Raw genomic sequence first — 144,179 nt, 5'->3', positions numbered from 1 at the left:
AAAAAGAAACGCCTCGCTTATCGTCGTTATACGAGTAGCAAGCGCGCTCCGCAGTGTTCAGTGTTTGGAGAATGCCCGATTATAATCTTTTGTATTATATTCTCTCTTTTACTCTTTCTTGCTGAAACTTCCTGACTATTTCTCGAGCTCTAATGGTAGCTCTAAGAAAGCGGACCCTTTCAGAACTTCGGATGAAACGAGTACTGGAAAGCTTACGTGCTGGAGCCGAGATATCAAAGCCACGTGCGGCATTTCGCTTATGTCCCAGGGGATCTCCAGGATTTTGGACCGTTCGTAGTTGTATGTTTATTATGCTCAGCCTCGCAAATGCCTTTCCTGCCTATTTTTCTCGATTTTTACGTTACATGAGTATTCGAAGGAAATGGTCATCACCCAAACAATATACGAAAGTGCTCAAAACCTTTGCTTCTATTTCTTTGGGGCCTAACCCTAGTTTTCGCCCCCAAGTTTTACACCAGTCGACCCAGTTGGCGACAGCAGCGCCACCGCATCTTGCTTACGTGAGAAAACGGTGTTCGTCTATAGCCTAAGATTCAGTTGTGTCGATTCTCTTCCTACGTCCTTCATAATTGCTATGGGCAGGTTAAAAACGACCGCGAAAATGATTTGACTATTCCTTGGTTCTCTTTCTTTAGCAGGCCAGATGAAGAGGGAAACCCTATGGAGATGAAATGGGGTGCCGCCGATAGCCTGCCGTTATTAACGTTGGCCATCAAAACACGGTGGTTAAAAGCAAAAATATAAATCCGCGGAATATATTGCTCAAGCATGAGGTATGTAGGTCATGTTGCAGAACCATGCATCATGATCACTGTATCAAAATTGCGCATTACCCTAAGTTCAGAATGAGAGCGGTTGCTGACCTACATTCGTGGTTGCAGACGCGCGAGCTTTGAACTTAGAGGTACAGAAGCGTATGTTTAGTTCAGTTTTGAGCTGAGTTGCTGTCGTGCACATCGTTCAGCACTCTAGTTTACCGCATATTAGAATTTCACGTTTCGCAGGAAAGAAATAATTTTTCTTTGCAAAATACTTCCTCTTGCAAGCTCATTCTTTTAGACCCCAATGTCTAAAACCGTCAAACTTTACTCTTAATCCTATTACTACGCTCCAACACGATTCTTTTAAAAAAATCAGCGAAAACATTTCTTCGCAACACGCGCTGAGTGGTATGTCACCTGAGGTGAAGATAATTTTCTTTTTTATTTTTTTACATTCAGAAGATTACAACAAAACGAGATCCCTGTGAGCCAAGCGGCAGATAAGTCTGAGAGCCTGGGAACTCGTAATCAAGAAGGAGGGCGGAGCCAGACAAGGCCAGGCAGACTAGACCAACAGAAAGAAGACATTTTTCTCGTATCGAATCGACTACGCTGCTACGAAAATGCCAAAACGGCCGACCCCATCTGCCTTTCCGTAGGTGGGCTCCATGGCACAACACTCAGACAAAAAAAAAAAGCACGGACACACGACGTGCGTCTTATCGCGTGGCTAGCACCCATAATTTTGGCTAGCGTACATTTTCTAGCACCGGTCAAACAACGAGGCCTTTTATCCGGAAAACGAGGTTCTGAGTTGACATTATAGTGATGTGCTTAATTTTTTCTTTACCTAGCTTGCTTTACTGAGAAGACGGATGTGGCGGAAATTGTGCGCTGCAAGCGCGTTGGCAGTGAAGGCTTTGCTTTATAGTACCAAGCTACGGCCGGCAACCTTTAGGATTCAGTGCTTTTGTATCCAACATGGTTCGCGAGCTTGTATTCATAGCAGTACATGTTAGTGAGAAATCTGGTGCTTGACGTTTAATCATGAGAACATGGGCGGGCTGTTCTTACAGGAGTTTTGCATTTAAGGCTTCTGTGTTTTTTTTTATTGCAGTTTTTGTTCGACAATGTCTTTAGCGTTGCATCTGTAACGACATAGGTCCAGAGCGAGTTTTGTCAGCTACTCTCTTTTCTAGTAGAGAGTTTGCCAGAGGGCAGCTTACTCCCTTCTCACTTTATGCACATTCGGGTTTATAGTATAGAGGGTGGAAAAACAGATAAAATATACCGGATCATGGAAGAGCCAATATACAGCGGCATAAAAAATTGAAGATTTCGTTTCGTGCTCTGTGCCATTTTAAAGCTTTAGGATACCTAAAATGCTTTCACAACAAAAAAATCTACAAGCCACTAAATCAAAGTATAACCTGTTGGTAACAAAATAGTAGTAAAGTAACAGCACAGCTTCTTTGCAAGTTTTTTTGTAACTTCCCAGTGCAACGCTTTCAGTGAATAAATGCATTCGAAATTTTACAGAAGCTGGAAAGTTCATACATATGACAGGATAGGCGTCTTAGGAAAGAAAACATTTTATTTCTCACGCATACTGAAGTTCCAGCGATGGCCGAGTGGCAGCGCGTCCGGTTTCCAACTGAGAGTTTCTTGTGTGAAACGAGTTTTTCATTGCCAGTCGTGTGCGCAAACGCAAGCCAAAGATCAATATGAAATTTTATTTTGCGCCTCTCCTGCTGAATCGCTAGGAGGTTACTTGTTATAAAATACCAGTGGTTTATTGAGCGAACTTAGCGTTTTTCCGACCTAGAATGTAAATATGTTCGTTTTTCTAGGCTAGGTAAGTTCCTTAACAGTTTTCTTACTTTTGTTAAAATTTCAATTTTGAAGTTTATTCACCATAAAAGATACAACAACTTTGCTTAAACAATACGTATTACACTAGGGGGCCCAAAAATGAAAACTGCCGGGAGGGCCACCTAACAATAATCACATTACAAGGTGATACAAAATGCAGAAAAACAGTGGTAACATCTGTAACCTGATTAAGTTTGTAAAGTTACGACAGCAAGAAAAATAGCCAAATGCAGTGAAAAGAAGCTTATTAATTCATTAGACTTCAGCCAATATTCGACATGCTGTTTAATACGAGTTTGAAATTAATTTAAAGCACATTGTTATTTGATTTAAAATGGCAAAGTGTTCCACGGTGATATGCGAGCAAATTTAATGGTACATCTTCCATAGGCAGTTCTGTCTTTAAAAAGAAAATTATAGCGCTCAGAAGATTATGTGTTCTTTCTATTATGGAGGTCACCAATGGAGTATATTCTTTATGCGTTCAAAGTTTTACAGCCACAGTTCCCTGGATGACTTTTCCGAGCCAAAGCTTTGCTGCCAATGTCTTTGTGTCTCGAACAGAAACCAGGAGTATTCACCTGAGGCTGAAAGATAAGTGATATCGCTGTAAAAAGTGCGAGGGGGCGATGAGAGATATGTGTGCCAGTTATACCGTCTTATCTAGAATGCGCCACCTGTGGCGGTCGTATGGCGCAAGTTGGCCTATGGGTTGGTGTAGCAATGAGTTGCTATATAGGGTGACTCGGCTTTCAAAGTGACTTTTTTTGCCTGAGCGAAGAAACAGGTTTCCGGTCTTTCCTCATCGAATAAAGAAACAGCGCTCCTTGGGTGGTACTAGCACAAAGGTGATAGACACAGCGATGATGCGCAACAGATGATCTTAATTTCAATCACCCAAAGAAGAGACAAGAGGGAAGACCGCTTAATAACGCCTAAGTTTCGAGTTCAGTTGGTTGTGGTTCTATTGCATTTTATTGCTGATCTGAATGCAAACAGTTGGAATGGCATCCTCAGGTTCATGGCCAGGATTCTGGTTCATGCGCCGCTAGTTCACAAAGCCATCACCACACGCCACGTGAAGTTGAGCTCCTCTTCCTTCTCTTACATTCTCCCTCCCTGGTTTGGGAGCGAGACGCCGATAAGCTTCGCGCATTGTCCACTTCGTGCGTCCTCCCCTCACGCCCAGATTTTCGGGGGGCCCCCTGTGCCTTTCTGTTTCTTATCTTTTCTTTCCTCACCCAGTGTGTTCAAGGGGGGCAGACTGTGTTGCTCCCCTACTCACTTCTTTGGCTGGGGTGCAAGAAAAGGGAATAAATCGGGTTGCGGCTAACGCGGAGTACACGCGCCGTCTTCGTCAGACGTTGAGCGGTGGTCTGCCAAAACTACTGCAAGTATGCACACTACACAAGAAATGGTCGGCTTCTCGCCTTTTTCTACGGCTACATAAAAGCTGCTGTGGGTAATAAAGACGAGGCTTACTTTACCATTAATCATCTGTGTGCTTTCACTGCACGACCCCTGCGAACCGGAGAACGAAGCGATAAAAGGTGACGATGACGACGATATAGGTAACTCCTACCAGAAAGCATTTCTCATAGCGCGGTTACAATACTTCTCTGCGCTCTTGGTTGTAAAGTTTATTTTTTTTCTGAGTACCGTCAGACGAATTTCGGAAGGATCGCTTCAGTCTGCTGAATGTGAGAGCTAGAAGAATTTCAGTGCTAAAACTGTATTCGGAAGCTCATTAAGGTTATTGTTTAAAAATTGGCCGCGGTTTAGCTCTGGTTAACCCTAGTTGAATTGCGAAAGCTTTGTTTCCTCGGCACGTCGTCTACGCAGCGTCTCATCCCGACGCTATCGAGAACTCAAACCGGTCTTCCGCAGTTGAAGAGTCACTCCTAGCCGCATCTTCGTTACGACGCTTCTTGAGTCGTGCAGCGCGTTCTTCTGGCGTCTCTTGAGCGCGTTGTTTCTCCCTCGCTTCGTTCTGTCGTTGTTGCGTCTCTTTTGCGCTCTCCATAACGACTACAATACACTGATGCGAAGCGCATATATATACCCCGCGAGGCGACACCTCCTCTCCCTCTACCCCAGCGGAGCACATCTGGTGGAGCCAGCGGCGTCGACGGCGGTGCCATCTGTTGGAGCGCGGCTGCGGTGTTGCTGGGCAACAACGGCTCAAGGTCGTTTGTCGGCCACGGCATACGGTATATATGCAGCTGAAGTGCGACCACGCGACGTGCCGAGCTGGCTGCCTGGATGGCGTAGTGTTGCTTTCGCAACAAAAAGTGTTATCGTAGTGTTAGGAATTCCGGATGTGAACCTAGAAGCGAATCTAGTAGTCTAAGCAGGTCCTGCAATTTCACCTGCGCTACCAAATTAGCTTGCTGTATTTTAAACCTAATTTAATATCACTTTTGTTAAATTACATGAAAGAAAATGGAATAAAATAATCAGTTGTCCGATTTAGTTGCAGCTAAGAATAATTAACGTTATTCAAATTTAACTGAAATTTTAAGTTAACTTATCCCTACCAACTGAAATTATTTTTAATCGGACAGCGTTAGATGGAAATTGGTAATCCTGTCATCTGCTTTCGGAATTTTAGAAAACGTGATTCTCTGGCGCCGCCGATTAGGCCTCCGGGATAATTAAACCAATAGCTTCTTGCCGTAAAGCACATATATAGCCACTCACAAATGCATCCATTCCTGTGTAGTGTCCTCCAGTTTTCTCTGCTCCACCTTGCCTGGAGTAATGTCTTTTTATACTATGAAAATGGTGGCACTCCCCTTAACCCATTGGGTTCACCCTCAGATCTCCGCGCTTATGATTGCATGAGAGCTTTTCAAATTGAAGCCAATACTTGTCGCCGTATCTAAGAAAGTGAAAATAATGGAATCATTGGCACTGTTTTGCAATTTATTACACGAAGAGTTCAGTAAAAAATTTAATTTCGCTCAATGTATCATCATTTCGCTGGCACAGTCCCATGTGTTCGCTGGCCAGACGGAATATAACACAGTGTCCGACGCAGGGTAAACGTTTTTCTTAATAGTAGTTGCGTAAATATCTCCATCCGTTCAGTGTCATATTATAAGTGACCCTGTATAACTGTACAATTTTCCTCCCATGCATGTGGCCGTTAACCCTTTCAGGCGCTATTCTTGATATAGACTGAAAAAATAATTTTCGGCGTAAATAGCACGTTCAAGATTCAGAAAAGTATGTTCATTAGTTTTCGAACAAAAGCGGTAATAAATTATTTTTTACACTCACATAGACACTGAGGAGGAAACTAAGCTAATTTAAATGCGAAATGAGAAGGCAACTGCGATAATAAAACATCAGTATTTTTAAACTCAGCACCTAATAAATCGTTGAAGTGTTTCGTATGCAGAATATGGACATGACGGCAGATATGTAAAAAAATAAATAGTCGAGGTGGCAAAATTTGTTAGCAAGAAATTGGCATAAGCCATTCTACCAAGCTCATTGTTTTTGAAATCTTTCCCTGCGCTCGCTAATTGGAACAAAAAGCGCTATGTGTGTAAGGCAAAAGATACTAAATTTGCCTCAACTAAGAAACTAGTGCTGGTTGTAGAGCACTCAGAAAAAGCCAGGAGTTCGCGATGTACACAATTATGCACAACGTGCACTAAAAGGTTAAGTGAGACAGATTTCGTTTGTTCATCACTAAGAGGTCATTGTGTTCTTTTCTTTCGCATTCACATCGATGAAACAGGACGTCGACCTGTTTTGCCTGCTCGAAGCCAGCTGAGCTCGTCATGTTGTTAGGCGGCTGCCCCACCTTCTCCCAAAGCCAGTTTTCCAATCAAGTGCTCGAATGTGCAATGCCACGACTTGTCTCCTTACTTTCAGGATATACCATGCATAATTTGCATAATGTGCATGCCCCCAATTTATTAAATGGGTTTATAGAACAAGTGCTCTCTCTTACGTGGTCGGGAGTAGACGTAAGCATGGAATGCTTCAGTGCCTGTTCCTCTGTTATCCTCTCTTCCTGTCCCCTCACCTCTTTCATTGCATTTCTCCATTCTCCCTGCTATCCTTTATTTCTGCTGCCCCAGCTCAGGTGCTTCAGTATCGATGGCAGATGCCGGGGCTAGCAAAAATTTTTTCCTTCCTTTTTATTATTATATTTTAATAAAACCACTTACTACTACTACTGTCAATAACACTAAAGTACGTACCTTGTTGTGAGATTTATAGTGCAATGTGTGCTGTCCCATGGTTCTTTATTATGTCAGTTCTTAGGTAATGTTTTTTATCCAAGAAAGGAGCTGCTGGCACACCACCTGTCACAAACCTCTTAAATACTAATATAATTTTTAAAAAATGAATCATTAGCACCCTGCCAGGATTTTCGTGAAATGAAGTTACGTGCTTTCCAGGTAATCAGATTCCGAATGTACAGCTGCGAAAGCTGTGCCGCAACTTCCTTTGTAGTACTCTAGATCCCTCAGGAAATTGTGAAGCTTAGAGGGTAGAGCTCAGCAAGCGTCTTTCCGAGTCCCAGTATCTGAGTCGCCTCTGTTTGATTGCTCTCTATTCGTCCTGCCGACGTCATCGTATTTTTGGCTTATTAGGCTGCACTATGTTTCCCAGTTGTTTTGTTGTCTACGAGTGTTCCTCGTCTCAGCACCAGCCTCGTGTTCCTGATAACAAAAAAAAGTAAAGGCCTTGGCGCTCCCTCTTCAGGCGGTTTTATTGGACACGTCCGGGAAAGAGCTTCGCCATGTGTCATTCCCTGGCGTCTCCTTCCTTGGGTCTTCGCTGTCCGCCAGGTGCTCTTGGCAGGATGTTGACGTCACGACTATGCCCCTTGCAGTGTCGTAAAACCTCAGCAGGTCCCAACTTACTCTGCTAGTTCATCCATTTTTGTGCTTTCTTTTTTGCTTTGCCAAAGTTGCTGCCCCGCCTTTACGATCAGATGATCGAACGACAACTTTCTCGCATTCTATGTCTCTCTGAGCCCTTGTTCGATTTTTTTTTTGCCTTTGAACGCTACAGGCCCGAGCTTCGATGGAAGTTCATCTTGCCAGTATAAAAGTCACGGTTACTTTCCAGCGCTAGTCGATGATTGATTTTCGGTTCCTCACATGTTGCTTTTCTTGGTTTTCGTAACTTTCTGTGTGAGTGGAGTGGTTTGTTGTTTCTTGCTGCTTTTTTGAGAACTATGCAATATAACCTTTATTTTACCACTGCGTAGCAAAATTAGTACTTATATCTGAATGCTAAGAGAAAAATACGATATTTTCTATGTTGTGTAAGCCATTGGATTTCAGTATTCTTTACGTAAGAGAGCATGCTGTGGATAGTTTTAGGACTCTTCTATGTCTAGGAGAATTTGCTGCATTCACACAGACAATTCGTATTCAGGAAAATTACGCGTTTTAGTTCATTCTATTACAGTTTTTTAAGGCGTAAGCTTTACTTTCCTCGTGGATCGATAAACTATCTTTGTCTGTGCTTGAGTGTGTATGTTAACACTCGATAGTACTCATAAATGAAGGCGTTCTCACGCAATCTGGCAGGTGGTGGGTAAATTAATTATTGATCGCGCGAGGTTGCTCGGGAAGAGTAACCGGGATCGCACAAGGTCCACAGGTGGCAGCACCTGCCATCCCAGGACACTGGCGCATCACTTAACCGCCGGGGTGCTATGGGGACTGCCAGGGATGTAGGAATCTTAAGTAGTGGAAGACCAGTTCTGTATATATGGGCATTAATCAATTGGCTATCGCGTAATATCCTTAAGGCGGATCAGAGCGCAGATCAGAAGGCGTGCGGCGGCGGCTATGCAAAGACATGCAGAGGCAGAATGTCCAGTTTTGTGGCATCGGGTTACACCACTCCACGCGGCGACTGCGTTCACAAAGTGAGCGGGTGGGCTTACGTCTTCTCACAGGGAAGCAGTCTGAAGTGTCTTTGCCAATATTTTTTTAGCTACACAATAATAAATAATTTTATTCAGGCGATCGCTTCATTTCGGTTATTAGATGGTTTTCGGCGTTATTGTAGCACCAACAATTGCGATCTAATGGGTTAAGACAAAAATTATGCCACCGGAAATTAAGCTGGAATTTAGCGCTTGCGGATACTCCTCGCGGATAGGATATAAGCCGCCTGACGGGCCATTCTATCAGCGGACAGGGGGGAGAATGAAGGGTATTATGTGCCTCATACTTTCCACACTGATCGAACTTTTGAGTTCGACGCCGCCACCTCTCCAGTAGGTGAGCCTTCAACTCAAGAGTAGAATTAAATGAACAAATGTCTGAGCTGTGCTACTTGGTACCCATACATGTATACATTTTGAGGTTGCTTTTGAGGTGTTATACTTGCCTCGTTCCGTGTCCACGTTTCGGGGAGGGGGTTTCTTCAGGACCACTAACTCAAAAAGATTAAAGTTATTGCCGGACAGCACTGTTATGGTGCCCTCATACACGCAGCGTGTAGAACGTTTGTTTCACGTCTAAGGTACTATTAATTATTTTTCCAAGCCCTGCACTGTGGCTCGTTACACATCGCCATCGTTTCAAATCTCTTGCAGGCAAGAGGGTTTCCCGTTCCCAAGCCTTCAACGGTTAGGACTTCCGCGGATATTTGAAGAGCCCCACCACGCTGATCGTAGGAAATCCCCTTGGGCTACGTACTTCTGGAAGAGGCAGCACATGTCTTTGTACACACTCTCATGTTGCGTAAAACGTAAGTGAAGAGTATTTATGCAGCATGATTTGCACTTGGGACGATTATGTACAGCAGCCCGGTGTGTATAGAGCCACGGAAGCTTGGAAGCTAGTTTGGAGTGGGGACCAGCTTCCTACCCTGTCGAAGATTTATTTCTTCCGCTGTGCAGTAACTGCCGAACTAAACCAATTTCACAAGCAAACCATATGGCGTGATGATTTTTACGAAGTCTGGACATGTCTCCAAAAACTTGCCAGACATTTTGCTTTGTTTTGAATGAAGAACTGGTAGCCATAGTGGTGCGACACACCGACCACAAAAGGACACATCTTTTAAGTTCACAACAATGCCAAGACTAGCCTAGAAAGATCAAGCAACCCGCGCAGGACCCACAATGTTCACGTCCCGGTGTGGAAAGACCAAACAATCTACTGTCAATAGGGCACTGTTGTTCTTGGGACTTTATTTCTGTCGGTCTGTCTGTTGTTGCCAGGAAGAAAGAAAAGGAAAGTGCACAGGCCTGCTCACTGGCTCAAGCCGAGCCACAATCGCTATCACGTGCAGATAGTAGGAGAGTTGAAAGATGGGATAGAAAGACAGGATAGTAAAGACGCGCTAAAGACAAGGCCGATCCCGGAGGCAGTGCAATATCGGGCCAACCGGTGGCGGAAGTGAAGCAACCGGCAGCTGACTCCTTTGGCTTGAAACAGTGCGTCGAATGCCATGAATCACAACTATCTAGTTTGTTTCTTATCGTCTTTTATTCGGCCTCGTGTGTTTGTCTTGCATACACTCTGTGCGAGTGACTCCCGTGTTCATAGCCAGTTTGTTTCCCCTCCCTATCACTGTTATCTAAGCCTTGTACCCCCTCTTATTTTTCGTCACATGTTCACTGAGCCGAGGCAGATGAAACTATATATTTTATACATAACATATTATTATATACACAATTACAGATAAATAAGAATTGGAAGAACTTTATTTTCTAATTCCGATACCTTCGAGGTATTAATGGCGCTGTTTTTTACTGTTTTGCCTATACTCACTGCTCTCTGCATTTCCTGTCTGGCCCTTATGATTATAAATGAATAAAATAAACGAAAATAATTATTCACCCCTCTGCCTCATATCTCCATACCCGTCCCAATTCTCATTATAATAATTACGGTGACAATCAAAACCAAATTATCAAGGACACACCCGCAACAACTGCTCATTTTTAGTGCCGTTCTGCTGTGTACTGTCCTTTTCATAATATTACGGAGCCGAAGAGTGCTCTGCAAAAATTTTGGCGCATCAGTGCGTTCTCATTAACATCAGCCGCATTTATCCTCGCGAACACTAAGCGGATACAGCTGGACGGCAAAAGGGAGTACTTGTATTTTTGGAAAAATCATTCATCTCTGAGTGGAGAGAGGCAGTTTAGTAGTTTAATCTTCGTTAAAATTTCAGAAGATATCTATTAATTGCTATATATTTTATATCCACCTCTCCTTTCATCTTACATGCCAGGTTATCCCTATTCCTCACACCAAGTTTCTCTGGACATCAACTGATAGCGTCATCTTTCTGCTCCTAGTAGCAAACACCGTGTAACTCAACAGGGACGTTTTCACTGCCAGTTATGAGAAACCTTTAGAGTGAGGTGAGGCGCTGCACGAACATGTTTATAGCGATGACCTCGTCTTCCTGCGCGCTGTAAAAATTATCTTGCAAAACGATTGCGACGCTCACGGAGGCTAGTTGTGACCGTTATAGAAAATTAGAGTGTGTACGCGATAATTTTTTACGTTCACTGCAGTGCGAAACGGGGTGGTAGCCGCGTGAAATAGAGTGTTTGCTCAGGTATCAATGCGACAGCATTTTGTTGCCTTCTCATAAAAAAAAATTGTCTTCTCTGTCCGGAAATTTCCTGATTGGTCGAGAAAGGTCACACAGTTTTGTGACGACGTCATAACCCGTCCACCGCATGAGCCTTAAAGGAGCGCAGTAAGAGCAACGTGGGTTTCCAGAGCCCTACCGGTGGCTGTGTTTCTAACTCCCACCTGCCAGGGAAGTGGTGCATCGCTTAACCTCTTCACCATTGTACCAGTAGTTGTATGAGGATTCCCCGTGGCTTATGAATGCGATTCAGAGGCTCGTGATCACATCAACAGCTCGTGAGCACTAGTTCAGCAATCATAGCGCACCGTCCAAATTTGAAACTCTGAGGCGTCCCAATAATTTTTAAGTAGGCTTACCCCAGATAAAGAATTTAATTTGATTACTGTGGATAAATTGGTGGAATAAAATGTATTATTGGGTCGGATTAGTATTTATTTATTTCGTTACTATCAGGGCCGTTGAGGCGTTACAGATAAGAGTGGTAAATGATTAATCAAAATCAAATACAAAAGGAAAGATATTAATATAGATGATGAAGAAGCGCAGATTTGAATGCTTCTGGTTCCGTGATAGAGACGATGCAGGCGGGCAGGTGGTTCCAGTCTTAGCTGGTCTTGGGCAGGAAAGAATGAAAGTACTGGTTACTTCTGCAACTTGGAACACTCACTTTGAATCGTTGACCAGCTCGGGATGATACATAACTTGGAGGAGTGAAAAGACTTTGTTTCAACGATTCTTTTGTGTAATATATTTTGTGGACAGTGGAAAGTCTAGAAAGATGACGCCGCAGTGAAAGATATAGAAGGTGTAGAGTTCGCTTCATGAGTGTGACGCAAGACGAACAAGAGTAGTTAGTCAAGATAAAATGGGCTGAACGATTCTGAACAGATTCTAAAGCATTAATCAGTGACTTGATGTTAAGGTCCCAAACGGAATGCACATATTGTATTTTAGATCGGACGACCGTTTTGTACAGAAGTAGTTTTAAACTAACCGTAGCAAATAAAAAATTACGGCGAAGGAAACCAAGCATGCGATTAGCATTGTTAGATATGTGTTCAATATGCGTTTTTCATGAGAGGTCATTGGTAATGTATACGCCAAGGTACTTAAATGCGTAAACAAAAGCTAAGGGGGGAGCCAATTAGAATATATGAATGCAGGTTATCTTTGTAAGGTAGTCGCGTTAATTTCATTGCTTTACATTTAAATGCAATAAGCTTCATTAGCCAAGTGTCGCACCAAGCAGAAATGTTATTACTATCAAATTGAAGAACTAAGGTATCAGATGGGTTGGAAATTTCTCTGTATATTACACAGTCGTCAGCGAGCAGCATGATAGATGATGTTATGAAATCAGGAAGATCATTAATATAGATTTGGAAAAGGAGAGGCCTTAAACACATCGTTGAGGAACGCCCGATGTTACTGAAGAAAGATCAGAATTATGGCCATTAAGTGTTACATACTGAGCACGACCGGCTAAAAAACACTCAGTTTATTTTAATACATTACTATGTTTAGTTTGCTAAGTTTGAGAAGTAAAAGCGGATGAGAGACGGTATCGAAGAGACTGTATCGAAGTCAATGAATATGCAATCAACAATCGAAGAACGATCCGAAGCTGCAAATAACTGTGTATGCAAATAACTGTGTTTCACATGAATGATTTCTTCGAAACCTATGTTGATCGGCTGTAAAAAAAGAATTGGACTCACGATGACTCATGAGGGCAGAATAGATTACATGTTCAAGTAATTTGCGTGGAATATAAGTTAATGATTTTGGTCTGTAGCTTATAGGGCTGTGAACATCACCAGACTTGTGTACTGGAAACATCTTGCCCACCTTCCAGTCGTCAGGGAGCATTCCGGCCTGCAATGATTAAGTAAAAATTTCGGACAACATAAGTGAAGAATAAGTAATAGTGTTTTTCAACATCTTGTTGCTGATACCATCAGCACGTGCAGAAGAGGACGTTTTAGCATTATCAATAAGTTTGTAAATTTCCTTCCAGTCAATGGTGACGGCATCCATTAATTGGGAGTCAAAAATAGGCATGTCGGGAAGAGTAACTGGTGTAGTTGTTTCGAAACATAGAGAAAATGTACGATTTAATGATGTGCAACATTAGTTGCGTGGGACCAGGGCACCTTGGTTATCTTTCGGTATCATATCTTTTTTTGGTTTCACGTTAAGGATAGTCCAGAACTTGCGTGGGTTAGTAATCAGCATTCTTGGCAAGGCATGTGGAAAGAAGTTGCGTTTCGCGCTGAAAATGGCATTTTTCTATTGCGATGCAGCAGTACAATAAGCATTCCCTCTCTCAGTACAGTTAGATGCGGTGCAGCGACGAAAGATGCGTTTTTTTTTGTTTAGCAGTCGCCTCAAAGAAACACTGAACCACGGTGAACGTTTACTGCACGTTATTCTACGAAGTGGGATGTACTGATCAGTGAGGTCATCCAGTTTGTCTTTGAAAAGAGACCAGTTATCGTGCAGTGAACGTTCCCAAAATCCGGGGAAGAAAATGCCAGCAAATTTTCTAGTTCGGTGTTAATTGCAGAATAATTTCTATTCTTGTTATCCCGAATTACCTTATAATGTTTGACTGGGCGGGGTGTACGCGACGGCAGAGTGAAGCTGATAATTTTATGGTGCTTAGCTCGGGCAGAAGTGTAAGAGACGAAACGGAATCAGTGCAGGTTTATAGAACAAGGTCCAGAATGTTGGCAGTAGATGCTGTAATGCGAGTGGGCTCTTTCACAAGTTGACAGAGGTTAAACATTGAACAATGAACATTGATGAATGAAGGCTAGTGACTCTGAAGAGGAAGAAACAGCAGAGTGGTATTCCATCGATGATATAGCAGGGAAATTAAAATCGCCCAAGAGAAAAGTTGGTGCTTTTGGAAACCTGAGTACAATTTTGTTAAGCCAGTCATGGAGGTTATCACAAAAACTGCTTGCTCGCTGACTGGGGCGGTCGGTAACGGGCACAAAATACGGTTTCCTTATGGTTTATCTTAATACATGCACAAAGGAATTCTAGCTCTCAGGGTATGAGAACGTCATAAGAAAACAAGTCATCCGCAACAGCGATCAAAATCTCGCCACACGAAAGCCCAGAGCGATCTTGTCTATAAACAGTGTAATGTCGTTCAATATCAAACAGATCAGGATTATCAATTTTGCCAGACAACCAAGTACAGTCCAGCAGTACAATTTCATAGGATAATCCAATGGAAGCTACTGGAACGTTATAGAAGGGAACGACTTATGCATATCATGTAATGGTAATGGAACCGGCTTCAACCGGTTCTTCGACGGTACAATTGCAAGAACATTACGCACTCATTATAGACAATATAGCAAGCAACCAAAATGCTGACACATTTTCTTCTTGAAAAACATAGTTAAGAAGCACCCATATTTCTTTGTGTTTACCTTTTGCTCACTGTAGCTTTCGTCGTATTGCGTACTCTCGCATATACGTAATTCTTTTAAGTGTCTACTTTTCAAGGCAGACAAAGCAGTCTAGCCCTAATGCAATTTGTTCCATACGCATTCTGGAAAGTTACCTAACCGATGCACTGGAGCTCCGTGCGAAGTGTGTCCTTTGCTTCGTTTCTAGCTCGCAGTTTTTCTCATAAACAAGATTGCTTCTCGCGAATATTCTTTTTATTTTGTTCAGGGGTTTCTTGGTTTCATACTTTTATACCCCACAATGCACGTCAAAGTGGGCCGCAACGCAGGGCTTTATTGCAAGCTTTTCTCTTATTACCGTCGTTTATGTTACAAGAAAAGCGAAGTGAATTTGCCCGCTTTGTTTTCGCAGAAATGCCATTTCATCACCTTTATATTTTCTGCCTTTTTTCATAAACTGTAGAATCACAAATACAAAAAATTCATGCCCAGAATAATTTATCAATCTACGCAATATATTTCCAGCAGCCCGTCAACTGGAGTTTTACGGTTTGCGAGCATACTGGCGGGTGCGAGGCCTCCAGTTTACTTAATCCAAACTGTACCGGGACTACTGAAAGCGGCGTAGCTGGAAAGCACGGAAGAAAAGCTACATCAAGAATAAAAATAAAAAGAGAGGGACTCCTCAACCGACGCAGTACTAATCTAATAACTCGAGTCCTTTCTTTCGCACATCTGTTTTACGTGTTTAAACCGGAGCTGAACTACACTTTACGGTCCCGCTGTCACAGGACTTTACGGTCCGCGAACTAGGGCATTAAAAAAAAAGGCATAAAAGCATAAAATCTCGCGCAACGTTACTAGACCCAATTCCGCTTGGCTGACCAGGAAACCAGTCAACTCTGCAGCCAGTGTCCGCCCCGATATCTTTGTTCGGCCGGAAATCAATACGAGATGCGGTATTGATCGCAGAGACGTCTGCTACGGTTTCCAGCGTTGCTTCCCAAACGAAAACGTCGGATCGGCAGTGCCGCAACGTTTCGCTTCTTTGAAATCATCTCTAATGCAAAACGACGCTTTTGTTGCGCGTTGTTTTCTTCATTCTCGACACGCCCTTTTCAAAGTGATGCGTCGTCTTTGTCACATCAATATCAAGGGGATGAGGGAATGTGCTACCGCAATCTTCGTACCACTCTTGAGCACTCTTACGAGCTGCTTGATTCCCGGTGAACGACGTTTTATGGCATTTTTTTTTACTACAGTCAGGCAACATTCACCGCTCTGCTGGAGCATTGTGGCTGACAAGGAGCTCGTCTTCACGTGAGGCTCGGAAGGTTCTCTCCCTTTGGACTTCCCTCGAATGTTACCTTTTTTTTTTCCCAAGTCGAAGGTCCGGGCTTACTTGGGTCCACCGCCTTTCGTCGTAAATTGAAAAACTTCTTGCGCAAGGTGGCCGGAGTTGTGAAGGCCACAGAAGCTTTTCAGATTAAAGCAGCGGCAGCGAGCTGTCGCCTATGTTATGGATGATTTGCCCCGGAGCCGCACTTCGATGTCTTGGTACTAGCATTTACAAAATGGGAGTTGGCTGTGACTGTAACACCCAGTACGAATGGCGTAATACTGAGCGAAGACACCGGAATGCGCTTGCGTCAAGTGACATTCGCGCAGGCATCTTTCAGACAGGCGTTGGCAACGCATTTTGTAGTACTTTGGATGTGATCAGAAAGATAGTTATTTTCTCCAAAGAACTTTTTCTGGTGTCTGCTTGAGTCTTGGAGCTTATCGTGAAAGTGCACCATGCCCTTTTTTCTTGGACATCACCAACTTGCGCCATCTGCTGCCAGTATTTCCAAATTTAAGTCAAAGAGCGATGTCAGTTCACGTTAAAGATCCCCAGGTGGTCGAAATTATTCCGGATACCTCCACTACGGCACCTCTTTCTTCCTTTCTTCTTTCGCTCCCTCCTTTATCCCTTCCCTTACCACGCGGCCCGGGTGCCCACCGAGATACGTGTGGCAGTTAGTGCGTCATTTCCTTTCCTGAAAACCAATTTCCATTTTCATGTCAGAGAAACATAAAAATCACTATGCGATTGTGCGTGGAGTTTTGTCAAAGCGCTAGGGCATGCTGATAGTGGTAATTACATGTTTAGTTAATTCGTTTATTTATCGTACTCAACACTGCCGTTCTTTTGGAACGAGAATTCAGATATTTTCTAAGCGTCTTCCCGCCGCAGATGTTGACTACGGCAAAAATTACGGAGATGTTGATACTGATGGCTCATGCCAGATGTTATAAGACAGGCGCTACAAAATCTTTTTTATCAGGCGCTTCCTGCCCTCGAGCCAACTAGAGCTGAGGGCCATAAGAAATCAATGCGGGATATTAAATATTGAAAATTTCCGCAATGATTTATGATGTTCAACGCCAAGGAACGCCTGATGCAGCCTCGCAAAACAAAAACATTTGCCCAGATGTTCAGAATTTGATCGACAATAACAATAACGCTTCGTCATCGCTGCCTTAGTCAGCATCTGCTCCTAGAAGGTCCTTACAAATTGTATGCGGCCTCCGTCCACAAGAACGGCAGTGTTGACACAGTACTCTAGAATACAATGACTGAATTGACTAAAGATGCAGTCGTAACTGTCTGGAGGCGCTAGCACCGGCTAACGCATACAAAAAAGGCCGCCCAAGCATTCCGATCATTCCATTTTCCTCGAATGGGGCTGGCCCATTCAGTAATCTCAAGCCCCTTGAGAGCAGTAACTTTTTTATTCGGATGCGGCAAAAGCAATTTTTAATATGAAGTTTTCGGTGTAGCCTAGATAAGCTTTATTTAGACAACAATGCGCTTTTTTTTTCTAACGCCATCAAGTTAAATGCATAAGCACAGTCAAACAGCGAGAGTGGGAGCGACGGCTACCGCGTTCCGCCGGCAGCTGTACCTCTTTGCTTGTGAAGTCGCGAGTCGGGAACATCCAAGCACGTTTGGGGGATCTGCCACTTCGAGAGAGTGCGTCAGACCGTAAAATGCGGTAGGAGTAGGAATCTGCATGAAAAACGCCCTAAGTCCCGCTTGCCTTGCTAACGAAAATGAATCTGTCAGCCAGCGTATTTTCATGAGTCAGTGAAACACGCGCCCGTTTCGCTTTGTTCATGTTTGCAAGTTCACCAGAATTCTTCACGTCGCAAGAAGGCAGCGTGAATTCTGTAGACAAGGACGTAGAGAAGAAGACGTTCACGTTTTTGCCTTCTGTTTGCGCTGCTGTCCTTACTTGGTGACTAATTCGCGACGCGTCCCGCTACATGTCCGTCATTGCATAATTTTGCATTAATTTCGGCTCTTCAACATCCCACTTGTCTTTGGTTGAGTATTTGGAATGCAACGAGAGCGGTCAACGTCGCAGAAAAACATCTTTGCAGGCTGATCCGTGCTACGCCTGAATTAGCCAACTGCATGAAAAACTACAGAACATTTTTTTTTTGTGCAGCTGATACAAGGTTTGTTCCCAGACTTCAGGGTTTGAGATTAAGAACAGCGCAGTCGCACAGCAACGGCGCTGAAGAAGCCTCAGAGGTTCCCATATGTGAGGCTGAGGCTGCTTGTCTCGGTTTTAGTTTTGGTGGAGCTCAAAATGCCCCACAAGACGTGTGAAAAGGAGATCGTATGGGCTGAGAACTTTTGACCGACCATCTACCTGCTCTTTACGCTTATCTAGCATATTTTGCGAGGTAAGACGGTGAGACGGCCAGTACTGGTATAGTTTTTACTGTAAAATTTTTATTTTTATTACGGAGAAAGCTGGTATAGAGGTCGTTTAGCCATATAGGCGTTCTTTGTACCATTGAATCTACAGCCTCAGGGGTATGACCGTAATTACTTAGTGAATAATTGAATTATAAATAAAAAATTGGAGGGAACACTAGAGCTGCTCCTTAAGGGTATAACCCATTAGCGTTAATCGGCTAATACTTATATATGCGGACTTGGTCATTCTCGACTTTACATTGACAGATCCCTGGAGCAGCGGTTAAGCGATGCGCCACTGCACTGCGATTGCGGGTGCTGCCACCGGTGGGGCTTGTGCGACACAATTTCTTCTTTGGCGAGCAACCACTCGCGACCAATAATTTATTTAACTGCAACCTGCCGGAGTAGTCAACTTGTTGTTCTGAAGATGCCACAAGGTCACGTGTCTTAAGTGGCCCACATAGGTTGCTTCTCCAGGAAGAGGAAGAGGAGAAGGAGGAAGAAGAGGAGGAAAGGCGGGGAGGTTAACCGGTAGATGAAACCAGTTTGCTATCCAACACTGGGGGAAAGCGATGAGGTGATACAAAGGTGAGCAAGAAAAGAGAGTAATACGAAAAAGCAAAGGGCGAAAAGCCTTCGGCAAAGTCACAGCCTGTCGTGCAAGCGAGACACTCTTAAGAACCGCAGGAGGTCCTGGCAGGCCCTCACCGCCGATGGTCGCCGCGGCCACTGCCCAATAATCTTGAAATCCGTTAATGACGCCGGATTTTCTGCAAAACGAGACCATTATCGGTATAGCGCTAAAGGGTTTTGAGGTTGAGCACCGCACTATTGGTCATAATTTTGCTGTACTGCCACTTCACAACACAGCAAAGCCTCGGCACTCCTCAAGCGGCTATCCTTCCGTACACTCAAGCGTTCAGGCGTTGCTCGTACGCTGTGAGCGCAGCCCGCAGCATCGCTCCTGGCGTGTTTTGCTTACAAGAACAGTGTTATGCGAGGATGGAATCCAACGACTCCAGGGGGCATCCGCAGCAGCCAATGTGATCGTCTCAGGAGGCCGGCGTCTCACCACCGGTACCCTCTGCTTTCTCCTGTCGGTTAGCAACGTTTTAAAAAGGCATAAACAGTACTCATCCGAAATACAGAATTAAGCATTTTGCTCAACCACGGGAAATCACAGCGCATTGGGGTGGGTTGTTATAGCGTCCTAGTGAAGTTGGTAACAAATATTTTTCTCTCTTCATCAGCTTCTACCGCAGGTTAAATTCTGAGATGGCCACAGTAAATATGAAGAATATATATATAAAAAAGAATAACATGAATCGATATAACGTCTTCCAGAAACTTTACTGTGAGCGTTTACGTTTTACATGACGCAAGAAAATAGCAATAAGCAGCTGTACGTGCCTTCCCTCGTGATTGCTTCGTACCGCAGTCTCACTGAAAGAGACGCTTTGCCAACTGAAGAATGGGGGCTCTGCTTGGGATTTCGCGTGGCTCAAAGCGGGTGGTGCCAAATTCCTGGCTGATTAAACGAAAGCTGCTATTCGTACACCTTCTTTGATACTGGAAACTCCTCTGTTGCTGAGAAGGATGCGACTCCAGCGGGAACAGTACTGAGGAATGCGGGGATGCTAGTCAGGGCACTGTCGACCGGTAAAGGCTTTCGTCGCAAAATTGGCAGCAGTCTTGGCATCGGCGAGGCAGTCGTGTAAGCAGCCACCAGCAGGCTTCAAAGAGGGAGATCGCGTTATACCTTATCATATGAGACGGGGCGCACAGCACGGAACTATTGTACTCTGCCGAAGCAAACATTAAAGAACTCGGCAGCCCGGTGAAATGCGTTCGCAGCGGCAGAGTAGTTTGAAGTTTGAAATTTATTTACCACAAAGCAAAATGATGCGTGATATGTGGTTGAGAAGGTGGGGAAAAAAGCCACATATAAGTAGCTTGACTAGCCCCACCTCCGCATAACTGACACCGGACGCTTTGACAGGGGTTAGTAGCACTGAGTCACACTACAAATTTCACGATTGCGATGCTCGTTTGTAAACAACAGACATAAAATGCAGAACAACCATGTTACATAGCAGATTGGAATAAACTGCGAAATATTAGCAAGCATTATACAAAAAGCGAATACAAGTCAAGTGTAGCAAGTGCGCGCAGTTTCTCTATTGAGAAGTGGTATTTATTTAAAACCTGTGGATTGCTCCACTGAACCATTTTAAATCCATAATTTGTGCGAGATCTTGGAACATGCCAGATTTTTGGGTGCCTCATTGTGTGTAAAGTACTGGAAACAAGAGAAAGCAGAGAGTACCGGGGGGTGGGGGTGGGGGTGGGGGTTGGAGGGGGGGGGGGAGACGCCGGCCTTTCGAGGCGATCATATTCGCGGTTCTCGATACCCGCTTAAGTGACCTGATTCCATCCTCGCGCAACACTGCTCTTATAGGCAGATCACGCGAGGAGCGATGATGCGGGCTGCGCTCAAAGGGGACGAGCAACGCCTGAACGCGTGAGTGTACGGAAGCATAGCCGTTTAGGGAGCGTCGAGGCTGTGCTGTGCTGTGAAGTGAACGTACAGGACAATCATGACCAGTGGTGCGGAGCTCAACTTCAAAGAAATTTTTTTCTCGAATAACAAAAAAAAAATAATACTGCGATAAAAATTACTGAGCGAAATTTTAATGATGCGGGCTCTTAGTTTTGTTGTATTTTGCGTTTTTACCGGGAGCGCATACGTTTGAAATCTTCAGCCGAATGGGCAGCACAGCGCACTTTCTTGGAACGTTGGCATTTTTTTCTTAACGTTATAAGTTCTTATTTAGTGGAAGCATTTATAATATGCTCTGCATGTAATGGAGAGCCGACTAAAGCTTTTATAGTGCTCATGAATGCCGCGTACAGATAAAAAAAAAGAGAAAAATGGTGCCTCTCGGACTAAAAAATGAACTAAAACACACAAAACTGTACTGGCAATTTCCTGATGCTTGATACAAAAGTGCAAATCATATGCATTGTTTATAAAAAAATTGTGGAGAGCTGAAAGGAAATAAAAAATTTTTCTCAATTTTTTTACAGTGACTATGTTTTGAATCAGTTCTCAAAATTCAAAGGGCTCTCACATGAAGGTAATTTTGTTTTCTCGAAAGATAATAAGAGAAACTTTTTTTTGACAGCTGAATAAAAAGCCGCAAATTTTGTGTAAGAAATCGAAGAGGTTTGAGCTTAACCTCTGGTGCGTTTGCCACGAAATAACATGTTTCGGCTCCATCAAACTGTGGCCGTCCAGGTTGAGATAGAACCCAGACCTTGCGATATTCAGCGAAACGCCAAAGCCATTGAGCCATCGCGGAGAGTGCCTAAAGCACTGAGTTAGTAGCTGTTTCCGAGTCTATAGTACTAATCAATTTCGTCAGCTAGTTTTGACTCGAGAAGGAAGCAAAGTGATTGATGGATATGTGCTTCCGAGTGTACAAAGTCACAATTTCTTCACACAGAAAGTTTCGCCAAAGGGGTATTTGACTGAGGACTCCAACCAGGAACCGATGACGGTTTTTGTTTCTTTGAAAAAAGTTTTTCCTCCTCCTCCTAAGGATGCCATTTTTCTTTTTTTCAACCAGCTAAGGCTATACTAATGGACGTATGAAATGGACCGTTCCACTCCATATCCTCCCGGATTTCCCCTGTGTGTGGAAAATGCATGGGTGCTTCTTCCTTGTTCCAGTTATCTTAAACCTGTACCGGGGAGTTGGGCTCCCGCTAAGGCTTATGTGTATGCGCCATTGGGTCTTTTGATGACGTTCGGTGTCCGTGTAGGTGCGCAGGGCAAGCACAGGTGCATTGCAGGGATACGTTGGTTTCTCTACAGGTGCACCTTTGCACGCATATTCACGGACCGTACGCGGGCAGACGAAACTACCCTGTAATGCATTTGAAGAGTTAATTTGGATACGGCTTTCGTTTACTTCAAGTAATTTTATATAGCTTTCGATATTATTTTTGTCAAAATGCCGGTTGCAGTAGAAGGCAACCGGGCTTGCGGGAAGTATAGTGCAAGGAACAAATACTCCGTTTCGCTTGTCGTTTTACTCACAGAAGAAATTAAGTGTTCGAGGAAAGTTTAAACTGCCCGAAAAGGATAAGGACAAGAGGCAAAGAAACGAATACTACATCACGGGCGCAGAATGCGAACTATGTGTTCAGAGAAAGCGAACGTAATATCAGGCGGTAACTCGAATGCGCAACCACCTTTGTCATTCGCACATTCATAAATATCCACTGACGCACTGTTTCACAAAAAACTGAGAAAAGAAGCATACAAGGGCCGACAACTTTACAATATAACCACCTAACTTGAATCAACCGAAAAAAAAAACAAGATATCACTGTACTAATAATTTCGTGTAGAGAAGAGGAACAAAGGTACAAAGATGGTAAAATGTAAATTAAGAAAAACCTGAGTGAACGCAAAAGTTGATGGAAGAAAACGCATTATCGCAACATAAATGGCAGAATAGAAAACAATAGTCGGCAAGTGTAAAGAAGAACGTGGGGGAATAAAACCTGATGTGACTACGCATATGGCGGAAGCGATAATAGCAATCAACCGGATTAAAAGCGAAGGTGTGGGCGCAAGATGTGATACGACGTGTGGAAATAAAAAAAAAATTGATGGGAGCGTAACAGCAAAGAGCGTGTGTATGGATGAATATGAAAATACGGAAAGAGAGTAACACCACAGCCTAAAACACTTACTGACAAGCATGGCGAAAACAGCGTGCGAAAAAGTAGTGAAAAGTTTACAAGTAGCCTTCTGGAAAACTGATTTCTTCCGCTGAAATTGAAATAGGCGGCGTGTCGGCATACATGTCGCCAGATTTAATATTCAAATGCTTCCACGGCTTGCCATTGGGTCTTTTCTTTCGAAAAAAAAATGGAGGTCGTGGAAGCATCGTGTGTATCGAACGTCGTCTATTTTCTCTTTGCTGAAAGGAATCGCTTCTCTGCAAGGTCACTCGCAAACTTCCCGCCGTTTTCACTATGCATGTCAGCAACCATGTTAGGCCGTGGTTCCAATCTTTTGCCTTCTTTTTTTTTCTCTTATTCTCTCATACATGCGCCCTTTCGTGTTACCGTCACATCACGCGTGTTTCCATTTACACATGTCGTATTGCGTTTTACTTCCTGGCATTCACTACTCCGGTTGATTGCTGTTTTACATTCGCATTCTATGTAGTCCTATCGCATTTTATTCCTTCATCTTAGCCTTTTGTTTTGTTGACTGTGGTTTCCAATTCTGCCATATATGTTGTCATAACGGATTTTATTTCCTCACTTTTCACCTTTACTCGGACTGTTTGTCAATATATGTTTTGCAATATTCGTAGTTTTGTGTCTGTATTTTACATATAGCGCTTAATGATGTGATACCTGGTTTCCGCTTATGAGTGATTTTACCCGCTTCTATTGTACATTCATCATTTTCCTGTAATTTTTACTTGATTTTTTTTAGAGAAAACATGCTGTTAGTGATTATTGGTTCATGTGCATGTGACAGAAGTGGTTGCAAGTTCGGGTTCCCGCCCTATACATAGCTTCTACTTTCGCCACCAAAAATGGCTGCGTGGCAGTCCGCTCCCGCGGGGGTATATTCGCTTATTTGCCTCATCTCCTTTTTTTTTGCGCCTTCTTATCTATCCACGTAATTAGCCTTTACACGTGACATTCGCGATCGTCCAAGACGCGCCACTTGCGCCGTTATGGAGGAGGAGCAGTGCTGGTAGACACTGGCAAGGTTAGGTTATAAGCACAAAAAGCCCTCAAAAGTTGAAGACTGTACAACAGCCGCCATAAGTAATTAGACAGAGCACCGCGCGCGAAATTCAGTGGTCCTGCGTGAGCATTCCACTGCGGCAGGAGGTCACTATTCATTGTTCCACCATAACATAATTACATTCTTATTTCCACATTGATCAACGCCACAAAAAAATTACAGTATTGCACTGGTCTGCTTATGAGCGGAAATTTTTTTCTCTCATTTTCTGCTTCTTTCAGCTATTTGCTGTTTTTACTTTTTCATTTATTTTATTTTTATTTGTATTTTCACATTTACTTTTTTAATTTCGCTTTTTTATTTCATTACGCATATATTGCTTATTAACTGTCGCTTAATAAACTTTGGCATTTTTTGTTTTATTTACCATACGTCTTACGATTGACAGTTCGCGCGGACAACTTCCGTCTGCAACTTCGGTCCACGCCACTCATGAGCCAAGAAAGGCTTACGCCTTAAAAGAGAAAAGGAAAGAAAAAGATAGCAACATTCTCATGTGCTTTCCTTGGATTCGGTGGCTGCCGGATTCCTTCATCTGTACGTCACTCACAACGAGCCCTTCATTTCCGTGCACTTGTGTGCTGAACATCTCAGCGAGGGCTTCGGTTCTGGTAGCATTGAGGCGATAGGTAGCATAAGAGGGTTATCGCACGGCTTCTGCCGTCACCGTTCAATTACGTTCCGCGTCACACTCACGGTCCTACTGGACATACAAGGCGAGTCGCTATGGACGAGGGTGGCGCTAGTGACCACACTCGAGGCTCCTTTACACGGAACATAAATTGCCTCGAAGGTAGAAGACTGAGCAGCCGTCACCGTAGCTCAGTTAGTAGGGCACCGCCTGCAACTTGCCTAGGTCGTGGGTTCGGCTTCCGAAGGCGGCAAGTGGTTGTTTTCCACTTTCTGACCATTGTTCTTTCAGGTAAAAAATTTTTATACCAGAATTTTTTTTTTATCAGCACAACAAAATTAAAGATAAAGAGGATAAGAATTTCGCCCTGTGATGCTTTCCTTCGTTTAGGTGACCATTGGTCACCTTCATTAGCCTGCAAGGACGTTCTGCTGAAGTGTTCGCAGCTGAAATATGGACTGAGAGGACAAACCTGCATATAGAGGGCACCGGGGGTTCAACGGTTGAGTGGATGGCTAAGTGTAATTGTTTTGTTGGAGGGTCCCAGGGACCGTATCTCGATTTTCGTCTTTTGCGAAAACATTTCTTTCGGCGACACCTGATTTTCAGAAACGTCGCAAACGGATGTCAGTTCTATTGCGACTCTAGGGGGCAACTGCATCTAAGGCGTTGAAAGGTCCGGAGGGTACTTGGCGGCTGCACTTAAGCTTTTTGGCGAGAAACGAAACAAGGCCAATGATAACAGCTAAACATTTAGCTGCGTATTGAAATCCCGCAGTATAGAGGCGTTATTGAGCTGCTATATTCACCCTTAAACCTAAACAAATACACGCAGTATTTCACTTATCTTTTTTGGACACATATAGGGCGTCGAAAGGAAAAGTAATACAAGTAACTACGTTGTGTTTACAGTGACTAATAACCGCTGATATGCTCTGCAGTGGCGGTAGGTAAGTGCAGCTATTGTTCTCGCAAAACTCGGTGTCTTAAATTTAGCTCGAAGGGAAAAAAGAAGAGACTGGAAAATTTCTGACTTGAACTCACTCGCTACCGATTTGACAGGCACAAGCTGCCGCACTGCAACTTCGAGACGCAGTGACGACCTCAGTAAAGCAAAGAGCTACCCGTGCCGTCTGCAACATCGCCGAGAGTAAGTTTCTGCTGTTATCGGACCTAAGAAGATGGTAGTCCGGTTGTGGTTGCGTTTTATGCAGGCACTGTAGGGACAGAGAGACATGCTGTGAGAGATTTCTTGTTACAGGAGTAAACAAATAAAAGAGATGCTCACTGAAACTTCTTGCTGTGTTCTTCGCACATGTGTGCGTTGGTGAACTTTGAACACGACGTTTGCAGTGTTTACCGTGGCCCGATCCGCACGCATGCTCCTTCACTCACGCCTGAAAACCAAGTCGCGGGTTAAACCGCGAGCTTAAACCACAACGACCGCTCCACGGCTTTCGATAGTCGTATGTGACGCTGATTACCTCCTGCAGCATGTAATTATTTGACCACCAAAAGGGAGCTGTGTGCGGCAAAACAGGATTCGTTTATAGAAAGCCAGTCTTCCCGCTGACATACTCTTTTACAGTGATTCTTAGTTAGGTTTGAGTAAAGAAAATAGAAATGGTACCGGAGCCGTGCCACTCTTCGTCAGCAATGATACGAATTTTATCATTGGTTGTTATCGCCTGAACGTTGCGCACCAAATACACTCTAATAAATTTCAGTTGTTTTGAAGATGAAATGTAAATTTCCTTTATAAATTTGAAACTTTACGCAGAGCCACATTAATTAAATAATAAAAAAGTGAAGTTTGCGAAAATTTTTATTTCGTTCATACTGCTCCAGGGGTTACTCATGCCTAGACATCACTTCTCCTCGGTTGAAGTTGTGTGTAGAGCCATTACGTGGTAGCCGCCGCGGTGGCTGAGTGGTTATGGCACTCGGCTGCTGGCCCGAAAGACGCGGGTTCGATCCCGGCCGCGGCGGTCGAATTTCGACGGAGGCGAAATTCTAGATGCCCGTGTACAGTGCGATGACAGTGCACGTTAAAGAACCCCAGGTGGTCGAAATTTCAGGAGCCCTTCACTACGGCGTCCCTCATAGCCTGAGTCGCTTTGGGACGTTAAGCCCTATAAACCAAACCAAACCAAACCTATACGCGGTACAGCATGACGGTCTTTGGTGCGTAAAGAATGTTGCTATCGAACGTCGCGCGCAGAATAAGGAAGTGACACGATCGCGGGTCTTTTATTTATACGACGTCTTTCAGGCTGTACTTCTTCTCTTTTGACTTTTCTTCCTTTGCCCATTCCAAACACTTTAGCTTTCCTTTCTCTTTACGGCATCTACGCATTCGTCTAACTGGGCACTTCCATTTTCTCCTCACGGAAACGTTGCTGAATAAACAAAGCGCATTACCCTCACTGCAGCGAGAAACTTTTGTTGCCGAAGCAGAAACATCTCAAGTAGCCTAGAACAAACACCAACTTTTCTCTGCCCGCTTGCTCTTCGCCCCAGCACACACCAGCGCTGAGAGCTTCTACGAAAACGTTAGGGCAAAGCGGTCACGGATTAGTTCAGCTTGAGAGGAAGAAGCTCCTGGGGCCGCCTTACTTTTTGTCGCCCCGACTCTGGAAAGAGCCTTTGCCCTAATTACAGCACCACTCTTGAGCGGTTCCCTGCACTGCCATTCAACGAGTGGCTGCTTTCCGAGGAACAGGAGGCGAAAACTGTTTTAGTGCTCGCTGATCCCCGAAAGAGGGAGCGACACGCAATTGTCTATTAGAGGTGAAAAGGTCAAAGCCTAAAGCAGGAATTCGTTCGCTGCTTCTCTGACTGGGGTTGCTTTGCTGTGCGGGGTTGAGGAGGCTGAGGTGGGTGAGAGAGATGAAGGGTAGGGGAATTTAAAGCGAACGAACGGAGATTTCTGCCATGCAGGAACAATGAAAGGTCACCGAAACGTCTGTCTGTCTCTGCGACATCAACCCCCGAAAAAAATATGTTTGTGCGAAAAACCTTTCCGTTTTACCTGGCTTCTTTCGAGGCTAACATACGCGGTAAAAATTCAAAAAAATGTTCACCTTACGAAACGTCTGAAAGGGATCGACCATCGTCCGAGCTCTAATTAACGACTATTGCCAGAAGTTCCGCAGTAAAACTTTACACATATTAATGGGCTTGATAGTTTCTGCTCGTCGAACAAAGAACTGCACTCTTGTTCACTCGGAACGCCCAGCTTATAATGTAGAGAGAGGATGTTTCGATATTGATGAACTTATTGTACACCACTGACACTTTCAAAGAATTTTGATACCTTATTCCTGCCCTTCCAAGCATCGCTAAGCTTCCAAGTTGTTGATTTTTTATCTCCCGGTACTCACAGTCGCGGAAACCTTGGTCAGAACTTTTCACCAGAATTTCAGTTCGGTTTTTGATAACTACAAAGCGTCTTACCGATTGCCACATTATGTTTACTCTTCACAATATTCTTTCCAAGATATTTCTGATGCAAAATCCTTTCTCGTGAGCCTGTCACCACATCGACAATTAAAATAACTGCTGGATAAAATTTCTGCTCACGCGTGAGACCTTACCTCTCCCCTAAGCACGAATTCATACACATCGGCTATATTATGAATAATATTTTCTCATTAAACTGAGCTTTTCAAAAGCTTACAAAATGATTTAAAAAAATGAGATTTTTGTTTACTTTACGCAGCTGAATCTTAGAAATTCTATTTGCCGCGCAAGGCCAGCTGAGCGAATTGCTTGAAGTGCATTAATCATTGGCTCTACACTAAGTAATTAACAGAAGGTTAGGTTGATTAATTAAATATTTGTAGTATGTTTGGAAAGAGCTGGTAAACAGACTGAGGTAATATGCACTGAGCAGAACCACAAAAGCTGTCCATCGTGACACTGTTCGGAAATTTTATCGCATAAGTTTTACTACAACAGAAACAACAGCAGAATTTGATTACATTATTCCATCATCGAATCATATATCCGTCCGCCTCCTTCTTACCAAAAGCTCTAAAAACATGCGAGTGATTAAAAAAGCCGAAAAAAAGTAATGCGCTTCCCGAGAGAGCACACTTCATTTATTCTTCTTAAAAGAGCTCAAAAGACAAGGACGCAGACAGAAGCGATACACACAGTGCTGTTTTAAGAAGTATGAACCACCAACTAGCTCGCACGTTTACCCTTGTGACCTTCATTTATTCGCTCCCACTCTCATTACATAGTATACCCAAGGCCCTACCGCTTTACATGTATGGAACTTGTGGATGTAAGACTTTCCATGGAAACGGCTGTTCTTGCTTCCAATCAGCGACAAATAGGGCGATTCCAAAGAAGACGTTGTTATCGCGGAAACTGGAGGAAAAGCGCCCGAAATCCTCCGCCTGTTTGCACGATTCGAAAGCCGCTTAGGCTGCAAGCCTGCACGTATGCCTTTCCGATAGCTCAAGTGCGCCCTGAACCGATGCCTGGTCTTCTCCAGAGATGCACAACTTGTCTTGTTGCTGAGCTATAGCGCTCGCGAGAGCAATTCTTTGGTTTCTGCTTCGCCGACATGCGCTTCACCTTTCGTAGCAAGAGTCTTAAAGCAAGTCTCTGGCGTGAAAGAATGAAAGGAATAAAGCCGCTGGAAGGAGAGGACGAAAAACAAAACTGAAGGAAACGAGTTTGAAGGGCTTTTCCAGGCTGCAGCAATTTAAGCAAACGAGGACACCTCTTGTGCAAGGAACGGTGTCACGTAGGCTGAAGTGGACGTCGTTACAGAAGCGCTACCGTTTGTGAATAGGAGTGCGTTTCGGGGCGCAAACACGTCCTCCTCTGTGTGCAGCAGCTACGATGAGTCTAGAAAAAAAATCAAAAATAACGGCGGAAGTATCTAGCTCCGGAAAAAACAGGACAGAATGCGACAGGCGGAGCAGGCGAGTGCACGAACAGAACTGGGTCACTGACAAGCTGTGTTAACAAGAACCTACCGCGTGCCGGCTGTCACAGCGAAAACAGGCGTCACCTGAGCGTCAACACTGCAAGAAAAACGAATAAAACAAACGGCAATCCGTTTATTTTCGAGTCGTCAAAGGGTACTTGCAACTTTCAAGCACTTCAAGAGGAGCAGACGCTTTTGGCACTGGAGCTTCTTGCCTGCCGAGAACTAAGAGAAAATGATGAGCGGCACCTGAGCCGGCTATGCGAGCAAGATTAAAATTCATGGCTTTACTCAGACGGCGCAGGTTGGAGAGGCGCTGTAAAAACGCGCACTCGAATGGGTGAACCGAAAGGTTGAAGTGTGGCAAGCGAAAATTTATTCCGCTGCTTAATTTGCAAAAGAAACACATTTTCATCGGCGCGTGCCATAATAATGGTGTTTTCGAAAGATTGCAAAAACCAAGGCAATCTGTGATGCTTATAATATTGAATTATAGATACAACTGCGCCCGGCGTTTGAAATTTTCGTATGTCGTCATACACAGAAAGATATGAGATTGTTTTGTACAAACGATCTCAGTTATTACTGTAAACTTTCGGCTACTATACTATCTGATTACAATTTCTATCCAATGGTGGTTCTCGGGTTAAGGTATATTTTGTTTCCGTTCTGTCATCGTTTGCTTGCTGGCACTAAGCTGTTCAATGCTAAAGTTCATGCTTAAAGTAAGAGGCTTAATTCTGTGCATTTACTGCCATGGACAAAATTTTATGGGACAGGGTGCGGGGGATAAGATTTATTTCTGCGTGGTCAATCAAACAAATTTACGGCAGAGACCAAAACGAAAGGTAACATGCATGCGATACTAGATGTTTTAGGAAAGATTTGAGGTAGTTGTCAAAGAGGTATTTTGGGACAAAAATATGGCTTTTTCAGCAAAGTATTACCAGTGTTGCCGGACAAGAGAAAACCAGTGAATCATTCTGAGTAGTAGTCTGGCTAACTAATTTTTAAGAGTTGTCTATTTAACTACTAAAATTAGGCACATAGTTGCAATTCGAGATTTGTAGCTGGTCGTTAGCAATAGCCTTACTATTTTTTTTAGAATTTAGAAAACGCTATTACCGTTGTCGTTGTGGCTCGACAAAATCTGGCTATTTTGACTAGTAACGTGCACTGGAAATGTTGCTTTGCCTGTATGCTTTTAGAAAGCTTATGTAGAGTGGAACAATGTAACCAATTTTTCTCGAGCTACAGCGCCGAGGATAATCGCGTTTTCAAAGTTTTAAAAACTGATTGGCTATTAGTAACGACCGGCTACAAATCTCTCATTACGACCAGTTGCCTAACTGTGATCGATAAAAAGTTAATTATCAGAAATTAGTTAACTAGCTTACTGCTTACGACAATTCGCCGGTTTTCCGGTGTCTGCCTAAACTGGTAATACAATGCCACAAAAGCCACATTTTTACCCCAAAAATCCGCTTTTTGAATGTTACTGGAAGGCTTCCCTGAAACGCCTAATATAAGGTTGAACAAGTACCAGCTGACTAGTAAGTGAGGCAGCGCCGTAATTTTTTTTTTCACGCAAACTTATGATGTACAGTTTTATCGCTTACTGTATATATCGTGTTTTACGCTTTATGATGTAGCGTTGTCGATGTCTATAGCTGGTAAGGCATGCATTTAAAGCGTCAAATTAGTGCCTCAGTTGTGCTTTTCGGTTCTTTCCTATCCTTGTTACCAGGAATTGCTGGCGCCGCTGTCACGTATCACGCTGTCCTTCCTAATATGATCACGTCAGCGTAATGAAGCAGAAGCGTTAAAGTAATTAATTTTCTAATGGTATTAGACATGAGAACTATAAATACGATAAGTTTGAAGAAAAATAAAAATACCTTTGTTATTTCAGACCTAAATTTAAATATTTCTCGAGGATATGTTAATCGAGAAGGAAACACCTATGCAGTAATCTGAGAACGAGCACGTATAGAGCACTTATATGAAGAAAGAGAAGGATGTACTGAACGTGTAATCACTAACAATGTGTTCCTTTTTTTTTTGCCACTACTTCTTCATATAAGCACTTCCTCAACGCCAAAATAAAGAAGCTCGTATTCGCTCTTGCTGTATACTAGAAGATTATAATTTCCGGAGCGTTGCACTGGCCATCATTTTTTCCGCATGCTTGTGTGTCTGATTTGCATAATCGCATTGTATTTCCGCCCAGGAAAAAAAGCAGATGTTGTTGATGTCCGGAAAAGTGAAGTGATATATCAGAGAAGAGGTGCCTCTCAATCCACCTCCTCCTTACGATAAGGGAGTAATCCGTCATTGCCATCCACCCAAGCGTAGCCAAACGCCTACAAAGAAAAGCTATATAGCTTTCTCAGAAAACTTCGTTGCTAGGAGAGGACAAGTCTACTCAAACCTGAAGGATTCCCTTAAACATTTGAACAACACTCCTTTCTTTACGAAGTGCGCGCTCCACGCCGGCAAGAGAGATGAGGCGAAAAATGCTCCTCGTGAGACTACTGATTTAGAAAAAAAAACTGTGTTCGTAAATATGGTTGCCTTGTCTAGGTATGGAAAATTGTCCTTTCTTAACTTATGCTAGTTGACAAGAAGAAGAAAGATTACTCACGGCGAAAGCTAGCTCGTGTGTCTGCGCGGTAGAAAGTAATTTGCATTCATGGTCTCAATATTATAGTTGTGCAAAGGATGTTTCTACACCTTCAGTTTTGAGCCGTTGTTAGGGTTGCAGTCTGTATAGTTTGATTGTATATTTGTTGTAGTAGCTGTAAAAAATTAACTGGGTCTCTTTTTTAAGTGCTGACGCTTCCTTCAACCGGTGTTCACTTTTGAAGGACCGCAGAGAGGGCATGTTGTTAGCCCTGTCTTTGCGTACAGGCGGTAAAGAACTCGACCAGGAAAGAATGAAAGTTGCGTCTGGTGTTACGAAAGTACTCACCTTAGCCAAAGATCAGGCCGGCACAGACTGCAGCTGTGGTATGTCTGCGAGCGAAGCACAAGCACACCTCAAAATAAAACCCGATTGATTGGCTCTTGACACACATTTGCGTAAAACGCGTTTTAACGGGGAAAAATAAAAAGGTGGCTTAAATCCTGGTTCTGCATAGACTGTCTTTTTGTAGGAATATTTTAGTGCGGAAGCATTACTTCGCGAGCTGAAACCCAACCAAAAATCTTGTGCTGTTCGAGGTTGCGAACCCGCGGAGGCCCGAAGAGATCAGCTTCGCTGGCCACTGAACGAGAACACTATATTATCACCGCAACCAATCACGCCTCGTGTTAAACTGCAACACACTATCACGCCGTGCATTGCACATCGTCATCTTCATCAACTCCCATCAGCGGCGCGAACAGCTCAGCGTAACGTCGTTCAGAGCTTAACCCGAGTCTAATATCGTCGCCAGACATGCCAACGACCAAGCAAAGGAAACGCATGAGCCAACCAGCCTAAACCCGTGCTTTTGCACATCTGCACCGCTTAATTGCATTAGAAGCCTTCCACTTTTTTGGGTTCTATGCTTTTGCAACAAACGTAATAGTCGCCAGAAAGTAGCGTGCCTTCGCCTAATAAAATTATACGCGTTGTAGCTTAAAGCAGAGCTGCGAAGATATGTAATGAAAAATTGGAGGTTGTGCGTGCTGGTTTCATAAGTGCTGTGTTTGTAGCGGTATATTTCAGATGGCTGGCTAAAAGAGAGTAATACGTACTGGTGATCTACCTTTTCGTATTTTTCTCCGAGTTCTGCTTTCGGCCCTACCGAGATTTGCAAGAGCCATGCAAAAATTTGAAGTAATGTTACTGGGACCTCGGTATAGATAATATTCATGTTTACAGGAAGCGCTTAATAGTACTGATCTTACTAACGACTGCAGCAATAAATTCGGGGTCCTCAACTGCGACTTTTATCATAACGCAAGCGCAGCTTGCAGTCTTGAAACCCCTCCTACTGCATCGCGCCAGTCCTGCCGCTGAAAAGAGATATATTTTCGTAGTTCTCGATATTTATTTTCCAAGGAATAACACACGTCTCCAAGTCACGGCAAGCTATCTCGTTTCCACTTTCGAGAAAGTCTCTGTTTTGAGCCAGTAAACTGGACAAGTTCATTAGACATGCACAAACACTGAAGTAAAGATAGATATACTTTTTTTTTTACAGTGCTGCTTGAGCCTTTTGAATGTTACAACTATTTTGACTTAGCGCATGTGGTCTAAGGTATTTTTCTTATACAGTATATACACAAGCATTTCATTCATTTCTTTTGCATTTGGTCACAATGAACCCCCGCACTTGCCTGTCTCTAGATGTAACCACAGAGCAGGAAAGTGTGCCCCGTGATGTGTTTTTTTTAGGTCTCAGTCTTGTTTTCCAGTAACAAATTTTGCAGTATTGTTGTAAACCTTGTAAATCTAGGACAAAGATCGACACCAGGGCTCCTTTGACGACGTTCGCATCATTTGGGCTTAATGGGGAACAGAAAATATAAGAATATTTCGTTTCTCATAGTTGGCCAGCCCACAGCACATAAAGTAAATACCGGTATGCAACACGTTGTTATCGCACACCATCGCTGTCGTACTCTGTCCAGAAGCCACTTCCTAGAGCTGGAGGGTCAGCAGGAGTGACCGTTGAAAGCGACGACGGGATGTCTGCAACAGTGTTGTTTGCACCGCACGTTTGGAGCTATTTTGAGCTATCCATTAGTTGAATTCACTTCATCGAGCAGTCACAGGATGTCGTTGGAAGCTCTGGGCGCATTTTTCACTCCTGTAGCCGCGTTCTGCCTCTTCGCCTTGTCCACGTCATCGAGGGTGCGCGCTCGGGCAAGCAATGAGCCGCCAGAGTTCTTCCGGCCGCAGAAGATCACCTTTCGGAAGCTCTTGCGGAAGTTGTCCGAGAGGAAAGCGTACAGAAACGGGTTTACGCACGAGTTGGTGTAGGCTAGAATCTGGGACGCTATCTGCACAACGATGCGAGGAGCATTCATCTTCCTGCCGTAGAGGTCGACGCTCTTGAGCACCAGCACGACCTGCACGGGGCACCAGCAGAAGGCGAACACCACCACCACGACCACCACGAGACGGGTGACGCGCTTCTTGGACCTCATGCTCTCGGCGCTGATTCTTCCTCCAGGGGCGGTTCCGAGCCACAGTCTTTTAAGCATCAGGACGTAGAGCACGAATACGATGGACAGCGGGACCACGAACGAAGACATGAAGAAGGATATCTGGAAGGCAGCTACGTTGTAGCCCAAGTCGGTCCTGAAGGTACACGATGAGTAGGCGTCTTCTATGAATATTACTCCGTGGGAGAACAGTGCTGGCACGCATGCTGCCAGGATGATGATCCAGGTCAGGAGTATGGCTATATTGGCATTCCTTTCCGTCCTTATTGACATGGATTTTATAGGATGAACCACGGCCAGGAACCTGTCCAGGGACATCAGGACCAAGGTGTATATGCTTGCGTACGCGCAGACGATAACCAGGTACTGCACGATCCTGCACCAGGCGTCACCAAAGGGCCAATGGTTGAGCGTGTAGTCCCAACCCGTGAACGGAACGCAGAAGACGATGAACAGAAGATCGGCCATGGCGAGGTTGATGATTAGAATGTTCGTGGTCGAACGCATCTGCGGGTCGCAAAGCACGACGATAACAACAAGGGCGTTTCCGAAGAATCCTATCACGGCTATCGCACCGAAGAGGATTGGTACGGCAATAGCCAGCACATCTTCCACGGTTTTTGTCTCACCATAGCTGTCCTCATAGTCGGCCTGTTCCTGGACATTTAAGAAAGGCGGCCCGGAAACATTATTGTTTACTTCTGGTTGACAGACGCTTCCAGAATTGTTGCAAGTGGCCGGAGAAAAAGTTCCCAGCAACGTATTTTGCGCTAGTTGAGTCAACATCGACGTCACGACTGCGAGTGACACCGAGGTAGAAGGTTCTGGCAATAATTCGCTCCTGTTTACTGAGTCTGCGGCTGTCAGCGCCCTTAAAGTGCTGTAACTATTATCCATGCCTGTCAAGCAGCAGCTTCTCTCTTTATTTGCTCCTCAATGACGACCTGGGATTTCTCCGAGAGTCTTTGGGCACAACCTGAAAGAAAAAAAAATCAGCAAGCAAATATTAGAATATTTCTCATTCCTTGTTGACTTGGTGCAAACTATGGCGCCACTTTCATTACGTATCGTGCGGCTTGAAGCAACTTTGCGTTAGTCGGCAAGACCGAGACAAAAAACGAGGAGAAACCATCGCCGTTTGAGAAATATCCACAGCAGATGTACCTCGATCAAATGGGCGGGTATTTGTGCGAAAACAATATTTCCATAGATATACCCTGAGAAAGACCTTGCGGTGTTTGGGCGAAGTGAAATAAATGAAGAACTAAAATAAAATAAATATCCGGGGCTGTGATCCGTACCCGTGGTGGCGGAAACAAATCAACTTCACCGGTCACTGCGCGAGTGCACTAGTCTCTAGCGCAGTAAAAAATCTAGGCTATCACCGCAACCGAACACGCCACGTGTTAAACTATAATGGATTCTCACGCTGCGCATAGCACATAGTCTTCTTCATCAACTAATGCTACTATATATCAAACTAATACTGGCGCTTCGAGCTATGTGACAGAAGCGACAGAGAGATGTGCACTGGATGCCTTGGTGTCGACAGACACACGGCGCTAGAGCATTACGCGCTGGCGTTGTCAGTATTGCTGCTGAAACGCGGCTCTGGAGCATAGGCGGCCGGCATACATTAGCTAAACTGACATTGACGTCGGAAAAGTTGAAGAAGAGCATAACTGGCACCCTGGGTTAGTGGACACCTCAATCGCGCTTTCATGTACGTGGCGGCGGTGTGCACCTGCAAAAAATTGTGTTTTGGCACAATATTCGGTGCTTATCAATGACAACCACCAGTTCTTGTTTTATTAAAATAAGACATAGATTTTACGGTTAAGACAAGAACTTTATATATCGTAGGGCATGTGGTCGCGGGGCCAGACCGACTTTGCACAATCAATACTAGCTTCAAAACTTTGAAGCAATTTTTTATAGAGACTTTGAATGTTAAAATAACGTAATAAACTTTAACTACTTCTTCGTAATGGAATGTCATAAATCTTGGCTTTTTATTTAATTGCGTATGCGTTGCGACCGTTGCTTAAAACAATTATCCTCTTTTTGTTTTGAGCGCCGCGTAAATCGAGCACGCGATAGAAAATTAGAGACTAGGGGGCCGGGTTTCTTTAAGGGCTTATTTGGTTATTTTAAAGTTCTCATTCATTTAGACTTCTGGCATTGGTCACTGCTATTCGGTGACGCAGCTGCGCATTTCGAGCGTCTGTGGGAAGTTGCTGGACCGTTGCCTTATTGGCGACCAGACGTCACCGTTGGATGCGATATAACCGGTGCGTGTGGCAAGTGGCGAAGGCTGTCTTCCACGTCGGGTCCCGCTAACTTGTAATTTGTAGGACTGACCGCCTGCTGATTTTGTCTGATATTTGCGTCAAGTTGATGTCAATCTAACTGAAATATAAAATATGTACCCATTTCAACTGGGTCCTTATAGACTGCGACCAAAGATATATTCGTACATTCTTAGAAATGTAAATGCATTGCATCGCATACTGCACTGAATTGTGCGCAAAAAGCATCACGTACGGATGGCAAAACACACGTCTAGAAGGACCGAACACGCAGCTCGCAAAGCCGCTGCGACCATGAAAGCAAAATATAACGAGGAAATCGCATGCGTTTAGATGCACATGCTTACAGTCATATCGATTTTAACCAAATGTTATCGCCAAATATCATGTGTTTAGCCCGGAACACGCCCAGAACGTGTTCTACGAAGCGTTTTGCCCTCGGTGGCTTACAATTAATATAGATTGAAGCAGTGTTTAAAACGCAGACAGCGCTGTAATCATTGAGCTAGTATTGTTAAACATATTTAAATTGGCTACACGATGTATATTACGTTTATTGAAAGCAGCTTTAGCTGAAAGTTTGAAAACATAAGTTACGCGCAGTATAAAGACGAGAAGAGCAATTTGGCGCGATTCTTCAAATCGCTCAGCGTTGGTCGAGTGCTGCTATCAAAATGAAGACGTCGAAGAACAGAACAGCCCGTCTAGTCACTCAGACGGGTAAATGTGTGGCAACAAGAGCTTCCCTAGCGCACTCCAGCCCGCAGCGCATTGCGCACTCTGTTATTCTTTCTCAAGAAGCCGCGTAGGCTTTCCCTATTATTAGGTCTTGCGCAAACAGGACGTGATAATGCGTCGCACGAGTCAAGGCATCTAAATCCCTAGGCCCCACTCTGCGCTTCTCCAAGTGGCTAGGCTATGCTCCAGGCCAAGTCCCTCCATGGCGGCAGCGACTCGGCCGAATGTCCTCTAGGGAACACTTGAAAGAAAGAGCTGAGCAAACGCTATGAGATGTTCGCAGTAAACAGTGTAGGTGGCATGGGGGATAACAGTCTGGGTCGAATTCTCGTCATCTGAGTCGGTGCGTCCGAGCGAGTTCATTTGTGGAAGTGCCGCTGTGTAGGCTGCAGCCAACTAAAGAAGGTAGCAGCTGAGAATTATTCCCATCGGCATTGGCACGGAAGATTTCCACTTGCCCTTGAAAAGCCCGCGCAGAAAAAAATACCTATGTGAGCTAATGAGCTTTCCGTGGAGCATTGCAGACAGGTGTCTGGAGGGCACTCAGCAATCAGTTTGATGTCTCTGTGTTTCTATGCCTGTACGCAAGTTCCTGTGAACTTCACGTTTTTTGTGAAGCTTGCAGACGGTTGTCTGAAGGATATTCAGGACGCACAACTTATGCCTTTGGCCTTCTATGCCTGTACGCAAGTTCCTGTGAACTTCACGTTTTTTGTGAAGCTTGCAGACAGTTGTCCGAAGAACATTCAGGACGCACAATTTGCGCCTTTGGGCTTCTATGCCTAACCGAAGGTTTCTGCGGACATAACGTGATAGACAACTGCCTACAGGGGCACCAAAGGTAAATCAGACCATGCGAGTTCTGGAAAAGTTGAGCTATTTGACCGGGACTGCTGATAAGAAGAACATGATAAATACTCTACTAGCCAGCGGGATGTACCATGTGCGCCTGCGCATAAACCCCTTGAACGCCCTGTGATGCAATTTCCCCGCATCTCGCTTGCTCAGTTTTTGATAATTCTGGACTTTTATGGCGCAATGGCATCTGTGGCCAAACAGCGCCATGGCACAAGATATTTTTTTCTATTATAACTGGCGTAAAAGACGAATTTCCCAAGTATTTCACCCGGGTCGGCTCCTGGAAGAACAAGTTGTGCGTCCCAAGCCATGCTCGGACTTTTAGATCTATCACCAGAGCAAAGCCGTGGAATATGCCGCATAATCTGCTCCGAGATGTGGCGGCAGGCACACTTCAGCTTAAAAGCAGAACACCGCTTGTCTTGTCGTTTCAGTGTCCGTCTTTAGCGTTGTCTAAATCGCGAACATGGCATCCACCCTTCAAGAAGTTCAATTTTGAAGAAAAATATCGATTTCATGATCTTTGTTAGTGAAAAAAAGCGCAATAAACCGCTTATTTCATTTTCATCGCTTCTAGATTCCATCGCTTTCTTCGGAAGAGCGCGATTTAGTGATTTTTTTTTATTTACCAATCTTCACTGCGCTGGCACACCAGAAAACGTAGAATCTTTTTGTATCAGGAATAAAACAATTTCTACTGAAAGTATGTAGCCAGGTTTCTCTTTTGTTTATTTTTCTTTAATTAGAATTCTGTGTGCAGCCTTCTTTTTCCGTTTTTTGTTTCGATACCCGTCCACAATGCAGGGCACATTGCGGTCGGGTTGACATACTGGATAAAATTTCTGGTTGGTCAATAAAGGCCACTTTTTCTCTCTTTCTCTCGTAGGTTCCTTAATAATAATTGGTTAATAATTGGTTTTTGGGGAAAGGAAATGGCGCAGTATCTGTCTCATATATCGCTGGACACCTGAACCGCGCCGTAAGGAAAGGGATAAGGGAGGGAGTGAAAGACGAAAGGAAGAAAGGGGTGCCGTAGTGGAGGGCTCCGGAATAATTTCGACCATCTAGGAATCTTTAACGTGCACTTACATTGCACAGCAGACGGGCGCCTTAGCGTTTTTCCTCTATAAAAACGCAGCCCCCGCGGCCGGTCGTAGGTTCCTTCAGTATTCTTTGGCACCCTGCGTTACGTAAGGCCAAACGCTTTTCTACGCTGGCCTGACACCGCGAAAGTTCTGAGAAGCTAAATGTCACGCCTCATATTGAAGCCTGTAAGTGAGAACTGAGTATTTAACTTGTGCAACTGCACGAAAAAATCCCCCCCTACCCCCGAAATTCCTTCCTTCCTGCGCTGGAAGCAGAGCGAAACAAATCTAATTCTCAGGTGCCCAGGGCCTGGCCCCGTGAAAGTGTCAGGTTCGCGCAGCTATCGAGGGTACGCAAGAATAAAAAGAAAAGATGCGATGCAAAGCTAAACGGTGAATACAAGAAGCCGGAGTTGCTCGCGTTTCCTTCCGCCCGGGGGGCTCAAGTATTGGCTTACCGTCCGTGCTGCCTTCCTTAATATTTAAAGCGAGAGAGATTTGTTGGAGCGGCGAAATTCGAGTTTTGCATACGGAGCACCGCATCGCTTCCAGCCTCGGCGTTCGGCTTTCCACACGTTACTCGAATTTGCTAATTCACTTTCGGCATTTTTAATGTGTAGCAACTCGACGGAATATATACAATAAAAGAAAGAAAACCAAATGACTAGTGCACTCGCAACGCAACCGAAGAATATTAAAGAAATTTAGGAAGAAAATATTAAAAAATTAAAAACGAAAAGAAAGAAAAGACAGCCGCGCTCATGATTCTTGTCCAGAATGGATCGTCATAAAATGTGTGAGTTTCCAAGGGTGAGTGTATGTCTGGAAGCTGAACCTTAAATTGCGAAATGGGCTGCCGTACCAAAAAATAGAAACCGCCGAATTAAGGCGGCCCATGAAGTTTACGGTTTAATCTTCACCGTTCTGCATCATTAGCGCCAAGCTTTTTTCAGGAGTCTTGAGACAATCAGATTTAGAACGTCTGCTCTAGCTGACCATAGTCAGTACTAGTGCTATACAGCTAAATGCAACTACAGTAGTGAAGATGTCAGAATAACATAACTTGATTCTGCCCGTTTAATCAATCGGCGATACGAGCTCAAAGGGGCAATCAAGAGAAATTGAAGTTCTCCTGACTCGATAACCGCAACGCCCTCTAATCACAAACACACCGCTTTCATGGTAAACGAATTTTTTTCTAAGCTAGAAAAGATAAAAAATGGAAATACGCCTGTCGCCATCACAGGCTAGTCTCGCAAGAAAAATGCGTGCGTCCTTACCGATTATTTCGGCGCGAAACCCTATGATGAACCGCCGATAGCTTCAAAGCTGTGGCAACTCGTTCCCTCCGGTAAGGAGGTCCCCACTTTAATTCGACTGCCGGCTAGATTTTGGCTGATCACTTGTGCTTAGCGTGCCCTCAACTAGACTCCCTAGCGGAGTTATACTGGCATGCCTTACTTCTGCCCAACTACGTCGACAAAAGCCTAACTATTTAGCTAATTCTAAGACGCAGAAAAAAAAGAAAGGGTCTGGTATGTCTACATTCGCCGTGCACAAAGTGGCGAGAGTGCGTGACCATCGGTTTCCTTTTAAGCACGAAAGAAAAAAAGTCACTTTCGGAGAAATTCAGCAATGAATTGCCCAGTGGTTGTAGCGCTCGGCTGCTGATCCGAAGGCGCGGGTTCGATCGCGGCCGCGGCGGTCGAATTTCGATGGAGGCAAAATTCTAGAAACTCGTTTACTGTGCGATATCAGTGCACGTTAAAGAACCCCAGGTGGTCGAAATTTCCGCTGACCTTCACTACGGCGTCCCTCATAGCCTCAGTCACTTTGGGACGTTAAACCCCCATAAACAAAAAAAAACTATTTGTACGGGATTCCGAAAGTATCAAATAGCGTTTGAATTTATAAACGCACTGTGGTAGCCTATAATTATGATTTTTCTGGGCGCTATCAGATTGCGCACAGAAAAAAAAATATTGCAAGCCTCGCAATCCTGACACTAAATCAGCAGTGTAGACAAGTGTGGGGAAATCACTCTGATCTGTCAGTTAAAAGCACAGCTGAAGGCGACGGCAGGCCTCGGCATCTAAGACTGCCGTTGTTTCTCCTTTAATCTTCCATGCTCGTGTGATGCAAAACAATAAAATTCGGCGTTTGCTTGTTTTCTTGAAGTCCAGGTTAGTGATTTACCTATGCTTGACATAACACTCTTGTATTTGAGCACTGTTGGTATAAAGCCCTTATATTTAGAGATAAGTGTATTTTTATGTTATAATTATATGCTTTAGCATCAAGGCAAACAATTTCTTAATTCGTAATTCACCCCTCGTCGCGTACAAGAACCATTGCTTATTTCAAATTAGTGATTTCTAGAAAGATTATAATAATAATAAATGGGTTTTTGGGGAAAGGAAATGGCGCAGTATCTGTCTCATATAACGTTGGACACCTGAACCGCGCCGTAAGGGAAGGGATAAAAGAGGGAGCGAAAGAAGAAAGGAAAAGGTGCCGTAGTGAAGAGCTCCGGAATAATTTCGACCACCTGGTGATGTTTAACGTGCACTGACATCACACAGCACACGGGGGCCTTAGCGTTTTGCCTCCATAAAAACGCAGCCGCCGCGGTTGGGTTCGAACCCGGGTACTCCGGATCAGTAGCCGAGCGCCCTGACCACTGAGCCACCGCGGCGGGTCTAGAGAGATTCCAAGAGCAAAAAAAATTTGGTTAGTATTGATAGCATACCGTATTCTCATCACCAAAAATGGAGCTTTTATAGCACTGAAAAGAGCGAAAAACGAAACACAGGTGTCACCACCACCGACAGCTTTTGGAGGCAAACTGTGTTCGTCGGCACCAATTCTTGAGTGCTGATCCCAGAGGCTGTGCTACACTGTCATTCGCTTCAAAACAGTGTCAGCTCGTCATTTTCGTAAGTACGTTACAATTTTATATCGACCGGCGCGAAAATTTAAATTAATCGTACTAAATCTCGTGATAAATCTCAGTTTTGCGGGCTAACAAACGTAAACATAGCCAGAGAGGGCCAGAGAATCAATATTTTTTGAGAAAAATGATCCAATGGAGTTTTTTTCAGTGTACCTTTAAAGCCACGCCTGTGGCGCTACTGGGAGTGGCAAAATAGTCTCGAGTTTTTAATACGTAATTTTTGTTTTGAAGAACGTTTGTTAAGGAGTAATTGTGGGATATATAATCATGAGCGATCTGCTGTCTACACAACCGCGACAATATTCGACTAGTGCGCGAGAACAAATTGCGCGGGTACAGGCCCCACGGCCCTCAGCTGTAGATGCTCTCCAGGCGCAGCTACATAACAATAATAATAATTGTTTTTTTTGGGGAAAGGAAATGGCGCAGTATCTGTCCCGTATATCGTTGGACACCTGAACCGCGCCGTAAGGGAAGGGATAAAGGAGGGAGTGAAAGAAGAAAGGAATAGAGTGGTGCCGTAGTAGAGGGCTCCGGAATAATTTCGACCACCTGGGGATCTTTAACGTGCACTGACATCACACAGCACACGGGCTCCTTAGCGTTTTTCCTCCATAAAAATGAAGCCGCCGCGGTCGGGTTCGAACCCGGGAACTCCGGATCAGTAGTCGAGCGCCCTAACCACTGAGCCACTGAGCCACCGCGAATGTCCGGACCCCGTAGAGTATCTGTTACGGGTCCAATTGGACTTATTTTTGGAACTGTGGCGGAGAGTTTGAAGGATGCTTCACTCCCGCCACCGGTTGGCCCGGTATTGCACTACCTCCGGGATCGGCCTTGTCTTTAGCGCGTCTTTACTATCCTGTCTTTCTATCCCCTCTTTCAACTCTCCTACTATCTGCACGTCGTAGCGATTGTGGCTCGGCTTGAGCCAGTGAGCAGGCCTGTGCACTTTTCTTTCTTCCTTGCAACAACAGACAGACAGACGGGTTCGAACCCGGGAACTCCGGACCACATTTCCCTGCGGGCGTTGTGTGTACGCGGCAAGTAGAGGTAGTGTCGCAGTCTTGTCGCTTCCGTCTTTGCGTGCCTTTTTTTTTGTTTTGTCCACCTCCGTATTTCCTACTTCCACTTTCCCTGTTCGACCGTAGTGAACAGAACAGGAACTGTCCTCCGGTCAACCTTGCTGCCATTCTTATTTCTCTTTCGCGCTCTGCACACAACAACTAAGAATTATCCACGCCCCTGTGAGCAGGGCACCGGCAACAGACACCTCGTTTCCGTTGCTGTCATGCCTGCTGTTGACGCGCGGTGCTACTTCAGCGTTATTCCAGAACTGAGCCACTGCTTTTTCCTCTCCCTGAAGATATAGGCGTCACGATCTTCAATGGAGTACGCAAAAGAAGACACTGTCGTCGCCTCTTCACGGCGTGTCCTTCGAGTTCCATTGGTTGCTTTTTTTCTTCATCGCGTTGCTTGGACGCGTCTTTCTCTTTGTCGATTGTCCGTGTTCAGGAGACAACTTTCTTCAGCTGCTTCTGCGTGATTCTCGACTGTCGCCTTCAGCTTCGGAGAAACTTGTTTCAGTTTCATCTTTGCATCGATGCTTAGGACTCTTTCCTTTTGACGTGCAGTTATTTCAAAGCATGCCTCATTCCCTGCTTATCGTTCAGCTGTTGACCTAAACAGTCTGCTTCCGGTTACATAACATATTTGTCGCATTGATGCGGTAACCTTAACTATAACCAAGTTTTCTTGCTGTAGGGCGCAACGACCGCAGCTGCTTCCCCGGACACGACGTTTGGTGAGATAAAAGATTAACTACCAGACGCAGCAGTCCTGTGGAAACTTGAAGGGTGTTGAGTTCTCGACTCTAAGCCTTAAGCTTTAAGTGTGCGCCCTCTGCGCCCTTGTCACAGTGGTAGATGAACACGTGGAAAAATCATTTTGTTGCCGCTCTTTCTTCCCCTTTTTCCCGATGTTCCCCTTCTCACGTGTAGGGTAGCCTACTGGGCATCGCCTGGTTAACCTCCCTGCTTTTCCGCTCTTCTGGTACTCTCTCTCTTTAAGAACTATATGAACAAGCACCGACACCCATGATACGAAAGTACAGGCGGAAGACAATACGTTTACACCTTATTGTTGGATTCCTCTGCGCTCTCCGTGATCCGCTGCGAGTTATCAACTTTATGGCGCGTTGTTTGGTTATTAAATTGCTGCGTTTTCTAATAGGCATTCTCGAAGGTATGCAACAATTGAAACAAAAACATAAATGGAATGACAATTTTCATCAAAATAGGACTATCGCTTTACTTGGGGATGCCAAACACCTTTCTTTCCAGAAAAGCTAATTGCCGTCGTAGCGACTGGCACCTTGGGACGGCAATTTTCAAAACGGGTTTAGGGGAGTTACTTGAGTACGCATTAAGGACATGCGCTATTTTTGTTTCGTTGCTGTAAATTTGTGAATTTATACGGTCTTTATACGAAGGGCTCCCAAGCGGGGTATATATCTGCAGCTACCTGACAGCAAAGGAAAAACGCAGGTTTCGTTGGTTGTATTTAAGAAGTAAGTTTGTCGTTTAACTGTCTTTTACTGGAAATAAAATTGCAATTCTTCGTCAAAGCGTGAGTGTGATGAGATTCAAGGGTGAGAAGCGCTTTTCCTCAATACACAGACTGCTCGATCGTGTATTTTTTGAAAGAATCTTGTTAAAGCTGTGAATATATGTAATCAGCTGTATAAAAGCCTTGTGCAGAAGCGTGTTGTACTAAAGCCGCCAAACTTTGCGCGAAAACTGCAAAAAATGTGACAGCACGCGAGCGGTTTACATGTGCATCCTGCATGCCTCACATATCACGTAGTTATTCAACCTTTCTAATGAGTTGTTGCGGTTGCCAAGTGTAAAGCGCGACCAACTACCGAACGAATAATGAAGAATTTGATCAAAACGCCGGGAGCTAGGTTTCCACTTTTTAGCCGTTGCTTGCTTTGGACGAACAGTCGTAGTAATATGTTGCTCTCGTCGGATGAATAGTAGCAGCCTACGGCGTGATTTCCTTAGGCCGTGCTGTTAATTTCTTTGCATTTGTTCTCCAAGACTAGTTAGGGCAAAGGAGTTTCTCCCCTTATTCTCGTCAGTTTCCCCTCGGGGTGTATACAGGATTTTCTCTTAGGTAAATGGCGTTAGTGCTATATTAAGTCCTAAACAAGGCATCAATAGTCTACTGTATTTTCTTTTTTTCTTTTCTTCTTCTTTCACTGATGTTAAGGGCATTATCTCGACTAACCAGTCGTTTAAATACCCATTTTGGGCACCGCGCATATCCTTCAGTTAAAAAACGGTCATGAATACCTGCAGTACTAAAACAGAATTCCGAAAGAGAGCCAGTGTCGGAACACGAGATACTTTGAGTCCTTTTGAAATGGCCTAAATGCATTTATTTCCCAGTCTAGTTTCCAAAGTAACGAATTGATGGCGGTCCATTCTAAAATGACCCAGGTTAATATTCTCCCTTCCGCTTCTTCCACAAACTATTCTATTATTCTCTGTTTTTATTTATCGTATTGATATGCTTTTTTATACCTCCTTTCACAGGTATTACTGCATACGGACTTTTCTGGGGGTTAGCAGTGTTAGAATCGCCATCACGCCATACATCTTCACTTGACAGCGATTCCAAATCTATCACTCCCGCTTCTGAGCTTGGGATGAAAGCTGATGTACTGTAAGACTTTTTGGTGTGTAGTTTCTGACTTTATCATCCTTTCAATTTTTCCTCCTCGTCAGCCAAGTACTTGAAGAAGCTAGAACGCTCTCTTTCAGACGTTCAAATACAGGCAAGAAAAATCTTCCCAGTGTATCGCGCTAGCTGAGATTTTTGGAAAGAGAACCGAATTCTCTAACTAAATTGGCTCCAACATCGCCCTTTTGTTACATCTTTCTGCGATTTTAGCCCATACCTTGGGGGTAGTAAAAAAAAAGCACTTCAAAAGCTTGGCAGTTGTCCGTTTCTTGAGACACCTGAGAACACATGGGTAGGCTCTGTTGAGAACTCGATTTCTTTTTGCTTTTCTGCGTCGCCAGTGGGGCGCTGTGGACGGAATAAAATCTTTTAGGAATTCTCCTCCTGCCACTTGCGCCCCCGTAAGGCAGTGAGAAATTTCACACCTTTCGTCGCCTTAGGCGTTGCAAATCTGGTTCCCGGTGAAGAAGCGGCGAAGCGACAGTGTGATTTTTACTTGCAAAAGTGAGTTGAAGGAACTGTCGGTTCGCGTTACATCTTCCGAAGGTTGCACCAAACTGGCTCTTCGAGAAAAAAAAAAAAAACAAGCATGACAAAAAAAGGACGGCTCACGACTGAAACGTTGTAACACAGAGTCCATGTTTAAACAGGTTTCGGGGGTTACAAAGGAGCAAGCAGGATTTCCCGAAGCAAGATAAAGAGAAGCTAACAAGCAAGTAGGTAGTAGGAAATGAAGCTCTCGCGATGCGCAGGATACCATGAACAAAAAACTGGCACGTTTAATATTCGATAACTGGCAAGGGGTTACTAAATGTCAATTTAACAGGTGATCATGGCAAGCACTTATAGCTTAACAAATAAAGAAAATGCGTCTTAAAGTAAAGTACAAGAAAAAGGCGTCCAGAATGGCGATATCCGGTCCATTCCGTCGACGCATACCTTCGGAAAATTCACTTCTCTGCATAGGCTTCCAGAGCGTAGTGGCAGACAAAAGGCGGCAGACAATGACAGTCCTTTTTGGTGAACTAAGGGTAACCAATGACTGCCCCAAGCCGTAGAGGAGCATAATTGCGACAGTCGCTCTGATTCCGTAGCAAGGAGTCTTCTTGCCACTGTGGAGTGCCGTCGCATCCGAACAGTTTCCTTCATGCACATGGGCGCTGATCCGAATGATTTTCTTGTATCATCATGTCTTTTGATTGGGAAAAGGATTGGTAATTACTTTTTGTGACCTTTCCAACTTCTTTTTCTTCATCTTACTTTTTCTATTTATTTCGTTCTTTCGTGTTCATCTTTCTGCAATCATTTATTAATTCCCGCGTTTCTTTCCTTTCAACACCTTCTTTTGGTTCTTTTGGTTCTTCGTAACTTTGTTCCTTCCTTGCTTCTTTTCTCTTCCTTCCTTCCTTCCTTCCTTCCTTCCTTCCTTCCTTCCTTCCTTCCTTCCTTCCTTCCTTCCTTCCTTCCTTCCTTCCTTCCTTCCTTCCTTCCTTCCTTCCTTCCTTCCTTCCTTCCTTCCTTCCTTCCTTCCTTCCTTCCTTCCTTCCTTCCTTCCTTCCTTCCTTCCTTCCTTCCTTCCTTCCTTCCTTCCTTCCTTCCTTCCCTCCTTCCTTCCTTCCTTCCTTCCTTCCTTCCTTCCTTCCTTCCCCATTTCCCCCTTAATCACCTTCTTTTCATATATTTTAATTTCATTGTGCTCTGGTTTCTGCTTGAAACTAGGACAGAAGGGCTTAAATTCGTTTCATTAGAAATTGACTTGGACTGACCTACAGCATAAGTAACTCTAAGCATAGTAAACAGCGCTTGTGCAACCGCCAATCTCACAGACATCTCACTGTCAAAAAATTAACAGAAAATCAATGCATATCGCTCCTGATTAGCTTACGCAATGCATAAAACTTGCCTAACGCCCCGTACTGTTCAGACTCGGCTGTGGCTAGCCGCAAATATGCTCTCGTTTTGCGAAGATCGCAATGTACGCGAACATTTCCGCTAAACTTTCCGCAAACGAAAGTTGTGCACATCGATTTTGAACTCCTCCGTCGCTTCAATTTGCAGTGCCAGACCACTTCTCCTATGAGTCTTTAATATTTGTATTCCGTGAAGAACTTAATTGTTCAGTCAGTCATACCTTGAATTCTCAGAAGAGCACTTGGATGAAACGCCAGCAACTGTCAGTTCCAGAAGAGTGAACCAGACTCTGTTAAAGCAAACTCACTCAACCAAACTCTCTGCCCAGGAACGCTGAGAGCGTTCCCGAATCGATAGGTGCATCTGCATCGCACTAACAGGGTCGATATGGCGTTCGAGTCGCGAACAGATTGTTCGTGCGAGAAACTCTGTAAGCAGCGGATTGTCTCCAGCAGCTGCGCACCTTTAGGCATAGCCGAGTTTAGTTGTAGCCCATTTGCTCCAGCTATAAGAACGCTAATTCACGGGTGAACGTCACCTCCGCCACTTATTGCAGCGCTTTATGTGGCACTTCGCATTGATTGGAACAGCGTTCTCGCGCACTTTGACAGACTATCAGCGGTTCGCACAGTGTGCACAGTGCGTGAGCAACCCGAACATTGTGTCGACAACCGACGCCGTACAATTATTCTTCTGGAGCGAGAGGTTTATGAAACGCTTTCTCAGGGGTTTTGAAGTATACACTTGTGGGAGTATTAAGCTTTAACGTAGCCCCCCTCCCCCCGCCCCGCGTTTTGCGGGGCTTAAGAGAGAAGAAAAAGAAGGGCAAGGAGGTTAACCGGAAAATAGTTCAAGTTGTTGTTGTTGTTGTTGTTGTTGACCTGAAGTTGGAAATACTGCAGTGGGAAGAGAAAGAGGCCGTGCGAAAGGGAACGGGATGAATGAGATTGATGATAGGTGCCATTTATGTAAGTATGAAAAGAAGAAAATATAAAAAGTAACGAATGGATGAAGCATTTGAGTTGGGAAGTTAAAAAGAGCATGCTGCTGGCATTGTTGGCGTTGCGTGATGAGTAGACATCAGCGTGAAAGCTAGACGAAGGATGTTGTATGTTTCTTCTCTACTGCCCCTCGCCTAGTTTTCGCGCTGTTTTTTTTTTCAAATTAGTCAAGACGTGCGTGCAGAAAAAAGTTTTCTCCTGGCCATAACTATTTAGTTATTCTTGGTGCGAAATTCCCCCTATGGCTAAAATATTGCAATCCTGTGGTCTGACAGGACCAATACTTCGGAGGCCGTTGATTATCAGGATGTCGGTAGGCTGAAAAAATGGTTCTGGTTTAGCTCTGGTTAAACCTGGAGTGACGCGATAGCTACATCTGGCCGAGTGGAACTCGCTCAGTTGAATTGCAAAGTCAGTCTTTCGCCGCTCCGCTGGGCGTTCCTTCTTCATCTTCGTCCCACTCGACACTCGCTGTCGCTGCCGCTCCGCACCACGTGACCAACCCACGTCACCAACGGCCGCACAACGTGATCAACCCACGTGACCAACCACGTGACCAATGGCGCTGCCACGGAGCTCAAGTCGTGCCACGCTGTAGATTCGAAGAGGTGGCGTAGTGTAGCTATCGGTACGAAATTAACTAGGTCAACCTTACAAACTGCCATATGATTGAATAGAGTGGTGGTTTCTATAATAGGATGCAGCTCAAGAACGAATCTGTACGAGCGCTTAATTAAGACCCTCAAATCAATACAGTCGGCTGATCAATATGACGTCGTGTCTCTTTGAACCAGGTATCCTGACAACGCAGAGGCCGGCAGGAGAAAGGGGATTAAACAGATCAAAGATCAATGGCGACGTCATGAAAACGGGCCGATGCCATTGGCTAGACGGCCTTCTTTGATGGGCGTCTGCCACTTCGTTATTGATTTCTATCTGATATAGGAACCAAATTAATGAAGTAGATCCAGTAATAAAAATGCACAAGTGTAGTGGTCTGACAGGCAAATAGAACCTAAGGTAATACAGTTCAGTGTTTCTGAAGCAATGAACACGAGTGGAGGTAAATTTTTATTAGCCGCTATTAGCTGGCGCCAACATTTGTTACACTAATCGACGCCTGTCAGCAGCATAGCTGTAATACGCTGTGTGCAGGTCAGAATCTTTGAGAAGGTTGATGACCGTGGTGGTGGGTAGGAACCAAATCGATGAAACAAAGGCAGTAATTAAATGCACAGATAAAATTTTCTTAGAAGTACATAGAAGCAAAAACACACGATACACTCAGCGTTTCTCAAATCAATAAAAACGACTAGCGACAGCTTCTAGTTGCTGCTGCTAGTTGCCGCCAGCTTCTGTTAACCTCCGCGATGTGGCCACATGAAATAGCCATGTTTTGAAGGTGGCTTTCGCAACTGCTTAATCCTGCTTAATCCCTCAATACACGAAAGAAGCCAACACTAAGTGAAACCAACGAGAGCATAGGGGGATGCTTTTGTTGTTGTTGTTATTATTGGTGTTGTTCACGAAGCTGACAAATTTGCAATGTCATCATTTTTAGATGATATTGCAGAGGATACTTAACAGAATCCCCAAAGGAGGCCTGTTTGCCACTTTTCTGGCTTGCCCACACAGCATACGCACTGAACGTCACTGGCTGAACATATTTTCTAATAACAAATACACTGTACAGATGCATGGCCGGCCTTTGTTATTTTTGTGAATCACAAAGTTTATTATTTGTGTGCGTGTGCGTGGGCGCTTGCGTGCGTGCTCGCTAACACATTTGAAACTGCAATAGTGAACTGAAATTTATGAAGCAGACGTGCAGAAAACGGAATGTTAACAAGGCAAAGAGCGAAATCTCGTTAATGAGGCATACTTCCTTATTTGTTCCGCTTAGCTTTAGCGTCCGGAAGCTCTTAGCAGCACCTGCTACTTTAAGCGCAACGCGCAAGTTCCGCGTGTCAGTTTGATTAAGCAGTGTCATGGCAACAAGGTAAATGTCCACTTTTGGTAACCCCATCTAAAGATGAGAGCACGGATTACGGGCAGCAAAAGAGGTTGATTTATATTTCCTTGAACGAAAATACTATTCGTACTCGACTGCTGACGTTATTCCAAGAAAATGAGCAACCGGATTATGTAAGACAATCCAAAGGCTCAATTTCGAACCTAAGCTCCGGCGCTTATTACGAGCGCACTTAAGCAAAACCAAAGGTAGAAATTGCCTGTGGCGAAATCTAAACTGAAAACGGTAAGCATGGTAGTAAAAGGTTGATCAGCTCGAGGCGTCGTGATTCTTGCGTTATCGTTCACACCGTTCACTCGTAATTATCTATACAGGCTACTTACACAAGAAGAATGACCTGCAAACTCCGCCTTATGACACAAAACCTGCTCATGATATAAGCCGTCATTTTCAGCACTGAGCTCTGCCTTGCGGCTCCGTTTTCTAATGAAAGTCTGTGCGCTTCGATTTTGTCGGGTAATTGCTCTTGTTGGTTCGATGTTCTCAGCTTGCGCTGGGTGTCTTTGAAACATTCACAGCGTAGTATTTCCAGTATTTATCATACATCATGCCCGACCCAGAAAGAAAAACTGATCCGAACAAACAGGGATTTCTAAAAACCTTTCGGCCCAGAAATTTCGCCTCGCGGATCAATCAGCTCGTGCATATTTTCATCGCAGGTTATCCATGAAGTCAACACTACCATTTATTTCCTGAACCAGGAGGAAACAAGCATACTCTAAGAGGTAATCTCGTGTGCAATCCAGATTTCAAGAAAGAAAGAACGCGGCTGCAAATGCAAACAAATTAAGTAGTGCTGCGAAGAATCGATTTGCGATTAATTAGAGGACATCAATCTTTCCACCCTTTCATCTACTCCCCCCCCCCCCCCCGCTACGTTACTAATTCTATGCAGCAGTACATTTTATTTTCCCTTTTATTTCTGTCTTGCTTGAACAGAAGCATTGATTCTGCCAGACCAAAGTGTCGGAACTTTAAAAAAATATTTGTATTAGGATTACTGTTTTTGCGATATTGCCACAGCGCCAAACAAAACGCCAATTTGATGCGGCCTGCGAGGGAGCCTCGGCCAGCCGGTGAGTCAATATATCACTGTGTAATTTGGATCGAAAGCACCGCTTAAGCTGCCTCTGAATAGCGAGCTCATATTTTAGGCGTAAATGTATTCATATTTTTTTTTAAAAACAAAACCCACGAAGAGCGCAGAATAGTGATGAGCAGTCAAACGAGCACCACGTTACTAACAGTTGACTGTTCTTTTACACGTGTTTCAGCCGAAATGCACACCATATTGCAATAAAAAAAGAATAAAAAAGAAGCGTGATGCGAAAAGCAGGAAAGAAAAAGTTATGTAATCAGTCCATGGTCGTTGCCATGGCTCATGCTCGGCTTTGTCTCGGTCTATCCGTCCTGTGCGCCGTTCATGCTCTTTGGTTTAAAAACTTGTGGGCCAATTGCTCCCCCTAACAATCCTTTAGCACCAAATTTGTAGTTATTGGAATTTAAGCTTTCTAAAAGGAAAATAAAAGTACTGCCTCGCCCTCACCGTTGAGGAAAATGTAGCTTACTGTCAAATGTAACAAAAGTAATTCTGTCCGATGTTATCATTTCGCTGAGACGAGTGTCGAAGAGTGAAGAATTAAGGAAAAAAATGGCAAGCAGCACTACAGTGGCCACTGAGACTCCCCTTATCTTACCTGGAAATAGAAGGCTTGGATTTGTTGTAGGAAAAGAAAATTAGGATGTCGAGGACGGGTTATAAGAATGAGATAGAGGGTGGGGACGCCATAAGATTTTCGTAGTCCATCCTAATCCAGTAGAGTTCTCAGGCCTGTTTGCAGGGCGAGTACTTGTTCTGTGCCAAATATGCTGCCCTCAGCCTGTACGCGCACTGCCACGACCACAAAACGTTGGCCGGGATCTCCGACCCATCCAGACAGGGAAGCCTAACAGAGACCATGATCTAGGGCCTCTTCCTTCGAGTCAGGTTTCGCCCACCCTGACCTTTGTGAGCTGTTACAGGGCCGTGCCTTCTAGCATCCCAGACGGTTCTTCGGTACTTACACCAAGGTACTCCCGTGACTTCGGTTTCCCTTTCACGGCAATCACCGTAAAAGGACCGCCACATAGTTTTCCTCCGCGACCAGAAGTCTTTTGTGGAGGTCCTTGTTACCTAAGGAAAAAGCTAACACATAAAGTAATTATATCTGCATGTTTTCTATGCGTCCACGTTAACAGAATGTAAAATGAAAAATTCGTGTAGTTTACTGCTGAGGTTTGTTAGCGAAGCATTGGAGGACTGTGCTGGCCATTTGACTAATAGACCATTCTTTGCTAACTTTTGTTTTCTTAAGTTGTATTGTTTTATACCATCGATAACAACCCATCCTGCTGTGTGTTACGCCGCTGTTGCAAATCCTGTCGCGGTGACTGCCGAATTGTCGCCGACGACGTAGAGGGCAACTTTCTTTGTTTTTGCACCGTTCACTGCTTTTATAAGGCTCGCTCCTGCTTGTATCAAAAATAAAAAGAAAGGTCCAAACTGATGGCAATTATTTAATAATTGGGAGAAAGAGAGTTTGAAAACAATATATATATATATATATATATATATATATATATATATATATATATATATATATATATATATATATATATATATATATATATATATATATATATATATATATATATATATATATATATATATATATATATATACACTTAGAAAGGAAGCCAACAGTCACCGATACCAAGGTGCATAGGGGAATGTTTAATGTTTTTTTAATGTGTACTGCTGATCAGTAGGATAATTATACTTCGCGTAATCTAGCGCTTAAAGGAAATTACTTATAAAGCAGCAGAAAAAACAATCATGCCGCCGGTGGGATCCAAACCCACTACCTCCGAATTAGGGAATGGGTTCGAATCCCACCGGCGGCATGGTTGTTTTTTCTGCTGCTTTATAAGTAATTTTTTTAAGCGCTAGATTACTCGAATTATTATTATCCTACTGATCAGCACTACACATTAAAAAAATTAAACATTCCACTATGCACCTTGGTATCGGTGACTGTCGGCTTCCTTCATAAGTTTATCAAACGAGCCCCTCATTTCCTTAATTTTGTCTGCTAATATATATATATATATATATATATATATATATATATATATATATATCCTCTTCAGACGTCAACAGAAATTCGGTTTGTCATCATTAATCTAAACTTGCTAAGTCCTGGTATTCCTATGGCGTGCATAAAAACTTTTGCAGCCTTAGATTCAAGTGTACTTTCTCTTTGACCTTCCTGTATGTTGTGTGCTAAGAATCAGTGAGCCTTCGCAAACATGCAGCAATGCTTTACGGTGCATATTTAGTTACAGGCAAGCAGGATAGAATGTAACTGTTTTGATCGTAACAAATATTCTTACCCCAAAGCGCAAGAAACTTTGGAGTTACATGACCATTCAGAAAGCAAGCTAATTTCGACAAAGCAGCAAACTTGTAAGGCTGCCCAGAGCGGTCCTCTTAGCCCCGTGTATTCAAGAATCGAAAATTCAAAAACATATTCTGCTGAGGTCCGCTCGAAGATATATAGAGGTATATAAAGAAAGCTAAGCGAGCCACAAGATGCGACTGCCGTTAAGAAGAAAGCATAACCTCTATGTTATAATACCCGGTCCACGTAATAAACACCCATTCCCACACCGCGCTCATAACAGATAAGTAGGAAGAATTTTATATAAGTAGTTCGTATAACGCGTCACTCCACCAACATGCAATCTGAAGAGTGCAGGTACTGAATACAATTGTTATGGCGAACGGTGATAATAACACGCGTAAATCAAGATTGAGGAACATTCATTTCTATTCAAACCAGGCCACTTCCGCCAACGGCTGTGCTTTCGGGCTTTCCTCGAGCCAGAAAGCCACGCTTCCACGCGCGCACGTAGGCGCAGAGCTACCTGTTCATTATTAAACACGCAGTGCATTTAGGCCCGCTGTGTCTTTAAAAATGAACGGCGGCTCGCCAGCTCTCGGGCTTGCTTTCTTATGGATGACGTTCCTTCGTGTCGACCGCCTTGATGGCACTGCTTGTCCCGGCGTTGATGTGAGTGGGATCCTTCCCGCATAATGTCTACACTAGTGGGCAATAGTGGGCCGAATTGTAGCCTTCGTGTTCCTCGTTATCATCTTCGCCTTTTAACCGTCATGTTCCTGCGCAGTCACTGAATTTCATCTCCCTATCCCTTCTTACCCGTATTGTGCTAGGATTTGTTTTTCTACAATATGTCAGGCTGTATTAACGTTTTGTCAGATATTTGTGCCTTCGACATACATTAGTGCTGCGTGTGGAAGCTGTGTCTCGTTTCGCCTATCCGACGTTGTTTACCCGTATTTCTTGGTCGCCCATGCCCAAGGACAAGCTATATTGAACCCAGATACACGCTTTCGAATGGCAGTGGGTTTCCCCGCAGCGATAAACAGTTGAGTATTAATTCTTGCGTTGGGGTGCAACTTGCGTTACTCCGAGGCTGAGTGGGTGTTGCGTGGGTGTTGAGAACGTAATGTCAAGCCTCCAAACAGGAGTTGGAGAACATTGAAAATCAGCGAAACGAATGCCGACCACAATGTCGTGGCCTCGATATTACAGAGCCGAGTTCGGCGGCCAACTCTTACCAAGTTTTAACTGGCAAAATTTAGCAAAACATTATACACATGTTAGCACATTCGGCAGGTGCGCTCCAGCATGAATGCGCAACAAACCATCACATCTTCTCTACGGAACATGTGAAAAATGTTTAAAGATGGAAGCGTGCTGCGTAATACTTTGGCCGCACCTGTACATCCGGTGAAATCTTTGAGTGGCGTGATTTTTGCATCCCTAATTGCATCTTGTAAAAGGCTTTTCTCGGCTAAACCGCTAGCTCTAGTGCTGTAATTTGACGCGTGTGGTGGCATTTAGTGGTACATTTTTTTCATATTATGCTTGAGTGGAGTAATTGCCTGATTTAATCAAAATTATTATAATCCGCCTCGTCTGCAGCTACGAAGAGCTATTAACATTTTTGCGATTGTCTAAAACCTTCCATTTTGGTTTTTGATGACAGTCCTAATTGCTCGATGCGAGCTGTGGACGAACTTGAAAAATAAAATATTACGGCGCTCTTAGGAAGTATCGACCATTACCTTCAATATTTTCATAACAGTATCTTCTTATATTGCGCAGGTGCCTCACAAATAAATTTGTTCTGCAATAATCCTGGACTTGCACATCCGACGAAAGCAAACTAATTCATATCCTTGCAAAAAATCTAAAGCCGTTGCGCGTGCTGAGACTAACATGACAAGTTGGGAAATTTTGCAGGTGTTCATCATGAAGCAGCAAAAACAAAACGACTACAGGCAAAGCAAAACTAGTTGTTGGGCTAGTTGGTAAGCCATGATCTCAAAATCAGCGCTTCTGTCCGTGTCGGCCTCCTTGTTTCTTGTCCATTGTTCTGTTCTGCGCTATTTCTTCTGAGATTACAGACAAAGAAGACATCACAAGCATTCACGTCTGGCCTCTTCGTCTGTCATCGCCTTGTTTGCACCCGCCTCAGTGGTTCAGTGGTTATGGCGCTCGGCTGCTGACCCAAAAGACGCGGGTTCGATCCCGGCCGCGGTGGTCGAATTTCGATGGAGGCTAAGTCCAGAGGCCCGTGTACTGTGCGATGTCAGTGCACGTTAAAGACCACCAGGTGGTCGAAATTTCCGGAACCTTTCACTACGGCGTCCCTCATAGCTTGAGTCGCTTTGGGATGTTATACCCCCATAAACCATAAACCAAAACATTGTTTCCACTGTTTCATAATGATTACTCAAACGACCAAGCCACGCCCCTGCCTAGATATGTTGTGCACGACAGCAGGCACACATGCCTGTTAGGTATTCGTACCACTCTGCACGCCGTGACGTACCCCGCAATTTCCCGCCGGGGTATCTGGGCCGTTCGACCTGCCGCACTGCGCCTAGCGTAACCGCCGCTCTCAAGGGGCCAAATGCCCTATGTTCCGGAAGTCCACTGCACCGGCGCAAACTCCGCCCCCAAGCCGCCTACTCGTTCGAAAGGCCCAAACCTAAAACTTTCTTTCATATAGTTTTCTCCCTCAAGCCACGAATTCAACAAAATAATTTTTCTTATTTTTGAATGCAAGACAAGTTGCGCTTGTCTGTAAAGCCCTTGAAAGCGGCAGGACCGAAACTCTTCCACTTGCTCCTGCGAAGAGCACGTGACTTCCGTAGTGGCAATAATTGCCGTCGGGAAAAGCACCGAAGGCAGCGCGGCGTGTACCGCGAAATGCTTTTGGCTGCACCAACCGCTGACAAGCACCACATCGTAAAACCGCCGCGGGTCACTAAAGTTTCGCTAACTTTTCCTCTGTCCTTTCTCCCCTTTTCCTGCTTGTCAAAGCGGGCTGCTGACCATTAACCGTTGATTATTACCACACGCAAGGTCGACCCTTCCTCAAAAGTTAAGAGAGCTCCCCAGTTAGGCGCGAAAGCGGCCATTAGCGACGCGGTCGAGCTCCTGACGCATATTACGGTCTTTCATCAGGCTCTTGATGGATGCACACCCGCGATCACGGAGCACGTGCTGCAGCGTTATTAGGCGCAGCCGCGCTCCGAGCTCGGAGGCTCATCCCCCATTCGCGGGAGGCGCAGAGTTTGGTCTCCAATTTGTGCCTTCGCACGCAGCAGAAGCCAAGCGTATGCAGGAGGGGAAAATATGGTGAAACAAGCGCAAAAACAACAACAAAAAAGAAGTGTTTATGCTTGCACTTCTAGAATGCATGGTTTTACCATATTCGCCATGCGTGTTCCTCTCTTGTAATAATTACGCGCTGGAGCTGAAGAGCGGCCCCCAGTTCCAGAAGTAGGGACCGGGAACAGTTTATGCTCCGAGGTGGCTGCGTTATTGTTGAGATTAGCACCGAAACTTCCGCAGTTGCTTTTGGTTTGGACATTCGTTAGTTAGCGCATGCATAAACCCTTACAAACTCAGGATTTCGTAAATGCTGGTTCCCATGCTACTCTGGCAGTGTTCACTAACCCCATCCCCATAATATACCCGTCAGAGGAAAAGTCATTATTTGGTAACGTTCATCCTTTTGCCAACGAACGGAATATTTTATTACGTGCAGAGGCAGCCTTAGTATCAGATGACATAGCGCACTCTATATGTTAGTGGTATCTATGCAGAGACTAAAAAAAAGGGACAGAAAATCAATGGGAGAACTAACGATCCTCCAGGACGTCCTCAACGCGTGGCTTACTGCTCACCGACGCTTGGAGTGGACCGAGCGCCTGTATTAAATTCCCTTCGTTTAGTGTGCCTCGGTTAATACAGGTTGCTAATGTCGCTTAATGTGGTGAGTGGTTTTTACGGTGTGACTTGCTGAAAAAATGTAGGGAAACCGGTAAGATAAAGACTCTGGTGACATTACAAGCAACATTGACACGGGGCACTTCTGTTGAGTGTTATATCTGTGCAATGAGCAATAAAACAAAAGAAATAATGTCCCAAAATACTCTTAGTTTTTCCCAAAACCTAAGTAAATCAAAATGAAGATTTGCATAAAGTTTACTTGTTGCAATAGTAACCCTAAATACGAAACAAATTGCTCCTGACATACATTTAGCAGTGAGCATTCTGGTTGGTAAAGAAGTTTTTCCTCCACAAAAAAGTTCACAGGACTCTTAAAGGACAGATCTTTATGCTATCCTGTGAACTTAGAAGCTGGGCAAAAATTTCTTGCCCAACATTATGCTACGTCAGGTATCCCCCAACCCCCTAGACCTTTATTGGTGAGTAATCATTGACTGGGCATTTATTTGTTGTTCCGTGTTACACTTCTCGTGACTGCAACAAAAGGATGAATTCAAACACGAACACCACTTTGCAGCATAGATATAGATGTTTAACAATAGCCTGAATATGTCTTAACAAAACTGTCCTCAAGGAAACAAGAAGTACTGGAATTCTTGCTACTATGGCAGCTGGAAAATATGCAAAATGCATTACGATTGCAAAAAACTTGACAGTGGATGTCGCCTGGACAGTAGGCATAACTCAGAAACCTTTTAAACTCGCGCACTTTGTAGTTTTTCTGAACGGGTTTCACTGTCGTGAGCTGGTTTTCGTTTACTGCGTGCCTTTTTACAAAATGTTTCAGTGGATGATTCGTGGTCATTAGTCGTCTAATTGCCTTTATATCTTGAACGTTCAAAGAGAGAAAGTTCCTTCTTAAAAACCCTAACTGGGGTTTAATTTCTGAAACAGGTGCAGTCTCGCTTTGCACCATAACAGGCCTTTTCTGCAGGTTCTATCTTCCAAATAACCAGCTCGTGCTTCGGTGCTGCTGTCACCCTGGCAGCTGCTGTAAAAAATGGCAGGGCGAGAGACTTTCTGGACCATACGTCATCGTTAAGGAAAGAACGCCCTTTGGCGCGGAGCGAAGCCGCGTTTGCGGCATTGTGCAGTTCAAAAGTGCTCCATAATTTGAAGTTACGTTGGAAGGGAAGAAGCTACTTTAGTTTTCACCGACTGTTAGCGGGTAAGAGAGATATAGAGGAGGCCGGGAAAAAGAGGACCTTAGCTGGTCAAAGTTGCGAAATGCGAACAACGCGCGGGCTGGTGATAAATGTAGCATTCGTTTAGCGCTTTTTCGCAACTTTGATTAATGGCCTCTACGCACGTGCTTCGTGGTCGATGTACAACCTCTGAATAAAGGAAACCATAAAGATTGAAGGAAAAATTTGTTCGCATAGTAGAACTGGGTGAAAACTGCCAGTAGCCGTGTTTTTGTGTTGTAATGAGCGTTTAGTTTGGTTTGTTTTCTGGTACCAAAGCGACTCAAGCTGTTAGGGACGCTACAGTGTAGGGCTCCGGATAATTTCGACCGCCTGGGGTTCTTTAAGTGGACTGACAGCGCACAGTACACGGGCCTCTAGTATTTCGCCTTCATCAAAGCGCGACTACCAGGGCCTGGATCGAACCCGCGTCTTTCGGGTCAGCAGCCGAGCAACGTAACCATTGAGCCAGCGCGGTGGCTCAAGGGAGCGTTAAGATGGGGCTAAACGTGAGCATAAAGCCGCAATACTTTTAAATAAAAGGTCTGCGCGAACCTTGTCTGTTGATCGAACGTGCTTCAAAAAGTGGGCTTTTGTTTCAAAAGTAGTGTCCTAGAGTGTTACAAATTTGAAGGCCGGAAAGCATTCACGACTGCATTTTCTGCTTTCTTGTCCGCAGATTTTTGTCTGCTCGTTCTTCCAAGACAATAAAGAATCCGCTAAAACAAAATGCAACCCGAAAGGCATAACTTTAACTCACGTCACTTAAGTGCCTCTCATCACTAGCCTGTCGCGGTGTTTTACTTTCTACCATGGTATTTAATACACGCGTTTTTGTCAAGGAACGAGCTATATACACAGATATTATTCACCAACTAGCCAGCTAGTGTCTGCGTTGCGTCAATTAAACAGAAAACACAAATAAACACAAACATGCACCTAAGCCAATCAAACTCAGTGCATCTTTTACCTTCATTTGTGTAGATTTCACGTATTTTATTACAATATACGCATTCTGCAATCCATCCTTCAGTGTAAAAATAATACACTAATCGATTGGACAGTTCAAGAGCTTTGCAAAACTAACTTTAGATGACGGTACAGTGTTCTTCTTTTCTAGCTTCGACAGTTACTACCATTCAGGTAATTTATCGGCGGGCCACTTTTGTTTCAAAACTGCTTGTTATACTCTAGAGTAGCTTACGATCTCTCCAATGCTTTTATTCGTGTGCAAAAGTCTGTCAATATCATTGAGTTCTTGTGCTTTGTGTAGTAATATAAGCGATACAGTAAGTGACAGAGCAACAAAAACAAAGCTTTTTTTAAATTGGTTTTTGGGGCAAAGGAAGTGGCGCAGTATCTGTCTCATATATCGTTGGACACATGAACCGCTCCGTAAGGGAAGGAATAAAGGAGGGAGTGAAAGAAGAAAGGAAGAAGAGGTGCCGTAGTGGAGGGCTCCGGAATAATTTCTACCACCTGGGGATCTTTAACGTGCACTGACATCGCACAGCACACAGGCGCCTTAGCGTTTTTCCTCCATAAAAACGCAGCCGCCGCGGTCGGGTTCGACAAAAAAAACTAAAACAAAGCTTGAAATTGCGTATAAGTGAAAGGATAAAGAGGACTGGTGGTTGACGGCTGAAAGTTTTATTCAGAGTTCGTGTTTCTTCTGCAGTGGATGCAGGTCCTCCTGTCGAATCTGCGGCTCCAAAAGTACACTTAAAATGTCGTGTCGACCTTTACCCGAGCAAATGTTTAGCCTATACGGCTTACACCGCCGATTTGTATTCTTCCGACACAAGCCAACGCTCCAATGGTCGATGGCATCACGGGCCGCAAGCAGAGGCACATTCTAAGTTTTTGTTTGCTCGGACTTCATGCTGTAAATATTTAATTCGAACGTAAAGTGGGGAGGGCTAGCGATAAGTTTAATTCAATATTAAACGTCCAGGATGCCCTCGGGCACGGTCATCAAAGTGAACTGGTCCGTCAGCTGGTCCCGCGATTTCGTGGAGAGTATGCTTATTTGTTATGCATTCTCTGTAACAATCGAGCACGCGTTTGTGAGCCTCCTAGCGCGCGCACTTGTCCGCGCTGGCACGTGCTTGTATTGTCCGAGTTTTTGTCTTCGTGTATGATGCTATTGGAGAGTTTTGATGCTTCATCACGCGTACTAAATACCTGTTCAAGAGTGAGTGAAACAATTCTAGAGCACCGCATTCGTTTTCGTCACGCCGCATCGCATAGAAGGAACACGACTGCCGCAGCTCAGTGTTGTCAGAGCAGCGCGAATAAACTTTTGCAGGTAACATCCTGGAAACGGCGTGTTGTTACTGTATGTAGGGTCTCTTATAGGACATGCATAATTGGGCAAGATGTTGCCTATGGAGGTTGTCGTAAGTCATTCGTTATGTTTTTTTAACATTGTTTCACGATATCGGCCGTCGCTGCCGAAGCCCTGCGACTGGTTCCCACATCATCTGGGAATGCCAAAAATATTCGGAGAGATGGAAGACGAAGCTGGCAGGGCATCATATTGCCATCTGCCCGCAAGCAGCGAACACTGTTCTTTCCAGCAACACGAGACAGCAGGGTCATCGATCCACTCTTGAGAGCGTCTTGATTAATCATTTGCTACAAAACTTGAGACAGAAACGATAGAGCAGTGTATGATATTGGTGCCCAGCAGCTTCTCTATCTTCAGCTGCCTAAAAAAGCTGTCTCGCGCAGTAACGACACTCGGCTTGTGTCTTGCCGTAGAGCAGACCGCGCAGCTGACGACTCTGCTAAAGGGACACGGTTTTGAGTGCAAGCTCACGTCCCGTATATGCAGAGCTCCGTCATGTGGCGTTGAACGAGCGCTGGGCCCACCCCTCCGTTGTAATATGAAAAATTTGAGACACTGCACCCACACATGCATATTCTCTCTCACCCGTTCCTCGTAGTGAGGTGGAACTTACGAGTGTGAGGCGAGCGTACAAGCAAGTGTGCTTTTCTCATTGTCAACAAGCTTTGACCCTAAAAGCAAAGAAAAATGCTGTACTCAAGGAGAATTGAGGACCTGTAGCCAAATCATTATACGAATAAGCGCCTGTCCTAATATGTTCGAACGAGACAAAAGACACCGACCCGCCGCGGTGGCTCAGTGGTTAGGGTGCTCGGCTACTGATCCGCAGTTCCCGGGTTCGAATCCGACCGCGTAGGTCACGTTTCGATGGAAGCGAAACGCAAAGGCGCCCATGTGCTGTGCGATTTCAGTGCACGTTAAAGATCCCCAGGTGGTCGAAACTATTTCGGAGCCCTCCACTACGGCACCTTTTTCTTCCTTTTTTCTCTCACTGCCTCTTTTATCCCTTCCCTTACGGCGCGGTTCAGGTGTCCGCCGATATGTGAGACAGATACTGCGCCATTTCCTTTCCCCAAAAACCAATTTTCGTTTTCATTTCTAAAGACACCACGAACAAAAAAAAAACACTAAGACAAGTGAAAGCCATAAACGCTTGGGGTAGAACAAAAAAAGCGCTGAGAACTTTGAAAGCGCAAACTTTTTGAGTGCAAACACACGAAGACAGGGTTACGCATTTATTCTCTACCACTGGCACGCAAGCCGTCAGTGATCGTGTGTCTGCTCTAAGCTCCTAGTTAGAATGTTTGTTCGCTTATCGCAGTCGCACACTCACACTTGCTGCAATGCACTGTAATAAATTTTGCAACGTTCTTTACTGTCACACTGTTCACTATAACCGCTATCTTTTTGATTATTATATGCGGGGTTTGGGCGATGAACACGCTATCCCGTGTTAGCGGTGTGGTAAAATCCCCCCGACACGTGTTCGTTAACTCAGTCTATTGTTTGCGGACACCCGCTTTCCATCTTACACTATTTTTCATCAGAAATACATCGGACAGCTTGCAGCGGATTGGAAAACAGCTTCAATATAAAACAAGCGCTCGTTCCTATTAAAAGGTCCTGAAGATGGGTATTGTTTCTCGGTGTTCAGCGTCATCGCCATAAAAACTGTGCTGACAGGAAATTTCGCGAAATTTTTCCTGCGCTGTTCCTCAAAAAAGATGTGGGTTGGATAAAAACACTGCTTACATTTCTCCCAGGAGTGGTGCCGTATTCTCTTCCTTTTTTCTGGTAATCAACAAAACAACGATCTTTTTAATTGGCACTGAAGACATTTAACTATAATCTTGCTGCCGTTTACCCCTGTTTTGTAGTTAAATGAAGGTCTCGTTGGCGTGGATTCTTGGCTTCACCTTTTCTGAATACGACTTGATCGCCCTGCGATACCGGGTGATTTTTTATATAGTTTACAGATATTTATTTTAAACCTGTGAGAGATACGTCAATGCGGTCTCTGAATGTGGGTTGCAGGGCGAGGTAGACATTTTCTACGTGACTGAGCTCGGTAATTAGAAAATTGGGTAAACTAAATTACTTTAACTTTTTATTTTTATCATATGAGACCAGATTATTTAGTGAAGATGCAGGCCGTCAACGTCGAAGCTGATCCCAAATTTTTAAATTTCCTTTTTATTGGCGACGTCGTTCGAAACATTGAACGTGAAAAATATGCATCTTAAATCTGGTTGAGTTCTCTTTCAAGCAGCGAATGCAGACGCCATTTGTGCATTTGATGATGTATAAACAGATTACACGATTTCGACAAAGACTGTACGCGCAGCAACACCATTTTATAATCATGCAACGCGGCAATGGCAACTCATTAAGCTTTGAAACATGTATATGTGACCACCGTATCTTTAAACACATTGCGGGTAAAAAACAAAACAAAATTAAAGCTGGGCTCACCTGCGATGTTCAAGGCCTGCAGTCGGGCAAAATATTCGTGCCCTCTAGAGTCAGAATCTTCATTAATCAATTTTAGTTAATCAGTCGTTTAATTATTGAGCTCTTTCGCGAAGATATTACCCGCCTTGCTGTACAATCCACCTGCTCAACCTCCCGCAAGGTTATTTTCACAGTTTTTGCGATAAAATTTGTAGACGATAAAAAAATCACCATCTATACTAATCTTGTCGAATTGATCACATCAAGGTTTTTTTTTCTCCTTGTCTCTTTCATATGTGTCTGCAGTTATCCCTTGTCGTTTTCGCGGCGTTTAGAAGGAGCCGCCATGGAGGCGCTGGAAGGTAGATAAGTTTTAATAGTATTAAAAGTTCCAATGTTTTCCTATCATTTCGTTTCCTTCAGGTTTTCTAAACGTTTTTATTTGCGCTAGCCAAAATAAAAAAAATGTTCAGTGCAGTTTTTACAGGAAAGTATAAAAGGGGGCAGCTTAGAACTGACCAATCTTAACTCTAAACCAAACATTCGAAAGTCGGAAGCAAATATTCCTAAATGCATATCCGCAGCGATAGACGAGATTTCAATCAAGCTGATTAATTAATTTGGTGTAAGAAGCAAGAAAACGTTCTAGAAAGGATTGGAAGCTGTCATAACAAACAGGTAAATTCCGGACAGCTAGCGACAGATTAATATGAATTCGATTCATAAAGGGAAAGGATGTAGGATGCACGTAAAATCCCCCAGACGGATTACGACAGCATCTGCTATATACTCGCCGACAATGCAGGCGGTGAAATTAAATGTACACTCAATGGGTAGAAAGTAATCACACTCGGAAAACTTCAGAACGATTTGAGAAGTGGTACGGACTTAGGCAACAGCCTGTTCGTGTTTAATCAATGCATAGAAATAGCTAGGGCGCAGAGAAGACCTCTGTACTCGGCCTTCCCGGATATTAGCGTTGCATACGATGAAGTGAACACGGAACTCCTATGGAACATAATAAAAGACGAAGGCATCGGTCATGAGATAATTATTTTCTAAAGAAACTATACCGAGATAATAAAATTGAAATTACATGGGAAGGGAGAAGTAGAGCGACAACAGTCGAGATACGTAAAAGATTAAGGGCTTCTATAACCGCTGCTGTACATTCTTTCTATGATAATTATGAAAAGAAGGCTACAAATAAAGTAATCTAGGTTATAGTCTGTCGTACAGATTATGCGGAAAGATCGTAAAGCAGCGGCTCTCCGGCTTATTGTATGCGGACAACATTGTATATTTCTACAGTTCTATTTTGTTTAATTGTTTTATATTGTATTACTTTACAATTTTATTTTTGCTTAACGATATTGCATTGAAGATATTCAAACACTGGTTAAGTGTTGTGGAGAGGAAGCAGATACTACAGGCTTCAGTTTTAGCGCAGTTAAGTTAGGTCGGATGAGTTTCAACGACTCAACTAATCAAGTGCTTACAATACAAGGCCATGAAATACCCACAGTGCCAGCAGATTACAAATATCTCAGGGTATAGGGGAACGAAGGACATATGTGCATATAAAACCACGAACAGACTGTTAGGGCGAAATTGCGAAGAGATGCCGCGATAATTAAACATCATAGGGCATTTTGGGGTACAACAAATGTGAACTACTGAGAGATATTCGGAAAGGAATGTGGGATTGCGATTTGGAAATGCGGTTCTGTGGCTAAGGGCAGAAGTTCAACGGAGATTAGAAGTGCATCGCGGAGCTGATGGAAAGTTTGCACTAGGTGCCCACAGCAAAATCACAAACGAGGCAGTAGAATAAGATATGAGCTGTGCATCGTTAAAAATACGCAAAGCTCAGAGTAAATTATGTCTCTCCCATATGCCTCTCCCAATGATCCTCCAGCTGCACTGAATTTACTTTACACCCTACCTACCCGCCATCCCCCTTCCACCAAACGTATGGAGTAGTCATCCAGTACGTCTGCATGTAATATGGCGTACTCAATGCCTCTGATGTTAAACTACTAAATACTCCATATTTCTCCATACTGGCCTTCTACCCACTTCGTGAACATGCCTTCCTATCGACGTAGCAAATCCAATATAGGTATATTAAAGGCTCCTCTCTTATCGGATCATGTGGACCTGATAGGAGAGAAGTGTTAGAAGCGTATAGAGATCGGTGGGCTGGTCTTGGGAAATACAATTTTGTCTCTCTCTGTTCAGTTATTCTTCTCCAGTGGCAGCCAGATCCAGAATGGAACCGGAAATTTCCCAATCTCATCTTCGTACCTGATTCTACGGCGCCGCCTTAGGGCTACTGTCACGCGTCTGCTAAAGTAGTTTTGCTTTCCGCGTGGGTTTTTCACCCTATCACTCTCCTGTTTAGATTTCATTCTTTCAATTTTTTCAGCAATCACAACAGTATTGTGTTCAGAACAGCGCAGCCTGCCGGCGCATACGTTTCGCGCCAAATCTGGGTGACTGCCACAAATGTAAAGTTTGACCGTCTTGCCCCCAACCAGTAGATTTGCTCAGCTCCCACACCACAGCGATGAAAACTCGGCTCGTCGCAGCTTATTTGCTCAGCTGCTCGCAAAACCACGCGCGAACCGCCGCGCACAGAGGAACGTAAACAAACGTCCACACATGCCAGCGCACGAACTTGCACAGACGTGAACCAGGAGCGCAAACTTGTGGGAGGCAGTCGGGCTGTCCTTGAAGACTTTCCGTGCTCTAATCTCATTTCGCCAAGATGAGAGAGCGTCGTTGCGGCGCACATGCCGTGTTCTTTCGTGGCCGCATGTGCTTGGTGTATTTTGATTGGCTGTTTGGGGAGCGCTCTCACCAGACATCTTCCAGCGTGTGCGTTTTGTGCCTCGTAATATTTCCCCAAACCCCTAGCCTGTCCAGTTTTCAGCGGCACAGTCTCGAAGAGCTGCAGATGGCTGGCGCTGCTCTGACGTCTGTGAGAAGAGTCAGCAGTCGTTTTATATTTCATTCTTAAGAATAATGAGGGTGTGTCTGGCGTTTTAAAGCAATCCATCAAGAAAGGTCCCTCAAGATGCTAAGAGGCTTATCAGAGAAACGGTGCTCAGCCATTTCAGTAGCCTGTGGAGTTCACCGAACAAGTCGTGTAATCAAGAGTCTAAAAAGACCCAGAACACTTTGCTCCATCGCATTCGCATGGGCTCTGCTCGTACCCCTGCGTGGATGTATAAGACGGGCCTGGCTTCGTCTCCGCCGTGTTCCACTTGTGGTGTGTGCGGGGATATAGAACATCATCTTATGTGCTGTCCAGTGTAGAACGCGAAGAGGTGTTTGTTGCTCGCTTCCCTCAAGAAGACAGGAACATTTCACAGTTCCCTTCAGGACATTGTCTACCCGCGCTGAAAACAGTCACGTAAAAAAGGAGGCTTCACGCCTTGTTTTAAAGTTCCTCCGTGACTCCGATCTGGACTCCATATGGTGGCAGTAGGAGTTGACTATTGACTATTATGAATGATTGTGTGTGTAGTGATGTAGATTATCCAAGTCTCCGGTATGCGCCTTCTTTGTGGGCCTTATTTAACATTTAAGCGTCACTACGATGGAGCTATTGCCACCAGAATTCGGAAGGCTAATCCTACCTGTAGCTTGCAACAACCTGCACTCAACTCTGGCATGACGCGAAATTAATGATATCACGCGCATACACGTGTTCACATGCTGACCAATAAGAACAGCATGTTAGGCACGTAATAACAGAATGTCCGAGCTCGCATTACAGGTGAGGACATGCATGGTATGAACGCTTCACCTCCTGGAAGCTGTGCGTATTTTAGAGACACTGAAGTTGAGGTCTCTTAATCAGTTCCATCATCTGGTGCTCATCAACATGTACGTTTCGGCGTTTCTGGATTTCGCCTCTATCGAAATGTGACCGCCGTGGCCCTTGGTTTGAATTCCGCGACTTTGGAATCACTTGATGAACTCCAAAGCCAATGAAACATCCTTGCGGATTGTTTAATTTTTGACGAGGGTAGCTTTCATGGCAAGGCAAACCCAGATATTTCGAACCCCAAGGAGGTCCAAAAATAGTTCAATATATCACTATTTTTATATAATAAAAATGGCAATAGAAAACCTTCACTGTAACTTCGAAGCAGAAGTGCGTTGCACCCAGGCTAGTGACGCTATTCTTGATGCACCTGCCACCTGCCGGAGCGCTGAGAGCACATCGCTAGGGAGCCGTGCTAGGCGAAACTTGCTTCGCATTGAAGGTGCAGAGGACGGGGCTTTGAAACTAACACTTGCCCATCATAAAATGTGTAATCCTCTTTACAATTCGCTGTAGAAAGGATATTCGCTCACTAAAACTAAGGTACAGCTGGTTTCCACAACGCCTTCGGCAGGGAAGCGAGCGAAGCATGCCACGCGAGGAACACGGCTAGGCTTAAGTTAATTTGGTTGGCTTCACCGCATGTGGTGTGTGAATTCATTATACGAGACCGAAGGCCACCCACAAACACATCCCTCGCTCACCTGGTCACGCGGTTTCAAAGCGCTAGCACTGCCAAAAGTGTCCAAGGCAGATATCACGTGAAAACAATACGAAGAACGCCATAGAAGAATCTCGAATTAGGGGAACGTGACGCGTTATTCAATGTATCGAACCACCGCCCAAATTGAAGATCGATATGTTGCGCGACTTTCCTATAATATTAGACGTGATACTAAAGCGAAGAGTCTTTATGTTTAATATATTCAGTAATTCGAAACATCCAGATTCGATATATGCAGCCTCGTCTGTAGGCTCCAATGCAATCACAATCCTGGCAGAATCAATAATAAGCCATCGTTTTTAGAGCCACCCATTAAAACGCTCTTCAGGCCGGTCACGGAGACATACTTTTCGGGAGCTCCTTTATTATTTTGCGCTTAAAGAATAAAAGCCTCCGAGTTGTCGCCTCATTTTATGAACACAAATGCGGGTGCCATAAAATTCGTCATACCAGGGATATGATTTCCACGTAAATAAGCTAGGGGCAGTCTTTGTCGAAAGAGTACAGCCCGAGGGGTTTTCGTCTGTGTCGGGTAGCCAGGAACTTGCAATATTCACAGAAGTCATTGATTTTTAGGGCTTAGCAAGAGAGTTTCTCCGAGCATCGGGAACGCTGAAGATGCGTGACATGCCACAATGCATTGCTCAGATAGCCCTTGGCACTTTTGCATATAAAAAGCGTTGTATGTTCCTTAAATTCAGCCGCGCATTTGCCCGCAACATAATGCTTCAACGTGAGACCGTTAATGACAACCAAATGACGCTCTATCCCGGTTGACAACCATTACCTAAACACAACTTTTCGCGAAGCAGTGTACTGTAGCTGTTTCACGACGCTTTTGGAGCGGTCTCCAACTGGCAGTTTTCAGCAAAATCTGTTCAACTGCAGCTTCAACTGTGACAATTAATTCCAAACGAGTGTGGAACTAAGCTGAGGATGTGCGTTACCTTCACACCCTACTCTTACGAGAATTCCTACTCACCAAGCGAGCACCGCTTTTGTTATCCTTAGGGACAACAAAAATGAGACAAAAAGTTTCGGTTCCAAGAGACAACCACTTCCGGCAACATTACCCCTGCCGAAGGCGAAATGTCTTGAAAAAACTGCAAATCAAACCTATCGTATCTATTTCAGTAGAACACGTTCTTGGGCAAGTTGTTCATAGCTTGAGTAGATGAAGCGCACTAAAACCCAGCACACATGAAAGAAAGACACGAGACAGGCGCTCGACGAGACAGGACTCAAGTTATCGTCTCTTTTTTCGGCGTTATCATTTATTCTTAAGACAAGATGTCGTGTGGTTTTGTTGTACAGATGACCATACTGCAATGAATATCTCGCTGTAGTCAAGCCCGGCGTCACTTCTCACCTTTTAGTCCTGTAGGATACAGACAACCGTTATGCTTTAGCTTCCTTTTCTTAATTTCTTTGTGTCATCATCTAGTTCATTACTACGTTCTCAGTCCTAGACGCTGCAGCAATGGTGCAACACCTGCAGTGGCTGTGGTATTGTGAAGGAACCTTTAGAGCATCGCTAAACTCTACAGTCTTCGCGAGTCGCAGCGGAGAGCGTATAATGAAGTTCTGCTTCGTTCATTTCGCCCACCAGCCCAAGCTCTTTTTTTACGTACACGCGACAGCCTGGAGAATATTTCCTTTCTCACACGCACGGATGTGCTGGCGAAAGAACAGCAATAGCGCTTGCACGTCAGCCAGAGTAGGCCTGGTGGGAAGGGAACCCGACTCGATGCGTTAAATTGACTCCACTGAGGCCGCCTTATCACTGCCTATTTTTCCGCATTCTCGAACACGGCCGCCCCCGAGGCCTTCACTTCCACGCTAACCCGAACACATGTAATAAGAACAAAAGCGAACGTAGTTTCGGCTCTCGAGCCACTTGCGCCAGGTCCGTCCCCAGGGCTGTATTGAAAACTCAATTTTAGTTTCCTTGCGTCACTGCCTCGGAAGCCCCGCGAGGAAAGAGAGAGGCCACTTAGAATTCTCCACCCGCCGCCAGCAATCACAAAAGACGACAGGCACACCGGACAAGGCTGTCGGCTTGTGTTAAGAGAGAGATTTATTTTTTCTGCTCCCATACCGGTGAAGTGAAGTGCGAAACTGATCTATAAATTCTTTTTGTTACTTTGAATAGCCTGCAGAGAGGCAGCTCGGAAGTGGCCGTTAAAAGAACTCCTCGAAAAGGCGGAGGAATGGGGCGAGGCGAAAACGAAAAAAAAATAGTCGCTAGAGAAGAGCGAGTGCTGCAGCCTTTAGTTAGCGAATCTTTCACTAGGTGACAACCTGGTTTCTAGCAAGCATGTTGTTATCTTTACGCGCCGAGGCGACAAAGCGCTGCTAACAATTTACGGAAAAGGCTCTCAGCGCCGACAAGAAAGGCGGCCGTTCGTGAATGAGGCGCATGCGCTGATAAGCCGGGCTTTTCCCTTTGCGCTCATCTATATGCAGATTGTACAAGCCTCGCGTTGTAATAAGAAACGAAAAAAAAAGATGAGTTGAAAGCGATGGAAGGATAAAAACATATTAGAACTTCCCGTGAAATTAGATGTCTGTAAAAGGAATACGTAATAAAGACACGCCTTGCCGACCTGAGATCACCGTCATTGCCGAAACAAAAAAAAAGGATTTCGATGTTCACTACCAGATATTCTTATGGTTAAGAGCGTTTGACCCGCGGACATCACATGGCTGTTTGTGCATTATTCTTTTCTTTTCTCGCAACCGAAAATGTCGTGACTCACTGCGCGAAAGTAAATCACATTAAGTGTAGAGATGTTCTTGTAGTAAAAGAGGTCTTTGGCAGCTTCTTCGAGCATTGAGCCACTGCAGGAATAAATTTATTTTTATCACGAGAAAACGAGATGTGAGGAACGCTCTTGCTCTTAAGTTTTTGCTGAATCTACCATTGCCGATTCCTTCTGGCCGCATTGTTTGTAGGATAAGTAAAAAAAAAGTAGTGGAAGCAGCTGCCAGTAGAAGTTAGAGCAGATATGCTGGCGATATTTCAGGGAACGGTTGGTTTCCGCAAGTGCATGCGTCTTAGCCAAACAAAGGTGCCTGCGGAATGCTGAATGCCGCTTCGAATCGATGCCTCTAACTGCGCGCTGTGACGTTCTGGTCAATATTCCGCTCCATTTGCGTACAGATTCGTTAAGACTGATGCTGTGTCCGCTCTGTATGAACCTCATCAGTTGCGATCAGTGAGGCGTCCTAACAGCGAGTTAAACTGATTTCAGAGCTCGACTCTTGCATTATCAGTAGGCCAGTGGAGCACATTAAGCGGCAGCCTGTCAGAGCTTAGACTGCGATCTTAATTTAATAGCAGCTGCCAAACGTTGCAGATAGCGAACTATATGCTAAGAAGCTGCCGCGCTGGCTCTGTTGGTATGGTGCTCGGGTGCTGGCCGAAAAGACGCGGGTTCGATCACTGCCATGGTGGTTACATTTTAATAGAAGTGAAATGCTAGAGGCCACTGTACTGAGCGATATGAGTGCACATTAAAGAACCCCAATATTATCTGGAACCCTCCATTACGACGTCGCGCAAAGCTTGAGTTGCTTTGTGACGTTAAACTCTGAAGTAAACTATTTCCTTAATCTGCTTTCTAAGTTTGCTTTATATGATTGATGTTTTTGTTTACCTTGACAGTTTAGTTTTTTATGCATTTACTATCTTGAGGTTTCATTGCTTAGCTCTTTTTCACATCTTCGTATTCCAGTATTTACTGCAATTGTTTTCGGTTTTATGCACCTGTGTTGCTTCTTCCTTCTTTTAATCAGTTTTTAGGATTCCACCATCTGCATAGCTAGCTTCAACTCTTTAGAATAACTGAAAAAAAAAGGTTTTTTCCTGTTTGCCGAAGGCGAAGATGTTCTGGAACGTAACACTTTTTTTTATTTATATTGCGTTACACTTTACCCCACGATAATTTTTTTTTTTTTTTTGCCAATGCTGTCGAAGATTACAGAGCCGAAACGGGAACTTTTCTTGTTAGCGGTGAAGCACTTGCTCTCGGTTGTAGTTAATATTTTTCTTATTAGACATAAGACACTGGTAAGACTCGTTTTTTTTTTTTTCAAAGTATATTTCTAACATACTGATACACTATTAACGTTGAGCAGTCATGGCAAAAATAATTGTTTTTATTAGAAGAAAGGTTTGGGCTAAGTCCGGTTACAAGAACCTTCCGTAGATGGCGTCGAAACTGTTTAAAAAAATGACAGTGGTTTAGCCCTGTTACACCGAATGATCGAGAGACAGCTATTTTTGCTTCTACTATAATTTTATTGTTTTTTCTCTCTTGGTCGAACTTGTTACTTGCGGCTGCTATGAGTACTCGGAACTGAGTTTGCAAGTTTTAACCGTTTATTAAGTTATGCTTCTTGATTTGCACAGTTTCTGGGAAACCGTCTTGTGGTCCGTGATATAATTGGCTATGGCCTGCGGTTCAACTGCATCGTATTGGCCAAATTCAAAATAGCCTGGATATTGATTTTTGTTCAAATCCAAGAAGGTAAAATTCGGGGGTGGGGTGGGCCAAAACTGGAAATGACCGTGGCTAAATTTTGAGGTGACTATCGTCTTTTTTTCACTAAAAGCAATTCCAACCAATTCCGCCATCGTATTGGCCACATTCAACTTAGGTTGGATATCTATTTTGGTCCAAATCCGAGGTCAAATTTCAGGGGTGGAGGTGGACCAATTTTTAGAGGCTGGGGTTAGCTGATGTTGATAAGGACCAGGGCTACATTTTGTGACACCATCACATTGACCATAGTCAAAGCACTCCTCGGAGTCTGACTGAAGGCTGCTGGTATGAAATCGCTAACTCCGAAGGTCAGTTGAATGTGAAATCTATATACTGACTGAAACTCGAGTTTCTTCACTGAATAGAGCTATCGCTGTGAAAATGTATCTAACGACAGAGCAACCATTCCCTTTAGTCGTCGTCATAGAAGCCGATGTATTTGACTCCTCGTTTTAAGAAGCAGATCTTACCCGCAAAAGGATATATCGAACTTAAAATGATCCCGATTGGCCATTTCGGGCTGTGTCTGTGAATTTGTAAGGTGGTGGCGATGGCGAAAAACATTCATTTTTAGGAATGATGACAGCGGGGGCGGTCCTCGTGGGCGGGGCCCCCAGTCCAGCTAGACTCCAATGGTTTCTTCTATACCGCGGGTCCGAGCGTTTAGCCGCTACTGATTGGTCAGGCTAGAGATGAGCAGAGCAGCTTCGTGTCAGGAGGTAGTTGGGTGGAGTATAAGTGATGGCCGGGGTGGGGGTTTGGGCACTGCCCTGTGGAGTAGTATAGAGTCGATTGGGCGCCGCTGCAACAGCGCACATCACAGCTTTACCAACTCAATGCGACCGGGTGCATAACCGACGAGCACAGCCCAAAACATGGTTAAAAGCTCTTCTCATTTCAAGCAGAGCCTGAATAGAGCATTTTACTGGATGATTTGTCGGCTTCAATGCGTGGTTTGACTATGGCGCCGACGTCATCGCCGAAAACAGCTCTTGCTTGAGCCCGTTCTGCTTCTCAGATGGCGTGTGCAATTGAATATGTTCACTCTCTGCTTGCGACCTGTGCTCGCGTGGCTGCATGGTTAAAACCGCTTGCCAGTTCGTTTCGTGCCCTTCGCGTTGTAGACATTCTGTTCGTTGCACAAGGTCAAGCGGCAGAAAGCGCAAAACAAGCCGCAAAACAATTTTCATCGGCCAGAAGGCGGCCATCATCAAGCTAGTTGCTTCGGGTGCCAAGAACAACGTGGGGTGCGGGGAAGTGCTGCGCCCAGTGTTTCGTATAAAAAAGCCATCAAATCAGGCGTTCGCGACGAAATTGCAAGCGCTCTTTTGTACAGGCACGTATCGGTTTCAGTGCATAGAAAGCTTAGCGAAATATACTACACTATTTCTTTATATAATTGGTTTTTGGGGAAAGGAAATGGCGCAGTATCTGTCTCATATATCGTTGGACACCTGAACCGCGCCGTAAGGGAAGGGATAAGGGAGAGAGTGAAAGAAGAAAGGAAGAAGGAGGTGCCGGAGTGGAGGGCTCCGGAATAATTTCGACCACCTGGGGATCTTTAACGTGCACTGACATCGCACAGCACACGGGCGCCTTAGCGTTTTTCCTCCATAAAAACGCAGCCGCCGCGGTCGGGTTCGAACCCGGGAACTCCGGATCAGTAGTCGAGCGCCCTAACCACTGAACACTATTTCTGCAAGACTCGTTTTGACTGCGCCCAAAGCTGAGCGGGCAGCGGAAAAAAACGGGTGCGAATTGGCGAGGCTGGTATAGGCATACGGTTCGCGCACAATTATAGGCCACGTGGTGGGCATTCAGTGCGCGTGTTGAAGATTCCCTGTAGATCTGCGGGCGGCTCATTTCCAGCTCTTTTCTTCCGGAATTGCGGTAGCAGATAATCGTGGTGGCATCGCGAAAGTTGCGGCCAAGGTCGTCTACGGCGGTAAAAAAGCAAAGGCTCTAGCGAAGAAATTACAGGAACCCTACGGATTGGTTGTAATCGGGATCAACTGCATTCATTAGAATCATATTTAATAACGCGTTTTGGGAACACCAATATTATTTTACTGCGTTTTGCTCTTTACTATAAGCTGCGAAGAAAATTTCGCGCTTTCGTACTCCTCAATAGTAGCTGAGTTTCGGTTGGAGCAAAATACAATAACACTCGTGCACAAAAATTTTCAGTCATAATAAAGACCCCCCGGTGGTCTAATATATTCGGGAGCTCTCAATTCAAGCGTGCCAGGACAGCACACTGTGCCGCTTTGGTATTTAAGTATTGATTATTGAAGAAACTTTCGAAATGTGATGGATATTGTGTGCCGTTTAAAGTATAGCTTCAATGTTTAACTTGGTTCCGCCTAATTTAATTTTACTTAAGACCATGCGGGACATCGTAAAACGTGTGCTTCGGATCAGAGGGTTTTCTTGAGCACAAAATCGCTTTTGCATCTTCAAAGCGCTCGTCTGGGCTAAGCTTGCGCCCTAACTGCAATTTGCATAAAGATAGCTTTTTTTAAATTCAGGCCAGAAGGCGTAAGCTACTACTTCGCAAACTAAGCCATTTTTTTCCATGCATTCATTAAACGGTTGCTGCAGCTTGCGCTTCAGAAGATCGCCGATTTCGATTTCTAGTCTTTCGGTTTACCGCACTAACAAATGTCGCTAAATTTTGAACAAAAATGCGGCATTATCATAAACTATATTCTTTGCTTCGGACTTATTTTCTTGCATCATTCGCAGTATGAGATGTTCTTGTGAACCCAGCGACATATCTATGCGTGGCTGTGTTGAGCAAAGGAAGAATCAGCAAAATCTGCACAAGAGCGTTCTTGCAAAACTGGTGCAGTCCAAGGCTGTTTTACTGCATTAGCTGCGTAACTGATAGCCGCATGCAAGAACGGTTTTTGACTTGCTTAATGCGGAGTACATGGTGAATGGTAGTGCAATCTTTCTCATATAAATTACTTTTTTATTGCCTCAGTGTTATTCGCTTCCTCTTTCTATGAAACCCACCGGAGCCACTGAATTGTAATTTTGTCTAACTAATATATTTCGCACCGAGGAAATAATCTAGCGGGAATAGCGAATAATAAAGTTAAGGTATATGGCGTTTTTGAAGGGAAATGGTTGGTAAAAGAGGTTTTTTTTTTCTTCGAGACCTATAAAATGCCAGGGTACCTGAGAACAATTCTTTCGAACGGCGTGCTGCTATGAGCATTGAAAAATATTTTCAAATGTTACCAGCTACAACGATTCGCTCATTAAATGGGGCATGGCTTAGCGAAGCATGAACACATATAGCTGTTTTTTGGTTTTACAGGAGAGGAATAGCTCAAAAATGTTTTTTTCTTCACTACAGATAAATGGTTTAAAAAGATTCGATTTTTAATCAATTAAGTATTTGTCGTACTGGAGCTCTTTGTTAGTGTTAAACCAACTTCAGTAGTTTTGCTTGCAACGCACTCTACCTTTTACACTTTACAAAACCTGGAAGCTCGTTCGTGCTTTCCCAATGCAATGGGAAGAGAATGATGCCTCGTTTCTCTGCAAAGCCTTAAAAAAAACAGCTCACGTTTTGACTAGACAAGTAAGTCATAAGGCATTTATACAATATGTGACTGACAAGAATTTACGCATCAGTTTGAATTCGAATATTATCGCAGGTAAACTAACAAGCTACAGAGAGTGTGCCTTGTGTACCGCACCTGTTGATCCGTTCTTTGTCAGTGCACTGCTTTTTCAGGACGAAGTTTCCCGAGGGAGGCTGACAAGATGGACTGATCAATGATTCAGTTGCCTGCTTCGCAGCATGGAAAAAGATTAATTAGGAAGGAAGATGGTTGCAACAATTGACGATGGTGGAAAGCAGACATGTTTGAATAGCCGCTGACTCGTGACAAATAGGCCTTGTCCTGAAAGGAACTCGAGTCATGCTGAAGTTAGCTCGAAGGAAGGTCAAACGCCCATGCGATCATTCGAGAACACTGGTCGTGGAATATTGAAGCCTGGGTCAAGTAGATATAGAGAGAGGAGAATAGGTTTCCAGATAGGCTTCCGAATTTCGCCGTCAGACACTGAGAAAGCCGTGAAAAAGCTGTGAAGAAGCCGTGAAAAACAGAGGACGAATGAAGAGGTGCACTACACAAGGCACTCTGTAGCGTGCTTTTTTTACCTGTGATGACATTCGATATCAAACTTTTTTAAATATTTTTAAAACATACTCGAATTCTTGTCAGTCACATACCTTATGACTCAGTTGTTTGCTCATAACACGAGCAGGAAGAGGATGAGTAGGGGGAGGGGGAGGAGGAAATGCAGGGAGTTGAACTTTTCTTTAATGGCTTCACAGCGAAAAACACATAGAGCTGATTGGAAAAAATATTTAACTATGTACACATGCTAATGTTACCGGATACATTGACATTCGCAAGTAGACATGACGCTAAGCATGTAAGGCGAGCCAATTAAAGAGGTACAATAAGCAGCTTTGAGCAACTAATAGGAATTGCTTGTGAGCGATTTAAGACGGGATAGCATACCTATTCACAGAAGAGTGAAACAGAAATAATCTGGCACGGAAAAAAAAGAGACCTTAGCGCCAGTTTGGTCTAAAGTGTATCTTGAGCTACAATAGATCAATATTGCCGTCACAGCTTTTATCGATGCGTCCTCGTCTAGACACCTTCGACGCAACGTTGTGCACCAGTGGTTGCTGCAAACCGCCTATTTGTGTCGTACACGTACGCACGGTTGAGCGCTCAAAGAACAGATTTCGCCGTCAGACAGTGCGAAAGACTTTAAAGCCTTTCTTTCGGTTACACGGGTGAACATGTGCTGAATTTGAAAACAGAATATCGATTGGTGGCGCCTCTATTTTGTTAATGAGATTCCGCAGTCCTATGAGCTGTGTACGGAGCTGCAGGAAATATCTGGTTCGGTCCCGCCTGTTTTTCTTTCCCTTCTATTCACAGCGAAAAACAAATTACGTCCTGGCTTACTGAAAGGAGATCGTCCACATCTCAGTTTTATTCTTACGTCTTGCCCTTTTGTTCAGGGTGTCAAAATTTTTTATCATGGCTTTTTATATCCTTCTCATTTGCTTATTTTGCATTCCTCACATATCCCACATCAATTCTGTTGACTTGTCTCTTTTGATATAAAGGGTTAACCAGATTACTCCCGAGCAAAAAAGCAGGATCAAACTGCTACGCAAAGGAGCACGCACGCTTGCCAGCGACGGCGCCGAAGCCAAATATTCCCCCCTTATTTGTCCCGTGTCTCTACCGAAAGATCTACACAATTATCGATGGCATTTAGGCTGGACTAAGACAAAAAAAAAAGTTTGGCCTTTTCGGAAATGCGAACCTCAAGACGAAGACGCCGAAACGAAAAAAGGATAGAGGCAGTTCTCTCAGAATCTCGTTGCGCCAGTTAATTAGGCGAGATCAATAAGTCAGTCTCGTCGTGCATCGGACTTCCGTTTGAAATACTGCCTAATTAATTTTTAGCGCTGCTGCTTCCATTTGGCTCTTTTGGTCTGCCAGCAGATTGGGAGAATACACGTGCCGACCATGCTATTTGGCAACCCGACTGAATGATCTTTTACACGAACTTTTCAGCTGCTTGTAATCCAAACGGAAACTCTGAAACTTGCAAGCATGATTTTTTTTTTTAGAATGTTTAATCTTGTACGAGTGCTGTAGATGCGATTTTCTATTTGGTGGACGGAAATCGCAAGCCTTCATAAACTTGTCGAAACCTAAGTATAAGACCGGCTGGATCAGTAGTTAGCGCGTTCGTGATTAGCGCTTGGTGTGGTCGAGGTGAGCTCTTACAATCGCTATTGCATTCAAAGGGCAGAGAGCGCGATAGAGGAGGGTAGGAAGAATACCGAAAACCTGGTGGTTTTCAGCGAGGCAGCTTCCGTTCGTGAAAACTTGTGTTGCTCCAATTCACACCATTTGCTTTTAATACTCGCAGAATACTCAGAACCAGCACTAATGATGCCGCGATTTATGCTGCAGTGTCAGCAATCAATCAATCAATCAATCAATCAATCAATCAATCAATCAATCAATCAATCAATCAATCAATCAATAGTTAAATCAATAAATCAATCAGTTTTGTTTCGCAGGAAAAAAGGCCTAGGATTCCGGAAAAAAACAACGCCCTGATGAGGTTGTCTGGATTCTGGGCACTATGTGAAAAGGCACATCACGAGTGGCACAAATATTACTAAGAGCGAAAGCAATGAACTTGCAGGCAGACAAAAAAATGTCGTAGAAAATACAACTCATCAATGACCATAATAATAATAGCAGAGAAACAATTAGTCGCATAAACAAGAAAATACAGCGCAAAGAAAACATGGCAGTGCAGATAATGCAAATACGATCTTGACACCATACCACATAACGGGTGTCGCTAGTTTCAGCAAGACATGCGTTTACCTACGCTGTCACGACACAAGACAGATCACATCGTGCGTGAAAGGAATGAGTACATTTTGTAGCAAATGAACAGAAAATGCTTAAACTTCGAAGGAAATTAGTAAATTTTCTGTAGAACAGGGGCAGTTTGAAGACCGCTATTAGACAGTCTATTGAAAATTTGATGGGAGCAATAATTGGATTTTGGAGTTGGTATAAAAATAGCTGAGTCCGATGCAATGAGTACGTTGATACGAACGATAGCGACTACCGGTACGCTGACTAGCAACAGTGTGATGAATATCAAGATTCGGTATACATACTGGCGGTATAAAGCTCCCTGAAAGAGATTACTGTAATAGCCAACAGTTGTGCGAGGTTTTGTGTAGACAGGTACTATAATAAAATGACTTGAGGATGTCAAAGTTTATAGAATTGCCGCTTTTGCGCCCATGAGGGTTCGGTTTGTGCAATCAAAAAATTGTCGTCAGGGTATCGGTATCGACTGCTACAACTTCCTCTGTTCTTTGACTTTGTAAGTGACTGCCATTCTTCATTTGAAGACTACTTTTTAGCATTTCGCATGTCTTCCAGAACATCTCGCAGTATGAAAAAAATTGTTCATGTCATGATATGTCGTAGTATGGTATGGTATGGCACCGTACGATAAGATGTGGTATTACATGGAGTGGCATGGTATGGAATTACATGACATGGTAGGATATAGTGTTACAGGTATGTTATGGTATGGTATGATATGTATGGCATGGCATGGCATGGTATGGGTGGCATGGGTTTTTATGGTATGGTTTGGTATGGTATGGTGTGGTATTGTATGGTATGACTTGGCATGGCATGGCATGATTTGACATGGAATGAAATAGTATTTTGTTTCGTTTGATTTATAGGGGTTTAACACCCGAAAGTGACTCAGGCTGTGAGGGACACCGTAGTGAAGGGCGCCGGAAATTTGAACCACATGGGGTTCTTAAATGTGCCCTAACCTCACACAGTACACGAACCTCTAGGATTTCGCCTGCATTAAAATGCCCCTGCCGCAACCGGCATCGAAACGGCATCTGTGTGTTCAGCAGCCGAGCAGCATAACCACTGGGTCACTGCGACAGCTGATAAGATATGGTGTGGTTCGGTTTGGTAGGGTAGGGCAGTTATTTGCGGTTTAAGGTCCAAAAGCTCCCCAAGCGTTATGAGAGATGCCATCAGGGAAGTCTCCAATTCATTCGATCGCTTAGAGTTCATGAACGTGAGCTGACTTAGAACAGCACACGGACATTTTCGTGTTTCGTCCTCATCGAAACGCGTCCGATGCGGCAGGTCAGGCGACCTTGTGACCTGCCGTCGAACTCCGTAATCATTAAGCCACCGCAATGGGTCACATGCAATGCGAAAATAATTTTGAAATAGCTGTCATTTGTTCCTGAGGTTATCTGCCTTAAATTATTAATTGCTGAATGGACTTTCTGTCTGCATTTCGAGCTGCACGGAAATGTGCTTTGCAATCGTGCAGGGAATTTAAAAGTTAGCGCTCAGAATTTTGAAAAAGAAATGGCGAGAGTACCTGGAAGCCGTTTGTGCTCTTCGGTCGTGCAGCTGCTTGCACAAAAACGGATAAATGCGGTGTTATTGGCCTGTTGATGAAGGTTATAAAATTAATGATGACCTAGCTCTGTTAGGTCGGGATATACGTAGTGAAAGAACGGAGACTTCTGCATCGGAAGAGTGCTTTTTATGGAGGAAAAACGCCAAGGCGCCCGTGTGCTGTGCGATGTCAGTGCACGTTAAAGATCCCCAGGTGGTCGAAATTATTCCGGAGCCCTCCACTACGGCACCTCTTCCTTCCTTTCTTCTTTCACTCCCTCCTTTATCCCTTCCCTTACGGCGCGGTTCAGGTGTCCAACAATATATGAGACAGATACTGCGCCATTTCCTTCCCCAAAAACAAATTAATAATATTATTATTATTATTATTATTATTATTATTATTATTATTATTATTATTATTATTATTATTATTATTATTATTATTATTATTATTATTATTATTATGCGCCTTTATTCATGATTAAACCTTGAGCCGTCGTGGCGGAGTAGTAGCGTCTCCGCCTCAAACGCCAAGGGTCCTGGTTCGATTCCCAGCCTCGACACAGGGTCTTTCTTTATTCAGTGAGTCTGCGGGGGTTTCAGTGCCTCCCGCCACCGACGACGTGATTGGTCATGGGGTCGGTCACGTGGTGCGTAGCAGCTGCCGGTGGCGCGGCGACGTGGCTGGTCATGTGGTTCGTCACGCGGTTGGTCACGTGACCAGTCACGTGGTTGGCCACGTGGTGCGGTGCGACCATGGCGAAACTGCGAGTTCGTGGCCAATCTAGCTTTCGCTACAAAATGCCACTGCAGTTAGTACGTGTGTTCATAATGGCAACTTCGTCTCGGCTGTGTGCTTACACCAGGCGTTTGAATGAAGTGACAAAGCACGCCCGCATTCCGGGATAGTTGCCTCTACATTTCCAGCCCTATCTGCGTATTAAGGCTTGCAAGGCGGCAATCGGCGCCAAGCTCCTCCCTGTGTCACGCAGCTGTTCTGCCCGGCTTTTCCTCTGCCAAACAATAATGAACAGAATGGAAGAACGGAACAGCTCCCTTCCCCTTCGAGCAGCATAAATTGAACAAGCTGGCTATTCAACCTGTTCTTCCCAGTAGGGAGGAGCTTCGAGCGAAATGTCTTGCATACGTAATTACCAGGAGTGCGATGGAAATGAGGCAGCGAACATCTGGTGCGTGTAAACGCTGATGCCTTCAATACTGCAGAAAGTCGTTGTAAAAAACTCCTCGAAAGAAGCAGCTGGCTTCTATTCAGCCAGATGAAAGAGTGAAAAGGAAATTAAAAAAAATCTAAAACAAGTGAGCCTTTGTTCATGGAACAACTTGACAGCTTCGGGTGATGCCGAACAGATATCGTACATTCCAGCCGTGACCACCTCCTCTTGTAGTTTTTGTTCCCCTTTTGTAAGTTCGCTTTCCTCGCTCAGGCGAACTCCTGGCGAGGGTGGTTGCTGCAGATGATTGACCGCAGCTCTATATTCCCGAGACAGCATGATGGAAGAGAATGCGTACGTTGGACAGGTACAGTTTACGAATTGAGGCCTTTCAGCCAAGGCGCAACGCCGCTGGAAGTATCATCTGGAAATAAGCGGCGTAAACATATGTACACATATCTTGAATATTTATTCTTTTTCCCCTTTTTCTTCCTTTTTTATTTGCTGCACTGGGCTTCAGCAACACATTACACGTAAATGGAGAAGGCTTATGCAGAATGTCAAACAAAAGTGGAAGCATTCCGCAGTTGGTCTGTTTATCGTTATGGTATGCAACATAGTGTTCTAAAAATGAGAAAAAGAAACCAACAAAGCAACCTTGGCCACGCAGCAGCAAAATAAACGCTTCCCAAGACTGAATAATGCTGGCGCACCAAGGAAAAAAATATTGCTCTCAAACTAACGTAGAAAGGAATGTTTAGATCTTTTCAATAAATTAATATTCCTAAACCATAATGAAAAAAGCGTACATATGCACGAGCACAAAAAAAACTGAAAAAACACCTTTTTTTCAATTTTGCATAGCGACATTAAACACAGAATGGCCGCGAAGCGTTTGTATGAGTTCGAACAATAAGCACACTTCTTAATGAATAGAAAAGGCGCGTTTGCTTGCTGAATTTTACTTCGTTATAAAACAACTCAGTTTTCCCCTGGCAACAAAAAAAATACAATGCGAATTGTGCGGAGACGGGTCAGCGCAACGCCATGATTCGAGGAGCCTCTCTGAGAACCGGACTCCTTTCAGCCTGTATACTGATTTCAAGCGAAAGGCATTTCACGAATGCTGAATTATCTAAAATATCTAAAATACAACGAAGCAGTGCACCGTGAATCTGGACATTCAACGGACCGATACCAACTCACTAATTTGAAAAATGGCTTTATGTCTGGTATGAAAGCCGTTTATTGTGTTTTTTTTTTCTTCCAAGTGCTCCGGCAAAGGCTGTCACTTGGCTGTTTGCTGAGAACGGTCGTTATCTCCAAGTTCGTGCGGACCCATGCGAGCCAATTAAGCTTAAAAGAGGACATTAGCGACGGTGTCCGGCGCTGACGTTTATTAGGTGGGCCTTTCGTACAGAACTTGATGAATGCGGCTCGTGCTACGGTGCGCCTTCGCCGGCGTCACTAAGCTCATCACAGCCATCCCTTCCACCTTTCACAAGTGCAAAATTCTTACAGCATTTAACGTCGTGCTGCGGTGGAAACCAAAAATCAGTAAACACGCAAAAAAAAACTCACGAGAAGAGGCTCGCGTTCTCCTGCTGGCTCTGCTTTTTGGGCGAAGATTGGAGTCCTGGACAAGCTGTCGCGAAACCATCAAGCAACGACCAAATACCACTGGTCGCGCCGAGCAACTACGATAACATGAACCGATAACGAGATAAACACTGGCATTAGAGAGCCAACAAGCACGCCTCAGTCAGCCTAATTAGCACTAGGCGAGTCTCGGGCCTGTGTTCGTTGCGCCTCGTTCTATGATTCTTGTGATTTCTAGCTGAGGGCTGTCTGCTATCGGGAATTTTGCGTGTGTGTGTGCTCATCACGTGTTGGGGCCTAGCTTTGCAAATCTGCTTTTACGAGTGTTGCTACCCCGCGGCGAATCCACTCCAACCAGCAGCATTCTCGTGCTGGCATCTATCTCGTTTTTGCTTTCCGTTCTCGTGGCAGCTCTTAGCCGCCGGTAGTATTTGGACTTAGCTCATTTCTTGAATGTTAGCTTGCTTATTAATGTACACATCACATTTCGCAAAGTCGAATGCGGCATGCTCTAGGTGCGCTCCACATATCTGATCGCAAAACAGTGGATGCCCTCAAGTGAGGTGGTTTACATTTGTATTCTTATTTAGGAAACGCTCTTGTAGATGGTACTGGGCTGATACCGTGTTCCGGCTCCAATGCCTCTTGTTGTTGAATACCACCTGGACACACGCCTCTGTAAAGTTCGTAATTCTCGCAAACACAGCGAAAAAAAAAACGTTTCTCGCCGTCAACCAAGAGAACTCGAAGTCTGTAAGTAAAGCACCATTTGTGTAATATGTACCCTGTTTTGGTAAGTCCACGACTGACCGCGACTGACCTCAGCAGGGGCTGTTGTGACTGCTATCTGCCACAAAATAATCAAATAATTCTAGAAATTTCTTAACACATGGTACCAAAACAAGACTATTTTATCACGAGATGAGTTAGAATAGTGAGATAGATTTGGCACCATCTTTACGAGATACTTATAAAAGACTCGGAATCCACTTTTTGTTTACCATGAATATTTAAAGCTAATAAAATTGTTGAAAGCATGCATCTAGCGCCGGGTTGCTTAGTCGAGCTCATATTACCTTTTAGCACTACAGTTTTAGCACCACAGCTTTTGGACACATCAATGGGCATTAGTCTGCGGGGTACAAAACAAACAGTTGCAAAAGCACTCTTAACTAATATAAACAAGGAGATACCCAGCAGCAATTCAGCTACAAACACTTTCATGCACTTCGGAAGGGGCGAACATTGTGTGTGACGTATGAAATTTTGACTGAGCATACAATACTGCAGTAGTGAATGAATTTAAGACAAGCGGTGAAGTAACGACTTAAAAGTATTTCGTTCATTGAAGAATTGCCAGTTGGGTTCAGTGACGGTGGCGCTCACGAGAAATATTGAGAGCAGCAGAAAACCGTGCCTTACACAAACGAGGGCTGGTGCACAAATACTTGGCTTTGAGATTTTCAATTCTGTTTCCACAACTGAACCCTAATTTAAAAAAAAATCGGTATCGAGCCCTCTGTCAAAGCATTCGGCAACTCCGCTTACCTTGGAACTGAGCGCTGCTTGAATAAAATTCGCTACCTACACCATTACTGAAAGTGATAGCATCTTTTGAGTAGCGGGCTTTAAGCATTCAACAAAAAATTGAGCCCCGCCGCGGTGGCTCAGTGGTTAGGGCGCTCGACTACTGATCCGGAGTTCCCGGGTTCGAACCCGACCGCGGCGGCTGCGTTTTTATGGAGGAAAAACGCCAAGGCGCCCGTGTGCTGTGCGATGTCAGTGCACGTTAAAGATCCCCAGGTGGTCGAAATTATTCCGGAGCCCTCCACTACGGCACCTCTCTCTTCCTTTCTTCTTTCACTCCCTCCTTTATTCCTTCCCCTACGGCGCGGTTCAGGTGTCCAACGATATATGAGACAGATACTGCGCCATTTCCTTTCCCCCCAAAACCAATTATTAACAAAAAATTCAAGCCCCGCGGTGTGTTTGAACGTTCTTCGAGATAACCATACAGAAATATGCGTGAGAAAAGATTCCCCTCAGCAACTGAGCGAAAGTTCTTCAACCAGCGGTTTTGACTAATGGCTTCGGAATATCACAAATGGCATCCCTACTTCCCAATACTGAGAAACGCAGTCACTGGAACCGGCCACTTCGTTTCTTTTCGCCAGCCAGGGAATGTGCAGAGCCCGAGCTCCCACTGTTGCCAAGCTCTCTCATAGTTCCGACCGCGGCGCTTCCACCCCAGACTTCTTCTTTCCGTTGTTGTATCAGAGCGAAACCGAAGGGACATTGGAAACAATATATTACGAGAAATGCAAAACGCCACACAGACTAATGAATTCAAACATTTCGAAGGAAAAAATAAGAACACAACTAAATGGCCTCGCGGGAACAGAACCCGCTACATTGCAGCTGTGAATCGCAGCGCGCCGAGTTACGAAAGAGAGCTGAAGTTGGGGCCGCGACAAATGCTCCATTAATTTTCGCCGCGCTGCTACGTTGATTAACGGTCCTGGCATCGCGCGGCCATTTTGCAAGATTTAACGAGGAAGCTTTAACTAGGCGCACATGAAATATAAGGCTGGAAATTAGTTAAATCAAATGACAATATCAAGCAGCTTGTTGAAGAGCGAGGCTCCAGTTTTTACCAATGAAAATAGTGAAAATAATTTTGGTTAGAGTGAGTAATGCTCAACCATCAGGGTTCGGAAAAAATATGCTTAAACAGGAATTTGTACGAGACATTAGTTTGTTTCCTTTATTAGTTGCTGAACTTTGATGCTTTTGCGGGGATCGGATTATCTTCACAATATTGGGGTGAAATCTTCATCCGCTAAAAAATACCCGCACGTGTATATTTAATCAATCAACACCGTGAAATTCGAATCAGTTTTTCGCATGAGAGCTGAAGAATCTCATTATTAATGATCTATTTGTCCTCTAGTGTTTAAAGTCTTTCGTCAACAGTGTTAATTAGTTGCTGCAGGCAGGCGCGTACTATTGGCGAAATAATAACTTAAGCTAAGTAATTAGGAGTGCATGTTGTTGGGCGAGTCGGTCGTACATCGTTGAGTAAAAGTACTGCGCAAAATAATACAAACATGGACGAGAAGGACACAAGGACGGGCGCATCACTCAAGTGGGAACCTCAACTGAGATCAAATAAAATATTGACAGCGTTTGCGCTGGTTGCCGTAGCCCCAATATTTAGCGATATCTAGGCCAAACGTTGACATTGATTTTAAAATTTCCCTCTGCAACAGTGCGATCATGGCTTTGATTTTCATATTACAACTAATGACTGCTACGCAGAGACACCCTCTCTCTCTCTGGCTTCATCACAGCGAAGATGCTATTTGCCTCAAGCTATACTAGCTAAGCCAAATTCTGAGTGTAATACTGGTAGCTATCGGTTTAAAAATTGATTATGACGAGCGCAAATGCGCTGCAACTTTCTCACATTTCGGTGGACACCTGACCTGACGGAAGAGATGAAAAAGGAGTGAGAGAAAGAAGAAAAAAAGAGGAACCTTTGTCGGATGCATCCAGAATAATTTCTACCAAGTAAGGTTGATTAAAAGAAGCCTGAATTGGTATTATTGAGGTTCCTCGACACGTGGATAGATTATCCTTGCTTTTTGATGATGTCAGAACGGCGCATAGCATCAAAAAACTATGCACCAACTAGCCCAAACCAAAGTACTTCTTATCTTTGCTTGCAGTTTATGGTTGGGGTTCATACAGGAGGAACCGTTTTCACTGCAGACAAAAACCATAGATCACTTATTCTTCTGGAACAATCACCAGTGAAGGCCTAATAACAACGCTGGCAGTCCGAAACTCGGACTTGAAGATTTCTCTTCTGATGAGGGTCACTAAAATCGCATCATTTCACCTCGTGTCAGGGCTATTTTTTTTTCGAAGAAAATATCGCTTTCAGCTGACATTTTCTCTCAACATCATTATAACATGTTTGAGGCTGCCGAATAAGCTGGGTTATCACGGGAATTACCAGTGCCACCCACATGACAGAAACACCCTTTCACGGCGTGTCATTGCTTTTTATCGAGAAAAGACAAAGCCTTTAAGCTAACATTTCATCAGAGCATCGTTATCGAGACCTTATACAAATATCTGCAGGGGCAACCTTTTTTCTGCAGCGCATTTGTTGCAGTGAGCTAGCTCTGAAGAAAAAAAGGTCCTCGTCAAAGGCATTTCAGCTGTTCTGACATATAGAGTCGTGGATAACAAAATATCGACGCGGAAAGTAGCCGTCCTCGCTTGGTTTGAAGCGTCAGTATGGTTAGATAAGCAAGAACCTGACGCGGCATTCTTTCAGATCTATGACAGCCAGCTCGATTCGACCCGCTTTCCATCGTCTGAAATCGCATTGTTCTTGCCTCTGTCAGAACTTTTGTCCTAAGCTGCACTTTTTTACTTTTCTAAGACTAACGCGCTGTCATTCGGCCGCTATATGACAGCTCCGCTGCATGCAGCAACGGCAAGCGTACAAGGCGGGGAACGAAAAATGGAAGTACACGGGAGAAGCCCAGACTCTCAGTATAAAATGTAATTACAAGAGCCAGATCCTAGTGCGCAGAACTCAAGCGCACAACATACAAAGCACAGAAAATCACACCAACACCAACCTGATGCACGCGAGAAAGCAAACATTAACGCGTCAGCTCTTCTAAAGAGGAAGGAAGTACACCACACACTTTACCGCGCATCCCACAAAAAATGTTCATCTTACAAAAAAAATTCAGGAACCGCTGGAGTTTTACTCCTGTAATACCATTTGCAGCGTTAAGTACATTAAGGTTTATGGTTTATGGGGTTTAGCGTCCCAACGCGACTCAGGCTATGAAGGATGCCGTAGTGAAGGGCTCCGGAATATTTTTTCATTGTTTTTTTGGGGGGGAAAGGAAATGGCGCAGTATCTGTCCGATATATCGTTGGACACCTGAACCACGCCGTACGGGAAGGGATAAAGGTGGGAGTGAAAGAAGAAAGGATGAAAGAGGTGCCGTAGTGGAGGGCTCCGGAAAAATTTTGACCACCTGGGGATCCTTAACGTGCACTGACATCGCACAGCACACGGGCGCCTTAGCGTTTTGCCTCCATAAAAACGCAGCCGCCGCGGTCGGGTTCGAACCCGGGAACTCCGGATCAGTAGCCGAGCGCTCTAACCACTGAGCCACCGCGGCAGGTCCGGAAATTTCCACCATCGGGGGTTCATTAACGGTGGTGTGGGGTGAGGTGTAATGTAGACGTTTGCTGCTTACGTCACGCACTGCCACGCACGGCCGCTTATCTATCTATATACGGCGGCTGTCGTGTTATGTCAGAACCATAAATGAAAACAGGCTAGGCAAAGAACCGATCAGGGAGACGCAATGCGCCTGATGTCTCTGCCAGTGACGTCATTAGAGGTGAGAGTTGTCCTGTCAGTCAGCTTGGCGTGCCATGTGCTTTCTATGTCTCCTTTTCTCCTTCCCTTCTCGCTCGCACTTTTTCTGCTACTATGCCTGGACTACTGTAACCAGTAATACTGCATTCTGTAAGCACCCCTTTTGCCGCGTGTTTCTCTTTGCTAAGCGTGTTTCTCCTTGCGTGTTTCTCCATGCTGAGCATTGTTTTCATTCTTGCGATTGGGCGGCCGTGCCTTTCATGCTGCAGCTGAGGAATGACTGAATCTTAGCCAAGAGCCGTTACGCCCCAGTTTGTAACTAAAAACGGCAAAGGGGCGAAAAGGTGAACAAAGGAACTTTTTTTTTAGGAATTCGAGGACCATGATATTTCTTTGCGCCCAACAAAGAACACGTGCATATCCACTTCGTACTAATATTTTTATCGAGAATATTATCGACCAACAAGGGCAGCATTGCGGCAGCTAGGCTGTACATAACTAAAAAGAACAGCGCGGACGCAGGATGATGAAGCTGAACGACACAGGCGCTGCACACAGGAGCTGTGTCCAACGCATGTGCCTTTTATTTTCATTGTGCTGTGTCCGCGCTTTGTCATATCGACTCATGTTTGTTCCCCATCGATTAGTGTCTCACATTTAAGAGCACTAATTACGTCTCTTATCTTAATGACTATTGTCTTAAGGTTTTCGAATTTACCAGAACTACTACGCATGCTACTTCCTTTTTTCTTCGCTGCATCAGGTAACGGAATCGCCTTTCTGTTCAGAAAGTGTGCTCCGTCAATGTTTCGGGGTAAACATGGAATCACTTTGTAATGAAAATAAAGAAAAAGCCAGCCATTTGGGTTGCATCCTCAGCCCATCCTTAGGCAGTTGCACCCTTAGGCAGCCGTTGTTCCCATAAGACTACCATCAACGTCAACTGAAACCAGAAGAGCACAGCTGATGTTCAGAGAAAGATTAAAAGATTTTATTGGAGGTAGACAATGCTGGCTTAATTGATTCTGATTCTGGTGCGAAGGAATCAAGGTCCTTAAAAACTGGTAATGAATTGTGCCTGCATTTCCTCTCCATGAGCTAATATTTCTACGTCATCCTGTACGCGTATTGTGCAACGCTGACGATGCATTAATCTTCCCGCCCAATCTTTCATCTCCTTTCTTTTGTTGTCCGCCACTATCGACACCGGAGATGGAGCGAATCAACAGACGTCCGAGGAGAGATGTTTCATGCCTACCTGGATACGACGCTCACGGGCTAATTTCACCATCCTCAACGGCATCTACGCTTACAAACAGAAAACGAGGTTCGGCCTTACAGCTTTTCCTGGAAACTTGGTTCCTACCGGTAGATTGCGAAAGCCTTATCTGCGCTGGAAACTAATACTTACCGGCTCCGCTAGACGCTAACTTCCCGGCAAAATGAGGCCGATTTATTGGTTTAGCCCAGAACATCTGGCACCCCGGCAACTATGAGGCCCCTCGGCTGCCGGAGATCTGTACGCGGGAGAGTGACCGAGGTCTGCTGCAAGCCACCTCAGCCAGCTACTCGACTAACCAGTGGAGTTCCCTGCTTTCGGGATAACTTCGTTACCGTCCGTCGCTGGCCAGAGGTGGCGCGATTGTTGTTTTGTACGCTTGTTCTTGGATACTATCTACTATTTACTGCTCTATTGTGCGTCTTCTTTCACCAAGTCGGAGTCACTTAAAACTTTTCATCAATAAAGCCTCTCATTTTCTCGCAGAAATGTTTGAAAATCCCAAATTTAATCTTTGTGCGGCAATGTTAGTATGCCATGAATGCAAAATAATGTTCCAAGTTTGAAATTCTGCATCGAAGTTTTTTGACGCAATTAAGTTTCGACTGAGGCTTGCCTAAAACTGCGGTTGACTGATCACAGCTTTCGATGTTAATCTACGAACCAACCACAGTTGCAACCAGTCAAATCTGGCAATTATGCCACCGCAAATTTTAGAAGCCGAAAATATCGTCCTATACTATACGTTCTTTATTACTGTAAGAATACTATTAATGAATATTTCTGTTCAGTACGATTGCCTGTTCCCTCCCCATCATACGTTCTAGCGTGCCTAATTTCTGACGAAAAAGATATTTCCAGCTTTCTACCATATTTTATGTATTTTGTTGTTTTAAATACTTGACGGCTTGGCCTACATTTTTCGCGCTGTGATATCACCGAACAATCTGGTTTATATTCAGACATTGGTAATGATCATAACATCCAACGTTTAATTTTTTTTAGTCTGAGTAATCTTTGCTATACGCAATAAGAACTGGAGCGCAAACTTTATTGCTCATGCAACCACGTTTACCCGTGCTTTCTTTTAACCTCGTTTAATAGTGCTAAGAACCATTTCCGCTAGCAGGTTTACTGGAATTCATGGTAACACATGCACGGCGTCGTCACCGGGTAGGTATCTCAAGCATCTTACGCCCAGAGCCCTCTCCAAATGGTACGCGGTAGCAAGCTTAAGAATAACTAACCTATGACAGATGGTAGGGAAAGATTCAATGGCCGACGGGCCGGCCTAGCGCGAGCAGTGCGCTCAACGCCACGGTTCTGGTCATCATCTTCGTTTTCTTGAAACTATGCCACCGTTCTCACTAGAAACACGCCAACCATATTTTTTGTAGCATTCGGTAACCATCGCGAATCAGGTTCTTCTCTAAATCTTATCTGGGGCTATGAAGAAATATATGCATGCTCGTAATTAAGTGTGTAGTTATTTTTATTACTAACATTAAAAAATATGCACGTGAAGAAACAAACACTCGCCAATGTGTAACCAGCAAAAACGTAAAACACTGATGCTTCGGCACCACTGCGGGTTCCTTGTTCAAAGTGAGACAGAAACAGATGACCCGTTGCTTATGAAGGCAAAATGTGGTGAACAGAGCGTATGTACATTTCGGGTAGATTGCCCCGCGTCGTCTTTATGCAAAAACATACGTGAAAAGAGCAGCGGCTATGTCTTCTCCAAAAGCTGCGCTGTACTAGCATGTTGCCAGCACGGCAGCCAGCTGTCGATTCGAGCTCTTTCTGTTGAACATTTATCATCGTACGAAGCCCACCAATACGCCTTCCTCACCAGCACCACTCGCAAAGAGGGCTACACCTCTGACACATTTTGCATCAGTAATGCAGCAAGAGGAAGCGCACAGCAGAACTAAAACAACGCGTTTGCCAAGCCTAATCTATATTCCCTATTTCTATTCCGATTCCCGCAGTTACCATGGCCGTGCCACAGCAATGTGTTCAACGTATTTAGTTTGCCGCCGCCGCACATATTCCGCGCATTTGCGTGACAGTGGCGTCGGCGTGGAGTACAATTCCCTGTCCTCGTGCTTAGCACGCATTTGTACGCTCACCCCTCTTGCACTCTAACACCTTTTCCTTTTACTTTTTATTGCGACGATAAAGCTGGACGTGCTCCGAATTAAATGCAGTTCTATGTTGTCTTTGTTTTCAGCCAGCCAGCCACCGTCTTTGTATTTGCACAGGCGCCCACAAACGAACGGATGCAAAGGGTGAAAATGCAAGAGGCGCACAAGCGCGTTCGCATACGGGAGTCCGCTCAGCCACGCGCGTGAGCATATAACTGGCAAAGTAAATATTTCCGGGCTACGCGCTCCGCCGTCGTCAGACTTGCGCTGCTGTGTAATGTCATTTCGCTGGCAAGTGACGACAGTAACGCACGCCACGTTTCTGGCCGCAACGCTCGACGTCGCTCAATCGGTCGATAAAAGGGGACGCACAGACATTCCGCATTTTCTCAAATACATTTTGCAGAAAAAACATGTTAAAATTTTGCGCTTTGCAGACTGTAAGCATTGGGCTTTCATTTTGATTCAATAAAACTTACTTATTTCTAGCTTCCGGTTTATAGTAACTTAAAAAATTGGTTTTAGAAACACCTGGACATTCAAAAAGCGATTGTTAATTCCAGACCCCCACAACTCGAACAGCTTTTCGGGCTCCCTTTTTATTTACAATTACGGGGTGCGATAATATCTCTATTTGCAAAGGTTCCCAGTTTTAAAATCTCTCGCCCTACATGACTTCCACATAACGATGGTTTTCTACTTTCTTCAAGGTTAAACATTCACTTCTTTTCTTCGACATCGCGAAGTTTACTGGTTTTAACCGGTGCATACTGGCAGATGCTGAAGATCTCGGACGAAAGCATTTTTTCAACTTGTCCCTGACACGAAATTGAATCACATTTGAATACTCATGTAGCGCTGGCTGTTTTTTGCGCCGCCAGAATGAGAACAATAAAGTGTGCCAACGAAAGACGCGTTCCGACTATTTAGAAAAAAATGATCACAAATACTGCGCTGATCTCGTTGTAGTAAAATTTACTTTCCTAAGCAGTGAAAGCCCTGCCAAATATATACAGGTTGCAGACTCTAGCCATAAAATGCGGTATTTCAATCCGCATGCGCTATTCGGTATCTGCAGCGATCGTTACCAGTCACTCACGGCTTCTCCGATTAGGCTATGCTGGATATTGCAATCTCGGGAAAGAGCTTTAATACCAACAGTGGCTCGGCAAGCGCTGTGACAGATGTCGAAAGAGACGCCGACCTCGGCAACCAGTCATTGTTATTCACGAGATGGGCGGATTATACTTTCTGGAGATCTGAAATCAGAGTAGAGGAGGGAATGGGGTTGTAGGAGAGATCTTTTCATGTTCTCAAACTTTCCGACAGATGGTGCCATGAAGGCTGGACACGCGACTGGCTGCCAATTCTTTTGTCGTTTTCAGAAACCGATACGTGGACGCTCCGAGAAAAAAATAGAACAACGACCAGAAATAGAACAGTAGCTAGAAATTCCGATTCAATTCCTGAAGAAAGGGCATTACAACGAAAGCAGACGCAGGCTGCGCTGTATCCCCTCGCCCCGTCCACTGTGATCGACCGTCCATCGGTAAATTAAAAAAAAAAACAGTTTGCCGACCCCCAGTGATTGCGATCACTTCTTTTCATTCTTAAAGTTATGTTCTATTTTTTCGGGGAGCTGGGGGGCGCTGTTTTTGAATATCGCAACCGCAGAGTTGTGCGAGCGCGCTACACCCAGGCTCCTAAATGTGTTTTTCTTTTTAGTTTTTATTTCTCTTGCGTCTTTTTGTTCTCGTGATTTTAGGATTTGTCATACTCTTTTCCCTTCTTATATAACGCCGTGCAAGAACTGCGCACGAAATTCAACCCAGCTGGGTTACTATAACAAAGTAGAAAGCTCATGCGACATTATTAATAGAAATAGATTAAATTGTAATTATTATTATTGACACTACAGAGCTGAATTTTACCCGAGATAATATGCCAGCATGTGGCTGTTAACTTGAATTGCAGCGAAACGCTCGTCTTCCTAAAACGTTCTTAATTTCACCCGGACCCAACTCATCTTCAACCTTGAATCTGAAGTTGGCATTTTCCGTAACGTGGGCAGCGCAGAAAAAGCACTCGTCGCAGTCATGGTGTCGCAGAGTTTTCATATTTGGGGCGTTTAATAACTACTACTTGATGGCATTCTAGAGATGTAAGGGAACTGCAAGACCGTATTTGTTAATGGCGGACCCTGAATGGAAGGTCAGTGGGAAGGACACTACTCTTAACCTTGTAAAGCCCACCACGAGAGAAAAAGTTCTCTCACAGCTTTCCTATTACGCCTTTATTAGAATCACAGGAGGCGAACTCTCCCCACCCCCTGTTTCATTAAATTTTCTAACCTCTCTTCTCTGGATACCACTCCGCCACCCAAGGCATCGCTTGGTGTCTTTTGGAGCCCATTCTCCCATCCTAGAGCATCAGCGGCTATCTGTATCAACCGACCTGTGCGGACCCATTTCTTCGTTCTTGCGATTTCAGAATGAACTCATTCATTGAAGTTTGTTTTCTAATACATGCTATTCTCGTTCGTATGGTAATTCTTTGTTGTATGATCATCTATCACGTTTTTTCATTAGTACCGTTCGGCTCATAAAAAAAGATGCGCACATAAATATGAATAGCTGTTCGAATTCTCATTTTTGTCTACGAGCCGAACCAAATAATTTCACGCCTGAAGAGAGGCATTCTGGGAGTAAGCAATATTAGCTGTCTTTTGCCTCTCCTTCCACTCCTGCTGAGTGCAACCAGCAGCCGAATATTAATCGATAGCTAAATGCCCTCGCTTCTGAAAATACCTTGGTATTTCAGCCCTTTTAACCCTCAATAAATGTTAACCAAAAACTCCTGAGACGCGGGTGACGTTTTGTTTCAACTGATAATTTCTCAGAAACCTCCCTTTCTTTTCTTTAGGTCTCTAGACTGTTTCAATATCCGCCTACGCAGACGATATTTGCATCTGGACATCAAGTGTCACGCGTCCCCAAGTGCAAGCAAGATTGCAGCGTTCGGTGTCCATTACGTCTGCGTACTTGCGCAGTCAGGGGCTTGAACTTTCGCCAACTAAAAGCGTAACATTTGCTTTCACACGCAAGATAATGGCGTGGTATCCGGTCACAATCGACGGGCAAATTGTTCCATACGTAACACATCACAAATTCTTAGGTGTTACGATAGACCGTGACCTGTCCTGGACGAAGCACATTTCTGTGCTCAAGAAAAAGCTCGACAGCTTTGCAAGCATTGTGCGGTGTATGGCAGGAAAATGTTGGGGTCCTTCTGAGCGATCTTTACTACACGTGTACCAGGCGCTGGTAGTCGGCCTTCTCAGATACAGTGCACCCGTTCTCTCGGGGGTCAGACTATCAGGCCTGCGTGTGCTTGAAAGCGCGCAGGCTCGTGCTTTAAGAGTATGCTTGGGTTTGCCATGTAAAACTTCTACATGGGGCACATTTTATGAGGCCCGCGCCTGCCCAGCACGAATTTATTTTCAACAGGAGCCACTTCGTGTGCATTTGCGGCATCTGACCAGGCATCGTCATCACCCCCTGACTAACATTAGTGCGGTGCGTCCAGATGCAGCCTTTTCCAGAGCCCTTTGGATGCAGCGCAATGCGCTGCCTTCGAACTACGCGCCACACCAGATTGCGGAGGTGCCACTTTGGGCAGTACCAAAACCAGCTATACGGACAACAATCCCAGGGATAACAAAGAAAACGCACATTCCAACAGTCGGACTGAAACAGCTGGCGCTGTCATACATTACATCTATGTATACTAACACCCAGCATGTTTCCGTGGACGGATCCGTTACGACCACTTCTTCAGCTGCAGCGGTGATAGTGCCAGGAAATGCCTCATATCACCGTTTCAGGCTCATGCACAAAACGTCCTCTACGGCAACCGAATTGGCAGCCATACGAGAACCCGTCCTTTATATTGGTCACCAGCCAGCGCAGCAATGGACTATATTCTGCGACTCGAGATCGGCATTACAGGTCGTACAAACTTATCTAAAACCAAGAGCATGCGAGCAGCTGGTTCAACAGATTGTGCTTTTGTTAGCCGAGGCTTTCCACCGCGGCCATATCATAAAGTTTCAATGGATACCGAGCCATTGCGGCATAGCGGGAAACGAGCGTGCTGACGCCGAGGCTCGGATGGCCCATAGTGATGGTGCTTTCATTGAGATAGCCTTTTCAAGATCAGACATTGGAGCCTTGTTGGCGCATTTAATGCAGGCGGCAATGCAGTCGCACTGGCATGATCCGAGTCATCAACAGGACCGCGTGTGTAAGCTTGACGCTGGCTCACGATTACATTTCCCATCTGTGGTGGTGCGACGTCATGGGACTTTACTCCACCGGCTACGGCTTGGCGTTGCCTCCACCAACCACTATCTTCACAAGATCGGCATCGAAAGTAACCCAAATTGCGCACAGTGCAACACACCAGAGACTATTGGACACCTTCTTTGCGCGTGCCCGAAGTATACTTCTGAAAGAACAACATTGGAGGCGACCGTGAAAAACCTGGACTCTCGCCCTCTCTCTGAGGAAACTCTTCTGGGCGCAAGGACGAGATGTTCTGATTGGTGGCGTGTGACAAAAGCCCTGCTCAACTTTTTGTGTGAAACAGGCCTGGATACTCGTTTGTGACCGCCTGTGCACAACCTACATGGTTAATGACATGTGTCGGTGTTGTGTTGCAGACACCAGTTTTCGGTTTTATGTCTGTCCAGTAACCGCGATGCGAGCGCCAGCCAGTGTTGTGTGTGTGTGTGTGTGTGTGTGCGTGTGCATAGACATCACCCGTGACACTCATTGTATTATGCCATCATCAGCCTTCATTCACACTTCCCTTTTCCTCCTCTTCCCTTTCCCCAGTGTGGAGTAGAAGGCCAGGGCCCTGTTACCACCGGCCGACCTCTCCGCCTTTCTTTCATTAAAATTCCTTCTTCTCTTCTCTAGCTGCTTTCAGGTTGACCGGTAATCAACCGTTGTTCCCTTCTTTGAACTCCATTCTGCCTAGGCGAATGACCCTAAAACAAGACAGAATTCATCTGTCTGTGCTGTCACCGCAACACTAACAAACTCCTGCCTATGTCCCCACTAATCAGCATTCACTATCACAACACCACGATATGTTACTCTGTTAGCGCGCATGAAGCACGTGGTACGAAATAGTGTTGGTTTACACTAGTGAATAGCTGGTGGATTCCCGGTTTATGTTACTGGACTGTTGCGCCAAAGCAGCAGTGAATGGAACAACGAGAGAGCTATGCTGGGCACGCTACTTTCTTCGAGTAGTCGGGCATAATGCCGCAACATCTCTTGGCCCGGCAACCACGCCGGAAATTTGGAGGTCACTCACGCGCGTGTTCACTTTGAATACATAGCAGTTAACACACTTCGTGCGTAAAGTGGCAGAAATAAGTGCACGCGTTAATCGTGCCAGTTGCTATGAGCGTAAGTTTTTTAGTAAACCAATGGGTATAGTGTAGTGATAGGACATATATGCGAGTGGTTCACATTTTACTTGAGCGTGTTTTCCTGTATATATTATGTGAATAGTCTTGAATTGTCTGCTCTTACTTGTTCGTAGATTTTTCTCCCTTTTGAAACTACATTTATATTTCTGCGCCTGCCATTTTTAATAATATACCTAATTTGCGTGTGTCGCATCTTCTTCGCCAAGTAACCCCCCCCCCCCGCCCATCGTTTTACATCATTAGCCAATATAGTCAGAGCTCCTTTCATGATGAGGACGTTGTCCATATAAAATGATGTGTAGTTAAATGACAATATCATATGGACTTTCACCCGTCACATGCATTTGATACGAGACTGTCCAACCGTCACTAGGATCGCCAGCATCCACTTACCGCCGTGACTATCGCACCCTTCTTCAAATTTCGAGCCATGAACACCTTATCATGTCACTGCCTTTCATCTCTACCCACCTGCAGATACAGCTGACGCTGAAAATAAATGACATATTAGACGAACGCCCATTCAACTCTTTCTTCTTTTTCAAATAAACCGCTACCAATACCATGACCACCTCCGGCATAATGTGAACGGAATTCCGAAGACAAAAGGACCGAGAACAAACCGCATATCACCAGAAGAAGATGACATCGCCATTTGATCTTCGCCCAAAGCATATTCCGTCCTGTTTCCCGGCTAGACTGGGAGCAGAATTCTGTGAAAGAAAACAGAAGAAACAAACATGCCACGAAACTTCTCGCGGAAGACATTCACGTGGTGCTTTTGGCACCGAGCTCGACTACAAAAGGTGGATGCTTCTACCACTTTCGCCTTCGCCGCCTCCATAAATCAGGGGTTCCCGAGCGCCTGCCTGGCTGCTCAGAGACGTCTGAAGAACGATTGCGTCAAGAGACAGGGCCGAATTGGCCAGCAGAGAAGGTCTCGGGGTCATTTGTTCCGGCAAACCTGGCGCGCCGGGCAACAAAGGGCCCTCCCTGGTTTTCAAGGCCTGAGGTCGGCCGGGACTTCGGGCATTGTCTGAGTTCCTGAGTTCTTCATCCAGACTAATTTACTACCGCACAATATGGCGCATTCTTGGCGTGGAATGCCCTAAGGCACTTTTCGTGTAGCCTTCTGCTTCTCAGAACAGGAGAGGAAGTTGCGTTATTCAACACGCCATGTTCCGCGTTCCATGTACAAGGTGATTCTAGCAGTCCTCGAAAGGTGAGTTCTTGACGTGATAATTGTGGCTCGACAGAAGTACGTGAGTGAAGTTCAGTCAGTCTGACAATGAACACGGAATAATGGCTGGGAGAGGTGATTACATTGAGGTAGTGATGGAAGGTTGCGCTTAATGATAGTTCCAGAGGCAGTGCTCGAAGAATAGACTTTCATTGCTGCTAGGTTATTCTGTTGGACATACAGACCCTGAGAGCATGGCTGTAGGGGGTGGACGGGATGGCAACCGACTGAGATTACACCGGACAGAAGGCAAGGTCCTCTCGTATCATGTGTCTTCTCGTCTATCTGAAAGCAGTGATATGGTATACCAGAGCCTTTGGTTTTTCTGAAAGCCTCAGAGATCCCACGTGGCTACGATTAAGCATATCATTCCTCTGAATGCATTTGATGGGTAAGCTTGTCGTGATAGGGAATCTAGAAGGGTTTGGTTGGTTTGGTTTGGTTTATAGGGGTTTGTAAACCCAAAACGACTCAGGCTATGAGGGACGCCTTTGTGAAGAAAAATTTCAAGCACCTGGGGTTCTTTAACGTGCATTGTAGTTAGGGGTCAGCCTGTCAGCTCATCTAATGTCGGCTACCTTATCTGCTTAAGAATCCGAGGAATTGTTATCTTATCCGGGCGGCTATGTACAGTTTTGGCTAAAGCATATTATAAATCCACAAAGAGGGAGGCGTACAAGTCGAAATGCCTGTTAGATGAGAAAATCTTCATTTCTATTCATTGGCAAAAAACCCACAACACTATAAACAGAGCAAATATTTTCTATACCTGACATACAATTCTTCCTGATTTCAGTCGCTTCTCGGCCAAATACTTCGCGTACTGTAGCAATTATCCGCCAAAATTTCAAACGTAACTTTTAAAATATAATTTAGCCCTACTCACCTTCAGTCATATGGGAGCGATATGCCATATGTTTAACGCCCTCTGCAGGTGGCAGATAGATGGCGTCGAGAGAACTTTTTTCTTTGCTTCCAATTAAATTGAGTCGCTTATTTTGTAGGAGAATATTCAAACATGCCACCTTAATCTTATTCAGTTTTCAGACCAAACATTTACCCTTTATCGAAAAGCGTAAGAACAATTTTAGTTTATTTCTAATTGTTACATGCCAATATTTTTGTTGATATTGCACGAAAAAGAAAAGTCAGTATCTTGGAGTCCCTCTTATTTTTTCATAAAAAGTTTGGGAGGCTCTAGTAAAACATCGAATATTTTGTTCTTCGCTATTTGTCTACAAAATCCCCGTATGGCGCACCGGTATTTTGACACAAAATTGATTGAATTTATGCTCTCTTAATACGTACATTGAGGTTTGTATTTGCTCCACTAATACGTATCGGCAAGCACAGGGCAACAACACACTGCCTGTATAAAAAAACGCTCCCTTTAGATGTTTATTTCAATGGCGACGTTAATGTTCTATCGATCGCGCCGCTCTTACAGCGACAAAGGATTGACGATAATGTCCAGTTTGCGATTTAACGAAATTCTTTTTTGACAACCCGTGTTCAGAGCGGGTCTCGCAGTAGCTCTCAACGCAGCAGTCTTTGGGAAAAAATTAACGGCTTCCTGCGGGAAACGAGGCGCACGCTGACATTCGAGTAACCGCCGCTATTGCTTTTCGGCCTGAGAACCGGGTACTGCTGAAATCGACGAAAACTTTTAATTACTGGGAACGCGCATGGACATCGGCGTTTAAAGACCGGGGCTTTTTGAATCTGCGCAGGCAGACAATATTACGAGAGCGACAGCACGCACAGACTCTCTGCACGCACACACTGACACACACAGACAAAAGGTGCTCGTGGGACGTTGGAAAATTCAATTGTTCTCGCTTGTTGAGGACAAAGTGCTTCCCGCTCCGCTTTAGCGGACAAGCTGTTAATTACCGTTCAAATTGCGCAAGGCACTAGCGCGGCTCTAACATCCCGTTCGAATGAAGCGCTTTTATTATTTTTGGAATTCCTGATCGTTGATTACGCGCACAGTTTTAGTAGCGGTGTGGCACGCCACTGAGCTTGCTGGTGCGCACGTGTGACTGGCTATGCAGCAATGCACTAGTGAGACTGCAAGGCTCTAACTACGGAAGTGAAGTGCGGCGTTTTGCGTGTTTTTCTCAGTGCTATTCATCCGTCCGTCCGTCCGTCCGTCCGTCCGTCCGTCCGTCCGTCCGTCTGTCTGTCTGTCTGTCTGTCTGTCTGTCTGTCTGTCTGTCTGTCCGTCCGTCCGTCCGTCCGTCCGTCCGTCCGTCCGTCCGTCCGTCTGTCTGTCTGTCTGTCTGTCTGTCTGTCTGTCTGTCTGTCTGTCTGTCTGTCTGTCTGTCTGTCTGTCTGTCTGTCTGTCTGTCTGTCTGTCTGTCTGTCTGTCTGTCTGTCTGTCTGTCTGTCTGTCTGTCTGTCTGTCTGTCTGTCTGTCTGTCTGTCTGTCTGTCTGTCTGTCTGTCTGTCTGTCTGTCTGTCTGTCTGTCTGTCTGTCTGTCTGTCTGTCTGTCTGTCTGTCTGTCTGTCTGTCTGTCTGTCTGTCTGTCTGTCTGTCTGTCTGTCTGTCTGTCTGTCTGTCTGTCTGTCTGTCTGTCTGTCTGTCTGTCTGTCTGTCTGTCTGTCTGTCTGTCTGTCTGTCTGTCTGTCTGTCTGTCTGTCTGTCTGTCTGTCTGTCTGTCTGTCTGTCTGTCTGTCTGTCTGTCTGTCTGTCTGTCTGTCTGTCTGTCTGTCTGTCTGTCTGTCTGTCTGTCTGTCTGTCTGTCTGTCTGTCTGTCTGTCTGTCTGTCTGTCTGTCTGTCTGTCTGTCTGTCTGTCTGTCTGTCTGTCTGTCTGTCTGTCTGTCTGTCTGTCTGTCTGTCTGTCTGTCTGTCTGTCTGTCTGTCTGTCTGTCTGTCTGTCTGTCTGTCTGTCTGTCTGTCTGTCTGTCTGTCTGTCTGTCTGTCTGTCTGTCTGTCTGTCTGTCTGTCTGTCTGTCTGTCTGTCTGTCTGTCTGTCTGTCTGTCTGTCTGTCTGTCTGTCTGTCTGTCTGTCTGTCTGTCTGTCTGTCTGTCTGTCTGTCTGTCTGTCTGTCTGTCTGTCTGTCTGTCTGTCTGTCTGTCTGTCTGTCTGTCTGTCTGTCTGTCTGTCTGTCTGTCTGTCTGTCTGTCTGTCTGTCTGTCTGTCTGTCTGTCTGTCTGTCTGTCTGTCTGTCTGTCTGTCTGTCTGTCTGTCTGTCTGTCTGTCTGTCTGTCTGTCTGTCTGTCTGTCTGTCTGTCTGTCTGTCTGTCTGTCTGTCTGTCTGTCTGTCTGTCGGTCCGTCCGTCCGTCCGTCCGTCCGTCCGTCCGTCCGTCTTTCTGTCTTTATTGTATTTCCGTCAATTTGCTTATCTATGTATTTACCATCGCTTCAGCAGGTGGGGAGTGGCATAGTGAGGAGTGGCATAATATTACATAATCGCGGCGAACAAAAGCGACACCACTCAGGATCGCCATATAATATCTGGCGTCCGTGTCCGAATAGAGGTGCAAAAAGCTACGGAGGCTAATGATGGTATGGTTTACGCAAAAAACGTACAGGCGCTAAAAGACGAAGACAAGCACACTGAAGAAAGGTCTTTTAGCACCTGTGCGTTTTTTTGCGTAAATCATGTCAAGCTACAACCAACTAGCTTAAATGAAAGTCTTACTAAGGATGGCCGGCGGTGCCGTTAAAGTAATGGAAGTCTTCGAACTTGGGAGGAAAACTACTGGGATGTTACTTAATATACGACAGCAAGGGCATCACCAACACACAAAACATGCTAACGAAACCACTGCGGCTTTTCTTTGAGTTGTTTTGTGAAGTGCTAAACACCAACTAAGCTTTTGGAGCTCACTCATTCGCTTATACTTTATGGAAATGTGTTTTTTGTTTTGTACAGGACGCAAGATTTTCTTGGTGCCTGAGTAAAGATATCCTTTTTAGTTATTAATAATTCGGTCTCGCTGTATTTATTCCTTGCAATCGAGGTGAATTGAAATCAAAAGAACGGCAAGAGTGGAACGTGAACCATGGGTGCGATTAAGAAACGAACCGATGCGCAATACGGCGCTGTTTTTTCAAGCACCTATGATGTTCGGAAGCTTGTGTTCAAGGTTTGGGGGGGGGGGGGGGGGGCATATTGGGTGCTTCATAACACTGGATGGGAATCTTAAGAGCGTGAGCTCTTACTCATTATGTTTCTGTATGCTACCACCTCCCTTCGGCGTGAAATTTTCTAAGTGCGAGGAATTCGAGAGGGCGGCCCCCATAGTAAATCGATATAGCAACCCAATTGGTCATTGATTGGTGACATCAGTAGTATATGGAATTGTTGATTGACTGGTGACATCATTGATATATCCAGTTGGTGATTGATTGGAGAAGTAACTTGTAAATTCAAGATGTAGGCCAATGATGGTACTGAATTGATGACGTCATTAATTATTACAAGATGGCGGCCGACTTAGGCCACCGCGTGACTATGACATCATAATTGTAAAAATTCGTATTTCTATTGGCGTACCTCACTTCAATCTCATTCATATCAATTCTAGTAAACCAAACAGGTAACGCTCGTTAGTTCGTCTTCCAGACGGTGGCGCGGCGCCATTTTTTTCGTTTAAATGGCGTGAAAGTTACGTCGCATGTAGATTATACACCAATGCGGACATATCTGAGTGATATAGATGCATAAATTAAAAAATAACAAACTAAAATAGCGCACCTAACATTTTACAGGTATTTTATGTCTTTTGGGCAAAATAATCTATTATGTGAGGTTGAAAGCCATCGACATCGAAACTGCGTCCTTTTTTGACAATGTCCGAGTCGGAAACGTGGTTGGAGATATCGAGTGTGAAATAGGCGTCTTAGAGCGAACTTTTAATTAACTTTCTCATCTGCACATTCATCAAATGGAATCGCGGCACGCACCGTTGTAACAGGAGCAACGTGAATGTTCTCTGCGCTATAGAATACATCAACTGAATACGCATTTCCTGCGTTAAAAATTCAGCGGCCGCCTATTGATCAATCTGCAGCGTGGAAAATCCAAGCTAATGAGTTTTTAAAGACAGCTTTTTACGTGTTCGATATCTTGAATCACAGTACCGATTCCGAAACTTTAAGAATGAGATCGGCCTCGATGTTGACGGCCTTCTATTTCGCAAAATAATTCTTGTAGGCTGAAACCACAAGTGGAAAAAGTGTATCTGTTATCGTCGTCAATTAACTGTCTTCTAATTTTACATATAACACCAATAATCTCCAAGTCGTTGTACAATCTTTCTGCACAGACAGCAGCAGAGTACCTTTCCCAGCTTTTAAAAGAAAAAAGTATATTCCAAAAAACTTGAAACGCCCGGAGAATGGTATGTCTATTCAGTTGCTCCAGCTTGCACGCAAATCGACAGATAGGGTTTACTGTCACCGCATCTGTGTTTTTAATGGCCTTTAGCAAGGTGGTCCTAACGTTTGTCGGAACATGCGTATTATATTAGAAGAGGGGTCATCTCTACAACCATTATTCTGAGAACGCTGAGCCATCTGTTAAGCAGGCGAGATGCTTATGTGACGGTCTTAAAATCATGGCTGAGCTTTGTATACGATCTAGAGGCGAAGACACAGGAGAATTTAATCCGAGCCGCGTTATTGAGAAAGATTTTCCGTTCACAAATCCCGGTTGAGCATTACATGCTAGTTGCAACAGCACGCTCATTTGAGGTTAACTCCGAGTACAGCTTTAAGAAAGCCCACGTGCGGTAATATATGGGCCGGTGGTCACTGCCCACACGTAATGGTGGGTTGGCAGTCTCAAGAAGAGAGGAAATGTGTGGGAGTTGTAGATGGCAGCTCTCGCTGTGTCTTATGTACCTCGTAGAATGGGGAGAACACTTGTAACTTTCATTCCAGGACAGACTTGGTAAAAGTGATGTCGATTGTCGCTGGCTGACTGCCGCCATTGAAACAAAAGGAATAAATGGAAGTCAAGTGAAACACAAGGAATATTTCGGTTTATCGTAAAGGGCTACGCTTCCTTACCTGTTAACTGCGCTTTTCGTGAGTGATGAGAATGTGAAGCATGCCACTGTTGTAACAATAAAAGCTATACATTTAACTTTTGTTCTTGATAGCTATTCATTAAGCTCAGTTTTAATTTTAATAACAATGCGATGTAGTGTTCACACGGTCCTATTCAAATGCAATCGTGGTCACAGCAAGAGAACGGTTGCGATTGCATTGGTGTGCAGAACCTACTACTTTTAAATGGAACGAACTTGTAAAGGAGGCTCCTTATGAGGGTCAAGAATTGTGTGCAATAAGATGAGCGCATGCTGATCTTAATCATGACTAAGCACCAGAGGCGAGTGCCTCATTATTGCTCAACAAGCTCTGGTGGTAGTGCTCCACCGCTTTGAATTGGCAAAATGATCATCCTCCCGCAATTGGCTGCCTCACTCTACACCTACATGCGCCTCAGTCTCAAGTGGCATGAACGCATGCCAATCAACTGGGCGAAATGCTTCTGCCTTCCTAGATATTTAGTTGCTAAATGAATTTTCATCAAAACACGGAACGCTTTTCACAGCATCGACCATTGCTGATAAATGTGGTCATTTATGGGTTATTTATAAATAACTCATTGAGCTACGGGCAACCGCTGGGGTATTATCTGGACGATAAATGTTGTTGGGTATACAAATTTGGAGGCATTCATATTAATGCCGACCGGTGTTCTTTTTGAGTAGGCAGTGAACTCATTGACATCAAGGCCCCGAATGTGCTGAAGAAAACCACAACGTTTTGTGTCATATTCATGGCACAAAAAGTGAAAATGATCAGTAAACTCAAACTGACCAATGTAGTTGTACGTTAAGTAGATAACATTGTATGTACCAGACACAATGCTAGTATATGATACAGATGGTAGCAACAACTAAGAAAAGAGCGCTAATTAACAAATCGCTTTTCTCACATGCTACGCACTAAAGTAGGGGTCTCGCGTTAGTGCTAAACAAGAAGTCGCAGAGTTAGAGTGGCATCGCGAAGCTGTCAGATTCCTTTCAAAAGTCTTGCTAAACGAATCAGGCGTCCATACTCGAGCAAAAGCGTGTTCTCACAACCCTAATTTTCGTGATCGCCATCCCCTTGACCTTCGCCTCGATCCTAACATCCAAGTGGATCTTTTTTGATACCACTTTTGTGATACCAGAAAGTGCCGCCTTTCAATCCGAGACGGGAACTGCAGCTAGTGGAAAATAAAAAAGACAGCAGAAAGCGACAGACAGAGGATAAGCAGAAAAGCAGTACAAGAAAAAAGGTACAATGCAGAATTAAGAGCATTTTACAAAGAGCTCTTTCAGAGATAACACCATTTTTTTTTATTTGAAAGAGGTGCGAGATTTTAGCGATTACGTGAATGACTGCCACCGCACTGCAGCTGCGCATAGATAAAAAAGAGCGCAAATATATGTAAAAAAAAACACCTACTTACCCGCAGATACAGCGTAAGTTAAGCTACAAAATGTCATCATGGTTAAAACGCTTTCATAATTAGTGACAGAAAGCACAGCACAAAAAGAGTGAAAAGAGGTCTCTAATACCTTTTTTCCTGTCACCGCATAATCTTTGCTCACATAAATTCTGCAATAATAACTGCGTTTTTTCTCACGGAGTTTAAGCCATGCCGAAAAAAACGACCGCAAAATAAACTCACCTCTCCGCCGCAGATGACAACACTGTTCGGGCACCGGCCTCAGTCCTCACCTTCAGCTTCGAAGTCCCCTCACCACGCGTTCTTGAAAAAACGCGAAAAGCCGATAAGACCAATCTTGAGCGCTCGTCCTACGTTTCACGGGGAAAGCTGTCAGAGAGCTTAACTGGCGGAGATTTCCTCTCCAATCGATTTGATTTATTCTTATTTATTCCTACCGCAGACCCAAGAATGTCCGCACACTGATCATAAAGGGGTGCCTACATACAGCGTCCTACTGCACATCCACCGTGGACAAGCGCTCAGCTTCAGACGGTGACGCGTGGTATTTGCGGCGATAATTCTGGAAAGGATTGAGCAGACGATGGAGCAGCCGAACGATAACGCGAACGAGACGACTTGAAAAACTACAGATATTGAGCGTCGTTGGCGGCGGGATTCACTTCGACGTTTGCGGAAGCGTGTGTTTAGAGGCGCTAGATCGGTAGCGTATAAAAAGTACGAGAGACGGAGGGCGGGAAGAGAGGGCCCGCGGGAGGATGGACCAATGAGATCTCCGGGAAGCACCTCTAACGGCGCCATCTCGTGACGTTGGTCACAACTGTTCGCGTGGCTCGGCTTTGCGGGAGCGTTCAAACTCGAAGCACGTTTGAGAGGGGGAATAGTGTGTCGCATGCTTTCGGACACTACCGAAAGCTGTTAAAAATTCAGTGGTGCTCATTAAGTGGGCCTCAGCGACGGCACTGCGTTGCTTTAGGCATGTCTAATTTATAAGAGAAATTTTTCTTGTGCCCGTAATGCGTAGCACTGCATTTCTAGTTTCGTTCCATTACCAGGGTAGAAACTTGGGCGAGTCGGTAACGGTGATCCCTGGTATAAGAGTGTAGCGCAAAATGGGACAAAGGACAAAGAAAAATGCACACATCACAGGAGTTAACTTCCGACTTACAGAAACATAGTCGACCAAGCCGAACGTGATCCGTGAGGGAAAGCAGGCGCATGCGCCCGGAAAAGATAATGAAAGTCAGGTGAACGAGGAACTACGGACATGCACTACTCAGCGATTCTTTAAGAAGGCCCGCTCTCTTTTGAACAGAGAGATAGACGACTTGCTTGTACATTTATCTTCCAACGCAGCGATACGAGGTGCTTCAATAATCTCAACGTGTTAAGCGATCGCGGTGTCGGTGCCATTAGCCATGCACAGTGAACTTGTTAAATATTTCCAGAGTATACTTTCTTCCAAAGTAGCTGCAACCTCAGATTCTTGAAATTTTAACGTTTGAAGACTACTATGGGTCTTTCGCTTCGCATGTAGTTTTGTGGAGAGATGGATGCATTAACTCACTGTTCATTTTGGTAAGCTGTTTAACGACCAAAAGCGACTCAGGCTATGGAGATGTGTATAGCGCATTATACGTCACCGTAGGCAAAGTTTGATCTTCGTTGTGGAGTGAAATGTACGGGCCTTGGTATATTGTTGTATATTATGCCATGTGCAATCTAAGAGAATATATTGTAATCTATGAAACGAAAATTCCACTACTACAAATTGTACGGAAATACTGAACGCATTCTAGGTTCACCCATCGCGAAAAACGTGTAGGTGTCAGCGAGAGCCATCGCTCACGGCAATTTCGGACTCTGGCTAGTACGTAATGGGTCATAAACGAAGTGACATGAAATGTGCTCGCTAAAATTTTAAGAACCGAATTAGTTGTTTCTGTTAATTTAAGAGGCGCTAACTGATTACAAAGTGTGTTAGAGGGCAATTAGCGAGTGACATTGAAGTTGTCGCGCGGATTACAGAGTTGGCCGTCTAAAGCAGAGAGCATCTGATAAAAATACGGCGAATGCTCAACCACGATCTCTTACCGATGCCCGAGAGATTGTGTTCGATCGCATGAATTTCTAAAAAAAAAAAAGGGCTGTCGATGCTTCATGCATTTCTTTCTTACTTCCTCGGTAAAACTTTCGGTGATAGTCCATAACTGCTGAAGCAGGTGAGTAATGATGGCTGCCCACAAAAGTTGGCCCTGGTCTTAAGGTGAAGTGTTTTTGAACGCTATTAGGACACTGATACCAGCAAGCAATCTGAACAATCTGAAAAAGTATGGAAAAGCAGGGGAAGTGTTATCACCGTGACGTCTTTTTTCTAATATTCGAGCGTCCGTATTATTGTATAAATTTGTGAGAAAAATGTTGTTACTGTGGATTGGTGATGAGGGTAGCACTTAAATCACAACTTAGGCATCTGTTCTGTTTTTTACCAGAAATTTGACCCAAGCTCTTCAAGGTGCACAATGTGTTTTTTGTTTACTCTGAACCATAAAGTCACGCTAAAAACCATTCTGTGCCTGCCGTTTTCACAAAGATTTTCAGTATTGCAACAGCTTCGGAATTTTCAGGCTGGCACTAGGCGACAAGGAAATGTTCGAATTATTGTAATGACAGGGTGCGTATGGGAACTAAGAACTTACCTCGTGCTACCTGCCTGCACGTAAGGACGAAAAGCTAAAACTAGGCCGCCAACGTATAGTAAGCTCATAGTAAGTTCATCCCATTACCGACCAGACGAAATGATTGCTTTAAGTTTGGCTACTAACCGCGAATCTGCAACGATTGGAGCTCTCTTGCAGACTTCGACGTTTTGTCTGAATCATTAACTGAATACCTGCAGCATTTAGATAAGTTTGTGTGTGGCACTAACCCAGAGTGGTAGGGCTATTTTTTAAGCTGGCTGTTGTCCTGGATTTTGAAGCGGTGCACTTTGTTCCATGTTTGTGCTGAGAGGCGGCGATTTTCTATTACCTGTTGCAGAACTGGGTTTCTGAACCGGTGTCTGTTTTTGCACTACCAATTTTCCTCTTGATCTTTGACGGTTTTCTTTCCCACTCCTGTTGAAACCCCTTTTCGGGCTGACAGTGTAAATAAATCAAATGCGAAAATCAGTGTCTGCAGTCACAATGCCGGGTCGAAAGTGAACTTTCAAAATAAGCAGTGTCTTTTAATCACGTGACGTAGCGTGAGATGGTTAATAATGAATGCCCTTGGTTATCTTGGCCACAAATTGTTTACCATTCACGTATAAAGACGGGTGTATGTAAATTATTTTTCCCTCCATTGAAAAAAAAATGCAAACGACAACCACTTCACAAGCCGCAGAAATGTCTTGCATGTATATAGGAAATGTGCGCTCACTGTTTGGTCTGTTGTCACACAGCTTTGTTCTCAGTCGAAACCGCGGTGTGGACAACGCCGCCTCTACTCATCTCTCGTAACTGAAGGAAGGTAAGCTGCCTGATTTCCGACACAGACAAGTTTAGGTCGTCGTCTCGTTCCAACGCCCGCATCACCCCGAGACCCATAAGAGAGTCCATGGCCAGGTTGCCGAGGGTCATGCTTGTGTTTAGGCTCGACGGCCCATTCACGCCTGCAGGATATCATATGGTTGCAAAGATCCAATTTTCCACGCCCCTTTTGAGCAGAGAACAATGTTAGGCTCTGCTTTGGTTTGGTTTTTGAGGATTTAACGTCCCATGGTGACTCAAGTTTATGAGGGACGCCGTAGTGAAGGGCTCCGGAAATTTCGACCACCTGGGGTTCTTTAACGCGCACTGACATCGCACAGTACTCGGGCCTTTCGCCTCCATCGAAATTTAACCTCCGCGGCCGGAATCGAACTCACGTCTTTCGGTTCAGCAGCCGAGCGCAAGAGCTACCGAGCTACCGCGGTGGCTCGGCTCTACGTTAGCTCGATTTATAAAGGGCCAGTCACGGTGAAATGTTTGGAAAGATAAAACAGACATACCCGAAAGGTTACGATGCTTCTGATATGAAATATGCGCTGGTTCTAAATGTATAATATTAAGATAATCCAACTACGCAGCCCATCAATATTAATAATGGCGCAATAGTTATTTACTGCTCCAGATGCAACAGATTTCAGGAGTGACCACTTTCTCTGCTAAAAGCAGTTCCGATTTCTCGGTTGCATGTGCTTTCTTACTTCGTGCCCTAAGGATGAATTCACACGATGTATCATTCGACCGCTTGCTATCTGTCATGTCCGCTCTGTGAGCTCCCCGCATGGTCCACGTACGGAGAAAAACCGTGCACATGTCTAATCTGATTTTTACCGCCTCCTCCATCTTTCGCCTTTGCAGGTGACGGTAATCTAATTATACATATTCACCGTATTTCGCCATGCTACGTTCACCAACACCGTGGACCAAACGCGGAACTCACGGAGCGGAAGTGGACCGTCATGTGACGCTTCCTCCGTGGTGGTTAGCGGGTCAATGGTCCGCCGTGCGGATCCACTTTAACAGACGCCCGGAACGTAAAACGAAACATTGCAGGTAGAAATAGTGTTCGAAAAAATTTACGGTCACAAAATTAAAAGAGTGCATTCGGTGGGATCCAGTATTGCCACCAAATTGACTCTGCCCGCCTGACCGATATCCGGTTATGGGTGCTTACTGAAGATGCCTGCGGCGGAATCGAAAATTTCGCTTGTCCCGGTCTTCTCCTCTTCACTCGTGGTGGACTGGTCCGCCTTCAGTAAGCTTGACACGACTGGCTGCTTCTGCTGCAGGAACCAGTCCAGCACATTCATGCAGGCGCAGATCTCCTGCGGCGAGTACCCTGCTACATCCGCGTCTACACCCATCGTTCGACGCAGCACGCCCACATCAGCTTAGGGCCCCACTGGATGGCCAGTCCTTGAGAAGAAAAGCAATTGGAAGCTTGGTTATAATGGTGGCGTTGTTACACGAGTGCCGAGATTCACCAGGAAGGCTGCGAAGCATGCCTTGTCTATGTTTCCGTTTCGTTGACTAGCTAGTACTTCGTCGATTAATCAATGCATGGCTAAGGGCGCGTTGTTTCACACCTTGCTATACACTAATACAGCATTGAAAGCAAAAAACTGCAGAGAATGTGTACTACATTCGAATCGGAGCGAAAGCACGGATTTGTGCCGCGTAGAAGACGACGGTGCGCAGGCAGTGCCGCGGGACGGAGCAGATGGAAGTTGAGGAAGACGACGCTCTCCAATGCACAGCGCGAGTGTAGGGTGCAGTTTAACACGAGGGTTGTTGGTTGCGGTAATAGCTTAGTGGTCTCGCTGAGCGGTCCTTAAAGGAGATATGTTCGCGCAGCCCAGGGTTCCATCCCCGGTAATGATTATTGATTCAATTTCAGTTCCATGGTTCGACCTCTAACTCAGCTAAAGGTGAAAACTAGGTGCACGATGATCGAAGCACGAGGTCCCGTAGTGAAGCTTTTGCTTCAAAAATAGGATGGGGCGGACAATATCTTGAGACTCTTCGTTGGATGTTATCATATCACCGTCATAACTTACCTCCAAAAACATGGGTTCGCATCCCGCCAGTTATCGTGTAATTAACGTTATCTATGAAATCGAGGCTGGGAAAAACGCTCGCCATGTAGTGTAGTAATGTGATCCTTATGGGTGGTCAGAATTGAGTGTGGACCGAATCGCACTGAAACAACCTTCTGGACTAGGACGCAGACATGGTCCGATACATTCGCGTCGACCTCTTTGTATGCAAACTTCTTTACTTCTGAATGTAACCAACTTGCCGTTAGTTTCAGACCTGAGTAGCTTCAGTCTCCTTTCTGCCCAGCGGAGTAGACACCTTTAAAGAACACTTCGAGACCTCCGCGAAAAAACGAACCCGGGTTAAACTGCAGGGACTCGCAATTAAGCTTTCTAAATGAGAAAATAGTGCAAGGAACGTTTAAGTAGCAGCAATGAACATCAGTTGTTAAGAGTCCTACGGGGAGAGGCTCCAATATAGACAAATTGCTATGGATATGTATTAACACTCCTTTCTGCCCTTGCCGTACGGATCGCTGTCTACGGCAAACGACTGTTATCAAGAAGGGACTCTCATTTACAGACTAGCTCTAAATAAATTCGCCTACCGTGCTCGAAACACCGGGATTCAAATCTGCTACACTCTGGAGTGAAATCTCATCGGGTAATCTATCGGTTACTCGTCGCTCGCAGATGCGCTCCATGACTGAGTTGGCGTAGCCGTAGTTGATCTGTCCGGCGTTTCTCCGACCGCTTGACACAGGCGAGCAGATGGCGAAGTGGTCGTGCTCAGGACAGAGCTTACGAGACAGTTGGTTCAGCCAATTGGTACCGTCTACTTTGGCCTTGCACACAGTCTCAAAGGACGCGGCCGTCTGGTTTTCAAGAAGGGCGTCGCAAAGAACCCGTTTGGAAAGCTCGTTAGTTATTAAGATTACTTTTATTTACTCGCGGAGCATTCCCAGAGGTTACTTATTTAAATAACAGGAACACGGCGCAGGACACAAGAGCGTAGAAAAAAAAATAAAAACAGCGTTCTTTTCTAACTATTCTCTAATAGGTTCGTGTGGTTTGCGCTGCAAGGCTGTACAAGCTGTACATGGACCCTATCACCTTCGTGTTGTTAATTTGGCTCATGTTGGCTGGTATGCATAGAACAGCCACAGTTTTTATCTTTCCACTCTTTGCGGCATAAAACATTAAGGGTCGAAAGGTTTCTTCAAAATAGTGCTCAGCGGACAATCTCGACGTGTTATAATGTTGAGAGTCTAATGAACGCTGCTACAAGAATTCAAAACCAAGTACCACAATTGTGCGGTACTTGCACCACCGCGTCACAGAGCAGTTGTGTTTTTCGCCGCCACATCACACTTGGCATTCCCAATAACAATTTTGTGCCCTCAAGACCTATATTTCCAAGATGTAGATCAAGATGTAGATGAATATAATGGTTTCATGAAGACAACGCTGCATATCAAAGCTACACAAAAAAGCTGCTGAGCTGGCAGTACCGGAATGTTAGATGTAAACAAAGTTAATAAAAGGCGAACCGGCAGAGTGAACAATCGGTATATTAAACAGTGAGCTTTATTTCCAGAGATTCGGGTGCAAAAGGGCACTTGAGGAAGACAAGCATACACATAAGAAAAGTCAGAATGTCTACATATTTGGACCACTGTAAACGCGGGCTGGGACATCTCCACTCTCCCTAAGGAAAGGATGAAAATCTGCATTGCATTCGGCTACAATGGCAATTCGTGCTGTAATTTTTAATCTTCAAGTGTTTTTTTTCGGAAAGTGATGAAAGTAACGTAAAAGTTCTGCCAAAGGTTTTCGCACGCAGTATTTGCTACAAAATTTAATTTCATCGCCTCATTTGTGGCAACATGGGTTGACATACGTCGTCTTATTCTGGTTCTGAGATAGAAAAAGTGAGTCCTTAATTTTCGAACAATGCATCCTAACTGCAAATGAATTCTACATCATCGATAATTGTGCGTTCCATAAATTTCGAAAGCGACTATAAAAATAGGCTTGCAAACTAATCCCACCATGTGTCCGAAACTTTGGGTAAAGTACCGTTTATCTGGGCCTAACAAAGCGCCACCGCTATCTTATATTCCCGGGAAGCATTGCGTTCCTGATAGCATGAGTGAACACGCCCAGCCGGCACCGCAGATAATTCGAAAGCGCGCGTTGCGGAACGTTCGTCTGAAATTAGGCAATCGCCTGGATCCAGTGAACCATTCCTGCAACGAGTGAGCTCATGCAGTTCGCCTATCATTCGCTGCCCTTCCTAGCTCCGTGCAGCTCAAGCCAGATCTTAAGTTGATTTTCCAGAGCATAATTCAATCGTTCCAACTTTATCACTGTACTTATATTCGCTCAAAGTACATTTTATTTTCCTTGTATTATTTTACTGGATTAATTTCATGTAGATTTCTTGCTTAGAGAAACTTAATATTCCACTCCTCGCTAATGTGGTAGCCTGCTTGCGAGGCCCTTGAAGTGTTCTTACAATTAAGCACAGCCCCGGACACACAGTAGGAAGGGCTTGCATTGTAGGAAACGGATTAAACAAGAAGCACTCTTCCTTACCCTGTGCCATGTTATTCAAATGTGCAAAACTGACTATCTCTGCATGTCACTTGAGTCCATCCACATGTGCATTGTAAAGGACGTATACAGGTTGTTAACACCTATAGTTTACATCACACACTTTAATCTGACAAAGAGTCATCACCATGAGTTCAGCGATTCCGTCCTGGAACAGCCATCCTGCTACCAGCATAACGAAGACATAGATTTCAAAATAAAAGATAGCAATTTAGGACCTAAAATGGGGCACTGAGAGCGAACTAAGTGGACGACTTTACAGTTCTTGTGCTGCAGCTTAGTTCATAGTCTTCTTTTGGACAAAGCTTGGTGCTTTTCGGGTGGAATAGTTATGAATAAGGCCACTTTGCTGGAGATGGAACATCGTCCTTTTATTTTATCGAAGCTATGCCAATTTTACCTTTTCAAATATTTGTTTTAGACCATGTGCATTTTTACTGAACACTTCTGTTCAAATTCTCAACAAATCCTTCTCCCCGACATGCATGCTCAGTAGCAGCCAATTGATGAATAAACATTCTAACTTGCCACGGCGAGGATGAAGATTCCGCCTACGGGTCTCATGGCTAATGCTTCTTCCATGATTTGATGCGCGCTTTCCTCCGCCGAGACGTCCGCTTTGGTCACCAGCACTTCGACCCCAGCATGCTGCCACCGCCGGAGGCAGAGCTTCTGGTATCCGCTACGCACTCCTGTACAGGAGCTGAGCAGCAACTTGCGACAGTCGCCGTCCACCCTCCAGTCGGCGTGCTCTAGCCCCATGCCACCGACCCCTCTAACGATGACGTATGACTTTTGCTCGTAGAATTAGGTGCGTGCAACGGCTTCGAATGCAATTGGAGATGCGGGGCACCACTTGTATGGCCTCTCTTCGGCTCGGACCTACGCCGTACGAACGTAATATATGTGGCAATTTTTTAGTCTAGTAAAATTTCTCGCGCTGCTTTGTCGGCACGAAACACGACGAAAACAACAGGTTTAGTGTTGAATGGGGAAACACCTGTGTTCATTCATCTGTGCCTCAAGTAAGAGATTAAGAGTCGTTGCTCTCTCTCGGTCCTTTGATGAGCGCTTTTGTTCAAAGCAAAAGCTACGGCGGACGCAAGGATCAATAAAAAGAGCCATGGCAAAAGAAAAGACCTCTCATGGTCCGCAAGAAAAATTTTAAAATATTTGATTGAAAACTGAAGCTATTTCTGAACTTTACAAAAATTCAGAATATCTCTCTGCAGCTACCATTAGTACCAAGTTCTAATGACACACGGCATGTAACTGCATGCACCGACTAAAACACGGTGCATGTACTTATTGCTCTTCACAACTTCTTAGAACTACAAAATGCAACGGACATCTGAAGTCAGCCAGCGAAAAAAAAAAAAGTGATATTGTCACGAACTGGTGACTGTAGTCCGGAGAGCAGAAATGCTGCGAAAATGGTGTCTAAACAAAACTCTTTATTTGGGTTGACTTGTGCCGACGATGGACTGAATCCCTCAGCGGCGGCGTAGCAATAAGCCTGCTCGGCGGTCGTCGAACAGAATGCCCGCTGACGTGCTCAGTGTTGACGTCTCAGTGCTGACGTGCGCTGTCCGTTAACCGCAGCTGTCCTGAATGCCGAACTGGATAACAAGAGTTATTCCACATCCGTCAAGAGCTTCTAGCGTCCCATAAGGTCAAGGCGCTTTGTGGAGATCACCTTAACCATGTGTTTCTATTGTGGCACTCGTTTCACTGCTGCCTTATCGAAATCTCTTCGAGAAGCGGCATACTCAAAATAACTTTATTCATACGGTTATCTGCTTTTTGCCTTTCGCCTTATTAGGGGGGAAAACTCGACACGTGCTTTATTGTCTTTAATGTCGCGAGGCTATACATGCATTTTGAGAGACGCCGCACGGATCGGCTCCAGTTTAATTTCGACCACTTGAGACTATCTTTGACCATCGCAGAATACGCAGCCCTTTTTTCACTTTGCTTCCATGTAAATGCGGTAGCGGCGGCAGAATTTCATCTTGGGACGAAGGGCAGAGCAGCCGAACAGCACTGTCAACGAACCCCCACAGCGGGTCGGTCATCGATAGAAACTGCGGTGGTGCTAGCACGTCCCTCATAAAGTACTGAAAGAGAAACAAGACGTTGCATATCCAAGCGCTGTGACTATAAATTAAAATTGTTTTCTCTGAGTAGATAAGTCACACCGTGGGTGAAAGGTCTTTTCATCTCGCAAAAATGCAAGGTACCTAATTTTGCTCCTCTACTAAAGGACTGCAAAGCTCAAAATCAAGACTTCTATTCGTGCTATCATCCCTCTTTTTTCTCTATTCCCCTTATTGCTAAGTTTGAATTTCCTAGGGCATCGAGCACGGGCAACGTGTCATACAGGCTGGTACAAAATCGAGGCAAATAAAAACAAGCGTAATGCGTGAGTGTTTGACTCAAGCACCTATGGTCGTGGTTGGTACCTTCCATGAAATTAAATAGCGTGACCAAAAACTGGAAAAACGCTTCGGCTCTCACAGAGGTACGTGGCTCACTACGAAATCTTCACAGATGTGAACAACGCTCCAATGCAGCTGCGAAAACTTCGTTATTGTGGCCGTATGGTCTATATCGTTTTGACCCTTGTTCACATAAACATTCTGTTATTTAGGGGAGGTGTTTGAAACTCACTGTCAGCGAATTGTTGCTCCGTCCGGCCACAAGAGCCAACCTCGGAACGTTGGAGTTAACTCGCGGGATACTGTGCACATGAGGTCCTTGACACTGTTCCAGAATGGCGTGGACGCTGGTTACGCCGAAGCCGAAAGAATTTATGCTGACCGGACCACCGGGAAGAGCGGTCTCTTTAACACTACCTCAATTGTGCCGTCCAGCAAAAATGGAATGTTCGGGTTGGCGTCAGCAAAGTGCAGGTTTCCCGCAATGCTGCCAGTCTCCATTGCCACGACCACCTTGCAAATAGAGCTGAGACCTGCGAGGACACGGTGAGGAGCGCGCGATACTGATTTGTAGCGGCGCTGGCATCGCCAGCGGCGCTGATGAAGATGGAGTTGGCGCGAACTTGCCTCACGCAAACCAGAAGATCTGCCTCGCGCATCAGAGAACGCTCTTATCAACCAGCCCGGCCAGCCAGCCACGTCGACAACCCGCTCCGCCGGCTCACCAGTCTCGGCTACCGGGACGTTCAATAAATGTGGACTTCCAACCACATCTGGTGACCCGGACGTGATTCGAACACGCAACCTTCTGATCCTCAGGGTTATCCTCAGCTTCAATCTGGATGTTATCACACAAGGCATGCGGATTAGTAATACTTCGACAATTGTGAAAAGTGTGTTAGCCCTGCCGTGCCAGCAGGGACTGCTCTCTACATCGACAAGGAGGTGTGTGAAAGATGGCGGGCAAAACTCCGTACGTCAGCTTTCCTGCCTAGCAAAACCCTTTTACCATGGCACTTGGGATGTCTAGAGGGGGTGGGGGTGGGGGGTGGAGTTGGGTGAGGGGCTAACTACTTCTCCGTGCCGCATGCTGCGTACGCACTGACGACCAGCGCTTCAACACAGCACCCTCCTTTGTGACTGCAGTGGGGAGGGTGAATTGTATCTGCAAAACATTGGCTTGGGAGCTGAATCTCTCTATCACGACTACAAAAAATGGCAGAATAATGCAGGAAATGCAATCGCGGCGCGCAAACGGACATGTCACGGGACATTTTTTGTATTTCGCGGGCATCTTCAGAGAACGAAATAAGATGATACGTTATGGACGGTAAGTTATTAACAGTCATGTTGGATGTTTTGCGGACCGTTCTGAAACTTTTCTGTGCAATTTTTCGCCGATCTTCATTGCTTGCGAAGTTGATTAGTTAATCTCAGCTAATTATGCAGTTAAGTACAATAGAAAAAATTAGCAGCGGCTCAGCTCGGCTATGCCAGGATATACGTAGCGGGAGCTACGCTGAACCGCTGAGCTTCAATTGCCGCTTAGCAGCAATTTCGATCTCCTTTTCCATGGCTATACCGCACTGGCAAACGCCCTGCTATATGTATACGCCCCACTGATACCTATGCGCATGCGCACAAAATGAGAGGCGCTACCAAGCGGCTCCGGCGCTGCGTCAGACTTGGCTACTGCATAACGGAGGCGCACTTCTGGACACGCGCCGGCGTCATTGCGTCTGCCGCGGCTATGGAGTCACTCCTCTGGAATGCGCACACCGGCGATGCGAGCGCGGCGGCGGCTCCGGCGCGCCAGCTATGCGCCGTGTGACGTCACTGCTTCTTGCGCATGCGCAGCACGGCTCTCCAGGAGCCACGCGAAACTGCTCAACCTCGGCCAGTGTAGCTCACGCTACAAAACATTACTTGCTCAATGCAGCGGCCAGCAACACCATTTGGTGTTTTTTTTTTGAAGCGATGTTTATTGCCTCAGGGCATAAAAACTATGAAATGAGAGATGAGTAAGATGCTTAAATAAATGAAAAAAGGTTGGCTGATCTGATGAAATCAAGAACCGAACGGTGATATGGGGTTCGAACCCGACCGCGGCGGCTGCGTTTTTATGGAGGAAAAACGCCAAGGCGCCCGTGTGCTGTGCGATGTCAGTGCACGTTAAAGATCCCCAGGTGGTCGAAATTATTCCGGAGCCCTCCACTACGGACCTATTCGTTCCTATCTTCTTTCACTCCCTCCTTTATCCCTTCCCTTACGGCGCGGTTCAGGTGTCCAACGATATATGAGACAGATACTGCGCCATTTCCATTCCACCAAAAACCAATTATTATTATTAACGGTGATATGGGCCCTGTGTCAAGCAAAATAGGAATCCGGATTGTCCGGTGAGAGACCCACTGCCGCCAGGTGCTGAATTCTCGTCGGCTTCAGCGCCGGGCAATCCCACAACAAGTGGTGGATATCCGCCTCACCGTCTCTGATCTTGCAGACTGGACACCCGGGCAGGAATATAAATCTTTGAAATGCGGCCACTTTGAAATGCGGCCACTTTTAAATCTTTGAAATGCGGCCGTGTCACAGGTGTCACAGCTGGAGTTAGGGCAACCCCGACCCGTATCCTCCGAAAGCGCAACCTCCTCTGCACGGGTAAGACCACGGGGGAGGGTTGCCGCACACGGAGGGATCAGAGTACATGTGCGGCACCGGAGATGTTCCTTTCTTGTTAAAAGGAGGGTGCTGTCATCCAGAGTGAGGATTCGAGGCAAAGACGAGGTTGAGGTCGAAAGGCGGGTCGCCGAATCTGCACGGATTAGTGCGCTCAGGAGGTCACGCGAGACCGACTCAATACGGATTTGCTGCGGGGTGCGTGCCGCTAGACGATGGATGTCTTGGCAGATTTCTGGGGTGCGATTGACTCGTCGTAGTAGGCGTGTGACGTAAAGGGCGTTGGTGCGAATGACAATGCGGGCCGTAGGTATCATGGGAACGGCGGCCACAGAGCAAAGTGCCTCTTGAACCGCAAGCATCTCCGCACAGAAGGAAGAAGGAGGTTCTGAGAGGCGAAACCTTGACGTTTTGTTCAGGGCAGGCTTGCAAGGACAGTAAACTGCCGTTGTTGTTTCGCTGCCCTGGATGCTTGCGTCATCGCGCATGACGGTGGAGCCATGCGGCAGACTGGCGTCTTGCTCTGTAATTCTGTCGTGAAATGACGATTCCGCGCGGGTAGATGATGTCCGACGTATATCAGTTGGTTTGTTGTCGCTTAGCTGCCCAAAACGCCAGGAAGGAAGAACTGGCGGTGGCGGCTGTAGAATGGAGTGCGATGAAGCATATGCCCGGAGTGCACACGTTGTGTGTGTAAGGCTTGACTTTAGGCGGCGAGCATCGCGTCGTTGCTGCACCAGCTCATCTAGCGTATTCAGCTGCGCATGTTCTTGGAGTGCCACGATAGAGGTAATGCAGGGAAGGCAAGTGATGACCCTCATTGCCTCTCGATTACAGCTTCTAGACGATCCCATTGAGCCCTCGTCAAATGCTGGAATTGGACTTGGTAAACGAGGCGCGGTTGCACAACCGCCCGCACCAACTGTCGCGCAACATCATTTGGTGTCTTCGTCGTAGACTGCCGCGGCATATCTTAAGCCCTGGCTAAAGTTAGCTGGGACACCCTGCGTAGGTATGCGTCTCTTCAAAATAAAGACAACGTAACTATCGCGAAGAGCCTGCGTCGGTTGGTTCGATCAGGCCGCTGCTCCTACTCTGAGCCTCGAGATAACGCGGCATGGTGTCCGAAGCGGCGGCTGTCGAGCCGAGATAAAGTACTGTCGTCTACGCGGTTGTTAGCCCCTTTTGGCTAAGCCGACTGTACATGACAGAAGGCACTGACTCGAAGAATTGTCATGGTATGTTCGCCGTACAGCCACTGCTTTGCTTCAACTTTGACGGCACATCGAAGTGGCCTGTCTGGAGCCAACAGTTCGACGATTACCGATTTACTTCTGGCCTAATTGAGCACAGCAATGAAGCGCAGATCTACTTAATCTACGAAAGCGCATGTTTTCACAGACGCATTCAAGACGTTGCCGAATCTGTCGACCAGTTCCTTACCGCTCTGCATACGTTGGCGGAACGCTGCGACTACGGCAGCCTTAAAAGGGCATGATCGGTTATCGCTGCTTAGTGGGTAGTCGCGGTACGCAGCTCTCGGAGACGTTTCAAATGGACGCAAGGCTCAGATTGGCCACCGCTTTGTCGAAAACAAGCCTTGAAGAGACCGTCGAAAGGCAGCAACTAACACTGCGAGAAGCAGGCGGCCGGTTGCCAGCTACAGCGTCCGCGGGAACCTCGACACGATCAGCAAAAGGAGGCCAGCTCAAGGAAAAAGGCAGCTCAACGAGCCAACGCTTTGAAGGACAAACCACAGGGCAAGACAAACCGGGCAACTACTGCGGCAAATGGGCGCACGTCGGTGCAACCTGCCCGGCGAGTTCAGCCAAGAGTCACCAGTGCTGCTTCTCGGGACATTTCGCTGCCGTGTGCCTCAAGAAAGTTGCCGCGTACTCAAAAAAGGTACGAGTTTTGTCTTTGCAGAAAGCCAGTCATGGCTACTTTGTTTGTTCGGTTTGCAACTCAAGCTCAAACTGTCGATTTATCCAGGTCGCAGTTAATGGTACGCCCGTGTTTGCTGAAGTAGACTCGGCTCGCAAGTGTCTGTGGTACCGTCTGCGTTCTCGGGCTGGCCTACTAAGCCGGAGAATCTAGATGTCATACTATCAGGTCCCAGCCACAAAACCTTTGGAAGTCTTGAGGAAATTCAAAGCGACTATCCAGTGGAAACAAGAATCGGCAGAGCAGTGGGTGTATGTCGTCTCACCGCTGCTCTCAATCCTACTCCGACTTCTTGCAATTCAGACACTCGGGTGATAAAGCTTGTAGAAAGAGTCAGTTCGAAAGTGTCAGTCGAAACTTCTTAGCCGCTGTTGTTCAACGACCGGGGGGTCATCGCGGGAGAGTACAAAATCAACCTGGTAGACGACTCGATTTCTTTCGCGATTCACACGACCCACTTCTTTTATTGGAATCAATTAAGAAGGAGCTAGAGCGATTGGAGAGAGATGATTTGATTAGAAAAGTTCACGAACCACCAGAATGGCGAGAATGTATATCGTCCCTCTTCTGAAGCCGTTAGGCAGGGTGCTGATTTGTGTCGATCTAACGCACCTTAACAAGGGGTTGCGCAGAGAGCATTTTGTCATGCCCACAGTTGACGAGTCTATTGGCCGATTAAAGGGCGAAGCTGTGGTCTCGAAAACTGGCGCCAATTCAGTTCTCTATCAAATCGAGCTCGCACCTGAGTCAAATCCTGACAACCTCCATTACGCCGTTTGGAAGGTCTCCTTTTAAGCGGCTTCCGTTTGAAATAACGTCAGCTTCTGAATTCTTTCGGAAGAAATTATCGCAAATACTGCAAGGTATTCCTGGTGTCATTAAAACTTCGGATGACGTGTTAATATTCGGCTCTTACAAAGCCCAGCATGGCGAAAGGTTGGAGCAAACATTGGTCCGACTCCCAGTAGCTGGCAGCACGTTCAACAAGGATAAGTGTGTCTTCGGAGGGACACATAACGTTTTTAGGCTGAGTTGGGCCGTGACGGAATAAAACCCGACCAGTGAAAGGTTCGTGCCATTAAGGAACTCGAAACGCTGGCAAACTTGCCGGACGTGTGGCGGCTTCTATGAACAGCCAATCACCTGGCTTGATTCATTCCCGACTTGGCATCGAAAACTGAGCTTTTGCTTTAGCTGCTTGTAAGTTGCTCTGAATGGTCTTGGGGCCAGCACAGGAGTCCTACATCAAAAGAGTCATATGCTCTTCCCCAGTAATGGCAAACTACGATGTCAAATATAGTAGGATAATTTCCGCGGACGCGTTGTCTTACGGGTTAGGGCCAGTGCTGTTGCAGGTTCCACCTTACAATGAGCGGCACCCTGTAGCGTTCGCATCAAGGTCTTTTATTCGCGCTAAATCACGACGTGCTCAAATCGAGAAAGGAATCCTGGTTCTGACGCGGGTGGCGGGAAGATTCGAAGATTACATCAAGAGTCTCAAAGTTTAGCTGCAGACCGATCATAAGCGTCTTATCACACTAATTGGAAGGTCTCCTATCCACACAGTGCCACCTCAAATTCAAAGCTTCGGCATGAGGCTAATAAAGATCGATTTTACAGTTGCATATGTGCGTGACGCAAGTGTTATAACACTGATGCGTTGTCGAAGGCCCCACTTCGGGTACAGCAGACTGGCTATAATTCACTGAGAGTCAGGAGCTTAATAATTTCGTAAAAGGCTGCCTGGAAACCATCGTCGAGGTGGAACACTGTGAACGAATAAGGCAAGCTCAGGCAAATGAAGTACGCAAAATTTTAAAGATATTCTGCCGGAAAAGCTGGCCGAACTTTTCTTCGTTACCAATGGTCTTGAGACCATACTGGCTCGAGAGAGCCACGCTGACTGTAACCGTAGGATTGCTCCTCAAAAGTGACAGGCTGTTACCCGCAGGGCAATGGAGATGTAGAGAGAATGGTAAAAACAGTGAAGAGATTGTCATCGGTGCAACTGCTGATGTGAAGGCAATTACGTACAATTCTACCGCAGGCCCCTCACAAATTGGAACCCCGCACAGTCAACCTTAAGAAGAAAAAAAATTGGCGGTGGTTTAGCTGTGGTTAAACCTGGAGTGACGCGATAGCTACAGCTGGCCGAGTGGAACTCGTTCAGTTCAATTGAAAAGACAGTGTTTCGCCGCTCCGTTTCGCTGGGCGTACATTCTTCATCTTCGTTCCAATTGACACGGCGCATGCGCACAGCTGTTGCAGTTCGGTTTCGCCGGCGCGCCGCGCCGCCGGCAGCAGCAGCTGCTCCGCACCACATGGCTGGTCACGTGCCGCCGCCACGCTGAAGGCTCGAAATGCTACCATAATGTAGCTATCGCTACAAAACTGAGAATGTGCACTCCGAGAAACGCAGCGGAGCAGCCATGCAATAGCAGCCATGCGGCACGACCACTGCCGCCTCTGAGAGCACTGCTGGTGCTATAGTGTGGCACACATCATAGGCGTGGCAGACACACCAATGTCTTGTGAAGTGAAAACTGACTGAGGGTTGGTGCTGGTTAGAAACCGCCAATTTCTAATGTTTTCTCGCTCGGAGTCTTCAATTCCAAGAGACCTAAGGGGTAGCTGTTAATTTCCATGTGGCACAGGAATATCTCCGGCCGCCAGTGAGAAAGCAGGTGAGTTGGTAGAGCAAGCAGCTGACACGGTCCCTTGCGTGACACGACACGGTCGCCCCGTACGGAAGCCGGAACGCTACGGAACAAGTAGCTGCTCTGTGTGCTTGTTCCATGAAACACTGTATACTGTGTATTTGTTGTTACATGACACATATCTTCCGGTTGCCGTTGCAACAGTCTTCCTATTGAATTGAAATATAAAGAGAGATGTAGCTATGGCAAATTCCGGTATGCTGCGTCACAGGTCATGTGACTGCTGAATGTTTTATAAATGCGTTTCTCTGACTAAAGACAGGGTCACTCCAGCCGAGAGCCTGCACCGAGTGCTTCGCTTCGGCCGCTGCGCCTGCTCGCAGCCCGCGAGATAACGCGACAGCCTTTACGTTGGGCGATCAGCATCAAGTCGTTCACTTTCAAGTTTTCGGAATAAAATTGCCTTGCTTCTCTTTCTGAGACCTTCTGAGACCCCGCCTCGTTTGGGCTGGAAGGTGGCTCAGCTCAGCGCTGGTAGTAAAGCTTGTTACGTGCTGATACAGGGTTCTCTTTTTACCGTGTCGTTAGCAAAGCTTTTCCATCCTTTACGAGAATAGGAAGTAGTTTTCTTATGTATCATTATATATCGATGAGTAAAGCAACGTCGCAGAGACCTGACACTCTAGCATAGAAAGCAGCGCTCCAACCGTGCCTCAGGCAAGCGGCGTCAAGGACGCAGCGATCGCAGTAAGGACGGACTGGACAGGTGCTGACTGGAAGTTCGACATTTTATGCGCTACTTTGCTTCGGTTTGATCCCGGCCGTTCTGATATGTCTAAATGCGAACAAAATGGGCGTATCTTTATTTCGAAAAAAGGTGTTAAAAATAGTAGCGCTGTTTCATAAAGAGCTTTTAACGCAGCTAGGCCAGAAGATGAAGACAGGCCGAACGTCGGTCCCCTTCATGACAAAGCTCGGGTCTGATTGGTACTAGCAGCTCATACTGCAGAGGAGAGTATTAATGTTCGAAACGGGTACAACAAGGCCGCACTTCATCTTTCAAAGCATTCTTAGACAGCTACAGCTAAGAAATAAGTTATAAAAGCTGCCATTCCGCTTATCACCTGCACGTCTGTAAAAGCTTTTATCACGCGTAATAGAACAACGCACGCTGAAAAATGCATCTCAGCTCATACACGGTGGGTAAATAATTATCGCGACTTGTTATAAAGACGAATTCCGCAGAAAGGCTGACAAAATAATAGCTTCACTTATCCGTTGGTTAAAGGGTGTGTTTATTATTTATTTTATTGGTTGTTTGCTTGATTTTATTGCTTGATTTCCTGACCGACGGAACGCGAAGATCGTGTCTGCACTGATTTGACGACGGTGTCCAGGTGCTGAAAACAAATTGCGTTTTGTTTTTCCTGAGGCGGCTTCAGCATGTGCCACTTTGCTCTTTACAGCCCCAACCTTGAGCGGCTTCTCGCGGACGTGCTCACCGAACATCTTGCTGATGGCGCCCAACTCATGGCAGTCGCCCGCCTGTGTTCCAGTTCCATGAGTTTCAACATAGCCCACTTCGCATGGATCCGCATCGGCTTCGGCGTATACATCTCTTGGAAGCTATTCTTGCACCTTCCTTGAAGGGTAAGTGATCCCTGTCGGATCGCACAAATCCTATTTCAGATGCGGTCTTGTGCCCAGCATGGCGACGTGGGACACTCAGCCCTTAAATTGATTCCCGTTATGAGTCAGCAACAATTTAATTCACTACTACATTTTTTGCCTTGCATATATTGTGAATGAGGGCAAATTTTGGAGGTGAAAGGAAGTGATTCGAATCGGTAGTAACTTTTTAAACCAAAATTACATAGTAAAGTGGTGATCATTCCAGGTATCCCAGGGGGCTGCCGCAGTGGCTGATTGGTTCTGGCGCTCGGCTGCTGGCCAGAAAGACGCGGGTTCGATCGCGGTCGTGGCGGTCGAATTTCCATAGAGGCGAAATTCTAGAGGCCCGTGCACTGTGCGAGGTCAGTGCATGCTGAAAAACACCAGGTGGTGAAAATTTCCGGAGACCTTCACTACGGCGTCCCTCATAGCCTGAGTCGCCGCGCGCCATAGACCAAACCAAACCGAAATGTGAAAGCATTAACTAAACTATACCATAAACTAAACCAAACCACGTATCCCACGAAGCATTTTGTAGCAAAATGCTTACCTTCACTAGTGAATACATCAGAGTATTTGATGTGTGTGAGCGTGGCGTAGATGCGCCGAGCATCTGGCACCCACTTGAAAAAAAAACTGCACCCGCAGTTTCGCCTCGGGTGTATCCATTCGCTGCAAGAGCCATGAATAAATATGCTACTGCAACCTGCTTCACCCATTGGATTGAGAGCAGAACTGTATAAGATGCGATTTCGTAACAGATAACGCTGCGTGACTTCCTGAAACACGTTACACCTGACTAAATCAAGCGCCAAGTCCAACGATACTTGTAGACATAGGAGAAGGTTCTGGATATACTTTGGGCTGTGCGGATATACAGATGAGGGATATATCATGCATGTGAGAGGCATGCAACCACAAAGCCGTTGTTTCAAATTGCTTTTTTGCCTTACTCATGCATTATTCTGCAGCCCTACCGTTTTTATTCTAATTTTCTTTTTGCATTGAATATATAAAATATCCACATTTGAGTGAATAAATATTTTTATATACTAGCAGAGGGTGCGCGTCTTCAAGCTCTAACTCCCTGTCTCTATTCTTGTGTATAGATGTATCATAAATGCTTTTGCTGTTATGACGCCTGTCAGGTTGTAAGGACTGTCCCAGCTATGATGGCTCAAGATTTAAAAACAACAAAAAGCATTCTTACTGATTTGAACAACTGAATGTTTACAGAAACCAATTTTACAGAAACCAATTTTACAGAAACCCCGAACCAATTTCATTTTTAAGAAAATGGCGCAATATCTGGCTCACATATCGGCGGACACCTGAACCACGCCGTAAACGAAGGGATAAAGGAGGAACTGAGCGAACAAAGGAAGAAGGAGGTGCCGTAGTGGAGGGCCCCGGAATAATTTAGAGCACATCGGGATCTTTAACGTGCACTGACATTGCTCAGCACACTGGCGCCTTTGCGTTTCGCCTCCATTGAAACGCGGCTGCCGTGGTCGGGTTCGAACCCGGGAAATCCGGATCAGTAGCCCAGCTTCCTAACCTCAGAGCCACCGGGCTTATTTGTCTTTATTGCCTGTTTCGACAGTTTACAACTGATGTCATAGTGGAGGGCTCCGGAATAATATTATCACCTGAGGATCTTTAACGCTCACTGACATACCCGCCGCAGTGGCTCAGTGTAATGTAGTGCAGAACACTGAACCACCGCGGCGGGTATGTCAGCGTAGAAGATCCCCAGGTGATAATATTAGTCCGGAGCCCTCCACTACGGCACCTCTCTCTTACATTCTTTGTCCATCCTTTATCCCTTCCCTTGCAGTGCGGATCAACTGTTAGCCAATAGGTGAGACAGATACTGCGCCATTTCCTTTCCACAAAAACTAATTTTATTTTCAATTCCCACTAACCGTGGAGCCGGTTATTTGCTCTTCCTTTCCTCAAAATCATCGGCGTCTACTCTCGATTATTCAGTGGTTCCTGCAGGGCTCGCTTCTAACCTGCTTTTGCCTGCTCCACATGTACTTTCTCAGTTAAAAGGCACGCGTGCTTTAAGGAACGAAATGCGATAATGTAGTGCATTCTCAAGTAAGAACTTAATTAATTGAACTAAATTGGCAGAAATTGCATTCTAGCCGGCAAAACCGGCTGTGTTTTCTATCGTTACCTTCTGGCTTCTTTGAAATAGTTCCTCGGTTTAGTGTACGTTTGTTGAACTATCACTTGCATTTTAAGTGCCAAATATAAGGGCCCTTTCTGGGCGTACGCGCCCAGCGTCGAGCTCTTTGTGTACGGTGGAATGGGCGTCTAAAAAGAGGCATGCATCTCCATATGCCTGGTGCTGGCTCGCTTCCCCTCCTGAGCCGACGGAGAGAATTTCAAGTAATTCCAAAATGTGCATTTCCCAAAATGCGGGGCGGTGTGTGCAGCCTCAGCGATTGAAGCCTCGACCCGGAGAAATACCACGCAGCTACATCCTTCACCAACAGGCGTGAACCATGTGAAACCGAAGCCGACGCGTGAGTGAAAAATGTGAGGACAACCCACCCACGCACCCCAGCCCTCCAGAATCGCCAGCCACCTTCACATTCCAGAATGCCTTCGCTCTGACGTCACGCCACCAAATGGCGTAGACTGTATGAAGCAGAAGCCAAGGCATCTGTGAAGAAGTGAGGAGAACCCAGCATCCACCCACGCTACTCTTCCCTTTGCATGCGCCACCCACTCCACCCACCGGCCACCTTCACACTCCAGAAGGTCTCTACTATGAGTTCTCTTCCACCAACAACGAGGGCCATGCGAAGAGAAAGAAGCCCGCCTCCCGCTACCATCCACCTCACCATCAAGAAGCTCCAGCCTCTCTTCGCCCACTTACTCTCCCCATACTCTCTCCAGAGAGTAAGTGGGCCTTACGGCGCGGTTCAGGTGTCCACCGAGATGTAAGACAGATACTGCGCCATTTCCTGTCACTAACATCCAATTTTCAATTTTCAATGGTCCGAACGGTAATTGGTCGCATCACATAATATAATCGCCCATCGCTGTTTTTTCTTTTTAAATATTTCTCCCTGGAAAGAACAATTAGCAGTGAAACGCTATATTTTCAGCTTTCTACATTTTTTTCATTGCCCTGTGGTCAGTCGGCTAAAATTTAACTCTTCGAAACGCAACGCTTGTACATTCCTTCTAGTCCTATGTATATTGTCGTGGTCTTATTTTTGCCTTACATATAAATTTACTAAGCAGTTATTTATGCTCTAGAATTACTGTTTCCTTCTCCAAGTTGACCCTGTGGTTCCGAATATTGAAGGAACAGCCTTTCTGCTTGTTGCAACAATTTAATACATTGTGGAACACTTTGGATATTGTATGAAATATATGACATAATTAACAAAACTCGCTCACACTTTCAGATAAAGCAGTAAAGCTGTTGGACAAGTACAGCTGCCTGTATTTAAAACAGAACTTGTGCATGCCGTGTTCTTCACATTAACTTGCTCTAAAACACTGTGCATCATTCAAAAGACGACAAATAAGTCATTGTGGGTGGTCATTGCGAACTAGACGACGGACAAAATCAGGACGACAGCACAGATGAGCGAGGTGGAGCCTAATGGTAGAAGTCAATTCTCGCCAGCGGCAGTTCCGTCCGTGAGCCGCTCCTCAGGCCCCGCCTGGGTGTTGTGTAGAATCTGTTAATGTGTAGTAAAGGTACAGGCACTGCCCGACCAAGCTAAAAAATCTGGGGCAGTAGACGCAGTGAAGGCACTGTTTTTAACCTCTGTAGCAGCGAAAAACATTAACCTCTCGTTGTATGTCTGCGTATCAGGACAAATACAGGACTTTCTCCTCGTGAAACAGTTGCTATTTTTGATCGCTATTCTCTCGCACGAAAGTACACCTGATGGTCAGTCGAAAAGTCGCTGATCGCACAGGAAGTACACATTCTATTTCAGCTGTTCCTCCACTTCGCTGCATTGTTTTTATTTACTTCGAGCAACTGCGATCGAAATAACAGCGGAAAAGCCGTTTACAAACTGAGTGCAGAAGCATGCGCTGTTAGGAGCTTTTTGCTCAGGCCATATTCATTTCAGCTTTAGTGAGTGGAAACTCGCATATCAGAGTGCCGCTGTTGTGGTATTCGTTAAAGCAGAGCCTTCTGCTTTTCAAATGGAGCGTAACGATTTAAAAGAAGGATAGAAAAAGAAAAAAAGCATTGCAAACTGCCCATGAAAGCTTAACAAACAACTTGATTTTATATTTTCAAAGGAAAATAACTTTTAATTTTAAGTACGATGAAGTAAGAAAGAAAGGATGATGACTTCACTACTGGGTCGATAAAGCAAAACTTTGTTTACGGTTCTGAAAACCTGAAACGAGGAATACGCAGCTGTGGCTGCACAGCTGGTGACAGCCAAGACTCTGCTGTATTGCAAGTGGCACAAACGTAGACAGCGGTTCAAAAGCCAAAGTTGAATAAACAAAAAGCCGACTTCGTCGTAATTGTGGCGCTGGTGGCGAATGTCCGCTTTTCGTGCTAGATGATATCAAGGCTGAGGAGGAGAATTTCCTTGACATGAGAGCCGACTGTTCCTTATTTACTGTTTTATTCGTTTAGATGACAAGCACTTCGGCTGTTGGGAAAACAATGCCGAGCCAGTATTCCAAATTTCGTCGTTTTCGGCCTCTCCAGACTGGTCGAAATTCCAGAAGAGTATGTGGCTGTAGGGATGTCGCGAAATGTGTTCAACAAACTGTACAATGACGTTCCACGCATAGCGTGCGCTCCTATAACATATGCTGACGGACCCCAATGAGATAAATAGCCAACATGGTGATGCGCTTTTTACAGGAGTATTGCTTCGGATTGAACTCGTCAGTGTTACTGCGCTTTTCGGGGCGTCAACTGGCTAAAACTTGGGAACAGGGCTTCCGCTTTGTCTTTATCAAACTGAATGGTGAATTAATGCATCCTGTTTTTATTTAGTTGGACGATTGGGCAGCTCCGGGCCTAAAGAGAAAGACCGGTGCGTAGCAGAAATGGTTTGCTTTATGTAAACCAGATGGCGCCACCATCACTGGCGCAGTCATCGCGTCTGCGTTTGCGCACTTTCGTCAGTGTGACTTATAGCGTAATTCCCCGAATAATGCTTTTGTTTACTGTATGCAAACATGTATTCGCTACTCTAGAACCCTCTATTAGATTTTGGAACGTCCCGCATCAAATTGTGCGCAGTGCCTTGCAGCACGAACTCACTCCTCATATGGGTGGTCAGTCGCTGACGGCGCGTCACCACAACGATGCCTTTGACATGCCAAAGGTAGTTTTTCGGCGCCACCTACGGTTCTCGATATCCGCGGTTCTTTTGGTCTGCGCTTAGCTCGCGAAATATTTCGCAAGTCAGTTTTCAGGAGTCAATGGCCATTCGGGCTTTTCGCGCCATGGCGAACGTCTGAAAACTTCGTCTGCGAAGTCTCCCAACGCACGCATTCCTCACCCCGTGTCCTTAATTACTGCAGAAAAAAACAAATGCCTAACAGTGGCATCTCGTGGTTCTCATATTGCCTGCAAAAAAGCAATGTTAAGCCTAAAATACCGTCTGCGCAGAGGTCTGCTCAAAGAAGCTATTTACGTTTAGTGATGTTCAAGCATCAATTACAAGAGCACATAAGTAGTTATTTAGACTGAGCTGATCAACAACCGACTGAGTGGTATTATACAAGACGTGGTCACCTTAGAAGAAACTGGCATGGACAGGAGAGTTCAATTTTTGGTAATTTAAAAAGATAAATAAAATGGCCGCAAGGATTGCGCCATCAACATTTCACGTGCTTCGGCGCACGCCACGCCGCCGCAGTCTGCGTCGCCCCTTCCTCTAGTTTTAATGCTTCTTGTTCCTGCTTTCCTTTTTCTTTCCACCAGGAGAAAACTCAAACGTCCTCAACAATAATATATCTGTTTTTTTTTTTTGGCTCCGAGGCAACACCGCATTATTTTCACAGTAGCTAGCAAACGCACACGCGCAAATGCGAACGTTTGAGAGTTGCACAAAGCCATTAACATATCAGTGTCCGCTCAGCCGCGCAAGCTGTCGTTTAACTGGCAAAGTAAATACACTGGGTCAGCGTGCTGCCCTAGCGTTAACCGCAGACTTATGTGGTGTGTAATTCAGTTTCGTTAGGGAGCGAGTAAAATTACACATGCGACATTTCTGACCGCAAAGCTCGAAGTCGTTTATTTTTGTAGATAAAAGCGATCGCAACAGCCGTGTTTTTCGGAACAGAGTCCACGGACTATACATACCCAAATAATATGAATTAGCGCTTTAGAGATATTGTGGAGTCTCATTGATTCCGACTCTCTAAATACAATTTTCACAAATGTACGAATTGACCCTTTCGTCGCTCCGAACTCAAATCTATTAGAATCGGTGTCCTTATTTCGAACTCCGCTTAATTCAAATATATTTTTGAACCTCGTTGATTCAAATCGACCGGAGTCGACCAGAACTTAGCGCTCGTGTGTGTTCTTTCTTGTCCTTGTCTAATGTTGCGCTATTTTATACGTCATGCACTACCAACAAGCCCAAACCGCCACCTAGTCAGAACTTCACATTTTCAAAACTGCTGATTATAACATCTCATTCACATCATGATTCTGATTATTACGATATTTTTCTGTTTGTTTCACAGTCGCAATCTCACTTTACTTCAATCACCACGGTGCAGCTTTCTGCTTTTGGGCATGCTCATACTGCCAATTATTGAACTCTTAATTTCTCCGACTGCCTTTCTATCGAGTCGTCCATGGCATGGCAAAAAAAAAAAAAAACGTGTCCAATCATAGGCGAAACTCTCTCATTAATTATATACCGCAGGAAGACAGTGAAGAAGGAATACGTCCGCGATGCTCTTGAGAAAAGAAGTCATCACAAAGCTGTGCCTTTCTAACAATCTAACCGACGAAAATTTTCCTGCATGTGGAGCATGCACACTGTGAGCCGGGGATCAAAAGACTAGTAAAACTTCTTTCTCTGATGACTCTTTTAGTCTTAATAACTATATATAATGTGAGGACTATAGCACTGAAATTGCGGCACCTCACTCGCCACGGGCTGCTTGTATCTGTAGGAAACATTCCAAGCCTGCCGTGGCATTTCCCATTAGGCGAGGCCAGTTTATAGCGATTTCGGGAGAGTGTTTTGAAACCAACGATGCCTCGACAAGCGCTGTAACAGATGTCGAAACAGGCGCACGACCTCGCCAACCGGTCATTGTTATTCACGAGATGGGAGTATTATGCTTACTGGACATTAGAAGCTGGATTAAAGAGGGTTGGGGACATCTTCCAATGGTTGCAAACTCCGCGACAGCTGTCGCGATGGAGATTCGACACGGCATTGAGCGCCGACTCTTTTATGAGTTTCAAAAACCAATAAGGGCGTGCCTGAAGAAGGGGACAACCAATATAAAAATAAAAGCGTCGAGGAATTATGAATATGCGGCTGCATTGTGGGCACGATCATGCATACAAAGTCTGGATATGCGGTATCTTCCCTCAATCAGTTCTCTTCTATTCGGCTGGTGGCGCATGTTATAAAAAATAACTTTTTTGACTACTGCGATCGCCATCTTTTTTTAGTTCCTTTGAAAACTTAGTTTCTTTTTTTCAGCACATGTCTCGGTATTGGTCACCGCCTAATATATCGCTAATCTAATGTCACGAACAAATGACTCTATGGCGCTTTTTTCTTTCGCTGCTCATTTCTGTTTTATTTATTTTGTCGCGCTCTTTTGTTTTTCATCTTGTGGGACAATCGATGCTATTATATTCCTCTCTTACACAACGCCACGCAAAAACTGCTCGAGAAGTAAAGCAAGGCTGTGATATTGTAATGAAGCAAGGAATGTTATGCATACAGACAAGCAGTAACACTTTACATGAGCATGTCGAGTATTATTGTTGCTTTTGTTTATTTTGTACTAAGTCCTAAAGCGACTTACGCTATGAGAGATGCCATAGTGGAGAGCTCCGTACAATTTCGACTGCCTGTGGTTGACTAAGGTGCCGCGACATCGCACAGTACACGGGTCTCCGACATTTCGCCTCCATCGAAATGCGACCGCCAAGGCCGGGATCGTATCAGCGCCTCTGGGTCAGCAGCCCAGCAACACAGCAACTGAGCCACCTCGGCGGCCAGTAGTAATGTATGTTGTAGCATTGCTGGTAATATGTAGTAGCAATACGGGTACCGAAATTAAAATAAACGATTGCTTAGCTTGCTAGCTTCAGAACGCGATACATGTTGCAACAGCGCTTTTCTCTTATTTTCTGTCCTAGCAAAGTAGCTTCAGTAAACTTGACAGGCTAATTTGTCCATTTTGATACGATAGCATTAGAGTTGTGGTCACACCTGAACCGTACTGATGTTCGGTGGCTAGAAATTTGCTGATTGAGTTGATGACCTACCGTGATTGTTCCACAGAGCTAACGTGACGTTGAGATGTCATCGCAACCTACCCACCAGGTTTTGAGCAACCTTATTTCTAGACAGAAGCCCAAGTATAGAACAGAAATCACAACACAGAAAACAATATGATATATGCAAATCTCAGTGCCGTCACAGCATAGCGGATACCTCCTACTGCGGCTCGCGTTCAGAATATGGCGATGAATGTACCGACATTTACAAAGACGCTGACGCAAACACACACAGGAGCTGCAACAGTAACTGCGACAGATGTAAAACCTAATGCTCTCGCATTCCACTCTTCAGGTGACTTGAGGCTTCCCACGTTTTTGTGATTCATTTCTCCTGCGCCTAAAGAAAAGAGGACGCAAGAAGAAAGCACAGACTGCGCTTGTTCCTTGTGGTACGTATTTTTTTACTTCGCCTTCCACCTTTTCGCGCAGTATAAATTAAGTACTCCGCTATCGTTAGGGTTCTCATGCGGAAATTGCTCTTCCAAAATTTCGAGAAGCGGACACTCTAGATTAATATGTAAGACAGTACTTGAATACCGTGCTTACAGATCAGTTGCGTGGCTCCAAAACCTGAAAGCATTCTCCTCCCACACAATTGTAAATGCGCCCCGATCCCGCTCAACTTCAACCTTTAACCGCAGAGTGTCATTTTCGGAAAACACTTGCAGAACTGAACAAATGCTGGCCCCACTTGCGGCGCCCTGAATCTACACCTAACAAATATCGGATGCGTAATCTTTCTTTTTCATGAACGTACATTTCGCGTCACCCCTCTGTAGACCGCTCAAGCAGTGCGTACCTGCTAACAAGAACTGAAATTAGAGAGCACCTCCTGATTTCTGTGCAAAGTGGTCGTGGAACATAGCGGCTGCGACAAGATCTGGATTTGTTTGCACAGAAGTGCTCCACCAGAGCGCTCAACACAAGCGTGACGCAGACTGTATACAGGTGACTACCGAACAAAATGGAATTTGCGGCGGACATCAGGAATTGTATGATCAACAATGAAACTAGACACCCAAGCGCTCGAGAGAAATGATATTTATTGGCAAAGGCACCTCTCTCCTCCACGCATAATAACATCGTTCGGTGTAATGATGCGGCCATAAAAGCGAATCGCAAATCGTACCAATTCCTGAGCGCAATATATATAGCGCTTGCTTCTGAGCGCCGGAATCGAGGCTGGAACTTTGGAGCCCCGCCGCGATCGTCAGTAACAATGAAATCCGGCTGCTGAACACAGTTAAGATGGTGACATTGAATCGCGCGCTGGTAAAGGTTGTATTTCGATTGATGCGAAATGAAAACATGCAGCTTTTCTGGCCGACTTCAGCGCCTGTTAAATGACTCCAAGTGGTGAAATTTTTCGGAAAAAGCAGCGCAAAAAAGACGTGGACAAAAACGAGACGACAAGAACGGGCGCGACTTTTTGTGCTGGTTGTCTGCGCTTTTTCTGCGCTGCTTTTGCTGAAAAATATGTACCAACACGCTCAACTCGCCGCTTTGGTGAAATTTATCCGGAGCCTTACACTACGTTGCCTATCGTAGGGTGAGTGTGTTAAACCACACATACCAGTCTGCAAAGCGACTATGCACCAAAGTGAAGGCCACTGTAAAACCGAACGTGAAATAGTGGCGCTGTAATGGAGGGTCAAGAGGTGGCGAACAGTGCAAATCACCGTGCACTTTGGGCACCGAAGGAAAAAGGTCTCTCTTGCATATATCCGATTGACCTTTCCTGCGCCGAAAGCGGCTACCCAAGTCGTGTTTCCTATCATTCCTTCCACAAATGACTGTTTAGAACCACAGCCAAACAGAATAGAGGTTGTCCTTTGATAGTGATTTTTTACTAAATCACTATGAAAGGACAACCGCTATTTTTTACTAAATCACTATGTACCAACTGGCCCAAAAGTTTTTCTGATGTTTTTTCTCTCCCCTGTGCTAGTTGCATGGACATCTGCGTATTTCCTCTTGCTCTATATTGCAGACAAAGGCCACTAAGTCGTGACTGTTCTCTAATTATCGGTATGGCGTATGCAGCGCTACCAGACTACGGGCATAGACGAGAACGACGGACGACAGCACATATAAACTCATTGTATGTCCTCATCTATGTCCGTCGTCTGCCGGCGCTGCATGCGCCATAATGGTAGGACACAACCAGCTAGCCCAACATCCCCTGCCGCTCTCTGGCTGTCCGGATACGCTGCCCGCGCATTCTAAAAGCTAATATGTGAATTTTAGATCCCCACTGATCTATCGACAAAAGGAATCAGTTAGAAAATCAAAGAGCTGCTCGAGATCTATTTTCTGTGAGTGATTCACAGCATCTAATTTCACGTCTGAAGAAACACTCTGATAATAGCACACGATAATATTAACAAATATTAGTGCTCCTATGCCTCAACTAGGGCGGTGTGCATCCCCTTTCACTTAAGTATTCTCAAGAGCCCTTACTTCTTTATCTTCTTGTTTTCATTTTTTCTTCCTTTCCTTCATTTTCTCGTCCTTTCTAATATACCTCTATCATTATGCGGGCAGGGCAGTATTAATTTTATTTCTATTTAACCTGCCCACGCTACCTTATGTCTTTCACTCTGTTTCACTCGCCTGATTTATACCAGCCGCCGGAGATGTGCGCCGCCATGCGGCCGCATCCGCGGCCAGAATCTCCCCCTCCTCCTTTTTTACAGCTTAGTATGTTTTAAACAGAATCTGCGTGGCCACGTGATGATAGTCCACATAAGATGACGTCATTTGATAAGGATGTCACGTGGCTTGACCAACGTACATTCTGGTGGTGAGGGGCTGCCCGGCAAGCCCAGCAATACGTGTAATCATTTCTTTTTAATAATAATAATAATTGGTTTTTGGGGAAAGGAAATGGCGAAGTATCTGTCTCATATATCTTTGGGCACCTGAACCGCGCCGTAAGGGAAGGGATAAAGGAGGGAGTGAAAGAAAGGAAGAATAGGTGCCGTAGTGGAGGGCTCCGGAATAATTTCGACCACCTGGGGATCTTTAACGTGCACTGACATCGCACAGCACACGGGCGCCTTAGCGTTTTTCCTCCATAAAAACGCAGCCGCCGCGGTCGGGTTCGAACCCGGGAACTCCGGATCAGTAGTCGAGCGCCCTAACCACTGACGCTCGACTACTGATCCGGAGTTCCCGGTTTCGAACCCGACCGCGGCGGCTGCGTTTTTATGGAGGAAAAACGCTAAGGCGCCCGTGTGCTGTGCGATGTCAGTGCACGTTAAAGATCCCCAGGTGGTCGAAATTATCCCGGAGCCCTCCACTACGGCACCTATTCTTCCTTTCTTTCACTCCCTCCTTTATCCCTTCCCTTACGGCGCGGTTCAGGTGTCCAAAGATATTTTTCCCACTGTTTCTTTCTCCTCTTTCGTTTCAATTCAGTCTATCAGAGCTATGGCGAGGAAGAACCAGCACGGACAGCGTTGAGGTTCGAACTGTTTATTTGAGCTGCTCGCGCTGCGGCGCCTAGCCCAACTACGTCTTTCTTGTCCGGCGCCGCGTGCCATGGCCTGCGAGCTGAGCGCGGCGTGAGGGGCGCTACAAAAATATCAACTAGTATTTTCGTCACACAACATGAATGCGACGCTGAAACTAGCTCACAGTTTGTAAATACACCCGCCGCGGTGGCTCAGTGGTTACGGCGCTCGACTACTGATCCGGAGTTCCCGGGTTCGAAGCCGACCGCGGCGGCTGCGTTTTTATGGAGGAAAAACGCTAAGACGCCCGTGTGCTTTGCGATGTCAGTGCACGTTAAAGATCCCCAGGTGGTCGAAATTATCCCGGAGCCCTCCACTACGGCACCTATTCTTCCTTTCTTTCACTCCCTCCTTTACCCTTCTCTTACGGCGTGGTTTAGATGTCCAACGATATATATGAGACAGATACTGCGCATTTCCTTTCCCCAAAAACCAATTATTAATTATTATTATTTGTAAATATCACTTAAATGTTTTACTTCTTTTAATAAATTCAGTGCCTTGTAAGAACCTTTCTGAAATCAAAAGGACCGCGTTGAAATTAAACCAGAAATCATGGGCAGAGCAAAAGATAACCAATTTATTCTCGACCAAAGCAGATATTCGTTGATTTGTCGTCGAGAAAAAAAAATCGAAAAGTTGCTAAATAAAAGGAAAAGAGAAAACAGGGATTCCAAAAAAACTCCTTGCGGAATGTATTCACGCAACCTGCAGTTGGCGGCGCCACAGTCGACTACAAAAGATAAGTACTTCTTCCACTATCACCCACCCTGAGGCTTTCTATAAATCAGGGGTTCCCTGGCGTGTATCCAATCAGAGAGAGCGGAGAGCGATTGCTTTATCAGGCAAGAGCAACTCGGCGAGAACAGAGTGTGTAGACCATTTATTTCGGGAAACCCAGGTGGGCCAGGCAGTTAAGTGCCCTCATTTCCGGATATTTAGTGTTCCACGATTTGAGCCAATGTCTGGACGCCTCACCGCAGCTAATTTATTATAACAAACTATCACTCATTTTTGGCGTGGGAATGCGTTGAGGCACCATTCAACCCCTTCTGCTTCTCGAAACAGGGGTTCGATTTGTTTTATTCAAAACACCATATCTTCCCTAAACTGTAAGAGGCGCCTCGCAAGTTTCTGATGTGCTACTTAAGGGCCAGGAGAAGTATGAATTTTTATCTGCAATTATTTTTATCTGCATGTATTTTTATATGCAGGCTTTAGGAAGACTGATTGTGTGTATTTTATCGGTAGCCACAGCCAGAGGCAAATAAGCAGCGACAAAACCATTTTTGGCGCCACTTCCAGTACAGTTCAATTGTTTACTGTAGAGAACAATTTTCGACCTTTTGCTATTAAAATCGTCAAATTTTAAGAATTTTTTTTCAATCATTAAAGGAGCTTTAGCACGCATGTTATCAGCACAATTTTCTTTTCAAATATTTTTTTTTTGCAATCACAACGAGCGTAACGAGCAAGAGTCTCTTTTGATGGAGTCTCACTGATTTCTATTTCACGTGGGAGTTTATACCAAAGCATTCGGCATGGCTACGAAACCATTTCTTGCCTTTTTTCCCTGAAAAATATCAGTATGTCAGCATCAAGTAAATCGATTTTTTCTGCGTTGTATACGGACATTTCCGTCCCTTATTTCTCTTCGTATTGCCCATGTGTATATAGAGAAGCGCAGGCTAGGATTACCCTTCCTATATATATATATATATATATATATATATATATATATATATATATATATATATATATATATATATATATATATATATATATATATATATATATATATATATATATATATATATATATATATATATATATATATATATATATATATATATATATAGCAGACAAGTTAAAGTAAATGAGGGGCCCGTTTGACACACTTATGAAGGGAGCCAACAGTCACCGAAACCAAGGTGCATAGGGGAACGTTAATAAAGCAGCAGAAAAAATAACCATGCCGCCGGTGGGATCCGAACCCACGACCTCCGAATGTCGCGTCCGGTGCTTTTACGGCGACGGCTGTCCAATCTGCTGCTCTCGTTGGTATTTATGTGCTGTACGCGAACCTTGAGAGTGTTCACCAGCGCCACCCTCGACCATAGCGGCGGACGTTGCCCGTCCTGTAATACCGCGAGCGTGACATGGAACGTCATCTAATGGCGAGGGCGGAAACTGTGCGAGAGCCCTCTTAAGCAACCTGTGGCATCAAGACTGCCAGAATGACGTTCCACGTCACGCTCGCGGTATTACAGGACGTGCTACGTCCGCCGCTATGGTCGAGGGTGGCGCTGGTGAACACTCTCATGGTTCGCGTACACCAAATAAACATAAATACCCACGAGAGCAGCAGATTGGAGAGCCGTCGCCGTAGCTCAGTTTGTAAGAGCACCGGTTGCGATATTCGGAGGTCGTGGGTTCGGATCCCACCGGCGGCATGGTTGTTTTTTCTGCTGATTTATAAGTAATTTTCTTTAAGCGATTCATTAATCTAAGTAATATTATCCCACTGATTAGCACTACACATGAAAAAAAAATAAAAGAAAAAAATATTCCCCTACGCACCTTGGTTTCGGTGACTGTTGGCTCCCTCCTTTATAAGTATGTCAAAACGAGTCCCTCATTTCCTTTACAATGTCTGCTATATATATATATATATATATATATATATATATATATATATATATATATATATATATAATATAAGGCTCCCGTTCCGTTATCCCGTTATTCGTTTTCTTACCTTTCGTCCCAAATGTGGTATCGATCGCTATCCTCTTGCAGCGTGCGAACGATTAACGATACTGTCCAGTTCGATACTTATTCAAATTCGACCCTGCCATCCGCCATACCATGGAGCGATCGCCGCAGCACACTTCGCTCTGGTTATTGGGAGGTGGGGGGGGGGGTTGCTTTCTGAGGCAAACGAAGCGCACGATGACGTCAAAGTAACCGCCACACTGATTTTTCGGCTTGACTGAGCGAAACCTTTAATTACTCGGAATACATTCCAGTATCGACGTTAAAGTGCTGTTTGAATTCACGCAGGCAAAGCGTAAAATTGGCACGACGGAACGCACACAAGAAAAACGTATAGTACGACATCCGCGCAATCAATTGCTATCGCTTAACGAGGGCAAAAGTGCCTCTCCCTCGTTTCGGTAAACGAGGCGAGCTGTTAATTAACTTCCGAATTGCGTACGCTGCTGGTTTAATGCTAGCTGCTTGCCTGTGTGTAGTGGTTTTGTCGATTGGCGCGCAAATTTTTCCTCGGCGGCGCGGGACGCGGTCGCGCTTGCTCACGGGCATGAGGTCACTTCGCGTATGACCTGCTGTGTGGTAATGCCTGTAGTGAAGTGGAAATGTTATGACTACAAGAAGGCGTGAGGAGGTGGCTGTTACTGAGACAGAGAAATTGTCCTCAGAGTTAAGGGGCGCTGAAGATTTCGGCACGGTGTCAGCAGGCCCACGTCATGTGCTATACATACATACATACATACATACATACATACATACATACATACATACATACATACATACATACATACATACATACATACATACATACATACATACATACATACATACATACATATATACATACATACATATATACATACATACATACATACATACATATATACATATATACATACATATATACATACATACATACATACATGCATGCATGCATGCATGCATGCATGCATGCATGCCTACATACATGCATGCCTACATACATGCATGCATGCATGCATGCCTACATACATGCATGCCTACATACATGCATGCATGCATGCATGCCTACATACATGCATGCCTACATACATGCATGCCTACATACATGCATACATGCATGCATGAATGCATGCATGCATACATACATACATACATACATACATACATACATACATACATACATGCATACATACATACATACATACATACATACATACATACATACATACATACATACATACATACATACATACATACATACATACATACATACATACATACATACATACATACATACATACATACATACATGCGTGCATACATACATGCGTGCATACATACATGCGTGCATACATACATGCTTGCATACATACATGCGTGCCTACATACATGCGTGCCTACATACATGCGTACATACATGCATGCATACATACATGCATGCATACATACATACGTGCGTACATACGTGCGTACATACATACATACATACGCATGTATATGCATACATACTACGTACGTACGTATACAGGTGCGGCCAAAATATTACGGAGCATGCTTCGGCGTTTAAAATTTTTCTCACGTGTTCTGTATAGGAGATATGAGTGTGTCTTCTGTTCATACGCGAACGCGCCAGTGACGTGCGCTAAGCTGTTTAAGAACTACCTCTTAATTTTCGTTAGCTACGGTGTAGCGAGAGTTCGAAGCACCGAAGCGCTCTCCGTAATATTATGGCCGGGACTGTACATACATACATACATGCATGCAGGCATCCACGCATACATACATGCATGCAGGCATCCATCCATCCATCC

At 45.0% G+C, this 144,179-nt stretch overlaps 3 pseudogenes across 1 annotated transcript; 1 reads left to right on the top strand and 2 right to left on the bottom strand.

Moving 5' to 3' along the window:
- Positions 1 to 33,894: 33,894 nt before the first annotated feature.
- On the bottom strand, positions 33,895 to 108,698 carry LOC144100926 (allatostatin-A receptor pseudogene; annotated as a pseudogene). Its single transcript, XR_013307895.1, has 2 exons — positions 108,254 to 108,698; positions 33,895 to 35,985 (listed from the first exon to the last, which is right to left on the bottom strand). The product of XR_013307895.1 is annotated as an allatostatin-A receptor pseudogene (transcript).
- On the top strand, positions 43,659 to 43,797 carry LOC144102846 (U2 spliceosomal RNA; annotated as a pseudogene).
- Positions 108,699 to 112,944: 4,246 nt separating the features above from the next.
- Positions 112,945 to 130,412, bottom strand: LOC144102153 (fatty acid synthase-like; annotated as a pseudogene).
- Between the last annotated feature and the right edge of the window lie 13,767 nt (positions 130,413 to 144,179).

This window comes from Amblyomma americanum, chromosome 8, assembly GCF_052857255.1.
Source record: "Amblyomma americanum isolate KBUSLIRL-KWMA chromosome 8, ASM5285725v1, whole genome shotgun sequence".
Classification (NCBI taxonomy): domain Eukaryota; kingdom Metazoa; phylum Arthropoda; class Arachnida; order Ixodida; family Ixodidae; genus Amblyomma; species Amblyomma americanum.
The sequence above is the reverse complement of the archived record's forward strand: the minus strand, read 5'-3'. Positions and strand labels throughout refer to the sequence as shown.